General features: G+C 43.3%; 6 protein-coding genes across 12 annotated transcripts in view; 5 read left to right on the top strand and 1 right to left on the bottom strand.

The window, feature by feature from the left end:
• The window catches only part of gtf3c4 (general transcription factor IIIC, polypeptide 4), a 7,110-nt gene extending 2,322 nt beyond the window's left edge, over positions 1 to 4,788 (top strand). The window contains exons 3-6 of the mRNA XM_076284650.1: positions 1 to 421; positions 2,303 to 2,433; positions 3,843 to 3,931; positions 4,495 to 4,788. The exon at positions 1 to 421 is cut by the window's left edge and continues 179 nt beyond it. Of these exons, the coding sequence (XP_076140765.1) occupies positions 1 to 421; positions 2,303 to 2,433; positions 3,843 to 3,931; positions 4,495 to 4,559 (706 nt within the window). The 3' untranslated portion in view covers positions 4,560 to 4,788. The remainder of the gene's footprint in view (positions 422 to 2,302; positions 2,434 to 3,842; positions 3,932 to 4,494) is intronic.
• A 42,504-nt stretch (positions 4,789 to 47,292) lies between these two features.
• Positions 47,293 to 82,507, bottom strand: tsc1b (TSC complex subunit 1b). Of its 6 annotated transcripts, XM_076284645.1 has the most exons (23): positions 82,450 to 82,501; positions 81,342 to 81,469; positions 76,791 to 81,209; positions 75,469 to 75,572; positions 72,092 to 72,244; positions 71,120 to 71,264; positions 69,973 to 70,127; positions 68,138 to 68,211; positions 67,611 to 67,789; positions 67,014 to 67,126; positions 65,275 to 65,440; positions 64,812 to 64,927; positions 63,146 to 63,242; positions 62,573 to 62,668; positions 61,429 to 62,272; positions 59,895 to 59,953; positions 58,640 to 58,806; positions 57,742 to 57,924; positions 57,370 to 57,480; positions 55,804 to 55,926; positions 54,655 to 54,842; positions 54,064 to 54,234; positions 47,293 to 50,768 (listed from the first exon to the last, which is right to left on the bottom strand). In XM_076284645.1, exons 3-23 carry the CDS (start codon positions 76,897 to 76,899, stop codon positions 49,823 to 49,825), a joined length of 4,299 nt encoding a protein of 1,432 aa, XP_076140760.1. In that variant the 5' UTR covers positions 76,900 to 81,209; positions 81,342 to 81,469; positions 82,450 to 82,501; the 3' UTR covers positions 47,293 to 49,822. The 6 variants fall into 6 exon arrangements, with proteins under 6 accessions (XP_076140760.1, XP_076140762.1, XP_076140761.1 ...); XM_076284647.1 differs by lacking the exon at positions 81,342 to 81,469 and having other exon boundaries at positions 76,791 to 77,109; positions 82,450 to 82,507; XM_076284646.1 differs by lacking the exon at positions 81,342 to 81,469 and having other exon boundaries at positions 76,791 to 77,225; positions 82,450 to 82,504.
• A 2,710-nt stretch (positions 82,508 to 85,217) lies between these two features.
• Positions 85,218 to 91,184, top strand: gfi1b (growth factor independent 1B transcription repressor). Its single transcript, XM_076284642.1, has 7 exons — positions 85,218 to 85,358; positions 85,809 to 85,930; positions 86,982 to 87,167; positions 87,718 to 87,950; positions 88,387 to 88,524; positions 89,179 to 89,344; positions 89,920 to 91,184. The coding sequence occupies exons 2-7, from the start codon at positions 85,816 to 85,818 to the stop codon at positions 90,096 to 90,098; spliced, it is 1,017 nt and encodes a 338-aa protein (XP_076140757.1). The 5' UTR covers positions 85,218 to 85,358; positions 85,809 to 85,815; the 3' UTR covers positions 90,099 to 91,184.
• A 9,859-nt stretch (positions 91,185 to 101,043) lies between these two features.
• gtf3c5 (general transcription factor IIIC, polypeptide 5) lies at positions 101,044 to 107,577 on the top strand. Of its 2 annotated transcripts, none has more exons than XM_076284640.1 (11): positions 101,044 to 101,345; positions 101,543 to 101,741; positions 101,973 to 102,171; positions 102,610 to 102,805; positions 102,937 to 103,041; positions 103,426 to 103,540; positions 103,686 to 103,766; positions 104,190 to 104,278; positions 104,798 to 104,880; positions 105,388 to 105,530; positions 107,353 to 107,577. In XM_076284640.1, exons 1-11 carry the CDS (start codon positions 101,133 to 101,135, stop codon positions 107,511 to 107,513), a joined length of 1,584 nt encoding a protein of 527 aa, XP_076140755.1. In that variant the 5' UTR covers positions 101,044 to 101,132; the 3' UTR covers positions 107,514 to 107,577. The 2 variants fall into 2 exon arrangements, with proteins under 2 accessions (XP_076140755.1, XP_076140756.1); XM_076284641.1 differs by having other exon boundaries at positions 101,304 to 101,390.
• Positions 107,578 to 110,006: 2,429 nt separating this feature from the next.
• LOC143122544 (bile salt-activated lipase-like) lies at positions 110,007 to 114,796 on the top strand. Its single transcript, XM_076283333.1, has 3 exons — positions 110,007 to 110,071; positions 114,004 to 114,123; positions 114,527 to 114,796. The coding sequence occupies exons 2-3, from the start codon at positions 114,069 to 114,071 to the stop codon at positions 114,721 to 114,723; spliced, it is 252 nt and encodes an 83-aa protein (XP_076139448.1). The 5' UTR covers positions 110,007 to 110,071; positions 114,004 to 114,068; the 3' UTR covers positions 114,724 to 114,796.
• An 11,832-nt stretch (positions 114,797 to 126,628) lies between these two features.
• LOC143122543 (bile salt-activated lipase-like) lies at positions 126,629 to 133,748 on the top strand. The gene is made up of 11 exons (XM_076283331.1): positions 126,629 to 126,694; positions 126,954 to 127,104; positions 127,545 to 127,664; positions 128,122 to 128,322; positions 128,549 to 128,679; positions 128,828 to 128,935; positions 129,085 to 129,199; positions 129,389 to 129,575; positions 129,699 to 129,902; positions 133,211 to 133,408; positions 133,568 to 133,748. Exons 1-11 carry the CDS (start codon positions 126,632 to 126,634, stop codon positions 133,746 to 133,748), a joined length of 1,659 nt encoding a protein of 552 aa, XP_076139446.1. The 5' UTR covers positions 126,629 to 126,631.
• The last annotated feature ends 10,431 nt before the right edge of the window (positions 133,749 to 144,179 follow it).

The following is a 144,179-nucleotide window of genomic DNA, read 5'->3' as shown; positions in this document are numbered from 1 at the left end:
CACCCCCTACCTGTGGAGACTCAAGCTCTTCCTGTGCCGGGTTTTCTACCAGTCGCTGCAGAAGTCGCCCACTGAGTCGCGCTGGAGGCCCAGCCACGAGGACCCCAAAGCCCCAATGCTGGTGGAGGACGAGGGGGAGGGGGATGAGGAGAGCCAGGCCCAGGGGGATGGGGATGGGGAGGGAGAGGGAGACGGGGAAGGGCAGAACGCAGAGCACAAGTCCAAAGCCGAGGAGGACAGGATGACCGAGGTACTGGCCTGGATGGAGGTGGTGGAGGTGCACCTGACACGCGAGCACATGAAGCGCGTGCTGGGAGAGGTTTACCTGCACACCTGGATCACGGAGAACACCAGCATCCCCACGCGGGGGGTGTGCGACTTCCTCGCCAGCGACAACAGCTGCGAGGACAGGGCGGCTAAGGTGAGGACACGATGGCTCAAGTCTAATGACCTGAAGAGGTTCACAGAAATAGAGAGGCAAACTTCTTGGATACTTCTTTTAGTCATGTAAGGGGTTGTAATAAAACATTTTTAAAAATATTTTTAAGGACTTTATTTAGAATGTTAGTTCTAACGTTCGTTAGCTCATTTCTGTTTTTTGTAGTTCAGGAATGCAAGACACAGAGGCAAACAAAGACACTGTAGCTGTACCTTGCTGCTAACCTAACTAGACCCAAAGAAGAGGAAAATGTTGTTGAGAAGCATCAAGCGGAGAATCTGAGCAAATGTCCTTACACATTGAGCTCACATTGAAGCATCAGGTTTTTTTTGCATTAATAATATGCAAGAAATGAGTGATACCGGTGAAAGCGGTTATACCAGATTGTCGTGTGTTTCCAGAGTTAAGTGTTCCTTAAAGATAACCTGACTCCGCCAGATGGATGCTTCGCATTTGCTCTGCATGTCCATCTGGGAACTTTCTGTTGGAAAACTTTTGGGAAGGGGCGGAAATACTGGTTAGCTGATAAACCATCTGTCTATCACCACCTATGTTGGTTATCGACGGGCCAAATCAACCAATTAGATGAACAAAGTGTTCTTCTAATGCCTTCGTTTAACATACAATTAAGTTAGGTAACGTAACTAACATTTTTTAACTTACCATTTGTATGTGACATGAACCTAATCAACGACAATTCCCATCAAGTTTTCACGGTAGGCCCTACACTTCTGAAGAAAGTATATTCCTCCATTATGAACTGGAATCGGCCGTGGAGGATGTATGTGTCGTTCATTCCTCCCAGCTGCATGGCTGAGACTCATAGCTTCACAGCTAATTTCTAATTTGAATAAAACTTGAGCGATAGCTATGCTCATCTCCTCTGTGGATGCCGTCATGTTGTTCGTTGCGTCACACCTAAACTCGCCTCAAAACCAATGCAGATTGGCCGCTCGTTTGGTGAACTGCTCCAAATTTTCTCTATCGGAAAGTTGCCAGACTGATCTGCGAGTGAAAACCTGAAGCTCGCGAGATCAGGATGGTCTCACAAGGCTACCTTAAAGATGCATTGATATGATCGCATTAAGATATAAGGATATGTTAAGTACTTAATATAGCCATTACACTTTCAGGGTAGTGATGGCCTAGCTCTCTTATTTCTCAACCTTGAAGATGCAAAGGTCTGCTTGAAATGAGAAAGTCAGCTTGTGGAAAATGTCAGCTTGAGGTCAGTGTGTTTTAATATGTAGAGCACAGACACACTGTTGTCTGGTAGCGTTCTATTTCTGTTGCAAAATAGTGGATAACAGACACAAAATGCAAACAAGAATGCAGTGTTTCCCATACATTGACTTATTTGTGACGGCCCACCACAATATCAACATTGAACACCACACAATGATTTTCCGGGTTGTACTAAATTGCTAATCTGGTTAGCATCATAACCTAAAAACTGTTGCATTCAAGTTAATTCTGCAAACCTTCCACCACAAATAGAATTCAATTCTGTGGGAAACACTGAAAATGTAAACCAATAAATGCCAAACTCTCTAGTTTTAAAAGTCTTACGTGTAGGATTTTCAGTTGAAACATTTTTTTTAAAAGACCTGGAAATAGCAATGAGTGTGGATAAAATATTGACATATTGTCAAAAACACCTATGGTCTGTGCCATCTTCTAAGCCAACTTCTATTCATCTATTCTTCAGACCGTAGTCTGTCATAATACCACATTGTACCTCATTGTTGAATCAAACATTTGCCAGTCAATGGAAGAGTGCTGTTGCAGGCTTAATGGCGAATTCAAGACAACTGATGACCACTTTTAACTCTTGACCCGTCTCTTGTCTGTGACCCCTCACAGGTCCTTATTGGACACGTGTGTAAGAAGATGAACAAGCAGACGTTTCCGGAGTACTGCAGCCTGTGCAAAGACGTGCTACCCTTTAATGACCGCCGGCAGGCCGTGTGTCCCAATGGCCACCTGTGGCTTAGGTAAGGGCTGACCAGACTTTTTCTCCAAGTTTCTTGTTTCAGTGCATAACTGAGTAAAAACACCTGAATACTTTTGTATTGTTTCAAAGTGTATGTTCTTACTCATCTACATGCATCATGTCACATCCACCACCACCCAGTCTAACCGTGCTTCCATATAGCCACATGCAGTAGTTGTGTATTCCTAGTTTTATGGGGCCATGCATTACTTTGGCACCTTGTGATGACGACAGACTTTTTAAAATAGAATTGGGGTGCTATGCTATAGAAGAATGTATTTTTAGCAATCATTTTAGTGATCCAGAGGTGGAAATTATATCATCAAAGTAACACAGCACAAGTGGTGGTAACACAACAAAAGCAACTTTAGTAAAAAGCAGATTAATGGACACCACGGTGTTCGGGTATCAGAAGTTAATGCACGTTGAGTCATCCAATTATGCCTTACTTAAGCTACCTCTGTGCTTGCTGGACATAAAATGCCTCATGTTTGACTGTTTTGTTGTTATGTGAATTTTATATTAAAGGTGCCATGTGTAATGTCCGCCAAAAAATAAATTCATACTCCACATTCCATAAAAGATGGGGGCAGTATACCTCCAGAAAGTGAGTTGGTCTACCCTAGAGTAACAACCGAGACACGTACTGCAGTTTGGCTGGCTGTTATGTTGCCCGCATACCGCCTCCCATGGCCGAAACTGGTATTATGACACCTGTCGGGCTGTGGCTAGTAATTTAGCATACTAATTCAGGTTGATATCTCTGCAGCACTATACCTTGTCATTTTTTTAATGACATCATCACCCTTATTTCTTCTCATTCTTTTGATGCGTGTAGCTCATTTTTTGGGATATTTTTACCTCAATTCTTACACATGGCACCTTTAAGGAAGTAAAGTATGTGCCTTTAATATGGCACATGTTATGCAGGAGATATGAGTTGAGTAGGCAGCTTCAAATGTTGCCCAGGACGCATGTCTGTTCACACCATCAACTCATGTGTTCCAGACCACCTACAAATGTGGTCTGAGGTATTGGATCTCGAATGCAGATTCAGTGCAGGTACACACCTAGCATTAGAGGTGCCTAATGCCTAAGATCGGCCAAGACGACACAGTAGACCAGTAAAAGTACAAAACCCAAATATTCAATGTTCTCAAAGTCTGGACCATAATCCCAAAGTGTACCAATATTTCTGTTCACAATTGTGATCTCTAGTGCCCATCTTTACCCTATGATGGGTGGTGTGTGCTGCCTCTTATGGTTGATCCCAGAAGTGCAGTGCATCAGTGGCTAGGGCCAAACATGTCCCTCCACCACCACTCTGTGTGTGTGTGTGTGTGTGTGTGTGTGTGTGTGTGTGTGTGTGTGTGTGTGTGTGTGTTTCACCCTCTCTGTCTCTTCCTCCAGATGTATGCTTTCTTACCAGGCATGCCAGTCGGTGAGCTACAGGCGCTGTTTACTGCAGGACAGCATTGCCCGGATGCCAGGGCCAGAGGGTAAGCCGCCCCTCTCGCCTTCCCCTCAGTGTTGGCATGAAGCTCTGACATGCAACATCTCCATCAACAAATGCTGTGAAGAAAGGAGAATTGTTAGAGCATGAGAGTAGTGCAAATGTCATCAGCTAAACCAACTATTTGGATAAAAATCAATAGTGGATATTTTTTTAAATTATTTTAGGTATCATAGTTTCTATTTTTATTAGAGGGGATTCAGCAGCTATGTTTTCTTTCTTACAGCAGTAAATATGATTCAATATGATAAACTCAGTGTTAGTATCTCACTAATCTCAAGCTAAAATTGGAATGTACTGTATACATTGTGAACAAGGTGAGGAAACACAAGGCACTTTTTTAGTGTTTTTCCTCTCCTTGAGCTGAACCCATGACCAGTGCCTGTCCTATGACCTGCGTTGCATTGGCAGTAGGATTTACCCCAATGGGACAGTGCCTCTTGGCTCTCACCACACGGCACATGTGGGATCACAGACACTGTACAGTATTATATGCACTGTTCATCACCTAATGGTTTCCCCTCTCTTCTTTGACCCTGTGCTCCGCAGACCCGGAGTGGATCAAGAGGATTCTTCAGGGACCATGTGTGTTCTGTGACTCCCCCCTACTGTAGGATCCCACGTTCCCCTGAAGGGGGCAAAGGTCACTATGCCTGAGGCATCCAATCAGGATGGACCGTGCTGCTAAGAGATGCCATACGAACTCTTTTTCCCTTTCGGTTGTTATATCAGCATACGAGAGTGAATATTATTTGGTATTTTGCAAAGTTTTTATATATATGTTGGTGTGTGTAAATGTATACAATATGTATAAATAAACAATTCTTTCTGTTGGAAAAACTACACTTAGGCCTTTCATGAGTGGAAGTAAAAAGGTTTTTACTCTCCCTTTCCATAAAGTGTTCATTTTATTCAGTATTATGTGCATAATTATTATTATTTTTAGATATTCTGTTTTGCTCGGCAGAAAGTATTGGCATATTTCTAGGAGCATCAGACTTGTTATTGTTTTGGTTCTTGCCCTGACAAACTGTAGGGGAACAGAATGCATTTCCCCCTTAACCATCAGAGCCACACACACACACCTCGCTCCTCATTGTTTTAGTAAACGTGTCTGCTTTAATTGGCTCAGGAAATATTGCAGTGCAGCACTAGTCAATGCCTGCGCCTCTCTGCGAGTTCAGAGGAGGACTTTATATAGATGAGGAGAATGAGTGCAGGAGAGAGTGGAAGTGTGTTTTTAACTGATTGGGTCCCTCCCCAAGGGGGCTTGTGGGTAATGAGACAGCCGAGTAATGAGGGCTGGATCGCGGTTGCAGATGTGACGGTAATTTTAATTAAGGGAGGCTTTTACAGAGCATATCGTTAAGTACGATTAACCCTTTTCTTTTTACTCCCACCTCCCTGTTCCTTTCGACAAAGGGGGAAAATGCTTGCTGGCAACGTCGCAACAATTCACCCCTCCACCCCTCCATCGCCTGTCCTGTCTCTCTGTATCGCCATTGCCTTGTCTCTCCTTTCAGCACCTACATGGGGGTCAGTGTCCAGTGATCAAAGCTTTAGTGGAGCCTCGCTGCTGGCCAGGGACCGTGAGCGCGTTCAGTTCCCCGTCACGTCCGTTCTTATCCCCACTGCTTCTTGCACCCCCATAACCCCAGTGCTGTCACACCCCCACAACCTGCCCCCCCCCCCCCACCCACCCCACTCCATCCCCTCACCGTCCACCCCCAAGCGCTGATGAGAGCTCGCCCCCAGGCTATGCGCTCGGAGACGTGAGGGTGTCGGAGGATCAGGACAGGCCCCTGCCGGATGAGGCCGTCCAGATAATTACCCACAATCCCCTGTTCCCTCCTCTCCCTGACAGCCGTCGTCCTGTTCCCTCTAACTGCCTGCCTCTGACCACTTCCGTCTTTTAAAAGGGGCTAAAGAGCGGAGACGAGTCACTCGTACTCTTTTTTCCCTTCTTTTAACCTCTGTGTTCACAGGCTGCTCGGCTTTCATTACCGGTTTTGACGTTCGAGTAATACTAAACCCTCACGACCGAGCGAGAGGCGTTTGATGTGAGATGGAGCCAATCAACGGCAGGCTTGCCTCGCCGTTTGGTCTATTGAATGCATTAAGCAGAGTGGCCCTTGATCAAGAGATCCATTGCCAATTCGGAATAGTGGGGGGGCTGCCTAGGTGTCTCCAAAGTAATCCTAATATTCAGGTCCTCGTCTGAGGCCTGGGGTTGGTTATCAAGGCGTTTGTCTCTCTTGTGGCTCCCCACCAACCTCCCGCAGTTCTGCCTTACTGCTGATGATTACTTCGATGTCACAAAAGAGAACACAAGGATGTCGTCAAATGTAATTAACCTCCCATTGGAGTGACACCCACTAGGCTCCTGCACGGCAGAGAGACTCATTCCATATTCTGTTTCTGACACAGAAAAACAAAATGGAGTCCCTGTCTAGAGTGCCCCCCCCCCCCCCCCCCCAATCCTGCGTGTAATTCCCAATAAACTGTTTGTTTGTCAGGCTTATTTCAGCGGTTGTGTTAGGTTGCTTTTTGCAATAGGTGGAGACCGACGATGGTGGAGCGGTGATTGGGATTTTTCTCTCTCTACCTCGCTCTCTCTCTCTGATGGATCCTCCTCCTTCCTTTCGTGTAATAATCTGTCAGGAACCATTTCTACCATAATTACAAATCACCACCACCCCCCTCTTCTTCCTGCTCTTTGTCTGTGCTCTCTCTAGACTTCAAACAGAGATCTCTCTTCTCTCACTGCATTCAATATTTATGGCCTTTGTGTCAGAGAAGGGGGCTGCGCGGCTCCCAGCCATCCCTCATACTGTAGCTTTTGTATTTCATTTCATTCAGTGGCGTTTCCCTCGTTTGATAACATATTCCAAAAAGATGCAGTGTAGTGTAGTGTACGCGAGGCAAGTTTGCGGTGTCTCTGCGAGAGGGCTCTCACGTCAGGCCGCACCATGTCAACAGACACTTCGGTACGCTCACATCAATTATACTGTGAGACACTTTTGTTTAGTCAGTGTTCACTCTTGTTAGTTGTTGTTTATGCAACATGGGCCAGTTTGCTCAGTTACAGTCTGAGTCTGTCGTATGGAAATTGTCTATCACTCAATGAAGAAGGCACCTATCTTCATGGATATTTTACCATTCTGCCTGCTGACATTTCTGTGGCAGGTGGCAGCATCCCACCTGAGACCAAATGTCATAACTTCCTTAGCGCTTGACCAGCGATCTGCATCTAGCAACATTCTTTTAGCACAAACAGTTTGCAGTTGCTTCACCAACTCTTGGTTCGATAGCATAGGTGGAATTTTCTCTGATAAGCTAAGGGTGTTATTATGTTATGCTGAAGGGGACGTCTGTGTGTAAAAGCACTCTGCAATACCTCCACTGTCTGAAAGCCACTGCAAAAATAAAAATATGTCTGTTTCACTGTTCATGAAATTCTGAAATTTTTAAACACATTTTCTGTCATATACTGTATATTATGCTGTTTTTCTGAACATTTCTTTCATACTCTCCTCTAGCAGACTAATTTGATTCACAGTTTTATTCAGAAAACAAAATATGAATAAATTGTGGGGGGGGGGGGGTGGGGGTGAGAGTGAAATTGTAGGCAGGCTCATTAGCCTCTATGTATTTTATACATACATTGAACGCATGCCAATATCTTATCTCAACAAAAGTGATTTATTACTTTCTGTTTGTGAATCATCTCCATCCAAGAGAAATGAGACAAATTAAGAAAAGATGTCGGCTGACATCAATAATAAACAGCATGTATATGATGGGTGTCAAGAGGGGACACACTTGCGCTCATACACACACAGACACTCGCTCGCTCGTCAGCTACCCCCCCGAGAACGCACGTTTCCTCTGCGGTGTTAAAGTATTCAGCAAAGGAGCGTCGCCTCAAACTTGTCATCAGTAATTAAGCCAGTCTGGGACTTGTCTTGCAGCCTCCTGCTTTAACAGGGATTTTTAAATCAGACTGTTAACATGGCCCTTTACCCAGAACAACGGCCCAAGGGGACTCGACTGCTGACCCATGACTCCCGTGTGTGTGTGTGTGTGTGTGTGTGTGTGTGTGTGTGTGTGTGTGTGTGTGCGTGTGCGTGTGCGTGTGTATGTGTGTGTGGAGAGAAGGAGAGTGGGTGAGATGTCAATAGAGCGTCTCACTGCTTGTTTCTGGCAGTATGGACGCAGTGGAGTGGAACTAATGCTAGGCCACACAAAGGCCAGAGCCACGGCTGTTGTTTAGAACCATGTTAATTAACCCCTTGAACACTCCCCCGCCTCCAACTCACCACCCTTATTCCGCACACACACACACGCTGGTCGGTGTGTGTTTAGGGGTGGGGGTGTGTTCATGATCTAGTGTGAGTTTGCATGACCCGTAGGAAATGAGTTTACCAAATGCAGCCCCCGCCATCTTGTCATCGTGACCTTCAGTGTGCAATTGTCTGCGCTTGGTCAGCATGGCAAGAAAATCTGATCAGCCACAAAGAAACCTGCAGCACAATCTAAAACAAAACAAAAAATGAAATGCCCAACACCCTGCAGCAAAACTAATGCCTCCAGATGAGAACAAACCAGAAAAATCCAAAAATACACAATGGCACATTACTGTGCTAGAGATAATTGAGATGATAAATATCTTCAAGATAATGACAGTCTACAAGCTCTTCAGATGCAGCATGTCACAAAACAAAACAGACCCAAAAACAACAGGAGCTGTGCCAGTTTAATATAGCTTGGCTGAATTATTTATTGTGCCCAAGATCAAAATATTGATAATAATAAAAAATGACGATATTAAAAACAAACACCAAAACGGTGCAACACGGAGACGCTTGCTCTCCATCTGCGATCCCCCAGTGGCAGCCGTCCAAAGGAATTCAGATGATATGGGCCCGTGTGCCGAGATTGCTGTAAGGTGTCGGGATCTCGTACGTTTCCCCTCAGACTTTCTCTTTTCTTTACTTTTCGCTCGTTTGAAGAGAGAGCCGCTCTTTGTAGTTCCTCTTTTAACACTTCGGTTTCCCCACCGTCTGAGAAATGTGATAATGTAGCTCATTTGAAAGTTGATGCTTTAATATCGGGGGCCCTTTCAAAGATCAGAGGAGTTGTCACACAGTCCTACTCACAGGACACACACATACACACACACACACACACACACACACACACACACACACACACACACACACACACACACAGTACCTTATGGTGAGCGCATACAATGTAAAGTGAATCACAAAACTCCAATCTCATGTCACTATAGTGACTTGACAAAGGGAGTGCTTAAGTTGTCTATCATCATTTCAATATCAGAGACAGCTGTGGGCCGGGACAGAGGTAACTCGTGTGCCACGATTGCAGAAGATTATGCATGAGATCTTTTCCCTGCTTTTCACCTGCTGATAATTATTAAATGTTTGTGCTTTGACAATAGAATAAATGATTAAGAGCACAATAATTGCTCTGGTGTTTATTTAGACCCTGCATCAAGTATTTGTCTCAGTTGTCAAAGTGATTTGCTCTCAATGCAAACAAAAAGTTAATATAGATCCAACAGTAAAATAATGGCAATGGCCGTTTGTACACAATATATCACATCAAATAGGTGCAGCTTGTTATGCAAACTGACATATTCTATTTCACAATGTCTTTAACATTTTACAGAGGGTATGATGGCCAAGGATCAGCCTACAAAAGACTGGTTGGGATGAGTGATGAGTGGGCATTTGATGAATACACATAATGCATGTGATCATTGTTGCTTTCATCGTTATAATTCCTCATTGGCATTTTTAAGGTGGATGATCCCTGAACCCTGCCCCGAGCAGGACATCAGTAATGACCTTCCTGATCTAAGCTAATAGCACTATTCTAGATGATGTCCTAGAGCAGTGGTTCTTTTTGTCTGGCGACCGCCCAAAAAACATGGGCCAAGTCTCGCGATCCCCTTCTCTCTAATCGGCGGAATTTGGTTTTGAAATGCTGCGAGATGGGCATTGTAAGAAATGCAGAAAATGTCTTCTCTGTGTAAACACCAAAGGCATTATGTTATGGCAGCTTTTGACTAAAAACCTTTAGAAAAATGTCTTTAATCCAGAGTGCAAATCATTTCGCGACCCCTCCAAAATTTTTGGCGACCCCCAGTTTGAGAATCACTGTCTCAGAGGGCAGTTGATTCCACCAGACATCAGATCAGTCTGGCTGCATCCGAGCCCCAATCTGGGCCACGACTATTACAGGGTAGGATGTCTTTTTGGGGTTTTGTTTTGTTGTTAATGATGATTTGTTTTCATGAAATGTTGCAGTGACTTCCTGAAGTTGAACTATAGAAGTCCCATGGAAGCCACAGAGATACTCTTTTCTTTCCATCCCCAGCACTGATAAGGTTAAACACCACAGAGATGGGCTGTTTCCTAAGTAAGCTCTGAATCGCCTCTCAGTGTAAGCTTACATGCCAAGCCCACGGTCCCAGTTAAGGTCAGTGAGTTACACTTCGCCTCTGAATAAACATTTAACGGTGTTTGCAAACAGGGTAACAAAAATAAATCGCCTAATTGTGTTTATGCTGGAAGTGTGTGTGTGTGTGTGTGTGTGTGTGTGTGTGTCTGTGTGTGTGTGTGTGTGTGTGTGTGTGTGTGTGTGTGTGTGTGTGTGTGATTATTTCAGCAGGGTCGGATATGCGGAATATGTAATGAGTATTTTTGTTTTTTTAGAGAAAGAAATACCGGTAATAACTACTATGCAAAACTATTAGAATGAATATTTATGGGACCTCGTTATGAAATATTCATAAAGTTGGTATTAGAAAAAAAGGAACAGAAGAAGTGAAATTGGAAAGATGTGAGTGAGTTAGGGGTGAGGCTCTCTCTCCGTGTGTGTTTGTGTGTGTGTGTGTGTGTGTGTGTGTGTGTGTGTGTGTTTATATGCGTTTGGAGGTGGAGGGCAGGGGTGGACGATGTGTGAAGGAAAGAGAGCTGCCTTGCTAAAGCTCCTGACAAAACCCCAGGATCTGGTTTCTGACATCTATTAACAAAAGCGCAGGCAGCATCCTCCTCTTTGCGTCTTTTTTTCCAGCTATCCCTCCTTCTCTTCTGCCTGAGGTGATCTGATCTCTCTCGCTCTTTCTCTCTCCTTTTCCCTCCATCTCTCTCGCTCTCTTCCCCCACCTTTCTCTCCTTCTCTCCTCTCCCTCGTTCCATCTACCCAAATTAAGAAATTAATGAAGGATAGATTCTTTACCGACTGCCCCCGCGATGTTTACCACTGATGAAATTATAATGCAGGGCCCTGCTGTATAATTTATAAGCCAATTAGAGGAAGTGTTACTTGATTTGATGGGGAGTCGACACACAAAGTACATTTAACTAATGGAGAGCAAGAGAGGAGACGGGGAAAGAGATACAGGGAGAGGGAGGGGAGGGAGAAAGGGAGGAAGGGAGAGAGAAAGAGAGTGAGAGAGAGAGACTGACGACGCTGTGCTCCGCTCTAGGATTACGTGGCTAATTGCTCTGCTTATGCATAGCCATGCATATTTCAGCGCTTCCAAAGACTTTGATTGTCTGCACTCGTGTTGGGGCTGTAACAAGGAGAACAGTGGCCAAAGTGCAGTGTACTTAAAGAGTGGCAACAGAGGCGGAGGAGAGGACGCCGCGGGGAGGGACCGAGCCCACACGGAGAAGGGAGGGGAGCAGGGCCAACAAGAGAACTCACTCACTGTAACACTGTAACAACGTGGCGTGTACACACCAGGGGTACATGCCACTGGAGGAGACACTGGGCTGGCGAGAGGTGAAGCGCTGGAAAATATGACTTACTTTTAATTAATTTCATCTGTCATCTGGGGTGCTATTACAGCTGTAATTACAGTGCCCATCAATGGGTAATATTATCTGCCTGAAACCGCCCAGGCTCGCTGCACGACACAAAGCACCCCTAATTAAATCCCATATTTACATGTGTTTTGACAAACGATCTGTCAAGCCATGACACTTCATGTGCAAGTGTGCTTGAAAAATACATGCCCTGCAATCATAAATTACCAGGAAAATAAATAACAGGACAAGTAAACCAGACACATTAGCATACATGTGATAAATCTGCTGATGTACAGAATTTCAGAGTGCGGTAAAATTTAAAATGCACCTTGCCTGAAAAATTTAATGAGGTAATATCATATGGCAACACGACCAGAAACTGACCCATCCGAACCCGTTTATAAGATGACTGCATCTCAAATTCTAATCTTTGACAGTCAAAAGATAAGCTTTGATGGATGGATGACAAGGACTGAGGACTCAAAGAAAAGATAAGAGAGGGAATGGTGGACAGCACAGAGTAGGAAAAAAAATAGACAGACAGGACTTCAACGGACAGAGAAAAAGAACACTCGATAGACAGACAGAAAGAAAGAAAGATAGGAAAGAGGTAGAAAAAGAGGAGCTTCTCTCCACGATCAGCAGTTGAAAGCGGATAAGGTAGTGGTGTGCGGCGGGGAGGGAAACTAGAGCAAAGGCATCTTTAATCATCTGATGAGGCCGCTTTATCTCCACGGTTTCCTTTTTCTTCTCGCTGCCCCCCTTTTTCTTTCCGTGCTCATCAGGGATCAAATGGACCCGTTTTACATAACAAAAGAGCCTTCTCCTCGCACTGACCTGGTTTGTCTCCGGCCGCCGTGACGAAGCCCAATGGACTATCGCCAGGCTGGCCGCAGCCGTAGCCGTGCATGTCATGCCGAGCTGGCCTTTGAGCCAGGTAAGAGGCGAGCTTACACTGAAAATCAGCTCATTTGTCTCTAAATTGTGAATTGCGGGCTGCGGGCAAAACAATTAGAAGCGCTCATTGAATTAAACATGAAATGCGGAGAGTGGGAGAAACCTGTGCACTATTAAGGGGGAAAAAAGAGGAAAAAAGAAAGAAATGCAAAGCAAGGGAAAAGGGGAGGGAAGGGTCTCACATTCGTTACTCTTTTTTTGCAATCTCACAATAGAAGCTTTTAAGCATTTTACAGAGAACAATTCACTGTAGCCATTAATTATTCGACCATACCACAAAAACAAAGATGACCATAATCTGTTTAATAAACATCTGGACTGAATCCACTGTGCCAAAAACTTCAGTAAACTGAAGCGAAAGCCAAATAATTTGCATATGTGAGATGCAGAATAAGCTTTTTTTTAAAAAAAAGGTTTTTGCATCTGGACACCTGAGAGCTGGCTAAAACAACTCCTTGCGTAGCTCCTCACTAAGTTGTCCCTGATGTCATGATGATGTAAGTGTGGGTGACTTCTTCACATGGAAATGTTCCGACGCACCCTGATACCAGCTCCGCAGGGAGGGAGCGGCAGGACACCCACACAGGTTTCCAGTCAGGGTGTCTCCTCACTCAGCTAACTGATTAAAAGTCTTAATGAGGAGCTGATTGAAAAGCATTCATTAGCGCGGCCCACTGAAAGATTATCCTGAAGGTTCTCTGGAATTCTGCGGGGTCAAGTTTCCTGTCCCTGATTTCGGCACTAAAACACTCGATCAGACTCCCCCTGATGGGATGACAGCTCCTTCTGTGATTTAGCAGAGTAAACCGTTTTACTTATTCATCCACTTCTTTACATAGTTTTTCTTGGTGAGGGAAGGCGGGTAAAAAGATACATCCGTCTCATCGGCCGCCCCAGGTCCTCCGCTTGGCCTATACGCATCACATCAATGGCTGTTTCACTTATTCATGTGGGATGTGTATGTGTGCGAGCCTGCTTGATTATGTGCATCACATTAATTGCCTGGGTGATCTGTGTGTTTGTAAGTGTTTGTGTGTGCAAGGGTGTGTTCATTTGTCACTAAAGATGCATGACTATGTGTATATCTATAGGAGTGTTTGTGTACGGTGCTATGTACTGTATGCTTTTGTGTATGTACATATGCATATGTGTGTGTGTGAGAGAGTATGTGTGAATATGCTGGCCTACTTGCACATCAGCTGTTGGTCTGACTTATTCATTTGCCTTTAAGGCCACGTAATGAGAGAGCCGTTAATTAATATAGTTGTCAGGTAAACAGCGACCGACTGAGCATCCCACCTCCATCAGTAAGGTGATCTCTGCCACACCACAGCCTTGCATTCACAATGACCACACACACACACACACATGCGCACACACACGCACACAGTTCAATTACAGTAAAGTTATGCAAACTAGGCCTCTGGCCATCAGCTAACACATAATTGCATAATTGGGCCATTTCTGAGGGGCCAATTAAAAAGGCAACAATGTTGGCTCTCTCGTAGCCCTCCTCTACAAACCTGGTGTCTATTAAACCTAGGCTATGTTTTCACACACTTTGATTAGCACATTTTCATCCTCTATCTATCTATCTATCTATCTATCTATCTATCTATCTATTTATATCTATCTATCTATCTATCTATCTATTTATCTATCTATCTATCTATCTATCTGTCTCTTCTCTGTAGCACCCTATGTAAGCGGAAGGAGGATCTTAAGGGGTTGAACCTAATTTTCTCCATACTGTCTACTTCTGTTCATATCGGTATCCACAGGCTTGTCTTCTCTACCCCACTCTTTAGCAATACATGACACATATAGAATATGATTGATCAATGATGGAATAAGATGTCTTGCCTGAGGTCAATGCATGCATGTCCATCTACTGATTCTTCTGTTCTGACTACAGAAAAAGGACAGTACATCATTACCGTAACATAAATCAACCAGGTTTCCACTGCCCCTAACCTTTGTTTGATTTGCTTTTTTATTTTTCTTTGTGTCTTTCTACCATGCTCACAAACGTCTGACTGTACCTAACGTCTGAGACTGTAATCATAATATATTTTATTTTACCCTCAGTTTAATTATTATTGCAGTGCAGATTGTTACAAATCATCCTAGTATGAGGCGGAGGGCCTGCAAAGCCCCTCTCCCTCACTGCTGGAAACACAGATTGGAGTGGTTGGGAGAGGCTCCAAGGGAATTTTAAGAGTCAAGCCCCTCTAAAGCTTCCTGCCTCTTCACCCGGAACATCAATAAAATAAACACCATGTGCTCGCTCTCCTGCACTGCCCACCCAAAACATTCTGAGCCACCAAAGCGGAGAATCCTCTCTCTCTCTCTCTCTGTCTCTCTCTCTCTCTCTCTCGCTCCCTCTCACTATGTCTTGCACCTCAGGCAATTCTTAATATAATCCGTGTTTTGGTTTTTCACGGGACTTTAAATGTCTGTGATCTCAGGTGGTGTGTTGGTTTTTAAAAAGCCGAGGAGGTTAGAAAAAAAAACGTTAACACATGCCACGGCGGCAAGTGTCAACGGCTGAGAGGCGCTATCGACCGACGCCGTGTGTGATTAGTGTAGTGGAGCCGCGCCAATCCCAGACACGGATCGAAAACTTTTCCGCTTTCAATATGGATGCGGCTCCCTCTCGACTGAGGCCACGTCCAGCTGCCTCCATTGATTTTCTTCTTTCCTCCCACCCACCCTTTTCCCCCTTCAATTATATAATGGCAGCCCCGTCCTGGACTAAGAGTCTCGTACGTTTGCTGAGGTGATGTCCCAGGAATCAAGCATTCGTTCTCTTATCTAATTGTATTTTCATCAGCAGTATGACACTCTCCTCCCCCGAGACTTGCTTTTTTGTACGAGTGCATGTGTGTGTGCTTGTAAGTGTCTTCATATTTTTGCTATGTTGCTCTATATTGATGTGCCTTGCAGAGGAGTCTTATTTTCTCACTTTAAACCAACAACCGCTGTCAGATGATGCAGATAGATGGATAAGATGCAGACACGCTCTTAGCCCTGAGCCAAAAAAACTAAATCCGTGGATTACTTCTCCCACGCGGCATCCTGGATTCCAACTGAGGGCCGTGGTTATAAAATGTGCTGTTTGTCTCTTTCATCTTCCACCAACCGCATAGCAACTCAATACCCATTAACTTATAGGGTTTGGTTCAAATGATGGCACTCACGGTGCGCTGGTGTGAGTGTGACGAAGGTCTCGTCAGAAACTTGAGAAAAAGCAGTGTGAGTGAACAGCACACAACACAGCACAACAGAATATGAGCCTGTTGGCGTATATACACCTACAGTATAGACACCACGCCAATATACTGTAGGTATCAGTGGCCCCACACTTGTAAGTTGAGTCCCATTCCGTTCTGCGTAAGTGTGTTTACAGTGTAGTGTAGTGTGTGTTTCAGAGAGGGAGATATTATCACATGGGCTACAGGTGTAGTGCCACTGGGGCTAATCCAACCCAAATGCTGTGAAGATAGACCCTTTAGAATTGATTAAAATCTCTTAATCTTCAAAAGGTTACATTGCCATTGATGAGTACATCAACATTGCCTCGATGAGTAACCCTGGTTTCACCAAATGACTTTTCTAGCAAATCAAAGAACATTATAGGGGTGTAAGAAAATATTGATAAAGTCGAATATTGCAATTTTCAAAAATCATAATATGAATATTTTTTTTATTAAAAGTTTACATGCAAGCATTTTATTTTGTTATTGACACAGACAGAAGTGTACTGTGCAGTGTACTGAATTGTTTGTCTTTTTTTACTTACATTTTATGTGTATGATGGTGTCTTCTTTATAATATAACTTTTTCCAAAATTAGACTTATAAAAATCTCAATATATCGGCTTTAGCACAGTACTGAAATATATTGCATACTGAAATCATAACCCATGATATGCATCGTATCGCCAGATTCTTGCCCATTCACAGCCCTAGAACATTATAGCTTAAGTCAAATCCTACTGTTGGGTCAGGAGGATCATAATTGTTCTCATCTACATTGCCTCTGCAGAGGCCTTCATCGACAGCATCTTTTGTCACTGTGCACATGTGGTACAGCCATGGGAAGAGAGCAGTAGGATCAAGGCATAATGATCAAACTTCTGATCCAAATAAACCTACCAGGACAGGCAACTCTAACAAGGAGCGGCATCCAGCTTCCCTCAATGACTAAGTCAACAGGATTTGCAGCGGCACTCAACCTCTATTTAATTGGCCTCCTTACTGCACCAGATCGACCCATTATCTTTGCATGCCATCAGATCCGAGAGAGGCCATCTGGGCCCTGGCCTGGGAGTAACCTGAGCAGAAGATGCTAATCTGTGGATTTGGGGATAATTGTAGCCCCTACTAAGCTCAGGTGATGATGATGCTGCCACCGATCTGCAGGAGTTAAGCCCCAAGATTTCAGTTCTCAATGTTCATGTTCTTTCTGTCTGTTGTCCTTATCTTTCTCACTCTCTCCATCCCTCTCTCTCTCATTCCTAATCCCTTTACTTACAACTCTCTCTCCCTCTGCATACACCTATGCATTTCCACCTTTACCTGCCTCATTTCACTATCCTTCCTCTCTCTCTCTCTCTCTCACTCTCACTCTCTGTATGAATATGCCGTGGCACGCCTGACAGGCCACAGGCAGAGGGTGGTAGTGCAGGGGTCAGCGGCGTAGCTTTAGCAGGAGTAATGAGGCCTAATCCCTCGGCAGCCTCTGTGATGTTTAAACAGCTCCAGTCAGAGACACCCAGTAATGGAGTAATTAACCCTAGAGACCCGGCCTGCCCACGGGCCTCTCTGGCAGACGCTGGTCCCCTCTCCTCCCTTATTTCCACGCACTCGCACTCACACTCACACTAAGCCCACCGACTGCTGCAGGAGCCCCAGAGCTGAACTCCATCTGATGCTGAGGACTGTGCGCAAGTGTGTTCTACTGTCTGTAGGCAGAGGGTGATGCAGAGAAGATACAGAAAGAGAGAGAGGGAGAAATCAAAGGTACAGATGAGGGGGTTGGAAAGAGAGAAATGCTTGTGTGTGTGTGCGTGTGTGTGTGTGTATGTGTGTGTGTGTGTGTATGTGTGTGTGTGTGTGTGTGTATCAGATATCTGCAAGACATGTTCTGAATGATCTGAGGGTTCGTTGATCCACCAATATCTATCTAACCCTTGACCGTAGCCACAAGAGCGACTTAACCTTTCATGGTAACCGTGGATACGTACGCTTTCATGCACACGGTGACCGCAGAACAGAAATCTCCCGCTGCGAGGTGTACACCTCAGTTTCATCCTCCCCAGGATATCCTAAGGAGCGCTATCCTAAGGAGTGCTACCACACTCTCTTGTGTTGCAACCTAACCTTTCACTACCAACAACATAATCACCCTTTCTCCTGGAGTAGCCTGCGTGAGAGAAGTTTACTTTAGGGTGAAATTTTTTGGTTCATTTTTATCTGAATAATTCTATTGAGAGCATATTTATAGTATCTACACATAGTATCTACACATCTGGTGTGTTGAAAAGGTAGATTTCATATTTGTTTGCTTGTTTTATTCAGGTTTGGTGATTCATTCATATTTTATAACTGTTGGCTTCACCGAAATCCTGCAACAGGGGCTAGATAAGAATGCACAGCCCCAGAAGGCATATTTCCACTGACTTCCTCTCTGGCTTAAAAAGTAACCCAGCAGTGGCTGGGGAGTATGTGAAAAGCCTACATATTGTTTAAAGACATATTACATAGGCAGGTTATTGGCAAAGTTGTCAATGACAATGGACATTTCTGGCCTCAGTGCATATGTTATGGGTTGCCTAATGTGACAATAGTACTCTGTTGAATAAACCTTTATCTGACCTCTGTATCTTGTCCCATGCATTTGTCAACAATGTTATTGACAGGACTTGGATTATAAATTAGGTTGTGGAGATTCTCTCCATTTTGATGTACTTTAAATATTGTGTTTCACCAAACATAAAATGATGTGTATTACAAAGGACTGAGTGACTGAAAGAAAAAAAAAAGGAAAACATTTTCTGGGCTGGGGGTCGTAGGTAGTAGAAGGCTATCATTGGGATAAGAGGACCTATAGAGTAAATAAACATGCAGGAAAGAATAATAGTTGTTGTACATACCTGTTTCAATGGTATTTCACCTTTTGGTTGGAGTCTGTGTTGATGATTATGCTCTCTGTTAAAAAATTGAAGCCTTCCAGAGCCACCTGTGAAAACGCATTTGAAACTGATGAGAGCACAGGAGAATCATATAAGACAACTGTGTGTGATGTGTTGTTTTTTTCACTCATGTTCTCTGCAGCCATTCAAGAATGATCAAACAGCACAGACAATATGCAACCACATATCAAACAGCACACACATGCACACACATGCACACAGCCATAAACACACACACACACACACACACACACAGACACACACACACACACTCACCCATAAACACACACACACTCACCCACACCGTCACAGTCACAAACACACCCACACACCCACACACACACCTGTTTTTAGACTCCCAGGCACAGGATGATACAGGGAGACCTGGAAAAGAGGAAAAGGGTTCCAGCGTTTGAAGAACCCTGCATATGCATATTATGTGAGATGAAATGATATCACACACGGCCGGTGAATGGTTTGTGTCATTAAGAAATGGAAGGGAATAAATGGAAAAATACACACACAAGCACACATACACACACCACACATACAGTACACATGGCAACGGCTGCCTCGGGAAGGGAAAGAGGAGCGAGGGGGGAAAAAAACGAGTGGCGGGCGTTCGCCGTCTGAATGCGGGAAGAGCGCTGAAGATTAAGGGATGTTCAGAGACGCGCGTCTGTCACCGACTTCAAACGGTGCCACCGACACGCCTTGTTCTAGCGCCGCTACACACCAAATCGCACAAACTCCTGTTGCCTCTGTGCCTGTCAGCGGCCACCTGACATCCCCTTCATCAGGTACACGGCGCATGAAAGCCAGGAAGAGATAAATAAATCAACAAGGGGACCGGCATGCTCACCGTCGCCACCTGGTGGTGGACTGCTCTGCCCAGACTTAAATCAGTGGGAGCTAGAATTGGCTGAAAGTGATGGCCATTGGGTTGGCAGACTATGCACAATGCAAACAGAAGAACTAGCAAAGCACTGAAATAACAAAAACACATTAAGGCAAATTATTGATGAACAGAAGATGATCAGGGAATGCAATCAACATAGGAAAGGTGTAGAGACAGAAAAAAGGAATGGCAAAGAGACAAAAAAACTCCAACTTCGAACATCAGAGATGCATCTCTGAACCCCCCCCCCCCCTCCCTTTGGCAAATCGTAGCTCATCTTGATTGCCTGTGTGTCTTGTGCCATGAGACGAAATGGAATTGAATTTCAAAGTGAATCTTGCTTGTACAAACAGTGAGATGTGTTGCTTTTCCCCCTTTTTTCTCCTCTCTTTCTCTCTCTCTCTCTCTCTCTCTCTCTCTCTCCGTCTTCTCCAGGAGCTCCATTTTGACACTGGGTACAACATCTGGAGCAGGCAGACAGCAGGAAATAGAAAGAACAGAGGAGGATAAATTACAGCTGACGCGCCTACATGCAGACAGACAGATGAACACCCCAACACACACACACACACACACACACACACACATACACACACACACACACACACACACACACACACACACACACAGGGAGAGATAAGCACATCAGAGGCCTTTACTCAGCTCAGTGGACCCTTCGTTTCTGATTGGAGAGGAGACTCTTCTATCCTCCCAAAAAAAAACGTAACAACAGAGGAGTGGAGAGTGAGAGACAGGCAGGGCAAAAGATAGAGCAAAGGAAGGAGAGAGAGAGAGGGGGATATAGAGAAAGAGCGAGAGAGAGAGGGGGGCATCTAAACCAACAGCAGGGTATTACATTAAAGAGAGGTGAGAGACTGAGGAAAATAATTTCATATGAACATGTTTACAGTGGGATACAGAGGAGAAAGAAAGGGAGAGCAGCTGAAGAGGCGGAAGAGGATGTTCAAACATCCCTCAAACAACCCAGCATGAGAGGAATTTGGCATGTCTGTCCTGTGTGGAAATAATGGAAAATATACACAGTAACTAGGATGGAAATAGAGAAGATGGAGAGAGAAAGAGAGAGGGGAGAACTTGTGCTACTCAGTGTTGCTTTCGCTGGTTCATTTTGTTTCATTTTAAATGCAGTGGTTGTGGCAGAAAAGAGACATGGAGATATTTACATCAGAACCTGAGATCTAACATGATGGATTTGAGAGTGGCTCTGCCTCTATGTGTGCCTCTGTATGTGTGTGTGTGTGTGTGTGTGTGTGTGTGCATATGAGTCAAAGTGTGTGTGCAAGTGAGCGAGAGATAGAGTGATGCATCCCTTTCAGAATACAGAAATGCAGAGATCAGACCAGAGATGCTACATACTGTAAGTAGGGAGGACAGAGAGGAAAGCAATAGAAAGGGTCTAAGGAGGAGGAGGTAGAGGAACAGTAGGATGGAGGAGGGGGGGTGGTAAAAGAATAAGAGCAAGAGTGGGGAAAAATGAATTTATTTCCTATAAGAAAAAAGTGTGTGGGACCCAGGGGGTCCCTGTTACTGGTGAAAAATTAAAAGAGACGGTTTCAAACTGTCCAATTTCCACATCAAACAAACGCCCAGGCTCTCTGCTCCTCCAGAACTGGCTTCACTAACACACACACACACACACACACACACACACACAGACACACACACGCACACACGCACAAGCAAAAGCACAAGCACATACACACACGACATAGCCCTGAAATGGTGCCCCCTCCCTCAGCACACAGTCACACACACACACACACACACACACACACACACACACACACAAAACCCCCCACCCAAGCCCCGGCCCTGGCAGCACCTTGTTTTTGTAGCCCCAGCACTCCTCTCCATTTCCTTAATAATCCGGCTCTGTAATTCCCCTAAGCTCTGTACTGGTTACACTAGCCACTGTCTCTCCCCCATCTAATTATACCCTTGTGAGTCTATTAATCAACTTGTGAATTATTTAAGAAGGGGAGCCCTTCTCTCTGTAACTGGCTTTGACACTGTGTGAAAGAGAGAGAAAGGGAGAGAGTGAGGAGGGGTGAATATGGGAGGAAGGGGGGGCTTAGAAGAAAGGGGGCAAGAGAGGAGTGAGAGCAGAGGGAGAGAGAGAGTGCATGTGAGAGAGAGAGAGGGAGAGAAAGAGAGAGAGATAGTGAGAGAGAAAAGAGGAAGGAAAATCAGGGTCTACCATTCTGATTCCCTATGGACTATAGCTCAACGAGGCAGACCTTGGTCTCTCTCACTCACTCTCTCTGTCACACACACACACAGTTTGTGTTTTTCATCCTCTATTTTCATGCATAAGTTTTCATCACAAACAGGAATTCATGAATATATGTAGCAATACAGCGAGGAATAAAGTGCTTGAGAAAGAGGGAGGAGTAAGAGACAGAGAGGGAGAAGGGAAAGAATTGAGAGATAAATAGAGTGAAGGCATAAAAAAGACAAAATACAGAGTAACAGCAGCATACAGGAGCAACAGAAGGAATATAATAAGAAAGAGAGAGAAGGACAAAAAGAGAGACAGATACACACATAGGTAAATAGATAGATAGAGAGAGAAAGGAAAAGAGAGAATGAGAGAGAAATTATTAGCAAGTGCCTTAAAGTTTTCTAGTGTTTGTCACTGAAATAAGCCTGTCTCAATAGTACCCCCACAGACACACACACACACACACATACACACACCCAAATGAACTCTGGGCTAAAGTACGGTTTTTCAGCCAAGAGAGGCACAGACTGTCCTTACCACATTCACACACACACACACACACACACAATGGTCAAGAGCCTTCTAATAACCCCCACTGTACCATTGCCATGGCCAGCAAAGCAGACATTGCCACAGTTTGGACTCTCACATACTGTGAAGAAGAGAAATCATTATTATTGTCTGAGTGCTGCCCTGCTTCTCAGTTAGCCCCTGACACCGCCATAGCAATGAATTCAACTTTGGATGAATAAAGTTTATTTCTTGTTTCAGACATTAGGAGAGTATCCCTCTAAGATTGCATATCTGCATGTGTTATGAACAAGAGGGATTTTTCTTCCTCCTGGGATAAGGGGGCCAGTTCACTTCACAAAATGTACACTTGGGCAGTGCACACATAAACACACATAGGTGCGCGCGCACGCACGCACGCACGCACGCACGCACGCACGCACGCACGCACGCACGCACGCACGCACACACACACACACACACACACACACACACACACACACACACACACACACACACACACACACACACACACACACACACACACACACACACACACACACACACACACACACACACACACACACACACACACACACACACACACACACATTTCTGGATGTCTCCAAGGGATGTTTATTAAATTAATAAAAAGTAGCTGAAGGCAAAGGAAACGGGGGAAAGCCCAGAGCGTCCCTGTGATTGGCACCCTAGCTGCATTTCACACTCTGTGGTCACACACACACACACACACTCCTGAGGAACACACGTTTGCTTTAACTAACTGACCATGACTGAGGGGCATCACTTGACAAGCACCAACCCCCCTTCCTCATCTCTCTCTCTCTCTCTCTCTCACTCTCTGCCTTGTCCTCCTGAGAGAGTATGGCTTTAAAGCTCAGTGGGAACCTGAGTTGTTATGGACACAGAGCAAGGGAAAGAAAGAAAAAAGAGTGAGTGTGTGGATGAGCGAAAGAGAGAGAAAGCACACAAACATACTTGAGAAAAATAAGCCCCCAACTTTCAAAAGCCTTTGGTAATCTTCATAATGTGGATAGTTAAAAGACTGTGCAAGGGAGCACCTCCCTCTAAAATTAGCGTCAGACTCTCACTCGGGACTCTCGGCAACAGGGCCTCCACCACTATTTCTGCCCCTTTCAAAAACAAACGCCGGAAATAAACAGCCTTAATCATCTCCCTTAAATCCTTTTCATAAACAAACAAAATAAACAAAAACAAAACATGACAAAAAAGCCGCTGCCACCCCCGCCATTCTCTCTCTCTCTTTCTCTCTCTCTCTATTCCTCCTTGGGCTGAAGGCTCTCTGAGGAGTGATGCAGCGCGAGAGAAAGAAAGACAGAGAGAAGAAGAAATGGAGGGAGGGCGAGATATTAGCATATAAACTGCAAGGCAGGAATTGTCATGGGCGGCACATTTAGACGCGTGGAGACTCGGGCGGAGGCCATTTTCATGTGCAAATCTCTGCCGTGCCGTCGACGCACCCCCATTATTATTTCATCAGCGGCGCTGAGAAGCGCTCCCTGCTTTTCTCCGCCAAAACCCCTCACGGATGCTTCCGGATCCCAACACCACCAGCGCCAGCAGTGCCGCCACTACCACCCCCCTCCTACCAAATCCAAACCTAGCCTCTAACACCCCCTCTCATACAAACCTTTCCAGAAGAAAACACCCCCCACCCCACCCTATCCAGCACAGCACTGTTTACAGTGCCACTAAAAGCGATGAGCCACAGGGAAATGGGGCAGAGAATCGCACAAAGCCCCCCACCCCACCCCACCCGTCTCCTCCACTCCACCCCCCAACACCAGTCGTGATTGGTGCCGTAACTGCTGTTCTGGGCATTGGGCCTCTTGTAAAATGGCGAAGGGAGCGAGCCGAGGGCTAGCGGGCTGTTAAAGGGAAGATTGGGCGGGAGGGATTACAGCCAATTAGCCGGCCTCTGCATGAGCCCTAAGCCTGAAGGGAAGGAAAGGCTCTTCAGAATGGAGGACAGAGCAGAGGATGGAAGAGGGAAGGAAAGAAGGAAGGGAGGGGTGTAGCAAGGCCTCTGGGTTCTGATTAAGAACGCTGCTACACGGCATGTCAACAGTTTTTTATGGTGCACGTGTGAAAAGGTGAAGAAAATGAGCTGTGAAAAATGCTCTTGCCTCAATGTGGCATCCTTCTGCCTAGGTGTCTTGTGTAGGCTACTGATGTAATGCTAAAGAGCATAAAGATGCACATGTGAATTGTCTGACACACCCACTCTCTCTCTCTCTCTACTCAGATGCACACCAACTTGAGAGTGAAGGCACACACAGTCTGTACACAAATCAGTTTTTGGAAGCAGCAGAGAGCTGCTGTATTTTCTCTCATCCATCTGTCAGTTTCCGAGCTCCCGTGCCCAGAAGGGTGCTTTCCCCTGTAAACTGCCATCTGCAATTGTGCACTTTCTGTGTTTGACGGGCTGCTATGCACCAACAAACAAACACACACACACACACACACACACACACACACACACACACACACATACACACACACACACACACACACACACACACACACACACACACACACACACATAGCGAGAGAGCATGAAAAGCCCTTGTGAGGGGAAACATCACTGTACCTTTGAGCCTGACTACATCTCATTTCCTCGAGAAGGGAGAAAGGTAAAAAAAAAAAAAAAACGCCAGTGTTCCACTCCACTGTGACGGACTTAGTGATCTAGCAGAAGTGCAGAGATTCGTTCCAAAGCACAGAAGTACGATAGCATCGGAATATAGAGTAGTCACTGCATCTCAATCATCTTTATCCTTTACCCCTCTGCAGAATGGAGGATGTGTTATTAACCGTCAAAGAGATCTCTTTATACACAGTACATTGGCAGAAGACACAAAGAGGGCTAGAATATTTATAAGGCTGATCCTGATCTATCTTCACATTTTCTGTAGTAAGAACCAACAGGGACATGTGAAAGCTGTAGGATTGTGTGCAATAAGGGTTTTAAATTTAAATGAACCATCCCTGTTTAGAGTATGTATAGGAAATACTATTTAAATCATGCTCCTCGTAGTTTTGAGTGCACAAGTTGACACGTGCATAATCTCATGGACTGAATACCACAAAGAAACATAGCTTTACAACAAAAGCAAACAACATAAAGTTCGCCTAATGTCGCTGAGGAACTTAGCAAGTTCTGACCATCTTTGTTTGCCAAAGAATAGCCTTCAGGAGTGCACTCTCCCTTGTGACCCACATAACTCTCTCCAGAAACTCAGGAACAGCACCTTGGAACGAAACCTTCTTTAACATTACACCTGCAAGCCCTCGCCAGCAATGAATCACTGCAGAGAATAACATATAAATCCGAGCAATTTTGAATAAACTTCTGTGAATCTCCATGATCTTCAGCAAAAAATGCAAGAAAAGTGGCTTTAGGATGCTGCTGTGGATATATAGAACGAGCCTGCAGAGAAATTAGGACACGGTAACAGAGCAGGTCTTCTTATCCAGAGCAAAAGACTAGCAGGTGATTCGCTCCCACCTGGGCTTGTGGAAGGATGTTGACACTATGCTAGCACAACGTTAAAGGACTCAGAAAGTGACCAGGTGTTGGAGACACCGCTCTGGCCGGCCATCAGGCCTGGGACCATGACTCTACATGTCTCCAAGCACCATTTACCAAAGTGGAAGATGGTGAAAACTGACTGTTGATCAGCTGTCTAGACTTAAGAGTGTGGGCCTACGGTGCAGCTGTTCTGAGATGAACAGGGAGAGGCTACGCTCTGCGAATACCAACGCGATCCACTTAATCACCAGCATCTCCCACTCTCTCGCTCTCCCCTCGCTCGCCTGGCTCCTGGGGAGTATTTGTTTGTAGTGTGACCCTCTCAGGAAAGTCAACAGCTGTTTCCCGTCAGCTTGTGAGGCTACGCAGCCATTCTTCACTGTGAGGTGTGCCGCGCCTTCTAATGGATTGCCATTAACCACGTCCTAATTAGAACTAATGACTGCCTCGTTAAGCTCTCGGTTGCTAATTGCCATAGCACACCGCGAGCAGTGAGACAACGCAAGCCAGCGAAAACCGATTGCACGCACGTTGAAGCTAAACGGTAGGATAAGTCAAAACGAGGATTGGGTGACTTATCAAACTGCATTTTTAATTAGCCGTAATCAATATTCAAGGAGACGGCTTTATCGTGGACATTTATATTTCTATCAAGGATCATGAATTATTAACGTATTTTAATGAGAAAAATACACCCATATCCTCTTGAAGCAATATATTTAATCAAGGGTTTTTTTTTCCAGCAATCAGGAAAAATCACTCACAATTAAAAATATATTGAACTACTAATGCATTAATGCCTCGGCTCTACCACACACTGGGCAGGCTATGCACGATCATCTTTACACACACACACACACACACACACACACACACACACACACACACACACACACACACACAGACCACCATTCTGCGGGCATTTCAGCAGGGAAGGAGCGAGGCCTGTTTGGCATGCTGGGTCCATCTCGCACTCTGTGTTTCATTTAGATCAAAAAGACTCCACGAGATGGAGAATCAGAGAATTTCCACAATATCAAACCGTTTCCTCCTCACCTTTCCTTTGTGCTCCTCACACAGGCCGCGGAGTTTCTCATTAAAGCTGAAAGTCGAGAGACAGACACAAAGAAAAGCAGAGGAGGGAGCGAATACAACAAAAGCAAAGGGGTTTGAGGTAGTTTTTCCCCCTCCTCTCAGGGATGGAGAGAAAGGTTATGGATAAAGAAAGAGGGAGAGCCTGAGAAGGAAAAGCAAAGCAAAGAGAGACAAAGTGAACGAGAGACATGTATGTATGTGTGTATGAGGGTTCTTGTGTATACAAGAGAGTATGGGTCTGTGTGAAAGGGAGTACATGTGTGTGTGTGTGTGTGTGTGTGTGTGTGTGTGTGTGAGAGAGAGAGAAAGAGAGAGAGAAAGAGAGAAAACTTCTGCATGAGGGAGAAGGAGAAGGACACAGTCGCGTAAGAAACCGTATACATGCCACACGCAAACTCACCAGAAGGACAGACGGTACGCCTCACACGGCAAGTGTGGCAGTCAGACTGCATCAGCGCAACGGCCAGAAAACAGCACGCACGTGATTCCGCTCCCAAAAATACTCTCTTCACAACCCACGACCTCCCGCCTCAGGACAACCCTTCCCAAAAATAAAAATACACCTCACCGGGACCTTCCAACCCCCCAACCCCCCCTTCATGCCCTAAAAACCTCTAACGAGGAAACAGGGGAGACAATAGAGTCATTTGTTCGAGGGGGTTGGGGACTGAGTGGGAGGCGAGAGCACTCCTCTAATGGGCTCGGAAGGGGCCCATGGGTCTCCAGCTGCTCCAGGTGCCCTGCAGGAGGAGCTGGTCGCCCTGGGCTGTGCCTTAGGCAAGCCTGGGCAGAAGGGCTGAGGAAGAAGGCCTGGGTGGCAGCAAGCTTGGAGATCAAGCTCTAGTGGAGGAAAGTGTCCTCCGTGAGGAAGGATGCGCAGGACCAGAAGGTCTGGTGTTGGATGGAGACGGCATTAGGAGAGGAAGCTGGACGCTGTTGGGAGACAGGTCAGGCTCATGGGAGTTTTGTCCGTGGTGCCAAGCTGAAAGGTCGGCTGGAGCTGGGGTATCAGTGGAAGGGTCGAGACATGCAGCTGGGTCTTGCTGAAGAGAGACAGCAATTTGTGTGCAGAATTTAGATTGTTAAGGTTTTAAGTCAGAACAGCTACGCTGGGTTTGGGCCTGCCCTGCAGGATGTTGGTGATGGGCTTGACAGAACAGGGTTGGGAGAGATGGGTCAAGTGGAAAGGCCGATTTATTTATACCTCCCCAATGTTAGATGAATTAACAAATGAAATACTATTCGAATCTTGTTTTATTGATGTTGAGGGAAACACCTTGATCAAGAACTAACTAAGGAATTTCGCTGTCTAGAAGATGCTGTCTAGAAGATCACTATAGTACACTTGGTGTTTTGCCATACCTGGGGAAAAAAAATCCTAACGTGGGGAAGAATATGCATGTGTATATGAATGTCAGGAGAAGCCGTTGTGGAGGTCAGCACCCCCCACAGCCACCGTGCTCTCCTTGCCCAGTGGCTCTCCCTTGAGCAGGCCAGCTTAGATCAACACTGGCTTTGGTTTCTGCTCATTCAGGTTTCCTTTATAGCTAGTGGTGGTAGAACAACTCACCAAATGTAACAATATTCCACTAAATAAGCCAATCCACAAACAATACTGGCACCAGTAACATTTTAGCACCAGCCATATTGTTGATAAAAAATGGGTGACTGGAGAAGGCATCATGCATGCACACAGTAAAGGCCTTTAACATGTAAACAAAATGGGCAAGGTACGCTACTTAATACGTAACATGTAGCATCATCTGGTTTCCTCCAGAATGTCATTGAAGTTTCATTAAGCATGAGAAATATACGAAGCCAACAGTGTTAAGAAAAAAGAAATGTGAAAAGTAATGCAGAGTAATACCCGTATATCACCTTTTCAAGGGAGATTCCAGGGAGCTCTGCACCCAAGGAGGAGATTCACAGCACCACTGTAGCAGGATCAAGGCCTGGGAACAATCTTTATTTAATACTGCACTCACAGACAGGGAGACAAAAAACGTGAGGTGGGAGAGACAGTTAGCGAGACTAAGAAACCTTTTGAGATATAAATGAGATGAGGCACTTAATAGTAAAAAGTCTACCATACTGTAATTGAAAGCATATCTCCAAGCTAGACCTCTCCCCCAGAGCACTGAGCAGTCTTCTTGTCATAGACAATTAATTACGATAATGTGTCACACCCCCAAACACCAAGGTGGCCCTGAGGGAGAACTAGAGGCAGTATTATTCAGATGTGTAAACATTTAGGGGGGAAACAAGCGTGGTTTGTGACCCTGTTGAGAGCTCTCCTTTAGCACCATAGGAAAGAAAATGGATCTAAGCCTAAATCTCACTTTTAGTTTAATTACATCTAAGCATCTTTATCTTAGTACAATGCTTTGAGCCTTACTTGCTTTGAGTATTTTTATTTCAATAGTAGTCTGCTAGCCTTTCTTTTGAAAATTTAAACAACTGAACTGATGCAATCTAGAGACAATTATTAAGCCTTAGTTCAAGGATGAGGGAAACTATTGCTTAAATTGTGCAAAATATCCAAGATTATCTAAGAAGTGCAAAATACTTTCTGCTCCACAGAAGAAGGGATCTGTATGGAACATCCATCCATTTCAACCCAGATGTCTGATCCCCTCAGAGCTGCCACACTGGGCCCAGTGCACTGTTGAGACAGCACTCTATCAGATTTCTCATTAGAAGTTGAGCCCACATAGAGCGTGTGCTTTTAGGTCTAGCATAAGGATATACACAAGGACATTTCTCTTGTTAGTGAGAAAGAGACTTGGAGACACTGTGTGATGCTGTGTTTCTGACTTACAGTCTGGCTTACAAGGTTTCACATACACACATATTCACTCTCTCCAATGACTTCATTGCAGCAGAAAAAGAACATTGGTCATCCTGTCAAGTACACTGACCTTACACATACACATACACACACACACACACACACACACACACACACAGAAAACGGTATTGCTGAAATTACACTGGCTTACTCTTCTATCAACTTACAAGTAGATGCTCACAAATTCCACATTTTATTGTACACACACACACACACACACACACACACACATTCCACCTGCTCCATCTCACAAGGCAGAAAGTGTCAGCCTATGCCTCCGCGACTTCAATCTCAAGACACACACACACACACACACACACACACACACACACACACACACACACACACACACACAGACACACACACACACTCACACACACACTCTACCTCACAACACCCTCTGCGTCCTATTCCCATCCTGACTGCTCCCTCTCCTTTTCACAATAAAGCCCCCTGTTTACAAGTAGGAAAGTCACACAAGCCACATCAAAGCCCGAGCCCTCGGGTCCACATGGACATACACAAACAAAAACACACAGAGACATACACACACACACACACACGCATACACACACACACGCAACACACACACAAACACTGGTGGTGGGGAGGGTGGGGGGGTCTTGGAGGAGGGCTGGCGGGTGGATTCTGCGGGGAGGTCATTATCGGGGCATGTTCACAGGGGCTCCTCTTGATGTTGCGCTCCCTTCTTTTTTATTAGAGTTTGAGAGGAGTCAAGGCGCCAACCCCGCTCGGAGACTTGCCGCGCAGCGCCTCGCCGCGCCGCTGCCGCCGCCGGTGTTTCCGGGGAGTTTGCCGAGGCTAGAGCCGAGATGAAACAGATAAAGGATGGTGCTCCTCTCCTGCCGCCGCTGCGACGCCGGTGCTCAGTGCCACGAGCACGCTCGCTCTTTCCCCCCGCGTGCGAGCGAGCGAGCGAGCGAAAGTGCAACTAACCAACCAACAAACTCTTCTCATCAAGAGCCGAGACGCTACGCGTCATTATTAGGATATCTGCATCTGGGAGCATCACCCGAATAACCACAGGAGGGGAAATCGAGAGAGAGAAAAAATCTAATGAAGAAAAAGAAAGTAAAACTCTTTGCAATCCACAAACACCCCCCCCCCATACACACAAACACACACACTGAAAGAGTGAGAGAGGGAGGGAGTGAAGGGGGTTAAATAACAAAGAAAAGATCCTTGAAATGGGGTCTAATTTCTCCAGTTCCTGCCTCTGCCTGCTCGCGCATACTTACCCTTGCAAAGTACACAAGAAGAAGAGGAGAAAATAGCACGCATATCATTCATTAGCCACAAATAAAAGAAATTCGCTCTAATAGTTCCCCAAGTCCCCGAGCATTCCGACGCCGCTGAGCGGGAGAAAATAAAGAAATGGAGTTCGCTGGTGGAGGCTGGGAGGGGGATGCAAGAGGAAGCCGTCTCCCTCAAGTGCTTGTTAGGCCCAAATTATTATGGCGATGAATAATTTTTAAAAATAAATAAGTGGGTAAATAAATAAATAAGAGGGGAGGGGGGGTGGAAGAAAAGAAACATTTATAGATCTAAGTATCACCAGTGGAGCGGTGGAGTTTGTTGCCGGGCTCTCAGGGCCCCCGTTTGAAATGGGGCTTTGTTTTTGCCTTTGATCTCTAAGAGCTAACCTCTCCATCTTCATCTCCATCTACTCTTCCTCTCTCTCTCCCTCACTCCGTCTACACCTCCTCCGACTCCTCGTCCTGACGCCCACCGTAGAGGCGATGTCACACCCATGTGCACTTGCATATCTATTCTCTGCAGCAGCAGCAATAATTATGGCTCAAATGATCAGTAAAGGCTTGTAATACCCAAATGGTTTTTGTTATTACCGAGGTAATGAACAGCAGAAAGGCAGAATGGATGAAGCAGTGTGACACAAAGAAGATGAAGCAATATGACACACAAAAAGAGAAAGTTGGCTGGAGAAGTATGTGTGTGTATTTGTGTGTGTGTGTGTGTGTGTGTGTGTGTGTGTGTGTGTGTGTGTGTGTGTGTGCGTCTTCGGGGACCCCGACCTGTAATAAGGGCCATCCCAGTCCTCAGCGTTCCCATCTGATTGATATTATAATGAGCCCGTTTCACTATCCCTTCAACAACCCCCAACCCTGTCTTAGACACACATACACACACACACACACACACCTCCCCACTCTCCCTGTGGCCCAGAGCGGCTCGCTCCATTCTGTTTCATCAGACATCAAACACGGCTGGCGTTCGGCTTCACACACCGGACCCAGGGACCACAACATCTGCACGGGGAGGGACACGCACACACACACACACACACAGACAGGCACACACACACATACACACACACACACACAAGAGTCTGGAGCAGATGTCATAGGGAGCAAAACAGCAGGCATCGCAATAGCCATGAGGGAGTCACCTCTCAACAGGTTGGGCACTGGAAGCATCCAATACACATAGTCACATAGTCACACACACACACACACACACACACACACACACACACACACACACACACACGCACGCACGCACGCACGCACGCACACACACTGCCAATGACATCATACATATCCACAAAAACAAAGCCACACATTTATTCATATACACATCCAATCACCTGCTGTGAGAGACAGCCATAGCCACACGTACACACACACACACACACACACAGAGCCTACAACATCCCCTGTGAAGTGAGACCTCTCCTACCCTGACTGTGAGACCCCCCTCTGATCCTCCCGCCTCCTCTCTTCTCCCCTTTGACAATACAATTAGCTAATTAGTCACCCTGGCGCTAATAAGCTAATCATTATGTGTCTGTTTTTTCTATTATTTAAGCCATGTCATCCACAGGGCTCCCTCAGGACACCCACCATTGGCACACACACACACACAAACACACACACATATGCACACAACAAGGATTTGAACTTCAGTCTTATCATGACCTGGCAATCAAGCCCTCAGTGATCCCCCATGGACACACACACGGACACACACACACACACACACACACATATATAATGGCTGTAATGGGGGCTTTCAAGAAGAATCAGTTATGGAAGGAAGGAACATTATTTAACTTTAGGGTATTGTAATATGCTCTGAATCATTGGTTCTCAAAGTGGGGTCCGGGACCCCCAGGGGTCCGCAGCACATTGTCAGGGGGTCCCAGACAAAGTTTGCTACAAAATATGAAATTGTCTTATACGGCGAAAAATGCTACAGTATCAGTATTTGCCCAATTGATCTGCTGACATCAATACGTCAAAACACTTACTATTAATTAACCGCCAACAAAATGAAAGTTATGTGAAGCAAACACTATGTGTTCACAATAGGCCTACATTTGACAAAGAAACAACAATCCGTTAAAAAAATCCTACATACTGTCAAAGTTTGCTAACATGACTATTGTGGTATTAGCACTCTATGTTTTTAAAATACATACAACATAAACATCTAACAGAAAAAAAGGCTATACAGCTACATGATTAACTTAAGTTTTATGTGTTGCGATTATGAGGGGTCCTTGGAGAATTTTCCACTCCATGAGGGGTCCCCAACCCACAAAAGTTTGAGAACCCCTGCTCTAAATTGATTCCACCAACACAACCTTGGGGCATTTAAACGTGTGACTGCTGTGAGCATTGCATATTGTGAATGCAGTGCAAAGCCAGTGTTTCATTGTAAATATGTATATTGTATATATAAGGTATACACTTAACAGCTTAAAACAACTCATAATCAAAATATAATGGATGCATCCCATCCAGATGATTCAGTGACCAGGTGGAGATATGTATGCACTTTCGCTACCTACTGCATTATTTTCAACTACTGCTGCAGTAAGCTTTTACAGGTAGGGCAATTCTGTATTCCTTTGCCAGGTAGGTCTACTCTGCTATAGTGAGACCAGACAAGGATAATAGGGACCTCTTCTCTCTGACCTCGTTTAGCTATATCTTTGGCAGAAAACTGTGCGTGACGCTCACCCGCCTCAACCGCTCTCGTTCTCCCTCTTCGTCTTTCTCGAACATCCATTCCCACTACTCTGCCGTGGCAGCCTAAATGTAATTACTGCGCAAATTAAACTTTGCCACGCTACTCTCCGAAGCCGTTTGCGTTTCGTTTTGTTTTTCTTTATTTGTTTTGCAGAGTGAGGCGTCCTGCCGAGCTGCGAAGACAGCAACCGCATCTCATCCTCATTACCCATGCATACCGCTTTTGTCACCCGGTCGACGGGTGCCTCTGAACAGCTGTTTTCCATGGCTGTATACAAGCATTTGTTCTAACATGAAAAGGGAAGAAGGGAGAGGAGGAGAGGCGAGAATAACGGCGGCGCACGGTCTAGACAGAGAAATGGAAAGATCCGAGCAATGTGCATTCTGTTACTGTCACTTTATATAGGCCTATCTAGTAACCTCTACCGCCTTATGACAGGGAACATTACATTCTCAAGAAGGCTACTGAGATGCTGTTTAGATGGGAACGTGTTGGTCTATTTGCCTCTGAGAGGCTATCTTTAGAAATGGATAGAACACCTGACATAAACGAAGCTTAGGCGTCTGAAACACATGCATTACTTCCAACTGCGCCCAATGTGGAATATTTAAATTGTGTATCTGCCTCAAATAGCCTATGTAAAAAAGCCAGTTAAAGAGAGCGACAGCAGTCCTCCAACCCAACCAACCAGTCCTCTGTGGCTGGTTGAGGGAAAGCTAGCAGCTGTCAGAGCTTTCTACTCGTGCGCTAGGCCTATGACATGAGTATGGTATGCTAACGCATGTGCCATGTAGCAGATTCGATTAGATCAAAGCCAACACATGCCAGTGGCCAAGGCGAACAGGCAGCCCAGCACTCTATCACAGCGCGGTAATGAGAGATAACCTCACCAAGGCATAGTTCTCCTCCGGTGCCACCCGCATGCATTTTTTATCAGGCGCAATTACTCAGCCATGCTGATACTCATCCGTTCTTTTCATTTGGCGAAAAAAATTTGCATCGCCTAACTGGAGGCCAGCTGTGGGAAGGCGGGAAGCGCGCGAGAAGAGCAGCCCATGAATGAATTAATGACCGAACTGTGCATCTGTCGGCCGAGACTAAATGTGTTTTCAAATAGGCTAATTCCATCTATACATTGGTATCCCCACTTTGACCATAGATATGGCCTGAAGCAAATAAGAAATAGGTGAATAGACAGCATTTACAAACATTTTTGCAGGTATTGTCTGAAGTCTTGTATGAGATAACATGAGTCTTGGCAAGTGGCATGGCCAAGCTGTTACGACTTTCTTCATGCTTGAACAAGAGGCAAAATAAGCAATCAACTCTGACTTGTCCAATGATTGTCCATCAAGCCAAAAATAGGGCTGTTTACCCTGTTTACTTAGGTGAAAAAAAGATGTGCCTGCCTCTCTTGTAAAACAATGTGTTCCCAGAAGTATCCCTTGTAAATCTTGGTTGTGTTTTATCACATCCACAGAATTAGCTGGGAGTAGGCTCATTAATGAACATTCCCTGTCACTGACATATATCTCTTGTCACTTTTCTAATCTGTGCCTCGAAATCTGGAGCTATCCTCCAGGCAATCTTTAGAGTCGAACTGCTAAGTGCTCTGGCCCTTTCACCAAATTAGGGAGAGGAGCGAAACACATTTGGAGTACAAAGCAATACACCTGAGGGATGCTTTCCAAGAGGATGTGTCTAGTTCATAATCCATTAAAGGTTTCTACACTGTATTGCATCTTTACTTGTGTCATACACAAGGATGATGTCAACACACTTTAACCATAAGTGCTGCCAAAATATTCTGAAAAAAGGAGGTATACATTTTAACAAATTATATATACAGCTTTTTAACATTTCTGAGAAGGCTCCAATATCCACACCTTGAAATGGAAATTAACTGCTAAACTGTACATATTCCAAGTAAGGATCTAATCAGCAAATAGGTGCGAAATTCCAAAAGAGCCCAATGTTATTGGCAGTCAGTTAAAGTAACCATCAGTAATGACAGCCTGAAGATGAAAACCCAAAATGGACTCCAGTGGATCGAAGTAGAGAGCAGTGGGGAGCCCAGTCAGTCACTCTCACCACCCCCTCTTCCATCACGCCATAATGAAGCCGTGGTACCACCACTCAGCCATCTTTATGTGATGTGTCAATCATCCTGTCAGATGATCTGTCATGTTCCATTAGCTGCCAGTCATGCCACCATGCAAACCTGGGCGCTGGCATCCCACTGGTAGACCTATGCCCGGCACAGGGGGAGACAGACTGGATGTGACTGGCACAATGAATGATTTCCTACTGAGTCAAGTGAAGAAGGAGAGAGAGGCAAATTCCTGGCGGACGTCCATGGCATTTATGCAGATAAATTGAAATAATATATAAATAACCCGATAAGCACAGCGAGCTGCTAGCCTGAGGGGATGAGCATCTATTACTAGATTAAACAACAGCAATCACCAGCAGTCACTCATCTTAAAACGTGCAAAATGTTAAAAGATGCCAAGCTGAGGGGGTGAAAAAAACAAGCAAAATCATTTCAATTGCTTAAATTGGAGGGAAATAGAAACTGTTTTCTCAAATTAATTATGAAAAAGAAACTAAACAAAACATTAAAAAGATGCTTGCATAATTAAATGACAGTAATTTTGTTCCTCCCACAAAGGCAACAGTAGTGGTATTTCACAGAGATGCAAACTACTGTTGACTCCTGTTGCTACTAACACAGGCTTTTAAAACACATCTTTACACAGTGGGTATTACTTAATTATGTTCTTAAATATTTCAGTGGAAAACATGTCTGGAGGATCAACTAAGATTTCAAACAACTTTGGGCAATGGACCTGCTTCTTATAGCTTCTGCAGAATTTATTTGCTTGGCTGAGACCAACAATATCGTTTATAATTGGCACAAAACACAAACAGCAACTAGCGATCTGTCATTTCATTGGCTCTAAAGACCAAAACAAGTCATAACTAACTGGGAGGGCTCCAGTCAGACTTCAGTAAAGTGTGTCAACTCCCCATGGGACAACGGAACCCTGGGTGATATCACTCCTGGGACATGCAGGTGTGAGTGTATGGGTGTGTGTGTGATGTTAGAATGCCAGAGGTTGTGCGTGCATAAAGACATACTAAATTAATCAGGCTCTCACAGTGTGTGTCCGTGCCCGAGTGTGTGTGTGAGTGCGCGCACACACGCGGTGAATGCATTTCCCTCAGCTTTGAAATCCACATCAGTCGATATCAAAGCGGCTCACCGTCCCCGCAACACAATGAGAATGTGAACTGACTGAGCCGGATTGATCAACAACAGCACACACCGCCGAGCTCTCCCCAGCCCAGATAGAGTGCCGGGTCCCTGGTGCCTGTCTGAAAGTGCTGGTTATTGCCAGTATCCCCCGAGAGCACTCGTCTTCTCAGAACTACAGTCAGTACTGTGGACATCCTGAGGAGGCTTTCAGGAAGCACTGATTAGTGTAATAATTGAAGCAATGAAGGATTGGACTGTTATTTTCAGAGTTTTGTTTGGCTGAATGAGGCTAGTTTTAGACTGTTTGTATGTTCCATTAGAGAAGGTAAAATCATTTAAACTGCTCAGTTATTGAAATAATGAAAACTACACTGACATACCTAATTTGACAGGATCCTGGCAACATGCCATCCAACAAACTAAATTAATTCAACTCTCAAAACCTGGTCTAACTCTTAACCTGCCCAAACACTCTTCAGGGGTCTAGCTCCTCAACCACCAAGTGGTACCGAGTTTTGTAGCGTTTACCTCTCTTTCGCTCTCTCACTCTCACTCCCTGATAAACACACACTCACTCGTTTATTCTGCTGTTGTTTTTGCCCTCAGGCCGACAGTGGGCCACTGCTTGTTCCAGTCTTTGATCATCGTTCAGCCAGTGAATTAACATACACGCTTATTTCAACAAGCGCACACACACACAGACACACACACACACACACACACACACAGACACACACTCCTTCTCATTCAGCTGCCATATTAACATATGCACTCTTCTTCCTCCCCTCACCCCTAATAAATCTCTGCCCCCCTGCATCCACTCCAACACACGATGAGGAACCAATCAATCAACCCCAGGTTGCTTCAGCAACCCCACTGCCTTATCGGCCTGCCTCATGCAGACATCACACAAATAGAAAAGGCATCGCAATAAACTCAGACACACACACATACAAATACAAGCCCGTCAACAGACACATAAATCTGCATGAACACATACACATACACACACACACACACACACACACACACACACACACACACACACACACACACAACCACCAGTTTAAATAAACAAAAGATGGATGGATCTATTATTGTGGGAGCATTTGCCTATTGAAAGCCCTCCCTCCCTCCACCCTTCACTTCCTCTTTCATCACACCCTCACTCACTCACACGTGCAAACATGGAGGAAAAGGCAAATATGGCCAGGGAGTTATTCTGATCTTTGGTACACAGCAGGGGTTGATTCCCGTGGCAGAGAGGGAGGCGCAGACTGAGACGGGGACTCTTGACCGAGGGGAAAACTTTGATCTGCAGTGATTTTTGCGAGCCAGACAAAGAGAAGAAGGGGACAGCGGGAATCAAGTTAAATCCTCTGCATGTGCCCCAGAAGGCTGTTTGTGTGTGTGTGTGTGTGTGTGTGTGTGTGTGTGTGTGTGTGTGTGTGTGTGTGTGTGTGTGTGTGTGTGTGTGTGTGTGTGTGTGTGTGTGTGTGTGTGTGTGTGTGTGTGTGTGTGTGTGTGTGTGTGTGTGTGTGTGTGCATGAGTCTGGGAGAGAGTCCCAAAATGACTGTGTGTATGGGTGTGTACTTGTGTGTAATAACAGAAACAGACACACTACATGTGTGTGTGTTAGGAGTAGAAGGACTGCACAGAGACACAGACAGAAAATGTGAGGCTTTTTTATGTGCATATCTGTGTGTGTGTGTGTTTGTGTGTGTGTGTGTGTGTGTGTGTGTGTGTGTGTGTGTGTTTATTTGCAGGACATTGCACACTTGCAGCCCTGCGCTGGGACCTGGCTGGCTGGTTTGAGTCTCCAGCTCCTGGCTGTGCTGTAAGTGCAGGCATTAGTGCCGTTTGGGGCGCTAACCTCCTCAGTTTGTCTGCATCAGCCCCGGTGCTCGGCATCCTCCTGCTTTAACCGCCGAGGCCTCTGGGATTGCGCCGCGCCACTTCCTGATTGGCTGGCATCGGAAGCGGAGCACTGGCATCTGCGCAGCCTGCTGGCCCTACACACGAGCTCTGCGAGGACGACACACCAGCACACCGTCTCCTTCACGTCTCACACACTCTCCTTCAGAGAGGCCTGAGCGATAGACCAGCTGGATAGGGCTGGAACGTGGTGGCCGAGATACTGTGGTCACCTGTTCCAAGTGCTTATAGGTCAGTGTCTGGAGGGGAAAGGACAGGAAGAGAGGGAGGAAGTTATTTAAAGATTCAATGCTGAATTCTGTGCAGCGACCTGTTAAAATAGGACATCTGGGGTGAACTCAGAACTGCAAACAAATGGAAATTCAAGTGTTGATTTATGTTTTTCTGCATGCCTCAAGCCCTACAACTGCACCAACCACAATCTTATGAAAACCAAGTTTGCAAAATTATAGGCTTAGTATAACTTTCACTGCAGCACAATTTTGTAGTTAATTACACTGAAGGTGGAACAGGAATTCTGTATACATGAAAAATAGTCCCACACAGTCCCACAAACAGTATGGTGCATGTGCATTTATTAAATAAAATGTTCACCGTCTTCATGGTTTTATTGTCAAACCACCCCAAATGACCCCCACCCCACTTTGTTCACTCGCTAATGGGAATGCATATTTTCTCTCCACAGAAAACATGGGGTCATTTGGGTTATTGGCATGGCCAAAGCATAAGTGCACTCCATTTTCACACAAATCTCCCCTCACATTTTCTAGAGTTTGGTATATTGGCCATACGATACATCATAGCTAATGTCTCTGAGGGGGCATTAGCGTTGAAGTGCTTATCTTGACCATTAACCTAGATACAGTGCCTTATCAGGAGCAAATAAAAACTAATGATACAGTGATCATAATGAAGCTGTGTGACCAAGCACAAACATTTGACACGTATGAGAGACTAAGTGCCAAAAAGTAAAATTGTGGGTAAAAAAGTGAAAAATAAATAAAGCAAGCACTCAACAGTTTCGTTTACTTTTTAATTGCCTCACAAACGTTTCAGGCTGACACCCTTCTTCAGTGTGAAAAATGGCAAAAAAAAGTCGGCCTCAGGGTAAAAAAAGTGATATTTGGATGAGAGGTCTGCAAACTGGAGTTAGGTGTTGGGATTAAGTATAAAGTGCATGTTATGGCTTCCGTATGCCATAGTTCAAACTGATACATGCCATACAATTTCATTCAAAACACGTCTGGTTTATTCTGCTCTTTTCACCCTTGAGGCTTGGTATTTCGATCCTTTGTATGTCTCTGCTGGCATTGGTCTTTCCAGCTAGTTATTCTGTTGAAGCGTAAACTAGGTGCACCTTGAAAACATATATCAATTCAAAATCCTCCTGTTCAGATGGCCCCCTTGCCCTGCATGCATTTAGCGCTTGAAAGTGGCACCTTTGTCAGTGCTGGGCTTCACCATAAACTGAGACAAGAGACAGCTCACAACCCATTTCATTCCTGGGGACTGGGGTCAACTTGGGCCCAAAGCGTCTGCTGTTTATGCCATTCAATGTCCAACGAATGCTGAAGGCAGTGGCACAAACACACCATGGTGCCAACACACCCTGCAGACTTGCTCACAGTTACAATGTTGGTCATCTAACTGAGCACAATGCATCTATGCTGATGGATCCTCCATATAGCCACATGTATATGCCTAACTCCCACAGAAGTGTGTTCAGCACACCACTAGAGTAAGCTATTTTTTATTATGTAGGACATGCCTATGAGAGAATTGCTTTGAGAGCTGCAACTGCTAAGGCAAAACACTCTTGCAATCTGATAATGTTAAAAAGAAAAAAAAAAAATATTGCATCCGCCCAATCCAGATCTGCACCAAAATGTTTTTTTTTCCCTTGGCCCAATCCACACCTTACCACCAAGTTTCATGGAAATTGTCTTTGCGTAACCCTGCTGACAGACAGACAAACAATGCAACAAAACAAAACACAGTAAAACATGCCTTCCTTAGCTGAGGAGTGAAGTGAACACATTAGCATACTTAGTCTTGTGAGAGCAGATAGGTGTACCCAGGTGCTCTGACTGTGATCGATTAAAAACAAATATAAAGCCTGCACACAGCAATATAAAAATATAGTACACTTTTAAATAGATAGTGATACCTCCAAATTACCCTAGGCAAACATGTATCTCAGCCAGCCAAAACACAAACATGAATGCATCTCTGGCTGGGCCCATTAGAGGCCTGGACCAGTAGGAGTGCATACTCCAGAAACATGCTGGTGCGGCGGGGAATGAAAACAAGACTCGACATGCCTCCAAATCAAACCAAATATAGGGAGAGGAGATTGTAAACAAGCTGAGGGGTGAGCAGTGAATAGGCAGACCTTTAAGTCTGGAGCTGAGGCCCCATTAAAGCCCAGGCCTGCTTGACTCACGGGTGCTGTGTTTGTGTGTGTGAGAGTGTGTGTGTGGCGCATCCTGTAACCACAGTAAAGCAGTCCCTGAGGCAACAGTCAGACAATCAGTCGGTGTGTGTTTTCGGGGATGGGGGGGGGCGAGGACTGGCTGTTGGCTGCCCAGCGGAGGTGAGCTCCTCGTTTCACACTGATGAGCAGCAGGACTTACTTCAAACGCTGGCGACTCCCAGTGACCCCTGCATGTGCACAACACACACACACACACACACCTCACAAAACAGCCTACCACTGTCACTCCACCAAACATACACAGACTAAAACACTCAAATTCTACAGTATTAAAAACACTCCAATTCCAAACATAGATATTACAAACAGATATGTCCATATACAATTCACTCACACATACTGACAATATAAAAACATTACCATGCCACAAACACAGTCAAACAAACAGAACACACAAAAAACACTACACCCCTCATGGACACATACATATTGCTTCATTCATGAACGAGGATGACCCATTGGCACAAATCGATCACACCTCACAGTGGCAAAGCCCTCCCACAAGACTCCTGAGGTGATTAGAGGCAGGCCCAGCTGATGCAGCGGGCAGAGGGTGGGTGTCTGGGAACACTCCCTAATCAGCGATGTGCGCGCGCGCACACACACACACACACACACACACACACACACACACACACACACACACACACACACACACACACACACACACACACACACACAGAGGTATCGATCCCTGGGTGTGCAGAGCTGTGGGGTCTTCTCACCTTTCACTCGACTCCCAGACTCACCTTCAACACAGGTGAAAGGCCGTCTAAAAACAAACCAACCACGCAACGGATTACACAAAAAAGACAAAAAACTCACCAAGTGGCCCCAAAGCTAACACTTACACCAGCTCAGAATTCATTGGCTTTATTCTACACCCACTCGGTCTCTCTCAGTCTCTCCTAATCCATCTCTCTTTTTCTGTCACTCTCTCTCTCTCTCTCTCTCTGTCTGTCTGTCTGCCTTTCATCAGCCTCTACTCTCCCTCTCCATCACTCGCCACCGCCGTCTCCGCGTAAAAACAGACACACACACAAGACAGTCAGCCGTCAGCCGCCCCCAGTCATCTTGGCGAAACTGGCACCGGCTGGCACCATTCTTTCAGTCACCTGCCACTGTGCCACCGTAGCCCCAGCCCCTGGCCCGCGATAAGAGTGCGTGGCACACCCGTCGGAGAGAGAGAGGCGATATTAATTAGGGGGGGGTGCAAGGCAGGTTTTTGACAGGGGCGTCCCGCAGGGGCCACGCCATGCGGGCCTTGGCTCTGACCTGGCCCAGTGGGGGTTAGCGGGCGCTGGTTTGGGATGGGGGAAACACGGGGGTGGGGAGAGGGGGAAGGGGGGTTGGAGAGGTGGGAGAGGGAGGGGGGGGCGGGTGGTGGGTTGGCACCATGCTGTCTGCCAGGCTGAGAGCGTCTGCCTGCCTGCTTTGAAGTGTCACCTTGAGGGAGGAGGCACTGGCCAGCCTGCATGGGAGAAGGAGAGAGACAGGGAAAGGGCTGGGGGGGTGGAGGAGGAGAGGAGCGTCACGCCTCTGGTTGCCAGACACGGCGCTTTAATATTACATGGGCTGCTGTCCATCTTTCTCTCACACATGCACACAATGACACACACACACACACACACACGATCTTAAACGCACACAGGATATTGCCTCTGCTTGATTTACTCTGAAAGTGGATCTCTCTCTCTCTCTCTCTCCTCTTCTCATGCTGTGAATCACCTTTCTCTTTTTTATGTAAAACTCCATCGATGCTTTCACCTGAACTGCTTTCGCCAATTACTAAAAGTTTGAGTGGGGCATATAGGCTGCTTTTAGGTGAACGTGTGTGCGTGTGTCTGTGCTTGCTAGGACAAGGACAGGTTTCAAACAGGGCCTGTTTATCCAGCGTGTATGGAGCAGTCACTCCCCATTAGGCAATGCTTGCTGTTAAAGAGGCTTCGGGGACTTGACGTCAAGTTGGCCGTTGCAGGTGGCAGGCGCTGATGTGAGGCAATGGCAATTCATTAGTAAGGCGGTTAGGCTGCAATTTGACAACCATATCGCTGGTAATGGCAGCCTTATGTGTGGGAGGCTACACTAACCCTGTGATTGTTACATCCACTTATTCCCTACATAGTGAACAACTATATAGTGGTTATTCATTATATAGTGAATGAGCTGGTGATCTGAACACAGGGTCTACCACTAAGTAGGTAAAGGTCAATTTATGACCTGAAGGCCTCAATGTGAATTATCTTATCATTTTGACTAGCAACGACTGAAAAGGGGGATTTGCAGCACTCTCATCCAAATGAACATTCGGTAATGCCATAGTGGTGTACAGCACAAGCTGAGGAACACAACTGATGTATCCAGACATAATATCCACAAAAGATAGATAAAAGCAAGGAGTCGGTTGAAGAAGCATTGAAGTTGCGCAGAATGTGAATAAAGAAGAGAGACCAAAAAGAGTCGGAGAGTGCTTGCACACATATAGGCCTTCACAGTGAGCAAGCGCGCTCCAGAGAGAGGAGAGGAGAGGAGAGAGCACAGTTTCTGCCCCCTTGTACAGCCGTCCCAGTTCACAAATAGCAGTGTTAACTCCCCTGATTAGCTTTGACATCTGCATGCTTTTATCTCTACTCCATCTTGCTTCTCTTTTTTTTTTAATCAGATTAACCCAAATGGGCATCCTTTAATGGGGCTTTTTTAGGGGAGCTGAGAGGGATGATAATTAAAATAATTAAACCACAGGGACAGCTTCCCCTCTCTCCCTCTTTTTTTTCCACATTTTTTTTTCAAAGTTTGGAGCCTACAGTGCTTGCGAAATCAAAAAAGAGAAGAAAACGAGAACAGCACACAGCATCCACATTTAATTACATTAACTCTTCTCTCAGTGGTCCAACTACACAAGGCTCTCTTTTCCTTTCCCTTCCTCCCCACGTCTTCAGGAGACAGTATCGAGTGATTTCTGAAGTGGTTATCAGCTGTTTGACTGATGCAACAGGGAGGGTTGGTGAATAAATAGGCTCTTTTTAGCACGTAGCAATTTTGTCTGTTTTGGTACATTGCGTATTTAGCCAAACGCAGAAAAAGCCAGCGTAAAAAAAGTATTCACTTTAATGATTATTTATTCATGGACTTTTAAGCTTTTAATGAGGACAAATGAATTCGTTTTTCAGAGTGTCAGTGTGAAGTACACTTACCAAAAATGATGTTGTTTTGCATTTTCCCGCTCCAGCACGCACCCATGAGGGATGAGTATAAACATTTAATACAACCAGACTTCCGGCAAGGGACTGGTCCTGACCGTGATTGAGTTGGTTTAAAACCCGCCCTGTTCTTTGTTTGAACCTCTTATGAAAACATTTAAACCTCAAAAAACTATAAAATGCATCTTCAATTTTCATGATTTTCACCGCAGTGTAATCGACTGTCACTGGGTTTTGTTTCCCAAGTTCTGGCTTCCATAACACCCTTAAATAAGACTGACATTATTATTCATGTCTCATAATTCATGATGGCGATTTGGCCATATATAATATGATGTCTTAATCTGTGGTGGTCAAATTAGGCTGTCGTCCAGATTGTTAAATTGGTAATTTTCGGACCACTGGTGATTATAACAAGTATCATATTATTGCTATTGTTATTAGGGCACTATTACCACTAGTAATAACAGTAGCCTAATAACAATAGGCATACTGGCCTAATAACATATAATCATTGAGGTCGAAAAGTGAGCTCTTATTCAATTATAGTTAGAGTATATTTCATAGAACTCGGATAAATTATTTACAATGTCATTGCCTAAATATTATTTAAAAAAAGAACTTCTGGAGAGAGAGAAAGATGGCATTGTCAAGCTCAATCTCAACTTTACATTTGTCTGTTTTCAGTACTGACTGTTTCACAGGGTTGCATAAAAAGTTTTGGTGAAAATCCTGATCCCTTTGCTAAGAAATATTTAGATTTATATTTAAATTTTCATAGAATCTTTGAGAACATTGAGGAGCAATTTCACATTTGCACTGACATCTAATTCCTCAAGTCGAGTCTGAAATCACAAATTGCTACGGATTCCCTCAGTGCCCAATTATCCGGCATCAATTTCCCTGACCCCTCGGAGTACTACTAAATTAATCATAAGATTTTTTCCCCTAAATCATGAAATACATATGCACACGTTTGATAAACTAATCATACTTGCTCGGTTATGTTCACAATGATTCCTTTTTCCTGAAGCTGTAAGTGTCAGCGGCACTTACTCGAGGAAGCTGGAAACATCTGCCAAAGAACTACAGAGAATAATTGGACAACGGCAGGCTATATGCTCACCGCATACACTGTGTTCCATCTCTCAAATACAGCAGCCTTAATTTACGGTATTAAAATATTAAGTAAAGAGGCGACAGAGATGGAGAGGGAAGTGCGGGGGAACAGGAGATGGTGTTTGGCATATAAAATTAGTGTTACCAGAGATGGGGCTGCGTGAGCACAGAAGCAGTATTTTTCCTTTTCCTACAATTATTTTAGGCCCATGCCTTGCTTTGAAAGCTGGTGACTGTCTGTCTCGAAGAATAAACGAGTTAATTAAATTCGACTTTTAACCCCATCAAGAATGACTGTCGCGAGACTACTCGAACTAATAAGCCAAAATTATTTTATGCGTTGGGTTCCGCGAGCCCATCACTGTCTGGTTGACTGTAGTCGCATCAGGACCAGACACTACCTGTTGATCATGGAAGACTTCACGAGTACTCGGAACAACAGCGCTCTCTGGTGGTATATACAAGATAATCTACTACGCCATCCTCTCGTATTGACGTACAATTCTGTTTCATGTACCAGAGCATCGCTTTACGCATACTGATTTAGCTCATCAGCAACTTTATTTTAAACATGACACGTGTTACAGGCATGTGGGTTTCTTCAGAGGTGGATGAAGTTCACAGCCTACTGTTCCTGGCTAGCATGACCGAGCCCAGACTCCAATTCCTAAGTGTTTGGCTCACAAAAATGATATCTAAATGTGACATTTTATTCTTTCATGTCACCTCTGAAGGATGCCTGAAGGTCATGCTTGTTTATTCTTGAAGGTCTCTATATCCCCAAAGTTCCTTCAGCTATTGACTGTAACAAACTGTTCCAGGAATCAAGCTTTTGCACACCTGAAAAATATTGACAACTTGTGCCACCTGACCTGAAGGTCCTAAATGGTAGTTTACCATAGGCTACTGCAAAATTATTTGAAGAACCCTTTTGGTTTCAGGCATTCAGGGCCAAAAAGTATTTTTCAAGAACAGGTCTACCTTGTCAAACAGTTACATTTGTTCTATAACCACAAGGGTTTGATGTTAGGACATTGCGATTTATCAAAGCATTTATTGTACCAGTCCTCACTTTGTTGAATGTCAAATAGAGAACAAGTTGATGAATTTTGATCCAGACACATACACAATCATAAGAAAAAAGTCAGAGAGCTGAACTGTAGTGCAAAACATTGAAGACAATTTTTTTTATTTAATTTTTCTTTTCTTTTTTTAATCGTTCACAGTTAACACAAGCAACTGCTTTTTTTTCTTAAGAACTTTGTCCCCCTCCAAACCTCTTTTTCCTCTTTATTCGTAACGTCCATCTCCAGTAAAGGAGCTCCCATTCAATTTCTCCAGTCAATTTTTCACTGATTGTACCTTGTTATCTTGGTATGTTTTATTTCCTATGGTTGGCGTTTAAAGTGGATTGTTGTACATGCTTTAGATAGCAAGGCAGAAGGACTGAAAGAGTCTTCAGGTGGACAATAGGATTTTGGACATTAAAACAACTGGGCAGACAGACAAAAAGACTTTTCACATTCTGTTCACAGCAAAAGGAAAACAGCAGAGAAGCAAGTAAAAGGAGGTAACACCAGACACCCTTTTAGTATGTGTTGACTGAAATAATGTATTAGATATGTTTGGTGTGTGTGTGTGTGTGTGTGTGTGTGTGTGTGTGTGTGTGTGTGTGTGTGTGTGTTCCACCTCAGCACATCTGATCTGAGCTATGCTCCATATGCTCAGCAGCATAGTGATGGGAAAGACAAGAGTGCATGTGAGTGAAATGTGACAAAGTGAGCGTCACAATAATCAGTGTGAGCGCATCCCATTGCGAGTCTTTATGAGTAGGAGAGAGAAAGAAAGAGAGAAAGAAAGAATGAAAGAAAGAAAGGAGAAAGAAAGGAGTTAATTAGCTCATGGCCTTCTGTGCAATCAGAGAGCGATGCAACTCAAAAGTGATATGTGCATAAAAAAGGTTCTACATGATTCTTTTCTAACAAGAAAAGAAAACTGAAATGATAGCTCATACTTTGAAGGTATGTGTTCCTTCGCCTTAAGTACCTCTTCAGCAGCATGTCATGGTTTGGCACTTCTCACGCAGAATTGTGAAATACTTAACACACCATGATGCCATCGTTTAAAAACAAAACAAAACAAAAAAATAATCTGTGTGAGCCAGTATGCGTTCTAAAGGCAGAACATCAGGGAAGGCAACGGAATAGCTTTGCTCTGAAGGCAAAAGCCAAAGCAGTATTTAACCAAGGGTTAAATTAGGGAAAGACTGGACAATACAAAATTACGGTAGGTAACATGGCATACTGTGGGTAAATGATGGGGTCAGTCTCACAAAAGGGATCATTCCATCACTAGCAATGTTCCATGAGCCTGGAAGCGACTGGCTCAGCAGCAGTTTAGCTTCACAAATCACTAGACAACTGCGGTTGCATCACTCATTGTGTTCTGGTGTGATATCTGCTGCTTGGTGTCAACATTGCTTAGTGTGTTGGTGGGAGAAAGAGATCAACATTAACAGCTGTGCTTAAGATATGTGAAACGGGGAAAAAAGGGTTCTCCATGTCCTGACATTGGCCATCTCCTCAATTATACTTCTAGCACATTCAGCACCTTATTAGTGAGCCAAAGTTCATTTAGTGCACCTTGAAGACCTACCTCTCTCTCCGAGCAGAATTCAGCATGCACAATGGATATACGAAGGCAGCAGGAAAGCATGTGACAAGAGAATAAATAATTTAAAACTAGCTTAATAAAAAAATCGCCTCTGCACTTCTACACTCCTGAAAAGTCCGCTTTCTAAACTCTTACACAATGGAAGGACACACACATACACACACACACAACGACCTTCATATGTTCACTGATATTGGCAAAGACACACACAGATGCATGATATGAGTGTCTTTGATTTAGTTGTACTTGACATTCTAACGTTACTTGGATTTTAATGGGGGTGCCTGAAAAAAAGTGTGAAACACGATGACCAAACACACACTTGACATTCACCTTCAATAGCAAATCATCAGTGCCCAACAAGAAATTTGATTCCTTCAAAGTGAGATATTGCTCGAAAGAACCTGGCACTTTTGCCCACTGTTGTTAGTGGCTCAAGTCAGGGCACATACCGTGTCTGTTGTCTTGATGTGGACAGGTTGTAGTAAAAAGCTTATTATTCTCTAAAATGGCTAACGGATGGCAACACTAAAAGCTAAGTGTTCAGCTGAGTGCAGAGGTCTGTGAGAACAGACTTTATGGGGGGGGGGGTCAAATGATGGGAACACTGAGAGCCCTCTGCTGGTGAACACTTGCGACTGCACGAGGTGAATCCTCCATCATTTGTTTTCCAGTTTTCTTAAGGTAGATCATGACAAAAAAAACAGAGAAGAAGCCAAAAGAAAGACAGTCCAAAATCCTGTTGTCTACTCGAGGGAATGGAACAAATAACACTGAAAATCAAAAAAAGTCTTGCCTTAAACGTTCTTTTACTGTTAGAAGCCAGCAGTTCTCTCCATCACTCACTTCAGCTTCGTTTCGCCTTCCAGTCACTCAGTAACTCAGTACCTCCTCCCCTCATCTCTCTACCTCGCTCTCGCTCTCTCTCTCGCTCTCTCTCTCGCTCTCTCTCTCGCTCTCTCTCTCTCTTATTCCTCTCCTTCACTCCATCTCTCTGTCTCTCAGTCTGTCTTTCTTAACTGCTCTCCTGGTGGGTCTCGTTGTAGTCCATGATCTTCAGCTGCTTTTGCCTGGGCCGTCCAGCGCTGGCCGGCGAGCCCACCCCGGGCCCGACCCCCGACCGCTCCCGACTGTTGGCCCTCTGCAGGGCCTGCTTGGCGGGCGAGGACCGGGGCCCGGGGCTCGGAGTGCTCGCAACGGGGGCCGAGGCAGGAGGGGGGGTGGTGGGGTTGGCACTGCCCTGACCTGGGCACTGCTGCTTCTGCTGTGGGTGCGACTGCTGCTGCTGTGGTTCTAGTTGTTTCGGTTTCTGTTTCTGCTGCTGCTGCTGCTGCTGCTGCTGCTTGTGGGGGCTGGCGGGTGGTGGTGGCGAGTCGGGCCCAGGCGACGGAGGCTCCATGCACAGCTCGTTCTTCAGCGCTTGGGAGAGGCTGGTGAGGCGGCGCGGGGAGGCACGCACCCGGCCCCCACCTCCTCCTCCACCTCGGCCCAGCCCGTCCTCTCCTTCTCCACCGCCGCCACCTTCGCCATCCTCTCCCTCGTTCTCCTCCTCCAGGTCCTCCATCTCCTCCGACTCTCCGCAGCGACTCTCGCTCTTGTTGCGGAAGAGCTCGCGCGCGCGCATGCCCAGGAAGCTCTTGGCGCTGGGGTAGGAACCCACGGTGAGGGGCTCGTCGTGGGCGCTGGGGCCCCGGGGGGGAAGCCCCAACAACGGGGGCTCCAGGAGCTGAGGGGGAGGCTGGGGGCCGTCGCGGCTGCCGTTGACGGAGTTGGTGGCCGAGGAAGTGGCGGAGGAGGCGGACGAGGAAGAGGAGGGGGACGAAGAGGACGACGGGGAGGGCTTGGCCTTGGGTTGCCCGGGCGATAAAGTGCTGGCGTTGCCGTTGCGCGGAGGAGGGGAGGGCTGGACGCCCGGGCCCTCTTTGGTGGTGGCCTTGGCCAGGCCGTCAGGGATGGAGACACTGGAGCGACACACACACACACACACACACACACACACACACACACACACATACACACACACACACACACACACACACACACACACACACACACACACACACACACACACACACACACACACACACACACACACACACACACACACACAAATACATAAACTTTCCTGTAAACATTTACTGAAAGCTTTAGGATCCTACTTTGATGCTTAACCCTTAGAACCCTAAGCTGTTTTTGGGGCATTTTCACTAACTTTATTCATAAGGATTTATTCTGGTCATTGTAAGTGCCACACACACATATTATTATTTTTTTTCAGCAGGGTCTAGGCTATCCAGATCTGCCATCATTTCATGTATTAGTACTAGCATTGATTTTATTTAGATTTTTAAAGAATTAAAATACAAAAAGCGTATTATAAAAATTCTTATATTTTGACATGTATCTCACCACAGCAAGCTCATAGCTCTACATGCATTTCATTTGTGTGTAGGGCAGACTGTCCTGAATCTGGCAATATAATTGCCATGTTGGAGGGATACTCTGGGGCTGAGCAATTTACAGAAATATGTGGTGTGTGATTTACGGAAATAAATGCCATTTTTTATTTATTGATAAAAAATGACCTTTCTGCGCTCCATATTTGTGACACGAACTGATGTGACCTGACTTGACCCGAGTTTGCGTGTTAGCCTGCGTGTGTATGCACTCATAATGATTCTCAACTTTTTACTCCATTGCCATAAACAAAGTAAAGGCAAAAAAGGTGTTTCTTTGTTGAACAAATTGGGATGCAATGTGAGCCTTGAATTGGATGCCATGCAGGAATTTGCTAGGATCTCAAAACCTGATTATGAACATGTTTTGCCATAGAGAAACACACGATAGCGTTGGATTATAAACATGCTTTGCCACAAAAACAGACAAAAACGTGGGGTAAGTCCCCCAGCTATATGAAGTTATTATTTTGCTGTCACTTCGTCTGTTTTATAACCCAGAAGGATGTACTTGTTATCAAATGATAGCTCTGTGTCTCCTCTTTCATCTGACATGTGTGGTATATCTATCCGATCACGGGTCCGCGAGTAATTCAAACGAGAGTAATGGGTGTGCAGCGTTGGTTTGTGTACATGACGTTATTATTTTGCAGTCACTTCGTCTGTTTTTATAAGCCAGAAGGATCGATATACATGATACCAATGAATAGCCCTGTGTCTACTCTTTCATCTGATATGCTTGCCATATCTATGCGATCACGGGTTCGCGAGTAATTCAAACGAGAGTGATGGGTGCGCAGGTGAACTCAGAGAAGTATAGGCTGTAAATATGATGCAATTTGATTTAATTTCATGATTTTTTTTAATTTTCATACTTATCCGTACAAACAAGTGTGTGGTCTCGTGGAAAGCCCCACTTCTGCCCTGTCACGCTATAAAGGTTTCATCTCGCTGTGATGAACAGTTCCGGAGCAATGTAACGGAGAAGAAAGGGTGTGTTTTTTGACGCACTTTGCGTCAATCGGGTTCTAAGGGTTAAAACAGCTGGGTGAAATGGCAGCATGTGTACAAAACGAAGGGCTGCAGAGAGTGAGGCAAAGGTGTGGTCAGGGCACCTAATGGGCAGAGCCGAAGATACGTTTGGTCAAAGCCAACCAATAGCATTGTCAAGCAATCCCTTTGCGAATGTATCAGAGGAGATTGCAATATTGCTGTAGATTCTGGACGAAGATGAAAAAAAGTGAAGTAAAAAAAAAAGTGTTTTGTTCACTTAAATTTCATGAGGCTTATTGTGATGAAAAAGTCAATAAAAAAGACCTATGAATGATTTCATGAAGCTATTTGTGTCGAGATCAATACAGCATAAATCCATTCTGGAGAATTTATTTACGTAAATTGAAATACATTTTATCTACTTTAATACTCTATTGGATTTTGATCTCTAAGGAGTTTTAAAGGAGTTTAAAGTAGTCTGCTATTAAAATCTCTGAATTTCCAGGGTAGTTTGAGTCCAGCATGAGGTAATTTCCTCTGAACCCACCCCTCTCTTTCCCTCACTCATGTCCCATCATCTCCACGCTAAAACTGAGGCAGGCATTATACGATGACAGAGGGGGGCAGTTGGTACCATCTTGTACATAACCAATGCCTGCACTGATGGGGTTACTATTAAATGACATGTTATGTATTTTCTTTGAAACTTCTTTCTTTTTCTTTCTTTAACTACACTTAAAAACTTTGTTTACAATGTTACTTGTTATACTTCCAATTGGATTCAGTAAGAGCTAAAAGAAGAAATCTGGCGATGTTTCTCGAGGTTACCGAGTACCGTCGAAAAACGAAAACAATCGGTTTTACCAAGCTCAAGTTGCTGCAGCCAGCAGCTAAAGCAGTCAGACAGCTACAGCGCTACACATCCCCATGTTCATGCCCCCAGAGTGTAGTGCTGCTTTAGCTGCTGGCTGCTAGGTAAAACCGATTTTTTTTTTTCCGTACCGACAGTAGTCTGTGACCTCGAGAAACCGGATTTCTCCTTTAATGTACAACTTAAGTTTAATTTCACCGGTGGTTACCTTTAGAATTCAAAGTGAACTAAGAGTGCCGAGACCTATTCTCAGTTGGGGATTGGTTTGGTGTCAGCCAGGCTAGGGGTCAGACCCAATCAGAGGTAGAGTATGGTTAGGTGTGCTCTACTTCCACCCTTCTTCTCTTCTTGGTATGATTGTTGTGGTGCATCCTGTTACACTATCATGTTTTAGGGTAGGTTGTTGGATATGAATATTTGCATGTGATAGTGAGATGTTTGGCCACAGAGGGAAGTCCTCATCCAACAATGCAAGCAACATCTTTTCCTTGTTCCTGTATTTTTTTTTTTTAATTACTTGGGCATACTGCTGACATTTATTTTCAAGTCAAACAAATTAGACTACCTCTTCCTAGACGCTCCAGTCTTTCAAGAGGTTTTAACCTTTTAAAACAAATATGTAATTCTTTTTTTAAACCCTGCCATAATATGTATTAACTTTGAGGATACCAAGATAAATTAATTGCATTAACCCTCAACATTTGCTCCTACATTAGACATGGGCATTGATGGCTTGTGATTGCTGGATACATGTTCCCGATCAGAGAATAGGTCTCCTCTCCCATACCCAAAATCCATGCCTCCGCAGCAAGTTTAATTTATCGCCAACCCGCCAAACGTTTAAGCCAAACCGCCCCGGGCAGAAAATAGGGTCCTTAAGGTTCGCAACGTTAGAATGTGTGTCTGTGTCTGTATGTCTGTTTGTGTCTGTGTTACCTGGCCTCTGTGGGGCCGTAGATCTCGGTGCTGCCCCCTGCTGGAGAGTTGGTGGTGTTGGCAGGAGCCTCCATCTCCAGCCGGCTGTAGAGCTGCAGCAGCTCGGCCTGGAGGGCCTGGGTCACATGCCGCTGCGCCTGGTACCGGCTCTCTGAGGCCTGCAGTTCCCCTCTGTACACACACACACGCACGCACGCACACACACACACACACACACACACACACACACACACACACACACACACACACACACACACACACACACACACACACACACACACACACACACACACACACACGCACACACGCACACACGCACACACGCACACACGCACACGCACACACACACACACTCACTTAACTCATCAGGACTTCAACACAAACTTGGATCTAACTTGGTTACACAACCCCAACTTTAAGGACTCCCATGTGTGAGACAAAGTAAGTGTCCAACTCAGTATGAGGGTAGATGTGTGTTTGGTTGGTGTGTGTGTATGTGTGTGTGTGTGTGTGTGTGTGTGTGTGTGTGTGTGTGTGTGTGTGCATTAACTAATTCCACTCCTAGGTGTGTTTGCCTGCCCATGGGCGTACTTGGCCTGCAGCTTGACGTCCTCCAGGAACTTCTTCTGCTCGGCGATAAGGTGCTCCTTCTTGGAAAGCTGCGTCTCCAGTTCCACAGCGCGCTGCTGGGCCGCCTCCAGCTTCTGGGCCTGGGAGAGCAGGTTCTGGCGCAGACGCTCCGCCTCCTTACTGCTGGACAACTGCAGCATCTGCTTCTCCTGGGGGGGGGGGGGGGGACGAACGAGAGGGAGAGGGAAGGAATGAGGAGAGGGAAAAAGAGGTCAGTCAAAACATTTTGGAATCAAAAAAGTGCAAATGTGGACAGTTTCTTTTGTTTTGATTTTTTGTATCCGTATGTTATGTAATCCTTATGTTAGTGTTTCTCAAACCAAAAAAAAAAAACTTCTTTGAAGTTTTCAAAGAATCTTGCACCTTTGAAAAAATAATGCCATGCTATGTCAGTCTTTTTGAGTTATCAGCAATATTGCTAACAAACAGGTAAGGGGTTCTTCCGAAAACCTTTAACTTCTATCTGACTTTTTATGAGCCTTCTACACATGTGAACAGAGGCTTCATTATGCACATAGCAAAGTATGAAAGCAATTCAAAATTGCCTGCATTCCTTTCCTATGAGTAGAGTCCATGATGCAATTAACACCAGTCTTTGGCACCTGAGCTTCAGACCTAGTCAGTGTCCTCCCTGTAGCCAGTCTGTGGGCATACATCACTGGCCACTGGTGTCTGTGGGCTTAGCTTACTGGTGTATGTGGTCTTACTTACATGGTGAGTGTCTGTGAGCTTATCTCACTGTTGTCCTGTGAGTGTCTGCGGTCTTACCTCACTAGTGTCTGTAGGTGTCTGTGAGCTTACCTTAGTGGTGTCTGTGGTCTTACCTCACTAGTGTATGTGATTCTATCTTAGTGGTGTGTACAAGTGTCTGTAGATCTTATGTTAGTGATGTCTGCGAGTGTCTCTGGGCTTACTTTAGTGATGTCTAAGTGTCTGTGGGCTTACTTTAGTGATGTCTGTAAGTGTCTGTGGGCTTACTTTAGTGATGTCTGTAAGTGTCTGTGGGCTTACTTTAGTGATGTCTGTAAGTGTCTGTGGGCTTACTTTAGTGATGTCTGTAAGTGTCTGTGGGCTTACTTTAGTGATGTCTGTAAGTGTCTGTGGGCTTACTTTAGTGGTGTCGGGGCCCAAGTGCTGGAGCTCCTGCACACACAGCTTGTGGGCCTCTCCCAGCAGCAAGAGCTGCTTGCTGAGGAAACTCATCTGCTGCTGGGTGCTCTCGCTCGTCAACAGCTGAGAGGGAGACAGGAACAGGAAGTAAGACATTAAGCAGGGTTTACACAGGAGTGCAGAGGAAAGATGAATGACCCAGGTAGGCCCAGAGGAGGGTTTTTTTTTCCAAGTCAGATAGAAAATCTGGAGAAAATGAAATCATATGATTCAATTTAGATTAAGTGTTACTACATGGTTAAATCAGTGAGCAGTGAGAGAGGGTTTACTGAACATTTCTGGATGTGGCATCTAGAAAAATGATCATCTGACCCCGATTCAGAGGCAGAGTCTGCAAATGATTTTAGTGGTCAGGTGCTTCTCACAGTGAAATGAAGACATCTATCCCAGAGCTGGACACTAAGGCAGAGATCACACTGGCCAGTGGCAAGCGGCAGGTTTCCTACTGTTCTCTATGGTTCGGCAGCGGAACGGTGGCAGCACAAGTGTAGCGCTAGCATTGAACAAGCTGGGCGTTGAAGCGCAACGTGACATTATTCAATTGTAAGTTTAGGCAAACATTTGTGTTGCTTAGGAACGAGATAGAACTTATGGTCTGAGCGTTGCATTGCGTTATGCTTACCGCTGCCGCTTCATTATTTCCAGTGTGATCCCCGCCTAAGGCTGCAGTCCTCAGACCCCCTCAGAATCCGTCACCAAGGGCCCAAAACTGGCCCCTACCCCACATCTCTGGTGGCATTTAAAATCACACACACACACACACACACTATACTGGGAACTACAAATTTTGACCACCTGCTGACAGGCTCCTGGTCATGTGGTCTAAGAATGTGTCAAATATAGAGTGGGCTTTACAGCAGACCAAAGATTTCTAGGTCAATCTCTGGGCCATCTTGGCTCCAAGCTCAAAATACAAGAAAAGCAGATATCTGTGAGGGGTGGACAAGGGAGATGACCAAAAGAGAGAAGCTGGCCCACGTCAACGCAACAGGACACCGCCTTCAACAAAACTGTTCATTTTGATTCCTTCAGTCAAAGCATTTTCATGCCCAGGATTGTTTTCATGCCCAAGCTAATTGTGTAACTGCACTTACAAACGGCAATCTCTTGCTTCATAGCCCTTCTTACAAAATCCTGCCTTCTAAGATACCTTTGTTCTGTTGAATTTCGTACATGTGCCATTCATGCTGCCTTTAACTTCCTGAATTCTATCCAATTATGCAACAATTAACAAACATAAGATGGCGGGCGGTATCGCTACCATTCCAGGCCATCTTAGCAAGTTCATTGCTGGTGCCTTGATACCTCTGGGCCTGGCTAAAGGCAGCAAGGCAGCCAACAGAGTCAGCTTATTTAATCATTAGGTGTTTTCATTGAGACAGAAGCTGGCAGTAAATGATAATCTTCCCAAGCCACATAAAGCCAGTGGATGATCATGGGATGGCGGTACCTTCATATGCTAACCAAATCAGGCTGTGTTTGCCCAAGGTTTGTCCCGCTCCATACCTTGGCAGTCAGCTGGTTGAGCAGGTGCCCAGTGTGGCACACCTTGTTGTTGGCTCTCTGAAGCTCCGCCTCCATCTCGCCCATCTGCTTCTGGCACTCCTGCAGTTTACTCTGGGGAAGGAAAAGAAAGGAATGGTGAACACACAGACACACACACACACAGACACACACAACCAAAATATCATCAATAAAAGACGATGCATTAATGATAAAGTGTTTAATAGCATTACACTTACATTCTAAATACATGATAATACAAATACAACAACTTTATTTTGTACAGTTGGCAAACATGCATGTAAGCTCCTGATTCTGGTTGAGGTAGAGGCTGTGTGTGTGTGTGTGTGTGTGTGTGTTTTGGCTGCTGCGTACCTGCAGCTCCTGGTTCTTGGTGTAGTGATCGTCCCGGCTCTGCTGCAGCTGGCGGACCTGGCTGTGGAGTCTGGTGACGAGGGTCTCCCTGTCGTCCCACAGCTGCCTGTAGCGCTGCTGCTCCACGGTCAGGCTCTCCCGCAGCGACAGCATCTCCACACCCTGCAGGTTCATCTGCTCCTTCTGCAACACACACGCACACAAACCAGACACACACAGACCACACACACAGACAGACCACACAGCATTACATAAATGCACAATTGCACTGTATTTAACACTGGTACAGTGCACAAACAATACTTTAATCAGTAAAGCTCCAGGCTACAACTGTATTCTTGCCATGGCATTTTATCGGTTAAAGGAGAAATACGGCGAATTTTCACATAGATCTCCGTTTCTCAAGGTCACGAGTACTGTTGGTACTAAAAACAAAACGAAAACAATCGGTTTTACCTAGCTCGAGTTGCTACAACCAGCAGCTAACGCAGTCGGGCAGCTACAGCACCACACTCTGGGGGCATGTCCGTCAGCCCCTATGTACATGCCCACAGACTGAGTGTAGGACTACTCATTGCAACTCGAGCTAGGTAAAACCAATTGTATTCGTTTTTCTTTCAGTACTCGGTGACCTTGAGAAACTCTATGTGAAACTCTATGTGATCTATGTGAAAACTTGCTGGATTTCTCCTTCAAGGTGTGTGTGTTTGCTCAGCCACAACCAAGGTTATTCCTACGTCACTGATGAACTCACACACACACATACACTTTTTTTTTTTTAATTAGTCTTGAAACTCAGTGAAAAGGCTTACTGATAGCAACTCATCAGCACATGACCCCATCAGTGCATGAGAGGCCTTTCCCAACACACACATAAAAAAACAAACAGTCCCGTTACCATGGCGTTGTTCTGCTCCTCGAGTGCGGTGGCGTTGATGATGCGTCGCAGCAGCCGGCGGTTGCGGACGGCGTGCTGCTCGCGCTTGTAGCGCTCGTACAGCAGCTGGTTGTGCAGCAGGAGCAGCTGGCTGCGCAGCGTGTGCAGTTCGTCCAGAGGCGCCGAGCCTGAACATGCCCAATCCCGCCACAGCACCACACCGCAGCGAACACGCCCCAATCGGCCAGAACGCAGCAGCGGCACAACAGGAGAGAGAGAGAGAGGTCATCGTCCACGGAAGAGAAAAGCAACGAAAGAGGAAACGAAAGGAAGAGGGAAAGAAAACAAACAAACAAAAGGAGAGAGAAAGAAAGACAAAAAAAAACAATAGAGAGGGCGGTCAGTACAAAGGATTACATTTTAAACCATGAGAACCAGGCGCCATGAGGAGGACCTGGCCAGTAGGGGCTTACATAAGCCAGCGTCCAGACCAGACCAGTCTCCCTGGGCAGCCTGTTTCTCACAATCAGAGATACATGACTTCTATAAGTTATGCAACACTGTGGAAGTTGATTTAAGTTGAAAACAGCACTGGTGGGTGTCAGAATATGAGTAAAGGATGACTATAATGGGGGACTGGATGAAGAGGATGGTGGTGATAAAGATGACAATAACAGGCGATTGTGCATGGACAAATTGGAGTATAGTGTTAGAGAGACATGAATGACTTTAATCTGAGCAAGCCTGTATGTATATGATTGAGAACAGAACAGACCTTTCACAGCACAGCTTCTATGTGTGTGTGTGTGTGTGTGTGTGTGTATAAGTGTGTGTGTGTGTGTGTGTGTGTGTGTGTGTGTGTGTGTGTGTGTGTGTGTGTGTGTGTGTGTGTGTGTGTGTGTGTGTACGCCTACATGTGCGTAAGCTGTGTAAATGGTGGCACTTATACATTCATCCTCATTTGACTGGGTTGAAATACAGGGAACATAGAGGCCTAGAGCTATAGGAAATTCCATAGGGGATTCCATAAACATAACAGGCAGGGGCACTGCCATTGGCAGGAGGCTTCTTCATAGGACTTAAATTATAATGGAATGCACAGGACTTTTTTGGTTGCAGTTCATGACCTAGTAAATCACAATAATCTCTATTCCAGACAGTGCAGTAAACAGGAGCTATTTTATCCTAAACTAGTTTGGTCTGGCTATCTGATCTGAGATCAGTTTGGTATTGTATTTGAGAGATGGAAATATGGCAAACAAAGGACAACACTCACAATGATGCTGTTTACCTCCAAAGTGTGTCCAGTCAGCTGATTTGCTTGGCAAAGGTAATCTGAAAGAGATTTGCGAAAATGGTCAGCGAGCAGGACCAGGAGGAGGTGGAGAAGGAAGGGGTGAAAAAGGGAAGAAAGAAAAAATGCGAAAGAAAGAAAAAAAAAGAAGCAAACAGAAGCAAAAGAAGGAAGAGATTCAGCGGTGCACCAGACATTTGAAGTAAACAGGATGCCAACGATGGGTCAGCACCAGGGCTTCTTAAACAAAGCACAGTGGTTGCAAACACGCACTCAATACGAACATACACACGCAAACACACGACACAAGGTTCGGTATGCCTTGTGTCCAACTCAATTAGAGCCCATCCTTCAAACGAAATGCTCTGCAAAACCAAAGCTCTTTGGCAGGAGGTGGTCAAAAAACACTGAGACTGGGAGGAAAGAGAGAGAAAGAGAGAGAAAGACAGAGACAAAAGAAAGAAAGAGAAAGAGAGAGTGTAAGAGAAAGACAGAGACAAAAGAAAGAGAGAGAGAGAGAAAGAAAGAAAAAATGAGTGAGGGAGAGAGAGACAAGAGAGAGAGAGAAAGAGAGAGAGAGAGAAGGGTCTGACTGTTGCGTGTTGTTGCCGTTGGTTGTGTGCGCATCTTGTGCTGTGTGGGTCAGCTGCAGTGCACTGTGGACGCGAGGAGAGACAATGGCTGCCGTTGTGTCAGACAGAGGCCATCCAACAGGTCAGCATGTCTGGAGAGCAGCCCAAGTCTGCTTGGCATCCGCACACACACCAACACACGTCTATCCACTATGCTCACACTCTTGCCTTCAAAACCAACCTAGTGTATTCTCTCTGTCTCTTTCTATCTCTCACACACACACACACACACACACACACACACACACACACACACACACACACACACACACACACACACACACACACACACACACACACACACACACACACACACACACACACACACACACACACACACACACACACACACACACACTGCCCTTTCAAATATCACAGGGAGAAGTAGGGCATGCATCTGGTAAACTTTGTTTTGGTGAGCTGATGCTGAAGAGATTGTGTAAGTGTTTGTGAAAGCATGCAGATTTAAAATGCATGTGGTAGTGCGTCTGTGTGTTTCTGGGGCCAGTGTGAGCTTCATGTGACATTTTAATCTCACTAGAGCTTGCGGTATGCTCCTTCACAGATCCAGTGTCACCGCCCTGTTTTAGGAAAGGCCCATCAATCTTCGGGTCAGTGTGTTAATGCATTTGTGATATCTTACACTAGCTCTAATGGCAGCCATTTCACACTGTAATATCAAAGATGTGGGAGGGTGTACAATGATATCCTCCTGAACTCCACCATAGCTGGACACCACTCTGAGCCTCAACCAAGAAACACAGGGGGACAAGCCAGCTAACAGGAACGGAAAGGAGCAAAGAAGCAGAGAAGTACTAGAGACAAGAGAATTCAGATCACTGTCATATATACTCTGGCACTCCCGTCTCTTCCGTGCAGCTCACCTCTTTAGCACCTTGTCGTGGACGTCGTTCCCCTGCTGCACGAGGCGATCCAGCACCTCCAGGGGGGAGGCCGTGGCTGTGGTCAGCTCCCCCTCGCCCTCCCCCTCGCCCAGCCCCAACTCTCCGTCCGCCTCCCCGTCTGTCAGCACCAGCTTTCCCAACTCGGACTCCTCTTCCTCCCCCAACCCAAACCCAAACCCAAACCCTAGAATGCTGCCTCCTCCTCCTCCTCCTCCTCCTCCTCCTTTCTGCCCTCTCCTCTCCACGGAGGCCCTCTGAGTGGCCTCCAGCGTCTTCCTCGCGACGAAGAGCGAGGCAGCACGCGGGAGCGCCAGGTCGAAGAGAGCCTCGTAGGGCAGCGTGGCCGCGGGGCGGCAGGGGCTGGGGGAGAGCAAGCCGAGCTTGAGGGCGTCCTCCTCGGTGGTGGTGGAGGTGCACGGGCTGCGCTGGACCACGTGGTGGTCGCCTCCTCCAACTCCTCCGCCGCCGCCGCCAGCCTCGATGGGGGTGAAGACGGGCTGGAAGGCCCAAGGAAGGGACCCGTCCTGGGAGGGGGGGCCGCGGCTGCCTCCCGCCCGGCTGGATCTGCCACTGCCGCCGCCGCCAGACTTCTCCTGGGAGGGCGTGGGCGTGGAGGTGGCATTGTGAAGGTGCAGCGGGTGGAGAGGGTGGAGGGGGCCGTCGCGGGAAGAGGAGGAGGAGGAGGTCGGGCCGGAGCCGGGTTTCTCGTCCACGGCGTTGGTCAGTGTCTCTGTGGTGCGGACGAAGGGCGAGTCAAAGCCACGGAGGGCCGAGGACTCCTGCTTGTCCTCCGTCAGCTTCAGCAGCTCCTCATTGATGGCAGCTAGAGAAAGAGAGAGGAAGAGGAACAGCAGTCAGAAAGATGGGAAGATGAAAAGACATAACAAAGCAGCAAGGGATGGATAGAAGTAAAGAGGAATAAAAAAAGGAGTTAAACCAGGGGGAAAACAAAGGAAATGAAGAGAAAAGAGGACAGTTAAATAAGTTAACAGGCGGAAGTGGCGAGAGCAAAAGAGTCACAGTGTGACCGGACAAAAGGGATCCGATTTTAGGTGAAAGAGAGACATTTCATATTAGTATTTTAAGATGAGAGATGGGCAGAGTGTGTCTGTTTGGGCCTCACCTTCCTCTCGCTCCTTCTCCGTGCGTAGCTGCTCCTGTTCTTTCATGTAGACAGACAGCTCCGTCAGGGTCATGGACGAGCCCTTACCTGCTTCATCTACCACAGGGGCAGGTGAGAGGAAACCTTTAGTTCCAATTAGGTTCATTTTCCATTAAAACTGACAAAATTACATTTGTTATATTACACTGATATTACAGCCCTTCAAAAGGGAGTCTACATTCAATTTTTAGTTCCCCCCCCCCCCCAGCAATACAACTAAGTGCCTTATGTCAGCATACTTCACTTGAAAGAATTAGTATTTTGGGGTTCAATCTAAACAAATGAACTGGCTTCCGTACTGGTAAGGAGGTGTTCCATTAGGGGTGATGGTCTGACGTACTAGGTAACTGTGATACATGCAGTACACTTTAGATCCACTTGAGTAATTCCTCCCTTGCATCTTGGTCTGGTGGACATACAGTATATTCCATCCAGACTAGTATGCAAGTTTAAATGGAAGTGAGAAATGTAGTGACTCTATGGCAGACAAAAACATTTGTAATGAATCGATAATATGATAGACGCCTTGCTCACCTCTGTGGTTGTTCACTTCTGCGCTTCCTTTGTCCAGCTCTCTGATGGGATCCTGTCTGACCAAGTGGTGTTTGTGTGACTCTCCAGGTTTGCCATCCTTTCACGGGGAAAAAAAAAAAATTTAGGGCATGTAGTGTAAATCACAGCTCAGCCATCATCAGTCTTCTTCATAGCAAGGGCTATTCACCAGCTAATAAGCTGTTAAACAACAGCTCTACTACTATAGGTTGACAATGAAAAGAAATTCAGCAAAGCCTCAAGACAATTGTGTTCAAATTAGGGCTGTCAATCAATTAAAAAAAATAATCTAATTAATTACATACTCTGTGATTAATTAATCTTAATTAATCGCATAAATAATTTTTGCTGTGAAAGTATTCAAATGAATAATTGAATAATCAGCATTAGTGACATTAAAGTTCAAAAACTATTTTATTATTATTTTCACTGTTCAAATAATGGCCATAATTATCTATGATATGACCTAATATGCTGAGGAAATAAATTCAAAAGTGCTTCACATACAAGACATTTCAGGCCACAGATATAGCCTAGGGGACACAATGAAAATAAATGAACACTACCCTCAATGTCAACACTTGCAGACATTGCAAAGGACTTTATTTTCAACAAGCCGTTTTTTAAAAGTAAATGTTCCAATCAATGATCTAGGCAGCACGTTTTCTTCTCTCTCCTTCATTTTACAGTCTAATTTTTACTGACTAGAACGGCTCAGAGGTCAAAGGTCATACGGAATCGATTAATCTGCACTAATTTTTTTAATCAGTTATTTTTTCTCAAATTAATTAATCGAAATTAATCAGTTATTTTGACAGCCCTAGTTCAAATTAGTGCCAGAATTAAAAGTTGGAAATAATAGCATAGAAAGACATGTTTTAATGGCAGCACCATCAGCACAGAGAGAATGCTGATAAAGAAACTGCTAATTACCGCACTGTTTGAAGTATTGGAGTTCCTCTACAGGGCAGCATTACAGATACCATTACGAGAATTCTCAGCTTGTCAAGCAACACTTGATTGTTTTGTCAAATGCTTCGAGCCCCAGTGTAAGAAACCCCACAAAAATGACCTCCTACAAATTTTCCCGGGGCATAAATTAAAAACCACAAACTGCTTTTAGAAAGCCCTGTGCACTGCTAATATGGTAAAACATATTTGCTAAGTGCTGAACCATTACCTCCATTTCACAGTAGGCATGTAATCTTTTAATTTGCCAGGGATTATTCTACTGCCCTGAACAAAGCTGAATGGTCAGGAGAGCTATGAGAATGTAAATCATTGCGAATATATCGGCACTTAAAGCAAAATTATGCAGCACTTTGCCTTTACTTTTAATACGCAACTAGATTTGATAGACGCTGTGTGGTCAAGGCAACGGAGGTGCTGTTTTTGTTTAGAACGTTTTTGCATTACCTTGCTAATTTGTGACCCAAACAGGTGCATTTGTGCTAATATAAGGGTACAAAGCTACTCAGAAATCTGAGGACAAGATTTATTCAACAAAAATTAAGGCTACTAAAAAGTAAAATTATGTAGGTTTTGCTTTATCTTTCGCTCCTGGGCCAGTGGGTTAGCCTTGTTTAGAGCGCATCTAGGCCACACCAAAAGAGCCTTCAGAGCAGATGAAGTGTCTCTCTGGCCATACCTTGCATGGGGGGCTGGCCGTCTGGGCCAGGGTGAGGGGTGGGAAGTCGTCGGAGAAGGACGGGGGAGGGGAGGAAGCTGCTGGAGTGCTGGAGGACGGGGTGCCCTTCCCTCCAGCTAACAGGAAATACAAACAAAACACAGGATGAGAGGTTATAGAAAAAAATAACTCAAGTATCATCTATGCTATGTATGACATAAATACTACATAAATGACGCCGATCATCAAGAAACAATTTTAACTTTAGTAGAGGTTTTTAGGGGATTAATAACAGCATGATGTGTGTCAGTAAGACAAACAAACAGATTCCCAGCTCTGGTGAAACGGTACTTCTTTTGTAAACAAACACGGTAATAATAGCCATCACTGACCCCTGGTACCTCTGTTGACAGAAATATCTAGGGCTAAAAATAGCACCCACCACCCCCTCACCAAAAACAGTCCACCCTAGTGGCACACGTACCCGAGGTGTTCTGGACGCGGCTTGGCAGGTGAGAGGCACTGTGGGATAGCTCTGGGTTGGGCGACATGCCGCGCGAGGAAGGGGGTGTGGCCATGCCACACAGGGAGGAGGGGCTCCAGAGTGGGTCCTTCATGCCATACGTGGAGTTATATTCACAGCTAGAGTTCTGTACATGCATGCACACACGCACACACACACACACACACACACACACACGCACACACACACACACAGGAATAGGGTTATCAAGATTACATATTTACATATCTTCAATTTACAGAGGCCTTCATACAAATGTTCTTGTCATAAACATCTCATCAGTATGTATGCAAGTGAGAACTCTTGTTGTGACCAGGGTGCTGTAGAAACACTGGTCTTCCAGTTGAGCTAGAGATCATACAGTGAGATAATATTACCGATGCATGTACATACATGTAACGCTACACTATGGAGTGGAATGTGTCAATACGGTTTGATCCTGTGCGACAGGTTTGAATGAACACAATGACATTCAACTGAAAGGAAACAGCCAGAGAGCCCCTAGAAAAAGCACATCTGGGGAGAAGTGAACTCGGGGAACTTTAATATCAGATCTATGCGATCTGCCTGCCTGCCGGCCTTGAGTACAGAGACGGCTGCACCAAAAAGGAACATCGTGCACACAAAGAACGGCATAAAAATAAGAGAGTGTTGCACAACAACCGACATTACCTGATCCGGTACAGGCACCGCAGCCCATAAACACTAACCTTTCTACATGAATGTTCAATCAGGGCCTGTTGCCAAAGCAACCAGCGCTGCGTCAGCTCCGGGGATGGCATGTTTTTCTGTTTTTTAAAAAGAGCTGCACACCCACCCCAATGACTCAACGTTCTCTCCCTGACACACACACACACAGGCACACACACAAACTGAAAACAAGGACACGATTCATAAGCCTGGGGGTGGGGGAGGGAGATCTGTGTGTGTGTGTGTGTGTGTGTGTGTTGGGGGGGGGGGTATTGGGTGCATTGGATTGGTCAGGGACGGGTGATTTATAAACAGCAGCTGACACAGCTGATTTATCAGGAGTAAACACCCTCGCGAAACAAACACATACAAACACATAAACACACACACTTCACGCAAGACGTACACGGAGGAAACAAAGGAGAAGAGTGTCATCCTCACTAGCTCACTCTCTGTCCTTCTGCTAAACTCAGGCTTACTGCCACAAGAAATGTCAAAGAGAGAGAGAAAAGCAACAGAGCAGAATGGGGGGGAGGAAGGAAAAGCGAGAGAGAGAGAGAGGGGGGGGTGGATGGGAGGAAAAGGGGCAAGTTATCTGCAGATACTGTGTAGGGTATGTTTCAACAGCTTTGCAGAATCAATGAGATCTCTGTTTTCTGCCTGGATTTGGAAAAACTTGGTGTCAAACAGTCTGTGGTCCAGAATCCCAGAGTCTTAATCACCAAGTTCACCACAGGGCTTCTGATGGGAATTAACCCATTACTGTTGTAGAAGCCAACACAAATACATTACAGCCACTATATGGCTGGCCTGAGACATTTAAGGGACTTTTATTAACTCTTGCCAATCATGCCAGGTATGATGTTCTTCAGACAGACTGAGAGGTTGGCCATTGTGGGCAAGTCTAGCCACCATTCTAAACCTACGGCCTGTTGGGGCTTATTGCTGAGATCTAGATCAGTGGTTGGTGTGGGCGTAGGACGAGGTGGAGTTGGAGGTCGGGCCCTTACCTGGCGTTGCATGCTGGGTGGGCTCCTGCAGACGGTCCCTGAGAGCGGGGGCAGGGATTGGGGCGGGAGGCCCGACTGGCGAGGGGTGGAGAACTGGGTGGAGGAGGAACTGCCTGTGAACAGGCAACAACAACACAGGGAACAGACATGAGCACACACAACAAAATGATCAAACAAGACTACGCACAATACCAGACTTAAAGTCGATAGAGCCTATTTAATAGATACACACAATAGACAAATCAACCATATTTTTTAATAAATGTGCAGAAATTCTGAAATTCTATCTTTATGGGGCAATGACTATATGTACTACCCTGTGCATTGTTCATTGATTTTGGGGGGAAAATAATTTAAATGAGTTAAACATAAAAAAGGTGAGGGATCTGAACATACAGCACTGTATACACTACAGAACAGATCATCACTATACTAATGCAAAATCTGTTTAACAACAATGTAAATCCTTATGAGTAAATCCTTTTGAGCTGATGTATGCGTCATGTGCGGGAGAACATTACAGTGTGTGATGCAAGACTGCAGCATATTCCTGCATAGGCACTGTTAGCACTGAGCTAATAGCACTTGGCCTCTGACCGTAGCTGCTCTGGAAGTCAGTGTAGGGGCTGGCAGTGCAGTCTGTCGGGCGCAGCTGCAGGTGGGCACTGAAGTGCTCGGGCATGGTGGCATAGCCCTCCTCACATGACGCCTCCTTGGGGTCCAGGGACACTTTGGCACACTCGATAACGATGTCATGGACCTCAAATCGCTTCCATCTGTGGCCAGGGATGTATAAAGTATGGCTTAATTTCACAAAGTTTCTTTTCACATTTTACCATATCTAGGTATATAATGACACCAAATTAAGACTATGGGCTCTGGTTTCATTGACGGGCTACTTGTAATGAGCAAAGCAATGATCAACACATGAAGTAAAGCTAACTTAAGTTAATAACTAATAGCTAGCTTTAGTGAATGTGCTTTGCCTATTGCCTGTCAATGAAGTCAGGGCCTTAGGTCTCCTTCTGGCTCAAAGAGCTGGTCAGCAGTTAGTGCTGACATGTGCTAAACCCTCAGCCTTTTCCCCCTCTGGAAGTTTATTCACAGTTGACTAGTTGTCTCACCTTGTTGGGTCCAGCTCATGGTCCTTGGTTCCAGTCACTAATTCTGGGTGTATGCGAACATGTTCCAGCATTGGCTATGGAACAGAGAAAAGACATGAAGTGATGGCCAAAAAAAAATGGCTAAAGATCAGCCTACAAAAGCATTCTACTTTTAAAAAAATGTTTGTGTTAATAAGTAGTACTGATCCTTGTGCCAGGCTCTGGTTCCCACTTCTCTGCTGGGGAAAGCTGCTCTTAGCAGTGTGTCTGTATGAACAGTTCTCAAAATCCCAACTACAAAAAATTTACCTACTCTGTAGATAGTGTAGAGTGAAGCTGCTAATCCCAAATGAGTGTTTGAGCACTAATTCAAATATTCGGCCAATATTTACAATAGATATTTAAATATATGCTGCTGATTTTTTGCACTTGTGGTTAGACGGTTAGACCTCTATGCTACAGCTGGTTGAAGGCTCACTATAAATAGCCTATCCAAAGTAGCGACGGCTGTATTCGTTCATTTATCTATGAACAGAAACATTGCATTGCTAACCAATTAAATATTTTGGGTAGTGACAAGGTCTTTGAAAGATAAGAATTTAAGCCATTTTCTCTCAGGAACAACGTTGTTGTACTCTTCCAAAAGTTCTGGCTGGAGTCTAATGGTAATTTAATTAATACATGTGTGCATCTCACGTGTTCTACAGCAACGACAACAACAACACTGGGCTGCCCGCGGATGCGCCTGACTGTTAAATGGCCTAATATGCTCAGACATTGGCCAATGCTGATTAATTAAAAAATGCCAAAAAAACCCTGATCAATCGGTTGACCTCAAATTTACAAGCTGTTGAAGTAATGGGACAGGACACAGATGCAATGCTAATAGTAGCTTCTGCCTTACTGACATAATCCCAAATGTGTTACTTGAGTATCATGTTATTTGAGTCCAAAGTTTGAATTGGTGGGGAGCCTCAGTGTTACTAGGTGAAAAAACTAGGTTGGTGGCATGTTGTGCTGAGCAGAGAACCATGTTTGTAAAGGCATGTGCTTTGGTTGCTCATATGCCATGCATCCAAGTCGTAACAGATATCACTGGTTTACAACAGCAGCAGATACAGTGCAATTCTTCACATTTTGTGAAACAGTGTGGTGAACAGCACCACACACACACGTAAAACACTGCAACCTTGCCTCTAAAAGCTGTCATAAGCAAGTGGAAATGCTGCAAAACATTGATTAGCTGTTTGCTGAGGGTGGGGTGAGAACATTGAGTAATCAGACCAACTTCAACAAGCCTGTGGTTGACAAGAGTGCCTGTGAAATTGCCTGCAATAGGGTCTGAACGAACATGCCTCCTGATGTGTTAGACAGCAATCATGGCTAGGGGCTATCCAGCGGAAATGAGTGACTGACAGACACATTTGAATTAGCATGGAGATGCTCTAGTTCTAAAGGTCTGTCATGTACTCTAGGATTCACAAAATCTTTAAACAATGTGCGAGGACAGAGTGAGGACAAGGAAGACTTCAACTGGCCAAGAGCACTCTGGTTTCCTGAGGATGCCTGCTGTCAAATGAACATTCCTAATGTGAATAGGGGTGTACGATCCATGATAATCTAAATTGTAGTTTTAATACTATGCAAGCTGACATTGAGTATTCTTATGTCTATATCTATGGCAGGTGTGTTTTAGCAAAGACAGAAGCATTACATAGTAGAGGTGTAGTGATCATAAGACACAGGGGAACAAGGAGGTTTATATAAATATAGATACTTTTTGCCAATACAGCACACCCCTTCATACGAACCAAATGCATGATTTTTTTGTTTTTGATCAGGTCAGAGGTCCTCACCTTCACCACCTCCTCAAAGGTCTCCACGTTCTCCTTCATGCTGTAGTGGGAGCGCAGGTACGAGACAAAGTTGCAGGGGTACATGCCATACAACCGATGGAATAAAGAGTACACGCTTGCATGCAGATGGATAAGGTACACCTCTGACACATGGCCTAGAGCAGAGAGAAGAGAAGAAGATAAAAGGAGAAGGGGAGAAGAGAAGAGAAGAGAAGAGAAGAGAGGAGTAGAAAAGTGAAGAGTAGAAAAAAGATGAAAAGAGAATAAAAGAGAAGACAGGGGAAAGAAGAGTGGAGAGGGTCATAATAGCAAATCATTTTTACGGCTCTTCAAACAGCCAATCACAGATTGAAACCTTGATAAACACCCTTCAACATGATGTTTCTGCAGACAGCCACTTTCTACATGACAATAGCATCAAGAGGACAGGATGTCTGTTCAACAGTGCCTCACAAAATAATCACCCCTGTTTACTTGCAAAGAAAATCCTCTTACGCAAGGCAAAGCACTTATAATCCAATTCGAAAATATTAAAAGCACTGACACGCAGCCAACCTGCTGATTAAAAAATGTTGATTCTTCCATCAATAACAAAAGGGAGCCTCTGGCTCCGTTTGCTTTGTGATCTGGGCCAGGCCACCGAAGCATGCATGGCACATCATTAAGTAATTTTTGATCACGTTGAAGTGTTTGGCTCTAACTCAATCCAATTTCGGACATGTGGACACGCTTTGGGTGAGACGGTAAACATCTTGGAGAGACCAAGACCCACCAATTGCAGCACAGAGCTCAGTCAGAAGGCCCAACAATTAATCATCTCGTCAATCTGACCAACCTGGATTAACAACAATTAGCGCAGGATCGAAATTAAATGCCATGCATCTTGCCATTTCCAGGCACTTTGCCAAGGAAGATATTTTCTGCTTAACTCATGCAAAAACACATTACTTTCTCACCATGTCAATTAAATCTATTCAGAAGTACAGTAGTAGTCACAGACGTATGAATCAAGCCCAATCAGTTTCTAGTGTAGCTCCCATGGTCAGCTTCAGATAACTGAAGTTGCCCTTTGCTCCATTTTGTGTCTTGTAGTATAACTGGGAATCTCCACCACCAAAGGGGAGCTTGGCCTGGACATCGAGCTTACCGGGATTCTTGAGATTCCAAGATGCCAATCGTCCAAATATGTCAAAGAACTCATACAGGTGTTGTTTTCCTGCCTGGGGGATCATGGGGAGCAGAGTGATGAGCACCAAGACTCCAGTTATGAGCACCACCACATCGGTATCCGTCTGGAAGGAGAGCCCACACATACGCACAGAAACGGTCAAGACAGAACACTAATTAGTGTATTATTAAATCATTTTAACTACACCCAAAAGGATCTTACTTCATTTTATTTTACCTAAGTTAACACTGATAGGACTTCATGCATATACAGTATAACTATGCAAACACAAAAATGCAAATACTATCCCTCCTTCTGAACTTTTGACATTTGCGTGGTAGAGTGACATCTACATACTAACGTACTTTCTTTCAGACAACCCTGTTATTTTGCTAGATGAGTCATGGCAAATATGTAAGACTCTTTTGTCAGTCATTATGTGTCCCTGTGCAGGATTTATTACAAAAGAGCACTTGAAAAGCCAGACGCTAGAAAGTACCAACGCACTGCTATTTTATATGCCTCTAATTTGCTGTCAGTGAATTGGGCTACTGGTGAGTCACACGGACTCTGCTGGCAGTGTCTGCACATTCAAACTGCCTTCACAATATTCGGATTAGATTTCTGACAGTTGACTTGAGCACTAATGAGCCAGTCAGCCTTCAAAAGTCAAGTGCAATTTTTGAGTCCAATTTCTTTCCCTTAGTCAAAGTAATCCTCCTGCCATAACACAAAATACACTTCCCCAGAACTGCACAACGTGATGCTGTTGACAAAAATGCATTCACAGAACTGTGATCGACTCTTCTGTTGTTGAATTACATAGACTGCATACTGATATTGATTGAGCAAAAGCTTAGGGACTCATTCAGTTGGGGGCACTGGGGCAGCCAAATAGCAGTTTACGACCACACTGGCAGGTGCTGGTCGGTCCCACCGTTCCCAGCATACCTTGAGGCATTTGAGGAGCGAGAGCAGCAGGGGGTAGCGGGCGATCTTGTGGATCCAGGACGGCTGCTTCCTGACTACGTGCCCCAGCAGGCTGAGTGTGGGCAACCTGCACGAGTGCTTGGCCATGCACTCGTTCATCTTATCCAGAAGGTGCTGCAATGGAGACACGCAACAGACATGCTCATCAGTTCTTTTCAAAAAATTATTTATTTTTACATAAAGTACCTAACTAACTAAACTAACTTACCCTCAGCTAAATTACACTTCAATTCCAGTTCAACTGGAGAACTAAATAAACATAATTTATTTCAAAATGTTCCATCACTATTCTATTTATTCTTTATTTTTGCAAGCTGTTGTCTGAACAGGATGTGCCAATATCATGAAATTAGATGTACCCTTAACCTAGGTTATAAACTTTTAGTTGAAGTATAATAATTAGTGAATAGCAGCTTATTAAACAATAGTGTGGCAATGTGGTGAAAAAAAAAATCTGGTTATCCTGACATCATCTTTATCACAACACTTCTATAAACAAATAAAAAAAACTCTCAAAAGAGACCATTATCCAAAGTAACATACCAATGAGACAATCACAATCAAACACAGATTTAGCATAGCAGAATACCTCGGAGTAAGAACTAAGTACTCTATGCATTTAATAAGACAAGGTGCAAAGCGTTCAGGAATGTGTGACATTGCCCAAAAGTGCATCTTAGGTGCAAATTAGACATGCTAGGGTGTTAAAGGTGTTCGGAGAGGACAGGCTCTCTGAAGAAATCAGTCTTCAAGAAATGTTTGAGAAGAGAGGGACGCCCCTGCTCTGACAGCATTTGGTAGCTTGTTCCACCATTGGGGAATCAGTCTGGACTAATGTCGCTTTGTGTGTAGGGATGGCAATGCCAGACCATGTTCCTTGGAGGGACACAGTGGTCAAGAGGGAGCATAAGCCTGTCTAATTGAGTTAAAGTAGATGGGTGCAGAACCAGAAATCCCTCTATTGGCAAGCATTAGTGACATGAATTTGATTCGGGTGGCAATGGGTAGCCAGTGATTTGAATCAAGGAGGTCATTCCGTGAGAGGAAACTGCCCTGATGAAACCCTTTCAATAGCATGATTGACACAAGGGTTCTCTTTTCTCGTGGTCACGCAACCTCTCAACTTCATTCTGAACTCAGAGATCACAGAGTGCAAAGGCAAAGTGCTGTATGCGGTGTTGTTCAATGTTAGTGAAAGTAAATGTGTGAAGCCGCTCAGCAGGTCAGATCCATTGCTGAAATTAATGGGGTTGTCTGATGTGATGTGACACATTCCCACCAAGTTTCCCACCAGAAATCACACCTTGAGTTTTTGCATAATACTGGACACAGATAAGCAGACAAATAAACCACAATGAAAACATCCTTGCCAATATCCTTTATTCCTTAGACATCCTTGGCAGAGGTAATAATCCCAGAGCAAACTGTCATAACATTCCATGACACCAACCCAGCCACCTGATTAAATAAAGACGGTTAGGCTAAACAAGCACCTGTAACTGTGGCCACCAGCAGATGTCTGTACTGCAGTAGAACCATATTAGATCACAATGGAAAATTTAAGTTAACTCATAATCCTGTGACTCAGCTGTGAACATGGCAATCAGAAACTGCTTAAGACTGTAAACTGAATCCTGATGACATTGTGAGGCCTTCAGGGATACAGTGATGACACATTACAACCCTGTAAAGAAGGTCTGCCATTGCTGGCTCCCACCGTCAGGCAGACATGCCTCAAAGGGACAGGCTGACTGGAGACGCCAGCCAATGCAATACTGGATGATTAGAGCTCAGCTGCAGGTGATGCTGTCTGCAGAGTTAGCTGCTGTGCCACGATCACATCATAAAAAGTGATGTAGTGGAAATTTACCTTGGAAGAAACATGTGGGTGTTTTTTTTTTTTTTCTGCCACGGGTCGCTGTCCCAGACACAATCTTCGTGTCTCCCTGTGTCTTTTTAGATCCTGTGCTGGCCTTAATGAGTATGAGATCATTTCTCATTTAAAGGGTCATTGGGTGGCCATTGGCGAGTGGGCTGCAAAGCAGAAGCGATACTAAAGTGTAAAGGTGCAGCGCTAAGCGCTAACCCGCGGTTTCATCGCCTCTCCAGCGGAGATGAGGATGTATTCATGCTGATTGGGTGGGCTCCGAAACGCACTCAACCTGATTGGTACGGATGGGAGCACACGCCCACTCGCTCCCCCTTGCACTCTCAAAGCAACAGGAGACAGGCGAGCCGAAGGCCCTCTGACGTAGGCTTGCTGTGCAACAGAGCGGAGTACAAGGACCACATAACAGCGTGCGTCAGATAATGGGGCAGTGAGGGGAAGAAACATAAGTGATTGTTCAAGGATCCAAATCTGGATTTCAAATAAACATCAGGGTCTGAGATCAGTGTTCATCGTTCCACTTCTATGGCATTTAAAAAGGTGAATAGCCTATTTGTGGGGGGAAAGGTGTCAACCGGATGGCTAAACCAGCCATGTGTGAGCCCACTGCATGGTTGGTTGTCTGAAGAGGATTTTTATTGAAGATTAATAACAGTGCCATGGCCGCACTGTGCAAACAACTCACTGCCTCAACAACTCTCCTCACAATAAACCAACTGTAACTACAATCACAACAGTGTACATGAAGGGCACTTGCTTTGTGCTCATGTAGGTGAAAGTTCTTGGCTGTCTGCTTGGATCAATGCACAGATTCATCACGACAACATGTGTTAGTTTGTACTATGTTGATAATGTTAATCTCCACAGAGGAAGCGGTATTCATCATAAAACAGTTTCCACTCAAATGCGTAACTGTTGCATCTGCAAATACTGAGAAATGGTTCCTTGAAAGGTGAAACCTCTACTTGACTCATTATTTCGACACAAACAACAAACAGTTTGCTCAAGCTCTAAAGGGCTCTTCACACCTCAAAACCACTGGCTGACAGCCATGAAATCCACTTCAAATGTTTCTGCACAGATCCTTTTAACAGGGGAGTCTAGGTAGAACCAGAATCTTCTATGTAGTCCAAAAAGGCTGCCAGGTTTACAACATGTCAGAATTACACAACCTTAATCCTTGCAGAGCAGAGCACACTGGTTTACTGCTATATTAATTCACTGACTTTTCACACTGAAGAGCAGCACCTTGGTTCTCCAAGCACAACAATGCAATAATGCAAATGTTATTCTTCCTACCAATAAATACATCTAGTCAAGCCTTTGGCATCATAAAAGCAGTTTGTGAATCATGATGCATTGGCTAAAAAGCTCTTTGTATATTTTCACCTGACCAGGATTGGCAGCATAACATAAGCAAGATCATTAGAATTATACATTGTCTTCAAACCTTATCGTGTGGCTCTCGCACTGAGGACAGGATGTGCATGGCCTGGGAAGAGTTGGTCTCCAGGAAGTAGTCCACAAGACTGTTAAGTAGCACCGACCCTCGCTCTGGAAGAGAAATGAAATAAATCAGTGGTCCTAATGAAAAAGTTTGAAAACTGTGAGGTGTTATTATTATTATAAATTAACAAGGATAACCCCTGTCCAAACTGGCCCTTGGCAAAACTGACAGGGCAAACAGCCAGGAATTGGATGGTTTTAACAAGTCTGTTATATTGACACAGATGGCGCATCATGAGTCTTTGGCCACATGCACTCAATCAAAACTTTTGGAAGCAGAAGGGGCACACAAACCTATCAGTTCCCAGTCCAGAGTCGTTTGTTTGAGCATTTGACAGACACTGGCATCATTCAGAAACAAGATGGATGAGTATGTACCCAACTTCCCCCCCTTCAACCCTTTAGTACATTACCCATAACCCAAGGTAAGCTACACGTTTAGCCTACTATAAGCATAGACACTGCAGTGGCAGGTAACACATTCAACAATTCAAGACCCCTTTTCGCAAATGGATCTTTACAAGTATTTAAAGGTTCACCATCTCAAAGTAATGGGCAAATAATGAAGGCACTTCAAAACACAAAAAGACTGGCCTATACACTTTAATGCCAAAGTGTTCAATGAAAGACAAATGCAATATCATTTGTTGAGCAAGTGTTAATGCACTTCCTTTAAGTTACTTTGGACTAAAACATTCTACCTAAATAAAAGCATATGGAACATGTCACCAGTCACTGTCAAATTCAATGGCTTATAAATAGATCCTATCAAGTTGTCATGTGCTTGTATGGGCTATATGCATCCATATTGAATAATACAAGTTGGTATATACGGGCTAAAAACCACCATTGTGCTGAACCTGCTGATGAATACTCTTCACCACAATTATCTCTCCAAGAAACAGAAAACAACCCTTTCTAGAGGGACCCAAGGTCTCTGCCATAATAACTGGGTGGCAAATTTGAGCACTGTTTCTAGGAGGCATGACATTTCTCACCAACTGCAAGTGCAGTTCCACCTTAAAAGCCAACAGCTGCATCTCAATCTCCCTGCAGAGGAGTGGGTGTTCAAAGTCACAGAGCTCCTACACAGTATTTCCCTAGTGTGACATTCAACTGAAATCATCGCCGCGTTTCAGGGAGCGGCTCAATACCCAACACCCACACTGTCAGAAAGAAGGTTTATAGGCATCGGAGTACATCCTTTAAACCCCTAGCCTGAGCAAAAAAAAAACAAAGAGAGCCCTAGACCCGTTTCTTTCTTACCTGAGCTGAGGTGTTCGTTGATGAGCCCCTTGATCTCCTCCAGCTGACTTATGTCGGAGGACTCCAGGAGAGGGAGCAGGTCCCCCACGTTGGGCTGCTCCCGGGCCATGGTGGAGGCGGATGTGGAGTGTGGGGTGTCAGGGCAACGGACGCCACTCCCAGACACAACAGCCGAGGGGCAGGGGTGTGAGGCGCGGGACGAGGGGAGGGGAGGGGAAAGGGGGGAGGGGGAGGATCGGCTCAGTCGCGGTCACAACACCCTCCGGTCCTGCGGCGCCGGGGTCCCGAGGCCGCCTGCCGAAACAGTCTCCTGGCACCACTGGGAGAGGAGGAGGGGAAGATGGGTGAGGTTAAGTCCACGTCCCCATTTCCAATTCATTCCCTTCCTGACCCCTCATTTGGACTCACCATATGCTTTTGAGTCCAGAAAATATCCTGCAGGCAGGGCGTAGATAAATACCAAAAGATAAACACCATTACAGTACAGCCCCAGAATAAACAATATAAAATCCAGTTCCACTTAGACTGTAGACACTTATGTCATGTGTAAATATGAATAAACATAAAACTTAAACACAGCAGCTGAAGTTTGTGATCACACAGAGGGAATAAAACAAATAATTGGGTGCAGCTATGAAAATTAGTTATGATAGCACGATAGTGATCCTTTAAGTTGCTGAAACTGAGATATTACAGCATTTTTCTGACAAAGAACTGCAACACAGAAAATAATCCTGCATCTGGATCATGAGGATGTGGTAAATCTGGAAAAACCAAGGTTATTCGAACCGGTACTTTTGAAGTCATGTTATCGAGCATGCATGCGCGCGCGCGCACACACACACACACACACACACCATATTACAATACACTCCACCTATGAGGGAGAGGATGGAAACATATTCTAGTTATTTTCTTAGATTCTTACTGATCTATCCAAGTTTTTAATTAAATTACCTGATGAAACCGCTGATGTAACTTGAAGGCAAGTTAAAAAAAACCAAGCAGACTTTGGATCAGAGCCTGTTTAGAAAATCAAAGCACCCTTAGACTTCAACTTAGCCCATTTTATAAGGCATATCAGGTAGGAAGACACCCCCTCAAATGAACTCAAGGGACAATCCATCAAAAATAGTATATCAAGCCTGTATTTCAACAGAGCACAAAAGACATGACAAACAAGCATTAATGTAACCATAACATATCACTAGAGCGCAAAAATTGAAGAAGACAACAGTGAATGTCATCCTAAAACACAAGTCTGTCTACACCTCTTCAGTGAGATGACCGTCATGTATTAAGGCCGTTGTATGCTTCTGCATCGAATCAACAACGTAGCCCCACAGAGCCCTCCACGTCGGCGTGTACCCCAGCCAAGCCCTCCGCCGTCGCCTGACGCACACCTCCAAAAATATTTTAACCTAGCGTTGAGGCGATGCAGACTACAAGGACTGTGATTGGTCCACTGGCCCTGTATGTTGAGCCAGCTGCTTCAAGTAGCCTACTGTGGGGAGTAGCAACATGTTAGTTCACTGACATTAGCTTTGTAAATAAACTCAGACATATTTTGGTTACAATGACGGGGTTATCCAATTGCAAAGTGTTGATTTGTCAGTAATGTTTTGAAATCAACACTTTGCCAGCAAGCAGTACTTTGTGGGCAGTTGTGGAAAGTTTGCCTGCTAACATAACATAAACAGGCTGGCAGACACCTTGCAAATAACCTCGGACTTATTTTCTTGTTATAGTAACTACTATTCATTGGTGTCTATTTCTTGATAACTTTTACAAAATCTAAGCAAGAAAAGGCCAAAAAATAAGATTAATATTTCAGCACGACAATCTATGGTGTTTGCCATTCTGACTATTGTTTCGGTGGTGAGCGACACTGACACAGGAGACGCAGCACTTCGAAAGATTCACACTGCGTAGTCACTGCGTGGAGTCGAGGCAGAAGCATAAAACAGCCTTTAGGCTGCAGCCCATATGTGCAATCAATGGGTGTGAATTTGGTTGATTGGACAATCCAACCGAAACAAAGTCCAGTTACAAAGAAAAAAATGCTGCCATGAGATCTGTGGTTTTATTTCCTTTATCGATAAGCTTTGCTATGCTAATTCCTCTCCTCTTGGTTAAACAGTACCCTCCAGCTGAATACATTTTCTTAGATTTGTGGCTTAATGGGGATAAATGCACTCACAGCATGGAAGGAAAGAATCACCGCACTAATGGGTCTGGTGAGACACAATGGGAGCAAATCCACTTGCACGGTCCAAATGATTTTGTTTGGCCCTTAAACTAATGAACAAGAGCTGGCTATTCTCAATAGCCAAGCATGCATCGGGGGTCAGTGGGTTCCTTAATCTCGACTGAATATTCATTTTGTCCAGCATGGATTAGTCCAGTGTGTGTTTGTGACCAAACATGAGGATTGAAACCAGAGGACAGTAACCCTTTCAAAAGAGTGACCCTTTCAAACGCAGCCTTGGTTTTTTCCCCTAGTCTCTGCTTCAACACAGCTAGAGCCGATCACCTTTACCGAATGGAGTGGGAACAATGCGGGCTTTTGAGGATGCTTCATGGGTCGTGAGTGGGTAGGGTGGGGTTAGGGTTGGGAGCAGCGTCCCAACGTCCCAACTCACCCTCGGAGCCCATTAGGGCCCAGTCACACATTCAAATGCAGACTGACAGCGCCGTGGCATTCACAATAACAAAATAATCTGCCCTCTCATGCCAGGCCGGCTTCCTAGTGGGCATTTAGCGAATGCCGTTAGCAGGAACAGGTATTCCAAAGGCATGACGTGACTCCCTGCCTGCTGATTCAGCTAGCTGGAGGGGGGGGGCTGGGGGATTGGAAGCCCTCCTCACTGGATTGACATCCAGCACGCTTCAACGATCAACAGCTATCACAACTCCCACTGATCTTTGGCACAGTTAACACTTTCTCATCCTTTCCAACATTTGTGAAATTTGTGAAATCTACCAGGGGTGATTCTAATTCTAATTCTAATTCTAGATTCTAATTTCAATACCAGTGGAGGTTACTTCACTGATGGCAGTTGTAAATTAAAGCCATGGCATCTAATCAGGATTTTTTTTTCATATGATGTACAAAATCCAAGTATCCTAACCTATGTGCAGGGAAACTTTTTTAAACATCAACAGCAACAAAGCAGCTGAACACAAACCAAGTATGCTATATAATCTCCTGTGTGACCACCTCTCAGCTGTGAGCACCCATAAGAAAGGTGTGTGAACTTTGTGTAAAACCTCAAAAACTAGCTAGAGAAAAAAACATCCAGATGGCAGCGGGTGGTGGGAAGGCGGTAAGGAGGAGGTGGTGGGGGGGGAGCTAGGCAGCCACACAGGAGTCATGGGAGCACACAGCAAGAAAATAATCCCAATCTGTTCTCCTGATCCGGGCCGGCCGTTTCCCCATGCAGCTCCACTGCAGCCAGGACAGTGAGACGAGGAGGGGGGCACTGAAGCGTGAAGAAGCCCACACTCTTGGGCCGGGATGGGACGTGATGGAGCGGAGGGGAGGGTGGGGGTGTGGTGGGGAGAGGGGGGCTGAGCTGTGGGTGAAAGTGATCTTTACTTGTGGTGACACCCCCGCGATCGCTGCCTCAAAGTGCCCACTCTACTAAATCTTTTCCTCCTGACAAGACAGCATAAATAACTTCTGACTGACAGGCCATTATCCCAACGATCCGCATGTGTGCAACAGCACACACCAAAACAAGTTGGCCATCATCTGCAAAATCAGCCTGGTGCACATTTGTCAAAGAATGACGATTCAGTTCATGAATGTATTGCTGGTAACCTTTTCCCATACTTTCATGAATGCACTGATGGTAACTTTGTATATTTCTTGCAATCCACCAATTATTGTTAGGCTTCATTAACTGAAAAGCATTACTATACATACAAAATAAAAAAAGAAATCATTATAGTTCAAACAGAAATGGGCTGCCTGATTTCCAGAAGATGCTGCGCTTGATTTCGGTTTGCTGCTTTCTATGTCTCCCAATATCATGCAGTACTGTGCAAAAGAATGTGCTTGTCAGATCCCACCCACATGGTTACTTCCACTGAAGCAGTGCATAGCGGAAAAAGGCTATCCCAGCACAGAGTCAAGATTCAAGAACCTGATAGCATTAAGCAGGCAACACACAAATTCTTAAAAAAAAAAACACCTCCTTAATTAATTTAACCACATGAGCAGCTGACATCTCTAGTAAATATTTCACTGGCATGAGGCATGGGTCACTTTAACACCACTGGACCTCCATCTCTGGGAGGATTAGTTGAAGAATGAGTGTTCTGTGGTGCTGACAGATTCTGACAGGCAAGCACAGCTGGAGGACAACACTCAGTGAAGACAAGCCTTCTTCGGTCACAATCAATCAAAACTCCTCCCTGCCAAAGCAGAAGAGAGCCCCAATGTGAAGCATAAGACAAGAGACACATGAAGTTGGTTGGTTTGATACATTCATATGCCGACTCCTAAATGAGGGAGTGAACAGTGACACAAACAGAAACAAATGTTACCGTGACCTTCGGGCATAGCAGCCACACATCACCCGGTATAGGACATACAAAGAGGCCTTATGTTGCCTGTGCACCTCCATGCAAACGCTGGAAATTGCATTTGGCTCTGTGTGAGTTGGTAAATGACACTGCAAGGAGTTTTGTTAATTAGTGGTTGAATAGTATGGCTGTAAACACCAACATTAGTAGATAAAGCGCTAATATAACACAACGTGGAAATCTGTGGATGTAAAGAAAGATAGCAGGCTACCGTGCTATGTGAGTCCTCTAAGAAAAATAGTCCGTATTCAATGAATGGTAGGTTACACTTTGATGCTGTAGATTCAGATGTAGATTAGGATTACTACGTCACTTTCAAATCTTACTGGATTGGGCTAAATTATAATGTAATGTGTTGTCAGCGTAGCTAAGGGAAAAAGCTGCCACTTCCTAAAACTGTCCGTAAAACGGTCTATGTACAATTAACGTGGAGAGTTCGGTTTGAACTGTGCAGCGAGCTAATGCTGCTGTGCAGCTATGACGCTGCGTTAAAAAGCTCGCGGTTTCGAAAAGTGATGACTGCAAAAATGGGGCGATTATCATATATTGCTCTAGATGAAAAATAAGTTTAAGGCGTGGTAATAAGACTGCGTATGCCTGTCACTGTGTAATACAAATGCTCTATATACACAGAGCGACTTGATTAACTGCTGTGGCTAGATTGCTAGCGTTCTCGCTAGCAATCTGGAATGACCACTGCTTGGCGTAAACAACTCCGGAGAACAATGGGGATCGTTGGCCAAACTAACCCCTTCGGCTTATTACGCGTATGCTTTGCTAAATCTTTCCGATACACACATGCATCTGCAGGACATCACACGACTTACATATTTCCACAACGCCAGAAGTCAAAAACTAAGATAGCTGAAGCTACCAAACTGTAATTCGCCGCCAGTCCCTACACCAGGCATTATAATCGTGCGCTTTGTACAAAAAAAATGATATCCTTTGTCAGTCACTGTCGAGGTCAGAAAATCCACTTTCCTATTCAGATTTATCATTATGAGTGACACAGCATTGGAAAATTTGCAATGCATCTTTAAATACATGAATAAATAAACCTGTTTACCTGTTAGAGTAACTGCACTCCACAGGGCGCCGCCATCTTGAACACCTCACACCCCTCCCTCTGCAATTACCCTCCGCCGTCGTTGAGGCAAAGTAATCCCTGATTACACTGTAGTGTGTTTGTTCATTCTAAGAACGCGGTCTTTTTTTAAACTTATTTTACATCTTTCATCTAAAAAATAAAACCGTTCGCCACTTTAGGCTATTTAGAAATATGTAGCTGACGAACTTCAGATGAAATTCTAAAAACATGATTGTTTTTCTGCAAAGTGAAGGGATCTGCCTAGTGTAATGCGGTTTTCGCGTGACTCAGGAGCTGGGCGCATGCGCCACGTGAGATTCTCAGAAGGCTGCAAAACACATGAAACTGCATGCCTTTTAGGATAAATGTGATGTGACAAGTCTGTTAGGCAACTGTGTGCATTACACTTTAAAAATGCCAAAATACCAATGCTTTAAATTCCGTTTAACATGATTTTCAGATATTTCTGGCACCAGCTGACCAGTAGCCATATGATACTATATTTGTGTGTGCTTTCCTCACTTAATAGGCTACATTTTATTCCTACAGATCCAACATTAATCACATGTTTGGTAAACAAATTGCTCAACAGTGTAGTTGGATTTCAGGATCAGGTGTAATCAGAAATCTACAGACAGATAGACTGAAGATGTGAATTCCAGTAGGCCTAAGATAGCTATGGCAGGTGGCACTCTTCTTCCTTTGGCCCCTCGTATATTGCAAGAAGCCAGGAGGCTCTGTCGCACTCCCCCCACCCTACCCTAACTCTTGCGGATACAGACAAATATTTGAGAGTAAATTTGTCTGTTGTTGCAGACAGAAGCACTGCACACATGGACACATATGCACACATCTGCATAGATACAGACACACACACTGCATGCAAAAATCTAGACATACAGCTAATAATATATGATATATAAATAAATATTAAGAAATCAGTGGCAGTCATGTTTGTAGTCTAGGTCTGCATTATTCTAAGTCAGACAGGACAGGAGTAAAACAGAGGCCTTTGAGACTTATCTTCTCTTACGAGACCTAATGTACCTCTGTCCATGATGAAGTGGTCATCTCGACTATAAAGAAATAAATATACATCAGGTCTATGTGTGTTTTAAGTTCAAAGACAATGACCACTAATCACACCATTTACAAACCTCAGTTGCCTAAAAACAAGCTATAAAGCACAAAGTAGGATACGTTCACAACTCCGGTTTGATTTTCAGTCATCATAAAAAATTACTGTCTAAAAATAGCGCTAATTAGATTTTCTGATAAATTTTACAACGCCAAAGCACATCTCCTCAATTTTGTTTGAGATGGTCTTCCTCCCTTCAGCCTCACGGAGGCTTCAATCTGTGCTCACTGATTGATTCGAAGTTTACAGAGATCAAACACCCCCATCTAGTGGAGAATATAATTCATGGCATTTCAATGCTGAACATTGTTGGTGCTTTGATGTGTTCAAGGAAGACATTATGCAGGGTAGATAATAAGCTATGACCGAAATCTTACTAAGACCTAGGCTAAAACTATTCATTATCTTGACCTAGGCCTAAATGTCGAGCAACTTACTATGTGGATATGTTTTATCTTGACTTTGTTGACTAAAACGCTACTCTCAAAAGACCACAATCTAAATATGGCTATGACATAAAAAATGTTGCCTGATTACCATAACAAACATCCATAACACTACTGCACAAAAACTGCAGCACCTCCACTCTTTTGGACTCAAAGCACCTCCACTTCTTTGGAAGTTTGTGAGTTATCTGACTCCGGAGTTCTCTAACTGTACAACTGACATTTTATGCCAACGCATTACATTTACTTTACATTTATTAATTTAGCAGGCGCTTTTATCCAAAGCGACTTACAGCAAGATAATAACATTCAAGCTACAGTGCAGAGCAGACCTTACCTGGGAATTACTGCATCTGTGATATTATTGCCTACATTATAGATAAGTATAGTTAAAGTGTGGTAGGAGGAGAAAGTGGTAGACGAATAGAGGTAGATGAGGGAAGTGGAGAGGAAGGTAGAGGAGGGAAGAGAGAGCATGGTGCGCATCAGGTGTGCAGGTTGTCAAAAGCGCTAGGGGAGCCGGTAAGCGCTATAGGTAACGCATACCGTTGCATCATGCTGTTAATTCAGTTGCAGACAACGGTATTATTAATCATGTGATTTTTAATTATTGCTAATTGTAAAAATAAAAAATCATTCTCATTTTTAATCTGAAATCTCTTTCGCAAATATAAACCTTTGCAGAACTACATTCTCGTCTACACAAATTACACTTCTGAGCAAACATCACTGTGCAAACAAGACTTAACACCGAAAGACTGGTTTGGTGTGTATTCTAAAATGTTTAATTTACTTTTTCCTACTGTAAGTATGAAATGGTAAAAGAAGCGTTTGCAGTCTAACTTTTCGGCCAGGCTAGTCTAAATTGAGAGACAACGGCTGTCTTTCTGGAGCATAAGAAACAAAGTTAAACTAAATGTTCAAAACTTTTTACGATTTATTTTTGTGCAATTACCGTTGTGATAACCATAAAACATGTCAAGAAAAAAAAATAATAAATCGTAAATGAAAGCCTATTTAGCAGGAATCAAATGTCAGCAGTTACCAAGACATTATTTTGCGCCCTGTGTTTGTACGCAAATATTCACCCAGCACGCTGCTCTCTCATTGGCTGTCAAACCACTGTCAGATTCCGACAAATTTATCTGATTGAAAATCAGGGAGGGGAGCAACAGGGACTTGGCAAGTGTCAAGCAATGCGCTACATATACCTTTCGAGCCGTTAAGCTTTGCTTCTCACACATTTAGGGAATATAGCTTATTTCAAGGGCCAACAGGAAATAATCAGCCTTCCTTAACTGCAGGTATGTTTTGTGTAGCCTAAACTACGCAACTTTTAAACTGTGTTCTGAGCCGTGATAAAAACTTTTAGGCTGCAACGCACAATTATACGTTTACAAATCCAAATCTATTTAATTACTAACTCATGTTTTAAAACGTCAGACATAACATACAAAAACGTTCGCTTTCTTCATTTGTTATTGGCTAATGGTAGGGGTTTTTTTTGTTGTTTTTGTTTTTTTCACATTTTAGATTTTAGATTCATATATTCATTAATTTATCTATCTGGTTTGACATCTATAATGTATGCCTATGATATGGCCTTTCAAAATGGTCATTTTTATTACATTACATTTGACTCATCCATGACAGCTGGGCCTTTATGTTCTTTAACAGTGTATTTTTTCATGTTTTCCAAATGGTTGTTTTAAGTCATAGCCTGACATCCAAAAACAAAATTATGTTTTTAACAGATTCACCATGCCTCGCTCATTTCTGGTAAAGAGCAAAAGATGTGCATCGTACAACGTGCACCGTGTTTGTGAGGATGTCCCGGCTGAACCAAGACACCCGTCATACACGGTCCCGGTCTCAAGTAAGTGGTAGATAAATTCTTAGGTCTGTTTGTTCAACTTTTGCAATAAAAAAATAATAGCGTCGCTTCAATTAATCACCTATTTGATTTCACTCTTTTATGAAAAAGTCACATTTTAAAGCGTAAGATGGTCTCCAAACGAACATGTTACTTTTACGCATGTCTCCTGAGAGGATATGAATTCCCCTAATTAGCCTATACTGTTTGTAACAGACATATTTTGTTGTTCAGGTAACATAACTGGCATAAAAGCTTAAGATACGGACTAAGAGCGATAGACTTTAACGCAAATTCACAGCACTGTAATGGTCTATAATAAAACGCAAGGCATAATCATCAACGCCATTTCTGCCATCGCCGTTAAAGCGATGGTTAATCTCAAAGTGGCTTCTCTATTATGTCATATCTTGGTCACTAATCAACTTGTTTTCTTATTTAAAAAAAAACCTAATTTAACAGAAAACAAAGTTATAGATGGTCTGTTGGAGCGGTTTGCAAACATTTGCAAGTAGGGCTAAAACTTTAGATGGCTTACACAGCCCCAGGGTGGTGGTGTGGGCTTGCTTTGGCGACAGTTACAAGTTAGTCATGGATCCTTGACGCTCAAGTTACTCTGTTGAAGTCTCCTCAGCTTTCATCCTGCCACAGCCAGGCGGTTAGGGTGGATTATACGGATATGCAAATTGAAAGACGCTATAAGAAAAAGGCCTTCATTGTTTTTATCTTTGAGGGAATTTATCTAACTTTTATTGCCTTTGACGGAGAACATGGTAAACACATTCGATGTGCACCATGTTAGCACTTAATCCTAGTAGCCAAACAATCAATTCATTTTAAACCACAGTGGAGTGAAAATAAAAGAAATGTTGAATGAATTCCATGTTGCCTAAAGAAAAAAAAACTCTAATTAGCAGCTGAACGTTTTTCAATCACACTTCACGAAAAAGTAATTTATCTAACCCATTCATTTTGAATCAGTCTGAACCTAGTCTGAAACCTCATCAGTATATTTGACAGTGCCTAATATCTGATTCATCATATACTCTTATAGCCCTTGAACCCCTGGAACTTTCCAGGACTTTGTCCCAGGAAGAAGAATCACGGTCAGGCGGTATCCCCTCACACTTGGACTCCTTCAACAACATCAAGTTTGAGCAGGAGCCAGAGTGCCCAGTGCCATCACTCCCAGAGCCCACCCTGCCCTCACTGACCCCAGGGAGGCCATTTTATATGTCAGGTAAGGACATGCTCTGTGACAATATCTGAGTAAGGCTACTTCCCTTCTTATCTTTTAGAAATCAGGATGACAAATTCATATTTTCAACAATGCCAAGGATGAAAGTCGTCATAACTTGACAGGTGTTTCCTTCATCTTTTTGATATAACAGATCAGATTACTTTATCTATATATTCTATTCCTTGGTACCCGCATCAAGGGTTTGCATTTCGTTTGGTTATGTTGCTGATCGGATCAGATACGGCCACAGCAATGAAGAGAAATGACTGAAAATGTTGTTGACATTTGTGGGTGTTCGCCTCAGGGTTTTTCTGGTCTAGTTGCTGATCGGATCATAAATGGGCAATAAATAAACTCGCCAAAACACTGACGAAGGAAGGTTAATAACACAAGTGAAATGTTCTCCTTAAATGATAGCAGAAGAATTAAGACTTTTGTATAATTTCTTCCAAATGCATTTTCATATAAAGTGTAAAAATGGTTGGTTGTAATCTAAAATCATGACTTGGACAATTATAATGACCACATCTGTCTGTCCCTCCATGTGCAGAACCTCAGCTGGCTGAGTTCCCTCCATACTACAAGCACTCCTATGGCTGGGAGCCTCTGCCCACACCCTTTGACTTCCCCCCGATGGGCTTTCCCTCCTCCCTGCTCCAGCACACTGCCAGCCTGTACGGGGCCCATCTGAAGCAGAGTCCCCCAGACACGCCACAGCCCCTGGACTGCAGCACCCACTATTCGCCTACCTCTGACACCTACCACTGCATTACCTGTGAGAAGGTCAGGCTTTATTTTGTCAACCCCGACCCCAGACAGACACACATACACACACACACACACACACACACACACACACACACACACACACACACACACACACACATTCTCCCACCATCATCATCTGCCTAACATATCGACAGAGAGATAGGGATTTGAAATATTGTCTCATATGGTCAGACCTGAATGATTTCAGAAACAATGCTGTGATTTAGTTTTTTTATTGTTCTGATATCCTAAGCACCATTTAATTCCGGTCCTTCAACAGACATTGCTTTCATTACAGTACAGTTCAGATATAAATTGTCTCCATCAGTGTGTGGCCTCCTCGCCCAGGCATCAAACCCATGACCTGATGTTGTTAGAACGTTTTATTTACTTGTTTATCTATTTAATCCATGCACTGAGAACGGAGTACTCATGTGATGTGTTCTCTCAGGTGTTCTCCACTCCTCACGGACTCGAGGTGCATGTGCGGCGCTCGCACAGCGGTACCCGGCCATTCGGCTGCAGCATCTGCAGGAAGACCTTCGGCCACGCCGTCAGCCTGGAGCAACACATGAATGTCCACTCCCAGGTATGTATTTCTTGGAGCTCATATACAGTGTAGTGTGCAGACTATCTCCCTCCCAGGTACAGTCAATGACGAGCCAGGCTAGCTATCCGTATTGCCCCCCAGCATATCCAGTTTTCCTATGAAAAACAGGGAGGGGATCCAATATGAAAATGAGATGAATGACTCATGTGTTTCACCTGTGTTTGGTTAGGTCATGATTGTTGAAGGGATTTGGGTGGATAATGCACTATGCCACTGAAAAATAGTGATACTACTGTAAACATTTCCTCTTTATATAAATCCTGCCTGAGACAAGATATTGAAAGGCCAGCAACAGGGAAAAAGCTAAGCTAGCATACAGTAGCCTGAAAAAGTTGTGGGATCAATACGCAGCTTCCACTGAGCAAGGCACTTAACCCTGAATTGCTCCAGGGACAATGACCCTTATAATATAATTGACATAGCCTATGTAAGTCGTTTTGGATAAAAGCGTCTGCTAAATGAATAAATGTTTTCATTTTTGCAACCAGCGTGCACACACACACACACACACACACACACACACACACACACACACACACACACACACACACACACACACTGTCCAGTTAAAGCAGTAGTTGATGTAGTATTTGCACTGAACTGTTGATGCCATGTGTTTTTTTCTATTCTAAGGAGAGGACGTTTGAGTGTAAGATGTGCGGGAAGACGTTCAAGCGCTCCTCCACCCTCTCCACCCATCTGCTCATCCACTCAGACACGCGGCCCTATCCCTGTCAGTACTGCGGCAAGCGCTTCCACCAGAAATCTGACATGAAGAAGCACACCTACATCCACACAGGTCTGTCTGCGTGTGCGTGCGTGTGTGTGTGTGTGTGTGTGTGTATGTGTGTGTGTGTGTGCTGGTGAACCTGGGAAGAGATGGAGGAAGGGACAGACATGTATCTGATGTGTGGATGTATATTTATTTTTTTCATCTAGGTTCAACAGCCAAACAAAAAAAAAAAAAGAGTAAATGAAAATGTGACCTAAGTGCTTACATAAGACATTATTGAGGGTGAATAGTTACAGATTATAAAATGAATGTATTCTACCATGTGCCGGGAAAGTTTTGGTTCATCTTATTTACATTTGGCTTTAATGGCACCAGCATCTTTTGGTGGCCAAGTGCTTCAAAGAGTAAAATAAAAAAAAGAAAATTAAACAAATACATGACTGATTTGCATATTTTCCTGGTTGGAGGAGAGCATAGCTTGGTGAGTCAGAGATCACTGGAAATATGCAGACAGCTTTTGTGCAAATCTGTTCGACACCAGCTCTTTGCCTGGAGACATTGTTGGTGTTTTGTGCTCAGAAGAGTAACTGATCGACAGAATCACTGCCCCTAACATGCAACATGTGTATGCGCTCCCACAGGAGAAAAACCTCACAAGTGCCAGGTGTGTGGCAAAGCCTTCAGCCAGAGCTCCAACCTGATCACGCACAGCCGCAAACACACCGGCTTCAAACCGTTCGGCTGCGACATCTGCGCCAAGGGCTTCCAAAGAAAGGTGGACCTTCGCAGGCACCATGAGAGCCAGCATAGCCTGAAGTAGGCTGCAGCCAAGTGGGAGGGACGCAGAACAGACAAACGGAGTCCGGGTGGGACAGCGGGACACACCTGATCCTGGATCAGCCATCACCCTCTCTCCACTCAGGCCAGCGGGAGAGGCACTTTGACTCAGGGGTGGTGCATACAGTGTGGGTGCAATGTAATGATGCCAGTGGTTTACGCCTTCAAACTTTCAGGGACTGGAATCTACTGGGCTGGGCCCATGAGTCAATTTGGAGAAAAAAATTGAGCTAAATTTGTGAATGTAAATATATACACAAATTACTACTTTGTAATTGCTCCCTCCCTTCTTCCCACACAAAGAAGACTAAAGTACAGATATTTATACATTCTTTGGTTTTGGAAACATTTATAGGGACAACAAGAGGAAGCATGCAACAATGACATCAGCACCCTTTCAAAATCATTTAGGTAATGAAAGTGTACAATCAGTGCTCTATTGTAATGCATATGAGTTTCCAATGAACTTCTGTAGTCTTCAGGAAATTTAGGGAAGATACAGAGAGGCTTCCGGCCACATCCACCTAGTTTCCCAGACCTTATCTTCACCTGAATGGAAGGTCATCACACTACAGCTTTCCAGGAAGAGGATTCCTTTCAACTCATCTAAAATGTCAGCCTCAATTGTATCAAGCCAAGCCAATTGTACAGAAAAAGCCTTGGCATCTGAAATAGAAAAGCTAAGCATATAGGTTACAAAGAATATCCTGGCATGAACCAATATGTCATTGTAGAGCTTTTATAGAATCTATCTGAAGCAAGTATCACAAAGGGCCAAAATCATGGTGTTTTTTTATCAGTAATTATGGCTTCAAGTGAAAATTTGAAGTGAGAATGATATTTGTTTGAAGTTGTGGTGTTTGGGCTTATGTTTGCTTTTTTGCCTTTGCTGAGGTGACTTCACAGATGATATTTTTTTTTTTTGTATTTTGTAAATTGTGCCATATTACAGCAAAACTATTTAAAGTAAGTATTGTATGAATGGATGTCCACCTGCCAGTGGTGTTTATGTGACCACATGAAGAGATTAAGCATTATATTGTTTGTGTGTACACTGAATAAATGTAATTTTTCAAAGTATTTTACTTGTATCTAAGAGTATCCATCCTATTATTTCTTTTCTCTATCTTTCTCTGACCTTTTTTTCGCATACAAATATATTCAAATGGCACAGTATAACTTTGCCCTGATAAAGTACTTGGAATACATTCTGCTTAACAAATAATCTAGGCTGCATTTAAATAATATAGTCAATACAATCAGAGTTATGCAATGTTCAGAATAACAATACAGGCAATAGCTCTATAGAAACAGGGAATCTATCTTAATCCTACCTGACACTGTCTTTAAAAGCCATGACACACAGAAAAAAACTCAATTTGAACAGGCCTCCGGTCTCAATTATTTTCTGTGTCACGGAACTATATTTGCCTTTCTCTCTCTCTCTCTCTCTCTCTCTCTGTCTGTGTATTCGTGTGAGTGTCCAAAAGGATCCGGATGCTAAAATTCCTGTCACCTACTGTGAAATGGCTCTCCTGTGAGCTGAGCCAAAGGCCCTGTGAAATCTCTGGTGGAATTGCAGATAGCAGCTCATTCAAATTTTTGCCTGGAGCTCCATGCAAATATCCTGTCAACCAAGTTTATGTACTTCAAGGGTCTTTCAGAAGAGTGTATCATACAATACACCATATTATAATTACATTTTGGAAAACTATATGTTATCATAAATTAAATATGCCATCTTCTGGTTTTTAGTAGAAGACATTTTGTAACACATCACAAAATATTTTTTTGACAGACTCCCTAATGAGTAGGCTTGTGTAGTTGTTATGATGTACAACATTTGACTCAGGACTCCTCCACAGTGATATTCCTGGACAATGGGGTGTTGTGGACATATCTGTCCATGTAAATATGCTGCTCTATAGACCAGATTTGCCTACACCTATGATAGAAAAAAAGATAAATATGTCTGTGCACACACGAGATCCAGGGAAACCAAAGTTATTCTGTCCTGTGCATCCTGGTCAAAAGAAAGCAACTCCCATTGTTCTGAGTAGAGTTATTACCTTGAACATTAGCCACTACACCAGTAACTTAGTTTACTGGGAACAGGACAATTAATGGAGTTTCATTCTCTCTTGAGTTCTTGAACTAAATTTGTTTTGGGTAGGGTGGGTTGTTATGGCTCTCCTCCTTAGCATGGCTTTGTGATGTGGTTTAAAAAACACCCTCTACATTTTACCTGCAAAAGACAATAACCACAGAGTGTGTAGTGAACACTGATGCATCCAGGAGCTAAACAGATGCATTCATGCCCGCAGCACTAAGAGATTCCTATTTAACTGTCTCTCGACGTGGTGACTAACTGTAACTTTACGCAGGTCATGCACCGCTTCATGCCATCCCTTTGAATAAGCACACAGGGAAATAGGAGAAGTGCACAGTGACAAAGCCGGTTACTGGGAGTTCCAGAGAAGCCCTTAATGCAAACACGGAGAAGGAACTCAGGTACAGATTCCTGGTGGACAGACAAGAGGGCGTTTCACACCGAGTGGAGGGATGAGGTTAAAGTGATTCCTGGCAAACAAGTGGATTATTTTGCCCTCTAATGTCAACGACCAGTGTCACACCCGCAAAAACTGCAAACAAGAGAGGAAGAGGAGGGGGGAGGAGAAAGGTGGGAGAAAAACATTACTGCCACGTCGCACTTTATGACCGGTGACAGCTGGTGGTGCTCCATGGACCTATCAAGAAATCAATAAAAGCTCTTTAAAAGTTAATATTGTTAAAGTTTATTGTTGTCTCACTTCCCTCGACTCCCAAGATGAGATTTTTCTCAATGGTATCACAAGAGAAATAAAAAATAGTCTTGATTTCTTTGCATGTAGAATCTCCCACATCACACATAAGCTGATATTTTTAATTGGTAAGCACCATGGTAGTGGTCAGAAGTTATAAGGACCACACACACACACACACACACACACACACCACTTTTAGTCTGCGTGAGAAAGGCTGTACTGTTGCCAGCTGTGACTACTGACAACACATTATTGTTTAAACTTCCGTGTGCCATATGCATGAACATTTTGCACCTGTGGAAAATTGTTTTTACACTTAAAACCTAAAAGTGCGTAACACAACTGAACTAAACAAAGTCAAACTTGTTTAAACTAGGGTCAGCGGGTGGTGGGATTTAAGAGGAAATCAGTGTCCAAACAGAAGGCAAGGCTCCCAGCGCTGTCCTTGCACAGGTACAGTTGGTAAACAAATCTGTGGCGGCAATGCAAATAGCCATGTATATTACGACAGCAATGGGGTCTGCCACGGAACAGTTAGGGCTGCATCCTGTTGTGGGGAAACCGAGCAAATCAGAATCCTGCACAGCCCAGCCAATCAGAGCGAGCAGAGCGGGAAGGGCGATGGCCCAGAACAGGTTTCTGCTCCCGTGGGTTGGCTCTGGGTTAAAGGAAATGGGAATGCTTGTTTATACACACACACACACACACACACACACACACAGACACACACACACACACACACACACACACACACACATATATACACACACACACATATACACACACACACACACACACACACATTCACAGAGACCTCCTCATGCCACACTTCCCCATTTCTGTACCCAACTATCTCCCTCCCCAATTTGTCTAAGATGTCTATTAGCACAATTAAGACTGACCTGACATTACAAACCAGCCTAAAATAGCTTTGTGAAACTGGCCCCTGGAAGACAGTGACTGTCTCACTGGGGCCAGTTCCTGTGAACATGCAAAGGGTTGGGAGGTAGAGTTACTATGGCAACATAACTGTAAAAACAACTGAAAGACTGTACAACTGTGATCTCCGATTGACTTTGGCGGAGTCCTTTAACTTACAGTTATTGTGCACACAAACAGCGTAATATCAGCCCTCATACACCCATATGCTGATCTTCTTTAGGAAATACACAAACTTTTTATATTAATGTGTAGTGCAACTGAATTTATTATACAACTGCTTACAAACACACACACACACGCACACACACACACACACACACACACACACACACACACACACACACACACAGTTTAGGTGAGGAAGGAGTGAGAGAAGGGAGAAGGGAGATTTGGCTTGCAAATTTTATGTATGCAAAGTAACCTGGCTCAGGTCTGGTGGATGTCTATGCCGGGTGCCAGAGGCTAAATCCTCAGGAAGACCAGCGTTAGAGGGGGAGCTGTCTTATCTGTGCAGGGACTCTCCCAGTCTTCTCTCTTCTGTTTATTTTCTTTTCATTTGTTTCATTTTTATACCAGGTATTTTCACACTGTGTTGGTTTAGGTGGTATTCAAACTGTTGTGAACCAATTGAACTTTCCTTTAACTGTGTTAAGGACCTAATGTATCAAGAAATCATAAGATGAGCTGAGCAGAAGCATAGGCCCTTAACTCAGCCATTTCCTCTTTTTGGCAATGCAAACATCAGAAGAAACATCAGGAGAATGGAAATTCAGGAATGTCAAGTTAATTATTGCAACAAATCCATGCTACTGCATGTTCATATATCTTCTCCACCTCAAATGTAAACATAATAGCAAAACAAACAGCCAGCTTAGCCAAGAATTTGCCTGGGCAAGTGTTACTGTGCATAGGAGCCTGACAGACCCGAGGAGTTAGAAATCTGACCCAGGATTACGTCTGCCCAAAACAACAGTCATAAGCTTTGTCTGTTACAATAACTTCACAGTTCATTAGTGTTTTTGTTTGTGTAAAAAAATGACAAATAATTCCTATAGGAGTGCATCTGAAAAAAAAAAAAAAAATGCTGAAAACAAACTAAAAGGAGAAAAAATATAAATATTATAAGAGTAAACATGAAATTATATATTAAATCTGTACTGTATATTTGCATGCATAATTATGTTTTTTCATAATAATGATGGCTTTTAATGCCTGTTTTTAAGTGGACAGTCTAATACATCTCAATAATACTAGTTTACTGACTCTTACAGATAAGCTCTTATAGTAGACTACGCATGATGGCCTATGCTCATGTACCAGGAGGAAAAGATTAGTGTAACTTACAATGGCTAAGTTAGTTCTGCAGGCTTTATTGAGTTCGACACTCTAAACGGCCTGAGATAAGAACAGACGAAGAAGATACAGCAATGAATGTGACTCAGCACCATCCCAAAGCACACAGATTACTGGAGACAGACAGATAAGAGCCAATCATTATTTAAATCCAAAGGAGGCGAGTATTTACTTGTGCAAAGTTCCCCATAATTAGGAATAGAGAGCCAACCAGAGGTGAGTTGGGCCAAATGATGAGAGGGGAATGAGAGGGGGAAAAGAGGAAACCGAAGTGTATCACCTCTGATTTCCCTATCGGGATGTGACATCTGCTGTTGAGCCATTGCTGCTTTCCAAGGTGCGGCACGGTGACACATTTCCCACTCAATCAAAGCGGTGTGTTGTGAACTTAAATTATGATCACAGCTGTCCATTCTACTGGTCTCTTTTACTGGGGTCAGCTAAGCTTAATAATGTGAAGGCCCTGTTTACTATTCAGGCTACAGGCACTAAGTTGCACTAAACTGAAACAGACACAGCCGTATGAAATATGACATGTCAAATGAATTCTGAATTAACACCCAAGTGAAGGAGAGCACAGAAAATGTCATATTGGCTATAAGTTAGTGGTAAACAGTGCATGCTAAAACCATATGGAGGCCTTAAACGGCAGCAATAACAACTGGAGAAGTCAGAGAGGGATGATTTGGCTTTTTGCCTGGATACAGGAAACATGTCCCTGGTCACGTGACCTGAGTGGCTGGCAGGAGATACGGAGTGATTGACAGTTACTGGACAGCAGAGTAGGAAGAGCCTTCCCAGCATATGAGGCATGAAGAGCATTATTCTCAGAGAAGCTTTCTATACAACAACCAAATATGGCATTGTGTGTTATCAGGAAGAGAGACCGGGGAAAAGTGTGTGCGAGACTGAGAGACATATGTCGTTAAGAGAGGGAAGAGGGAGGTGAAGAGAAATAGGATTAGAGCAATAGGGGGAAAAAAGGAAGAAGCGTGTCAAAAAAAAAGATAGTGTCTTGAACGAAAAGGAAACAAATGTTGAAGACCTCACATAGAACGGGAGTGAAATCTGAGGTCAGCAGAGGCCCGAGCAGCAGGCCGGGTTGTGATGCATGGGTGATAGGCGTTATCACATACGGCGCAGGACGCAACGGTCAAAACACACAAGTGGTGCTGAAGGGAGGATCCAACAGCCGCAGTGCGCAGATAGAGATATACGCACCAGTAATCAGAAACACACAGAAACTACAGCAGCACTATAGTCAGCTAGCAAGACAGACCCCGTTCCACAAGACAAACACATTATGGACCAATGAGCAAATTAATTCATGCACACAAACACAAATTAATTCATGCACACAAACACACACAACATATACAACATAATGATCAACCTGCATGTTGTTTACAGTCCAAGTATACAAATTGCAATAAATGTATAGGATACTGTTTGACGTGTCTCTCCTGTTCTAAATAAAAATCAACAGATATGAAATTGATTGATTGCTTTATTTAGAGCCAAAAGCATCGAGATACTAGCCTGGCTAACGTCAGACCTCATCTCATTGAGATGGGGTCAGGGAACAAGACATTCATTTTCTCGTATAGACCTCTCCAGAATAAATCCCGCATCCAAACTTCCGTATCCATCCAACCTTCGGTCGTCAAATGTCTATGGGAAATAACATGGCGTTTTGAAAGATCGTACCTGTCAAACTCTGTAGGTGACAAAGTAGAAAAAGCTGCTGGGCAGATTGGCCTACACACTTCTGCCATCTAGTTTTCACTGGATTTTTTGATTTTCGGTGCCATTTAAGTAGTATAGTCTATAGTATACTACTTAAACGGCACCGACAATCAAAAAATCCAGTGGAAACTAGATGAAGTGTGTAGGCCAATCTGCCCAACAGCTTTTTCTACTTCGCTACCTACAGATGTTTTACCGGTATGATATTTCGAAACGCCATGTTATTTCCCATAGACAATCGACGGCAGGAAGTTGGATGGATACGGAAGTTATGGAGGCGGGACTTATTCTGGAGAGGTCTATTTGAAACGTGGTTTACGAATGCCCAGAGCCATTTATTGGGCGCTATGAATGTCTATCAAATGCGTCTGTACGTAGCTCGTAACGGCTTCGGTGTGTCGTCATCGTCTTGCTGCCCTCCCTCCGTTCTGTGATTGGTTCCTTCGTTGAGGTGAATACGAAGTCCATAGAATCCAGGCTGCCTAGCAGCGTGAATAAAATCGCGCGCGTAAGGCACCATGGGAAAACCCAGGCTATCGAGATACAGGACTCCCCGGGGTGAAGACACTTTCATTTCAATAGACACAGAATCAATAAGATCAATGTTAACCTTACATCAGTGCACTGTTCACAAGTAAACTGAAACACACACACACACACACACACACACAAGTCTGTGTGTCTGTGTGTGTGTGTGTGTGTAAGCAACATCACTGCCAAACACACACACCCTGACAGATTGTGACTGTCTTGTCTTATCCTTCTCTTCTACAAAGCAGCAATATCACTAAACACACAAACACACACACACACCCTGCCAGCCTCCTTTTGCCCTCCTCTTCTACAAAGCTCAGAGTTTCATAAGACAGTATAGGAAGCCTTATCAGAGCGCTGGGAGTGGGTGACTCGGCAGTCAGGCTACAACAGCTGACACACGCCAAAAATAAATCCTTTAGTTGCTTTAGTTTGGTTTCTCTGTATCACACCACCAGACACAAACATCTGAAAAAGTTGGTAATTCGATGTGCCATCACTACAGTAGCAAATGTGGGGAAGAAATGAGTTCATTGCTATTGATGGTTTTGGTCTGGACAGGCCATTTCATGCCACATTGAGTGGATTAGAGGTCCAGTTTAATGGCCTTATAAGAATCCAAATTAGATAGGTAGAGAAGAAATATAACGAGATATAAAGTAAACATTGACAACCTATGCTCAAACACAGTGATACTAAGGTATATGCACATATTTGTTTCAGTGAGCTGTGTGTTTAAACACGGTCACTGACATGGTTTGGTTTAAACATCTGTTATTTGGCAGTAATTCATCATGTCACACAGAACAGAGTACTCTAGGCACATGGTTTCATGTTTGGGACAATGGGCACTTGGGCACCAACTTACAAAGCTACCAACTTCCTGGACCTTGTTGTCATTAATATCTTCTCCCCATATGAGGCCATTTCACTATGAATGCTCCAAGTTAGCATTCAAACATAATTATAAGCTAATCATGGACTCTTTTCTGTAGCAAATGAGCTCATGCTATTAGATGCAGCCAGAACAGGAAAATAAGTACTTTAAAAATCAACAGCATGTTCAGAGGGATCATAATTTAGACAAAGACCCATAAAATAAGCTCCTATGCAAATAATTCTGTGGACAAACGTTTTGTAATCATTAAAAATCAAGGTTAGAACTATCACCATTTTCATGACGCATTCTACAAAACATAATACTACCATTTACACAACATATACAGTAAGGAAACATATGAGTGGCAAAAGCCAAATGGTTTGAACCGAGTGTAGCCATCTAGCATTATTAATGCAATATATCTGTGAGTAAGAAGGCAAATGTATGTGAGCAGTGGTTGATATGACTGCTTTAGAAGGCTGCTCTAACTGAAATGTCAGGGTAAAGATTTAAAGAAAGAACCCTGTGGGGAGAAAAGACCCCTTTGTTTTTTAGGCTTGGAACCTAGGTTATGCCAAATAAAGAGGATACTTCTCCTTTTTTTAAATATGCATTAATCTCAACAAAGCACAAATCAAAATAGTCCTATTATACATTTCCCCTTCCCATCCCTAACATTCTTGAGGTCAGCTCTGAATGACAAGCTCTCCAACAAACAGACTAGCTTGCATGGCCATCCGGACATAAAACATTTTCTGACCTGTGTGTCCCCGCAAATAGAAAGACATAAATATTTGGGTCAAGCATGGATTACCTCTGAAATCCTTGTCCAAACTAGGAGTGGCGAGGTAGGGATTTTGCCTTCAGATTCAACACCTATAGGCCACTTTTCAAGCAAGAAAAGAAGAAAGAAAGAAAGAAAGAAAGAAAGAAAGAAAGAAAGAAAGAAAGAACAAGTGATTGGTTGCTTACAGGATTGAGGGAGCAAAAACAAGCTTCAATCAGGACAGAACAGGTGTGGCTACCCAGGGACATAAAGCCTAGATAACTTAAGAAGAGCAAACATATACAGTACCCTCCAGAATTATTGGCACCTTTAGTAAAGTTGACTTTTGGTGATTTATTCTAATCTCACAATGACAAGAATTAGGAAAAATACAACCTTGAGGGGAAGCCAATTTATTCTGAGAAAACTCGTAATATTCTCCAATGAGTTGGAGAAGTTGGAGAATACAAACTAAGGGATTTAAGACCATTCGTCTTTACAAAATATCCCCAGATCGTCCAGATTCACACTTGTGCATTCTACTCTTTGACTCACCTGTTTTTCTATGGATCAGGGGACTGAGATGGCAATGGCAGAAGCTTGATTTTGTGTTCAATAAACCATTTTTGTTTTGATCTGGACATTTATTTTGGTTCATTGACCTGATGAATGATCCAATCATGATCCATGTTTAGTGTCTTGGCAGACACATTTTCATTGAAAATGTTCAGATTTTTGGGGGGTTCATGATACCACCTTAATAAGGTTCCCAAGGACTTTGGAAATAAAAACTGTCCTACAATATCACAGCCCCTCCACCATAGTTCTCATTAGGCATGTTTTTTTTTTCAGTATAGTCATTCTTATATGTATGCCAAATTCACCTAAAGTGTTTTTTGCCAAAGAGCACAATTTTCATTTCATCTGACAATACCACAATTCCAGACAAAGTCACGGTACTATTCAATAACTCCTGCCGTTTACATTTGTAATTAAATGACTGAAAAGGCTTTTACCTGGCATGCCCTCTAAATAATCTATAAGCAGAGAGGTCACTTTTGAAGATTTTTTGGGGAACTTGGTGATCCAAGATTATACCTTTTTCTGTCACGTTCCAACAGTGATTCTTGTGGAATTTGCCTGTGAGTGGGGGCAAGATAACCATGGGTCTTTATACAAGCATGTTTGTCACATTTCCAGTTGATTTGAACCTTTTAATTATTGTTCTAAACATGGGCATTTTCAACAAAGTAATTTGTTTGTTATAGCCATTCCCTGACTTACAAATGCTAACACACTTTCTTTTTATTTAAATTTAGTGTAGGCTTTCCCATGTTGAAAAATGACAAGGCTATTTAGACTGTCACTTTATTTTCATACCTTAGTGAAAAAGAAAGTCATGAACTACTTCTGAAAGTTAACAGACACTCAGATTAACTTAAAGAAGTTGAATTTGAATAGGATAGTGCTTCTGTTACATTTTGGATCTAAGATTTTCTAGGGGTGCCAATAATTGTGGGCAACGTGTTTTTGTTAAAACTTTTTATTTCTTTAAGATTTTCCTTTTTCTCAGAATAATTTTACTTCCCTTCAAGGTTGGATATTTCCTCATTGTGTGATTACAATAAATCACCAAAATATTATTTTTATACCTGTTTTTAGTCAACTTTACCAAAGGTGCCAATAATTCTGAGGAGGGGGGGGCATTATCAACTAAATGTTAGTAATTATTTGGAAAATCCGATGTGAAAACATATAGCCTAGCACACAACAATAAAAAGCAAGACTTAGGCCTAATCTATTTCAATTTTCATAAATGAGTGAGAACTAGATTTTAAGTGGAACAAAATAGCAGTAGCCTACTGTTTCCATCCGGTTCTTCTGGACAGACGGACCTCCTGTGTTTAGGGAAGTGGCATGAAGAGAGCTGCAATGTTTCTCTTTTGTTAATCAGTTCCACCAATATCTCACCTAACAACATTTTTTTGAAGTATGGCTTTTGCCAAGTCTTTACCCACAACGTTAACTCAAGACGACGAACTAAAAGGTGCTAACGTTACGTACACAAATGTTCCTGTTGTACCTGGCAACTCCGCCACTGTCAGTCTCCCACATACCAAATTGGTGTGCGTGGAATATCCAGGAGTTGTTATCAATGTCGACAAAATGTTGGATACAATTGGGGGTGAAAAGGGAGTTTCAAAGGTAAATGTCACGGACACTTGTACCGCACATTTGTTTCCCATGTAGGTACGTTAACGTTAAGCGCCAGACCTTGCTATGACGCACCATTAGGTCATTGTGATAATGTAGCCTAATAAAGGTGCTAAAAGTTATTTGATATTTTAGCGTTGTTCTACTATACATCTATACTTATAGAAATATGCCCATTTTTTTAACAGACATATTCAGACTCAACTAAACGTCTAGAACTTCGGTATCGCCCTAAAGACCCATACTGCCATCCAGTGTATGGAAACCGCTATCCCTCCACCAACCTCCTGCTTCGGATTCGTCGAAGAGTTCGGAAAGGAAACAGTCAAGACGTGCAAATCAGCATGGAAATTCTGGGTGTGATTGAGACGACGTACAAGTTTCAAGGTAGCAATTAAAATCCCAAAGTTGTAATTTGCTGTCTCTAGGTCTCAGATGCGTCATTTATCCCTGATAATTGTAGGCTACTGACATTCTGTTGTGGTCAAAGTGGTAACAATTCCGTGAATGTTAGAAAAAGAATAACATATTTTAGGTGATACTCCGACTAAAATTAGCTAAATTTAATGTTGGTTATTATACAACTTCTGTATTGTGTTGGTGGTTTTGTTTTTACAGCAATGGCAGACATTCAGTATCTGGCTGCACACTCAGAATCAGACAAGTCATGGACCTCATTGTACAACAAAGTGATTCTGCGCCAACCGGAGAAAAAGGAGTTTTTTGACCAGGATGTGCCTCTCTTTCTCCCCCCACCAATCTTCTCTCGCCTGGACAGCACCGTGGACTACTATTACCGCCCAGACACACAGCACAAGTCAGTGTCAGGCCAGGGCTGTACTATTTTTTTTGTTTGTTAGCTTCAGTCTGGAGTACACTGCTTTCACTGTCTTATCATGTTCTGAATGACACTCCCTTAGTTACAATGAACAGTGCAGAATGCAAAAGGGTTTTTGTGTTATGTTGGTCTAATGCAATTGCATTTTACTTTAGTCATACTTTGCTTTACTGAGCTGCATGAGCATTTTGCAGAGTTAGGCTGGTTTTGTCACGTGATTGTTACAGTTAAGCCATTCCATAACACCTAACAGGATGTGAAGGCTTGCCTCAGTGCTCAGAGCTAGTGTGTTTAGAAGGGTTACGTCAAGATCAGGGTAGACTGTTGTTTCTTTCTTTCTTGAGTCTTTTTTGAGTTTCTTCAAATGCTTCAACATGATCTCATAAGCTGCACTGTTTCTTGTGTTTGATTCTGCAGAGAGGGTTATGGTCCTCCTCTGGCCTCCAGCGACAACCTAATTGGCCTGAGTCGGGCGCGGCGGCCACACAATGCCATCTTTGTCAATTTTGATGACAAGGAAGTGCCCTCCGAACCACTGGAGGCAGCCAAGGTCAACTGGAAGAAAGTCAGCATCCATCCCAGTGAGAAAAGGGCAGAAGAAGAGATTCTAAAGGTGTGTGTGTGTGTGTGTGTGTGTGTGTGTGACAGAGAGAGTGAGAGAGAGTGAGAGCGAGCGAGCAAGCGAGAGTAGCATACTTATCTTCTACCCCACCTGTTTTCTCTCTCTCCCTCCCCCTACCACAGTTGTTTGAGAGAAGGCCCATTTGGTCCCGCAATGCGGTCAAGGCCAACATGGACGTGCATCCAGAAAAGCTCAAGTTGCTTCTGCCCTACGTGGCATATTACATGGTGAGTGTGTGAATGGGCCAGGCTATCATCATGCCCAGTTATCATCATCAGTTGGCCTCTGCCTGGGTTTAGGACAAGAGAGAGGTCAACCTCCACCCCTGTCCCTCCCTCACCCAATACATGGTTACGGTAGAATCTGTCTGTTTGCATTTCTGACACAAAAAGTGGGGGGAAAGGTTGTTAAGTGGTGGAAATAAGTCATGGTTGAGTTAGAGTTTTCACTGAACTTGCTCTGGTGAAAGTTGTTTATGGTTTTGTCTTGGAACGTAAATGGTGTACACACAGTAAATAAATAGTCTTGTGCATCCGAGTTCTGATGGTTTGTATTATCACATCAGAACTTTGTGTGTGTGTGTGTGTTCATGTGTGTGCTGTCTCATTCAGTTGACCGGTCCATGGAGAAGCATGTGGGTGAGGTTTGGCTATGACCCGCGGAAGACTCCAGAAGCAAAGATTTATCAAGTACTGGACTTCCGAATCCGCTGTGGGATGAGGCATGGTGAGGGCTCCAAAGTCCAGTGCTAATCAGAACTAATGCAATTTACAAACACAATATTAAGGGTCACCATCTGGTGAGCATGTGGTATACATATGCTGCCTGCAAACATTAGCCCAAGCGTTTGTTCCTCCTGTCCCCCATAAAGGATATGGTGTTGGTGATATGCCAGTGAAGGCCAAGAGAAGTGCATACCATCACAGTCTGTACACCACACTCAACAAATCAGGTCAGTAAGACAACAATGGCATGTATCCATGAATAACACATTTAATCACATGACTTTACAAGTTTTGCTTCCTTCTCTTGCATGTAGAGAAAATACATGGCTCTTTTGGTAAATGAAACAATGTTCAAGACATCTAATGTGCAATAATGCTGTATTGTCACTTTTATTTTAAATCCTCATTTTACATGCATGTGTGTAGTGTTATGGCATTTTCTCCATCTTGATTATTTCATTTCATTTCATTACTTAATGATACTTTGCCCTATTCATTCTTTACTAGTGTTCTAGTTGCTATGCCAACCTGCTGTTTTTCCTCATCCAACACATTTCATTGTAATGTTGACTTTGTGTTGATGTGCTGGCCATTTATTACCGGTAATAAACTGAAAGTGAACTGAACTGTTTTGTTCTGTTCTGTTCTAGGTCCCCAGCCGGCCAGCCTGAAAGACATCACGGAGGAGAGCAGCCCCAGTGCTTCCCGCCTGCCTGCGGAGCCCCGCTACATGCTCAAGGTACAGCCACCGCATCTCACACAGGGCAGGTCTATATTCATAATATTCAATATGCATTATATTCATCAAGATTCATTCACACACAGAAGTGTCATGGCACTATCTCAATAGTCCAGCTGTTCCACTTGGCCTCGCAAAAGTGTGGTTAAACTATAAACAGAAATTATTGGATTAAAGGACATGGTAGTTGAACCTCTGCGAAATGCTCTCAATTCCATAATAGTACTGAAATGTCCATTAAAGTCAGTCAGCTCTGAGGACATGAGCACTAAAAAAGGGGTTATAATTAGATTATTATAGGGTAATTGTTTCTCTTTTGCCTGAGGCTTGGCATGATTGACAGGCCATTAGGAGTCTGTCTTTTTAAAGATGACCCAGTGGGCCTTTCCATCGTTTTGTAATGATGGCCCAGATATCAACAGTAGTACAGTGGCAGTTCTGATGGGTTTTTGTATGGTAGTCCATCAGTTTATATAATGCTCCATCATTTATTATGATACTGTGTACTTCCATTTTCAGGAGTCTGCATACAGGTTTCATGACGGGATGCTACCACCATATAGGCAGATGTTCTACCAACTCTGTGACCTGGAAGTGGAGCAGTAAGCACCCCACTTTCAAACCGTTACAATTGCATTATGTTTTTGTTTCCATGATTATTTATATTGATAGTTTCTGTATGTTCTGCCTTCCCAGATGAAGCTGTACAATAAGAGATGCACACAATGCATTTAGTTTAATCTTTTTGTTTTCTCTAAGGTGGTCATGAATTTATGGTTCAATGTTTGCAAATAGTTTGGATATTAAAGGAAGCAATATTTATTGATTTATAGCATTATTAGTTGTTATACTAGTTATAAATATAGTATGAACACTTGGATGTTTGACATGTGTTTCTTTTCATCAATTTGACATGCTGATAATAATTTTCTATCAGCATTAAGTCTTAGCAGAATCTCTCTATCTCTGGCATTCATATGTAAAGGTCTGTTTTAACATGCACTCCATTACTAGACTATTGGTAAGTTCTGCTTCTCCTCCTCTCTGCACCTCATCCAGATCATTGTGACATCATCAACATGAGCCCCTGCTTCTCTCCTTCCTCATAGGTTACAGAAAATCATCCATCAGAACGATGGACAGGAGGAGGTCTGTGATGAGCGGGACGGCTGGTGTGTGACCCGCACGCCCGACGAGCTCCGAGACATCATGTCCACCATGATCAAGAATACCATCCGAGAGTCCAAATCTGGTAAGGCCACCAACCGGCAGACAGGTCATTGCCAGCTTCTTGCTCAGTTTATCAAACTGCCACCTGTGCCTGTTAATTTTTATTTCCACTGTGATGAATTCCACTGTTGACAGGGTTCCTACGGGTCATGGAATTTCTGGAATATCATGGAATTTCAGAAAGTCTATTCCAGACATAGAAAGTCAGGGAATTTTATCATTTTTGGGGGAAAGTCATGGAATATCAGGGATTTTTGTTGTTTGCAGTTAAACATTTACTTGCCAAAAAACATTAATACAAATATTTCCACAGAGAACTGGTGTATATGTGGTTATTAGCTTTACTGCTTGCTTGAGTAGCCTAGCTTTGGTTATTTAATGCCCCTTTATTCATCTCCCGCTCTACAAAAGTAAAAGATTCCTGAACGCTACACGGCTGCTCTGAAATCATTGGTCGGTATATTGTATTATTCATTATATAGTAAGTCATGGAAATTCAGTTTTTTGTCAGGGGAAAGTCATGGAATTTTACATTTGACTAGAGTGGGAACCCTGTGTTGATTATCTGTTAGTTTGGCCCCTGTCTCATGTTTTCCACACGCAACACAGTCTCTCTGTTTGAGCTGGTGATGTCTTCAGTAGGGATCACAACTCTCACAGGAAGGCCCCACCGGGCATGTAACTGAATCGCTCCATTCGCGTTGTGTCTGCTGCAACAGTTAGCTAGCAGTCCTCTAAAACAGTCCTCTTTTTGTGCGTTGCGAACGGAGCGCTTCAGTTAGGCGCCTGGTGTAGCCTCCCTGTCATTCACAGTGCACCACCAGAATGGAATGGAGATGGAAGGTTTGATTGCAAACATGCTTTTGTGTTTATACGATCCATGGTTAATTTGCATTATTGAGTATTTTTTAGTGCAGTGGTTCTAAAATACCAGGCCCCCCTTTGACCATTATAAAAATGTATTTAATGCTGTGTGAATTTCACCAGTAGTTGGTTGTTGCGGTTTCTCGTCTCGTTTTTTCTCACTCAACCAATGTCACCCACAAAAAGTTAGTGGAAAAACACTGGCCAGCTAATGTAGTGGATGCCCCTATTCCAAGAGGTAGCCAAGGCTGATCAGATGAGAAGACTACCCTCCCCGTGAACCAATGCCACCTGTGAGATTTTCAAGGACTACAGTCACACATTAACTAACAGCACAGTGACTGCTGTTCTTTCAATCATGACTGGGCATAAATTTGACTTAAACTTGGTTAAAGCATGAGATGCATGTGATATCGTCCGCAGGATATGGTAAGCATTTACATGAGGAAAGTAGGAGTGTACACACAACATTCCTTTTCATTGGTTATAACAATATTCACTTTGAGCCTCAGCAGATCTCTCATGTTAGTTTCACAACACAGAGTTTCCATGGGGTCGTAAAAAGTCTCAAATTTAATCGTATGAATTTTGGGCCTTAAAAAGACTAAAATACATTACATGAAACACCAGGTCTTCATCTGCATCTAGGTCTTAATTACGTTAACAGTCATTTAGCGGAAGTTCTACAGTGGTCATTTGAGTATTTTGGTGGCATAGATTGTAGTTGTTAGGTATTGTAGTTATTTTTCTCAATAGTACAGATATATCACATGTAATAAAACTGTATTTGTAAATTTAACAGATTAATGTGCAATTGGGAACTGACACAAGTATTGCAGCCTATTACTTACTTTGTGACTTGATAGTAATTCTGTAACTCCAATTTAACATCTTAACATTGAACTTGCATTGAAAAATTAAAACCCTGCCACATGGTTATGGCTATTCTCCATATGACTAGGTTTTTTTTTTATCTCTAGCTGGACTACACCAAAAAAAGCAAAAAGGAGGATCCGATCCAAGTGGTACCAACAAAGGAGATGTAGATGAGGATGAAGAGGATGAAGAGGAGACTGAAGAGTTTCCGCCATCTGATGGCAGTGAGAATGAAATGGAGACAGAGATCCTTGACTACATGTAGACCTAGATCATTGAAAAATACTTTGTTGTTTATGTTTTTTGGTAAGAAATAAATTATGTTTTCTAAAAATGTAAGTGTTTCACTGTGTGTTTGTAAGCACTTGTCAGCACTACTTCTTCTCACAATTGCACAGTAAGATGTGGGCATGACTTTTGATTGTTTGAAAAGGGAGGTTTGAGGTTAAAAGCTTACATCAGAACAGGAATAGGGCTCAGGTTAGGAGATGATGCTTCAATGGGGCTGCCTCTGCGGTTCCTCGAGTCAGTCGTAGTCTTTAGATTTGAATTAAGAGGTCAAGCTTTAAAGATTAAGTTAGATTTGAGTTAAGACATCAGTCAATATGTTGTCTGTAAGGCAAGTTTTACTGGCAAAATGTATATAATTATGAATATGAATTGAAATGTAAACTAGATGTACCGCAGAGCGTTACAAAATATGACCGCCGCCCAGTCCAGCACATTTTTTCCACAAAAATAAATCACGCTGAAAGGCCTATATGATTCTAACTGTCTCACTAAATTGCATTATCCACACTCGATTCTCACTGGTATCTGCTAGACAACAAGTACCAAAACATGATTAGTGCATAGATTTCACATGTAAAATTCATTTTATACAACCCCACCTCCATCTTGCCTGTTCATAATTCTGAGAAATTCTTGAATTGTGTGCATGTACATGTTTATGTTATGTGTGTGGGTGTGTGTGTGTGTGTGTGTGTGCGTGCTTGTGTGTGTGCCTGCGTCTGTGCCTGTGCATGCAAGCGTACATATGTCTACTGTGTGAGTATGTGTCATACGTATGATTACTGTGAATGTATGTGTGTGTGTGTGTATCTGTTTGTGCACATGTGTGCACATGAAATGGGTTAACATGACCCCTGGAGGCAAACATACGGACAAAAACGGTCATCCTAGGCCCTACAGTTCTCAAGATATTCACAGAGAACTGTGTCTGCCCTACCCTCCTTTCGGGGGGGTCCAGTCCAGCGGGGGGGCTACAGATCAAAACGAAAAACGACGGTTCCATGCTATCCATGTGGGGTTACATGCCCACCAAGTTTTGTGTACCCCGGTCTTTCAGTGTCCCGGGAATCCCTGTTGGTGTACGTCACTAAATGTACACATAAATTATTTTATTGTAAGGCCCCCCATGAACGAAAGTACACAAAACTTGGCATGCATTCGGACGGTGTCATAGTGATCCTACACTTTTATTTTCGTGCAGTTTTGACCTTGTCAGCCAGAGATATTGTGATGAAAACACCTGATTTTTTGCTTTTTAATTTTTAACTAGTTGGCGCTATACATGAAATAAGTGGTAATGGGATGGGTTGACATGCCCCCTTAAGACCAACATACATAAAAAAGGTGGACCTCCTAGGCCCTACGGTTCTCGAGATATTCACAGAAAACTGTCTCCGGCCACCTACAGGCCAGTTGGTGTATAGTAACAAATGAATTTATTGTGTGACCCCCCATGAACGGAATTCCACAAAACTTGGCGTGCATACAGAGGGTGTCATAATGATCCTACACTTACAATTTCGTGCAGTTTTGAGTATGTTAGGTCACAGATACCTGCGATTACAACACCTCATTTTTACTTTTTTGTGTTTAACTAGGTGGCGCTATACATGAAATGAGTGGTTATGTAATGGGTTGACATGGCCCCTTGAGATCAACATACAAAAAAAATGGTCCTCCTAAACCCTACGGTTCTCAAGATATTCACAGAAAACTGTGTCTGCCCTACCCTCCTTTCGGGGGTCCAGTCCAGCGGGGGGGGGGCTACAGATCAAAACGAAAAACGATGGTTCCATGCTATCCATGTGGGGTTACATGCCCACCAAGTTTCGTGTACCCAGGTCTTTAAGTGTCCCGGGAATCATTGACGGAAATTTGGGCATGCGAAAAAGAAAAAAAAATTCTGACTAAACCTGACCGCCGCTTCGCTGCGCGGCGGTCATAATTACAACCTGGTGTATGTATGAATGACATTGTTTCAGTGCCCTAAGGTCTTTTAAGGTCACCTCCTTACTTAAAGATGAAAAGGAACTAATGCTCTACGAACTAAGCACTCTGGCAATTAATGTGTTCTGATTGTAAGAAATGTGAGTTTGTTGCAATGACATTGTTCAACTGTCACAGATGACTATTTGAATGTGAATCTCAGAGGGGCTCATTGAGTGAATGGAGAAGGAGCAGTTAACTTGTTACTTTCCCACCAGGGAAGGTTTCACATACATAGCCTAGCCCTGGACTCAAAGAACTGCAATGGACATTTTCATAGAGAAAAAGCTTTTAGTCTAGGAGTAAACTACTGGAAACTGACCAGTAGTATTTGTTTATCTCTCTAAGAGATAGAGGGAAATATAGTGTGATTATGCAACACTGACCAAAACAGACTGTGATAGGGAGATGGGGAGGTCAGGAGGGGATATATATATTTGTGGCCGGAGAAACAGCCCTTCAGTTCTGCTGGTGTTGTTTACCATGCCTATTCTGGGATTTCTGCTGGCCGCAGCCCTTTGTCTGGGCTGCGTCTCTGGTGCCTCTGTGAGCTTTATTGACTTTGGTTACCTTTACTGAGTAATTTGAAGTAGTAGATGACCATGTACAGCAGTGGTCCCCAAACTACGGCCCGCCACCTCATTTTGGGTGGCCCCCCAAAACATGTCCGCGGTATATAGCATCTGGCCCGCAATTTCCCCCATTCATTCATGTAATACTCTTTTTGTCCACTGGTGGTTGTTTTGGCGCTGTTTTCGTTTGCCATCGAAAACGGAATGAAACGTAGGCCTACCTGCCCTCGGAAGAAAAAGTGTGGGGACCACTGATGTACAGTATACACAGGATCCATGCTATTATGGTGTACTAGAAATGACAAACCCATCCGAAGCTTAACAGTTATTGTAACAGGTGTAACACTATTGTTTTCACCTGTTCAGATGAGTTTCACATACGTTCACGATCTGATATACAGTATATATATGTTTTGTTTTGTTTTCAGTTGGGAACTGTGTTGACTGAAGGTGGCATGGTCTCTGGAAACAACTATGCTGTTTCTGGACTCTTCCACTACATCAGTGGTCCCCAAACTTTTTCTTCCGAGGGCCATGTTTTGGGGGGCCACCCAAAATGAGGTGGCGGGCCGAAGTTTGGGGACCACTGCACTACATGGACGTCTTCAAGGGAATCCCCTTCGCCGCTCCTCCTGGTCGCTTTGAGAAGCCCAAACCCCACCCTGGCTGGGATGGTGGGTCTCACTAAGATTCATGCAAGAAGCATTATTTAGTGTATATGCATGGTCAGTGTGGTAGCCTCTTTCCTGAGGAGTTTTTCAAGTAATCACAGTGAATGTGAAATGACAGTTACTATTGGTACCATGGCACATTGATGATACTGGACATCAAGAAGTATACAGCACTTGTCTTGACAGGTTTGTTAGGGGTCTAAGCAGAGAGCCTAACCCTAGCTCCCAAATCTATCACACTCATTCCCACCCATTTCTGCCTGCCGCATTTCCCCCACCATTACTTTTAAAAATGTAATGTAAGAAAAAACAGTTGGGGGGTCATTCTCATTAGATGTAGTATACATGGTACAGACCATGCTAATGTAGCAGGTAGACCTTCTCTGCCTGCTATTTCCCCATAGCACCTGCCAGTGCTAATGAAGGGGGCGGGGCATAGGCATTTAATCAATTTGGCACCAGTGGAGTGCTACTTAAGAGGGGCAGTAGCCAGTAGCAATGTAGACTCCACTGGTGTAGCCCCTGTCTGCTACCGTCAGGCAGCACAGTCATGCTGGTGGGGTAGCATGGGTCGTGCTGCTGTCTTGTCTTGTCTTGGTTTTGCTTTGGTTATTTGTTATGTTTGGTTTTTGTTTTGCTTGTCTTGTACTTTTGTTTGTGTAACTTTTATGTTTATTTAGTAGGGAGGTGACTCTGAGGGAGGTCTAGTCTAAGCACACGTGTGGTGTTTCTGGTGTGCTGCTTATAGCTTTGCTGTGTGCCTTTGCTGTGTAACAGGTGAACCTTTGATGTTTGCATGATATTTGTGTGGACTTCCATAGCTGCCACCCTCAGATCTCCACTTCCCAAACTCTGTGTATTAATAAATCTTTTGCTTTGCTGGAATTCATGTCTCCACTGTGTAATTTTCTAACCTGTGAGCGCTGTCTCGGTTTAGAGGTACGATCTCTTAAAGATTCCCTGATGCATTAGGCCTCAGGGTGGCGTAGTCAGGCTACTGTGATTGGCCCTTTGGCCTTTCCTATGTATCACCCTGTTACACTAACAAAAAAGTATTTTCAGATTCAAGGTCCAAGTCAATCTAATTTGAAGGTGTGTCCTGTAATCACTCTATGGTCAAAATCTTTTGTTTTAAAGATGGGTCATTTGACATAAGATGGACATTTTATACACACCATCACTACAAACACAGCCCAAATGTATGCTGAAGAACCAATGACTTAAACTTAGTTTTTATACTTTTTTCTATACATTTTAACAGATCTCATAAAGTTTATTTGGCCATATTGGCTCACTCAACAAAATTACAGCAGTCAATAGAAGCCTGTGTGTGTGTGTGGGGCATGGGCGTAGATTTAGGGTGGGACGCTAAGGACTAGTCCTAATCAATATTTTAAGATGACAAAATTGTCCCCACCAATATTTTAGCGAACTCATTTGTGCTGCTGATTCCGACAGCCAGTACAACATTAGGCTACAAGAAACGTCATATGATTTGCTGAAAAACAGAGGGGGAGGGGGGAGGGGCTATCTGACATGCACACTACACGCACGGAGAGTGTCAAAGCACAGGCTACTGGCAGTCAAGCGAGCGGGTGTGTCAACGACAATGGTAAGTTAGGGCTGTCTGCCAATACATAGCCTATCCCATAAAAGGCCAGAGTAAAACATTGTGATATTCCCTTTGCCCTTCAGCATACATGTTTGCCCCTTTTTGTGGTTTGTAGATCAGCTATGCCACCCAAAAATACAAAGCTTTTTCATTATTCAGTCTAGGCAAAATAACTAGCCATACAAACTGGCAACTGGTGACCAGGCTTTCAAATGCGGATTTTACTGTGTAAAATAGCCTTAGCTGTTAGGATATTACCCAGGATATTGTCACAGCTAGTTTCTGTAATCTTCCAACCAAAGTTAGGAGTCATGTTGAATAGGCTAAGGGTGTGCCGCATGGACAGTCGCATATAGGCACAGAATAGAAGTCACCATCACTGACTGTTAGGCTAATTGGGCTACCAATCTTGCAGTCGCAATAAACAATGGATCCGAGACATTTTCCTGTTCCTATATTCTGTTTATGTACGCTAATGTATTTGTGAATGTAGCCTGCACAATGCAAAGAAATAAAAGATAAACTGTTGCATTTCCATACTCATAGAAATGAACATTGCGAGACACTTATCTCTTCTATGATCTCATTCCAGAAAAAAATTCTTTGACTTGTTAGTTTTTTGAACATTTATTTTATCTAATGACATTGCAAACATGATTAATTGAATCCACATATCCTTGCACTTGCAAAACTATTTTTCACTAGCCTAAAACCATGAGACTGAAAGCTAATTGCGTTCACGTTCCTCTTAAAGTGACAAGCACTCAATTAGATTTACACACCACAAGTGATGATATTAAAGACAAGTGTAGCCTAATCATTTAAATATCAATATGATGTATTCAAATTACTAAATATGTTTAGCTATTAGTAATCATGCAGATCATAAAATACTATAAATAATTAACAATATAAGTTTATAGTTTATATGAATTCCAAAATAGCCTATGACAACCATCACTTTCTATGTGTGTGTGTGTGGAGGGTCAATGAAATTCTATGATTGCCACTGATGTGAATGATCTCACAAATCACACAAACCAAATAAAATAAAAAATAAAAAATCGCAATAGTATCGAAATCGAGATTTTTCACTTGCTATTGGTATTGAAACAATAATGTTGATATTGTGACAACAGGAGTTGTGAATGTGTCCCCACCAAAGCTAAGACCAAACCTACGCCCTTGGTGTGGGGGGGGGGGGAAATATAATGCCATGTAGAAGCTGTTTACCCAATTTATAGTTATGGTAAGGTATGACACAAACATAAATAGCCATCAAACAAGCAAGACAACTGTTGCAGGGCTCAGAAGTTAATTTCATTTTAAAAGTGCAATATGCAAGCATGATATATATAATGCATATTTTATGTGCATACTGAAGCAAGAGCATTTAGTTTACGTCTATGCATGTGCTTATATGGACAAAATGCTATCATATTTTTATCAGCTATCAGAGCTTTTAAGCATTGCAGACTGGTACTCTGATGTAAGAGTGACCCATATAATTATTTACACGACTGTATTAATGTCAACTTTGGTCGAAACCTTTAATTACACAATAACATACTCACAGACATGGACGTGTATTTGCATCACCGGTACTGCCATTACTGTCTGCAGGTGTTCTGAAAGCCAAAGACTACAGGAGAAGGTGTCTGCAGCTCAACCTCCTTCAGACAGGCACAATGGGTGATGAGGACTGTCTCTACCTCAACATCTGGGTACCCCAGGGACTCGGAGGTACTCCAACCCCCAAACCTCATGCAAAGGCTCATTTTCTCTTGAATACGCACAAAAGAACCCATCACTGAACCCGTCACTCCTGCTCCATAGGCTACCACTTCACTTAGAGACTTAACTGTTGGTAAAACCATAATCATGGCCTCAGTATCCTGTGTGTTCACATTCTGATAGGGTACATGTTGCTATTGAACAACCACCACACACAATGTTTAGTTTCTTTACTTCTAACTCCATGGTTCATGCTTATTAGGCTACATGGTTTTAAAGCAGCACCCTGGTAACTTTTTAAAGATTGTATAATGTTGTATATCAGATTTTTCCCCCAGCCAATTTTAAACATTAAATGTTTCTTGTCAATGTTAAACATTTCTTCTCCTAACCAACATCTTCACTCCTGCAGCGGTTTCTACCAACCTCCCTGTCATGGTGTGGATCTATGGAGGTGCCTTCCTGGTCGGGGGTGCCATGGGAGCCAACTTCCTTGACAACTATCTGTACGATGGAGAGGAGATCGCCAACAGAGGAAATGTCATTGTGGTGACAGTGAACTACCGTGTGGGAACTCTGGGCTTCCTCAGCTTACCTGAATTAAACTAAGAAGACACATTATATATAGATTAAATAGAATTCAGACTGACCTGACCTAAAAGTAGTGACCCGTACCACTGATGGGTAACTACGGCTTGTGGGATCAGCATCCTGGGATTGCCTGGGTGCACAGGAACATCAAGGCTTTTGGTGGAGATCCCGACAACATCACCGTCTTTGGAGAGTCTGCTGGAGGCGCCAGTGTCAACTTCCAGGTAAATGTCATCTCTCTCTCTCTCTCTCTCTCTCTCTCTCTCTCTCTCTCGTTCTCTCCTTCCCTCTCTCGTTCTCTCTTTCCCTCCCTCTCTCTCTCTCCCTCGTTCTCTCTATCTCCCTCTCTATTCAATTCAATTAAATTCAATTGAGCTTTTTGGCAGGACAAAAAATACAATTTGTAATGCCAAAACATTTCTTATTGTACAGGTAATTAGTATGTAAAGAAAGAAAACAAAACATCATGCATCATATGGTACTGCAATGGTGTGCAAAAGTGTGTGTGTGTGTGTGTGTGTGTGTGTGTCTTAGTCTGTTACTGGTCAAGGTTTTTCTCTGCCTGGTATCAGTGACTGTGGATAGGTAGTTTGCCACAGTGTACTATAATGTCAATATTCAGATTGCACATGAGTCAATAAATATAACCTAGTTGTCACACAAGTTTTTTTTTTTATTGTTGTAGGCTAATATTGAACGATTTCACAAATAAAGCCGTGAAATTGTACGCACAGTGCGTACAGGATTATGCCTGCCGGCGCCACTGTTATACTATATACTAGGCTATACTATACTCCCTGTGACTGGAATTCATTACCGGTAAACAGTTTTGAAGCCAAATGAAATGATCCTGATAATGAACAAAACTCAGGGAGTCCCAGGTATGTTTTCAATTGTAATTGAAGAGGAAGCATCACTCGAGTCATTTCTAAATTGCTAAATGGCTGAATGCCCAGTCTACATTTTAGTTCGTGAGTCTGGTGACAAAAACATGACTACTGATAAAATGCAGAAGGGTTTTTAATCCATTGATCAATTTCAATGTCTTCAGCAGGATATGAACAATGACCTGATGTGCTTTTGTGTTGAGGAGACTGTGTGTGATTTTAGGCCAGTCTACTCGGCGGTGGGCAAGCTGGCGAAAGTGTTGGTCCAGTAGTTGACAAAGCGAAGCCTCAACTTCTACTTGACAGAGTCTCTGCCCATATTGTGGTTGATGTCCACATACTGGTGGTTATCCATGGTAAATGCAGACCATGTGACAGGAACCTTCTCACCTACGTTAGGGTCTCTGTTGATGGGTAAGAATTAAAAGACAGAGAGGCCGAAAAACAGAGCAATTAATGTAACATGCACATGATTCAATTTATATTGACTTTTATCATTCAGTCTAAATAAACCAATTTGTCCCATTATAACATCATAGTTGGAGGCATATTGATCTAATTCTCTGTCATACCCAGTCTTGGCAAAGTTGGTCCAGTAGTTGATCATGTATCTAGAGACATCACGGTACTTGGGCCAGTATCCCAGAGGTGTGGCGAAGGGCTTGCCGAAGGGCTTGGGCTTGCCGAAGACATATCTCTATCAGAGAGGCTTACGTGGCAACGCTGGCATGTTGGTAGAGAGCAGCCTGAGTAGGCACCAGGAAGATGTAGTCAGTCTCTGCCTCCACAACAGCCCTCTTCACCTCCTCCCTGGTAGGCTTGTCCCCCCAAGTGTAGGTGTACTCGCTGTAGGCCATGTCAGCAGCCCGCTGTCCCTTCTCTCTGGTCAAGGCAGTCAGGAGGGTCTTCAAATGGGAGAGGCACATATAGATGAACACAAGTCATGAACACAAGTCATTTTAAAACAGAATAAATGTTGCTATTCCATTAAATTCCAGCTTTACACTTGCAGATTGTGTTTTTAATTCAATATAATCATGACATGATATTCATTATTGTTAGCTGTGGATTTATAGCTTAGTTATTAGTCCTTTCAAATATTTGACAGATTTTTGAAAATAAAAAATAAAAACCTTTACCACCATTTTGAATAATACCTTAGAGCCCGAAGCTGCCGTCTAAGTAACCTTGTTTAGATAGGTGTGCTCTATCTATAGGAGGTGGCGCAATAAGCCCTCCCTCACACTTCTCACCTGAGGGTGGGCGTGGTGACCATTGCTCCAAAGATGGTACCAGATTTATTTATTTATTCAGCACTTTTTAAATCCATGTTACAAATGTACTGTACAAAAACAGTCAATTGTAAGGTTTTCAATGAAAACAGTTTAGAGAGAGGCTAAAACATGAAAGATGTGATCAACATCTCTTGGCCTTGGTTAGAAGCCTGGCATATGACTTCTGTATAGCCTCTGTTCCTTTAAAAGTTACAGTAAGATAGGTCTTATTTATGAAATATCTCTAAGGTAAAAACAGGCTTGCACAAGCTTTGTGGTGTGCTGCTCAACACTTTGGCTCAGTATGATCCAACAGGGAACCAGCAGATGGCAGAATTAGTTTTCATTGGGACCCAATGACAATGATCTCTGTTTTGTCTTAGTTTTGCTGAGAAAAAATCTTTGAAAGGTAATAATTAAGTAAATTTAACATACTAGGATCTGAGTATATAACGGGTTGTTGAATCTGTACTGTTAACGTGTTTGTGCTGCATATTGTCTGTGTAAAAATGGAAAGTCTATGAATAGTGGGGAAACATTGGTCCCAAATAAAATTGGTCCCAAAACCGTCTCTTGTAGCACACCATACCTAACATAAACTGTACCAAAATATAATTCGGTAACACTAATAATAACTACACACAATTCATAATTTGTTAAGTGTTTGTATTAGTAAATGGTTTCTATTAGGAAATCTTTCATGTGTCAATGTTGAATAGAGACAGTGGAAAAATATTTGTACTGGAACCAAGGCTCATATCGCACATGTAATGACTAGACTCCCAATGTATCAGTACTATTTGTTTTTCAAGGACTCCAGTTACATATTAAACAGCGGCAGAGTCACTGACAAAACTGTTCCAGCTTGTCCACCAAAGATTGGGTTAGAACAGGTGTGTCAAACTAATTTTCATCCCGGGCCACATCAGCACTATTCTTGTCCTCAAAGGGCCGGTGGTAACTGAAAGACTATGTAAATGTATCATAAGATTTATAATATTGCACAATTTCCTCTCCACTCTATTATTATTGTTTACCAACAAATTAACTAGCTTTGAAAATAGAGTTACCATTACCATTATGGTGTAACGTGACTGAAACCTGGACATAGTCATTTCAGTTACGCCAGCTTATTTTTTGTATATGAGAAAGGAGACTCGGTTTCACTCTGAACTTTTAAATGAAAATGAATGTATTGAAATGTTCAAGTTCTCAACAGTATTTCAGACCGTGGCATATTAACAACTTCAGGCCTAGCTGTAGGTAAGCCGCGGTCAAGGCGCAGTTGAACAAAGGAATCGCCCCAAACAATTAAAAAAACTCCATTCAAACCAAACTCAAAATGTTTAATACGCAGTTGTTCGTTAACCCACTTTCTTACAATAGCATACATATAAATAGCAGTCAGCTTCAACAATCCTCTATTGAGCTAAGGAACATTAAAGAAATGTCAACACAAAGTGAATCGTTCTCCTAGAGCATACGATGTCTAATCAAAAGAAAGAAAATGTATGAAACGAAATCAAAAGTTAGAGTAGGTCAAAATATCAACTGAAGGAGTCAGGGGTGAATGAAGTGAGACGTTTTGTTGTTGTTTGTTGTAACGAAGAATTTAAATGGGATTGGGGCAGCGGTAGGTATGAAGGGCAGGTGAAAGGGTTTTTCAAGGCTACAAACAGGCTTAGGGAAACCGGTCACAGCAGAAAAAGTTTGGATCAAACCCAGCACCCAGCGCTGTTTGTCGTAGAAAGCTCCAATGTACTCCCTGCTGAATTCTCGGGAAAGGGTGTCGGGGTCCCAGGGTTTAGAATAATCCACCAGAGTATCCTAATAGAATCCACACTATCTTTTCCCGTTCTCAGTAAACTTCTCTCTTGCCGCAACTCATCCGCCATCGGCCCACACTCTCTTCGCCACAGACTTCATTCAAATAATGACAGGCCTACCCTCAGGTTCACGTCATCGCGTCACGTCCCAACACAAACAGAACCTCTCAACTGCTACCAGTCTACGCCAAAACCTAGTGATGGGGACGAGACCGCCTATGCCGAGTCCGAGACAAGACCGAGTCTTTGAAGGGTCGAGACTGAGTCGAGACCGAGTCCGTTGGTTTTCAAATACAGTCGAGTCCGAGTCAAGACCGAGTCTTTGAGGAAGCAAGTCCGAGTCGAGACCGAGTCCTTTAGGAGTCGAGACCGAGTCGAGACCAAGACCATAAAAACATGTCAGTTTTCATATTCATGATTTAATATCACCCCAATTAATAATCAACAGTTAGGCCCAGGCTTGGAATCACCATTTTAGGGGCAAGGCCACTTGGCCTTCAGTTGGGCATATTTTGTATATTCACAGCAGTAGACCTGCATCACTGTATGAAACATTACAAAAACATGAAACATGACATATTACATAGAACTGTAAATCATCTGATCATCTAATATTTAGATGTCTAGGCTATATTTAATATTTATATTTATTTTATATTTGGCCTGTTATGGAATCATGTATTGAACAATTTAAGCACAGCTCAGCTTTAAGAAACTCAAATAGCCTAGATCAGGGATGCCACGGTGAAATTGGACAGGGGGCCAGATTTTTTTCAAGTGAGACCTCAGGGGGCCGGATTACACTTTCGGACTAAAAATGCCAAACACTGAAAATGCCAAACACATTGATAGGTAGGCTATTTGAAATTATTCATGAAGGCCTACACATCAAAAAGAAATTCCATTGGCACCAAAATAGCCTGACAATGAGCCCTACAATTACATAATTGTGGTTGTTCATCAATATATGCATTTTCATGTGGGTACCCACTCGCATTTCTCTGTGTTATTGAAACACATACAGAATGCAGTATTAATTTATCAGATAAAGAAACCCTCATCACTACTTATCCATCAAAGACAACACATTTCAAGTGAATAATTGTAGGCTACTCTAAAAAGCAAACTCTAGCGTGGCTGCAGGCCTTGAGTGTGACTCATACAAATCTAACTTAAACTGGGATAGAGCTCATGAGCCAAAGGGAACCTAGTGTATTGTGTGTGTGTGTGTGTGTGTGTGTGTGTGTGTGTGTGTGTGTGTGTGTGTGTCTGTGTGTCTGTGTCTGTGTGTGTGTGAGTGAGTTATTTAAAAAATGTGTTACGACAACCAAATTTGTAGCTCTTGAAAGTGTTATGTCAGGTATAGGAATGTCAGTGAATGCACAACATTCCTGTTTGTGTAACCTGCGTTGTGTTGAACCTGCGCGATTCAGCCCTGCACACGCCCGGACTCGAACCCGCAAACAGCAGCACCTCGGATCGGGAAGCGAGCGCGCTAACAATTGAGCCAATAGCCCAGGCTACTGGCTCGCATGCCAGCAGCACTCTTGAGGCGTCGGGGAGTGAGGTTTACCAACGTTTCACAGGCAAGTTCTGACCTGAGTCATTGGATGTGTTTTCTGTGAAACACTTTGTGGTGGTTTTAATAGCAAAATTACTTCCCATAATTTCAATATTTTACAACAAATGCTTGACTGGTTGAATGGTCATACATGTCATCAGAATATCGCTACCTGTAGCCTAGATGCGACGAGTGTTTAGTGAGTAGGCCTAAGCTTGATGAACCATAAATGAAAAGTTTTCTTAACATTACATTAGGACATTATTGCCATTAAACACTTTTACAAAAGTATAGGCCTAGCCTACAGTTAACACTTAATGACCTATCAAATGTCGGCGACTTAAGTGTGTGATTAGATAAATAGGCACTGGCAGATGCAATAGGTAAATAGATATCTTTGCGTGTTAGCACAAGCAGTAGCCTGTAGGCCAATAAAGGCAATCGTGTTTGACACTTACATTTCTGACGTCTGATACTTCAAACTGCTGCAAGTGCATCATGAAAGGTCCTGCCTTAGACCATGTTAATGGCCAATCGTAGACTAAGATTTGGGGGTGGCACCTGGGGTGGCCAATCGAATCTCAAGGGTGGCCTGTGCCACCTGGAGCCACCCCTCTGGCTCCGCCCCTGCCAAACTGATCACCAAACTCAGTGAACTGGGCATCAATACCTCTGTAACTGGATTCTGGACTACTTGTATTGCATTCAGTGTGTCTACACTTGAGTTGGTTTTTCTTTTATCACATACACATATATTGGTAGATGTTTTTTCTTTACCTTGACATGTTTCGACGTAACTTAATCAAACTTATGGATTCTGGACTTCTTAACCAACAGACCTCAGTCTGTTAGGTTAGATAATCGCACCTCCTCAACCATCGAACACCAGTGTACCACAGGGATGTGTGCTGAGCCCTCTCCTCTACTCCCTCTTCACCTACGACTGCACACCTGTACATGGCTCTAACACCATTGTCAAGTTTGCAGATGACACTACGGTGATTGGGCTCATCAGCAATAACGATGAGACGGCCTACAAGGAGAAGGTCCAGCACCTAACATCGTGGTGCACTGATAACAACCTGGCTCTCAACACCAAGAAGACCAAAGAGCTCATTGTGGACTTCAGGAAGTCTAAAGCTAGCACACACACACCCATTCTCATCAACAGGACTGAGGTGGAGCATGTCACCAGCTTCAAGTTTCTGGGTGTCCACATCTCTGAGGACCTCTCTTGGACCCTCAACACCTCTACCCTGATCAAAAAGGCTCACCAGCATCTCTTCTTTCTGAGGTCCATCTGTCTCAGATCCTGGTGAACGTCTACCGCTGCAACATCGAGAGCATCCTCACCAACTGTGTCACAGTTTGGTATGGCAACTGCTCTGCCCACGACCGGAAAGCACTGCAGAGGGTGGTAAAAACTGCCCAACACATCACCAGTTCTTACTCCCCTCCATCGACGCCATCCAGGGCAAGCGATGCTTGCGTAAGGCGTGCATCATCAAAGACTTCTCACCCCAACCACAGACTGTTCACCCCACTCCCCCTCTGGGAGGCATTACAGGTCTCTCCGCATCCGAACCAGCAGGTTCAGAGGAAGCTTCTTTCCTGTGGCTGTCACCCTACTGAACTCTAGCTCTGCATCCCGGTGACATCCAACAAACTAAGCCCCCATCACCCCCTGCCCCGCCCCCGCCTGATGCCTCCTTGCCTGTGCCTGTTGAGGTGTCCACGACCATGGCAACCTTGACAGGGACAACAAGGAGGCGGACATCCCCTAGCCCCCCCCCACAACTGCACTACCCTATCCCACCCATCTAACCCATCCATCTATTTATTTACAAATGTACATACTGTATTTACACTTATACTGTACATAGCCATATTCTACTGCTTTTCATCCTGCACATACACTTATTATGACTGCCGCTTCATATAGGTTTAGTCAGATTTTTTTTTTCTGTCAATGATTCCCGGGACACTGAAAGACCGGGGTACACGAAACTTGGTGGGCATGTAACCCCACATGGATAGCATGGAACCATCGTTTTTCGTTTTGATCTGTAGCCCCCCCGCTGGACTGGACCCCCCGAAAGGAGGGTAGGGCAGACACAGTTTTCTGTGAATATCTCGAAAACCGTAGGGTTTAGGAGGACCATTTTTTTTTGTATGTTGATCTCAAGGGGCCATGTCAACCCATTCCATAACCACTCATTTCATGTATAGCGCCACCTAGTTAAACACAAAAAAGTAAAAATGAGGTGTTGTAATTGAAGGTATCTGTGACCTAACAAAGTCAAAACTGTACAAAATTGGAAGTGTAGGATCATTATGACACCCTCTGTATGCACGCCAAGTTTCGTGGAATTCCGTTCATGGGGGGCCACACAATAAATTAATTTATGTTACTATACACCAACTGGCCTGTAGGTGGCCGGAGACAGTTTTCTGTGAATATCTCGATAACCGTAGGGCCTAGGAGGTCCACCTTTTTTATGTATGTTGGTCTTAAGGGGGCATGTCAACCCATCCCATTACCACTTATTTCATGTATAGCGCCACCTAGTTAAAAATGAAAAAGCAAAAAATTAGGTGTTTTCATCACAATATCTCTGGCTGACAAGGTCAAAACTGCACGAAATTAAAAGTGTAGGATCATTATGACACCCTCCGAATGCATGCCAAGTTTTGTGTACTTTCGTTCATGGGGGGCCTTACAATAAAATAATTTATGTGTACATTTAGTGACGTACACCAACAAGGATTCCCGGGACACTGAAAGACCGGGGTACACAAAACTTGGTGGGCATGTACCCCCACATGGATAGCATGGAACCGTAATTTTTCGTTTTGATCTGTAGCCCCCCCGCTGGACTGGACCCCCCGAAAGGAGGGTAGGGCAGACACAGTTCTCTGTGAATATCTTGAGAACTGTAGGGCCTAGGATGACCATTTTTTTCCGTATGTTTGCCTCCAGGGGTCATGTTAACCCATTTCATGTGCACACATGTGCACAAACAGATACACACACACACACACACACATACATTCACAGTAATCATACGTATGACACATACTCACACAGTAGACATATGTACGCTTGCATGCACTGGCACATACGCAGGCACACACACAAGCACGCACACACACACACACACACACACACACACGCATAACATAAACATGTACATGCACACATGCACACAATTCAAGAATTTCTCAGAATTATGAACAGGCAAGATGGAGGTGGGGTTGTATGAAATTAATATTACATGTGAAATCTATGAACTAATCATGTTTTGGTACTTGTTGTCTAGCAGATATCAGTGAGAATTGAGTGTGGATAATGCAATTTAGTGAGACAGTTAGAATCATATAGGCCTTTCAGCGTGATTTATTTTTGTGGAAAAAATGTGCTGGACTGGGCGGCGGTCATATTTTGTACCGCTCTGCAGTACATCTAGTTATTAATACTATTGTAATGTTACTGTTTCTGCACTACAATGGTACTGTTACCACACTGCACATAGTTGTACATACTGTACATATCTATATGGTTCATACTAAATATCCATATTTATTCAGTTTTTCTGTAATATATTCTGTTAATACACTGCATATATCTATATTGTTCTTACTACTACTATAATGGTACCGCCACTACATTGCACATACCTGTACATGTTGTTCATACATTGTTCATATTACAGTACATAGCCATATTTATTCTGCTCTTATAAGGTAACTGCTAATATACTGCACATATTTATATTTAATTTATGCTACTAGTATAAGTATAGTAAGTATAAGTATATATACTCTTTTGATCCCGTGAGGGAAATTTGGTCTCTGCATTTATCCCAATCTGTGAATTAGTGAAACACACTCAGCACACAGTGAACACACAGTGAGGTGAAGCACACACTAATCCCGGCGCAGTGAGCTGCCTGCAACAACAGCGGCGCTCGGGGAGCAGTGAGGAATTAGGTGCCTTGCTCAAGGGCACTTCAGCCATGCCTACTGGTCGGGGTTCGAACCGGCAACCCCTTCGGTTACAAGTCCGAAGCGCTAACCAGTAGGCCACGGCTGCCCCAAACTCTACTCTAAACCACCTTCAGCAAAACAACTGTATACTACTGTCTACTGTGCACTATATTTCTTGTCCTGTCTATGCACCACCTGCCTATACTGTGTATATCACATTGCAGTTTTCTGCTTTTTTGCACTTCTGGTTACACGCAAACTGCATTTCGTTGTCTCTGTCTCTGCACAATGACAATAAAGTTAAATCTAATCTAATTTAATCTAAAAAATTATCTGCCTCTGCTTTGCCTCTTTACGGATCATGCTATGAATAGCAGCAGCAATGTCTGCATAAGTTGAGACATTGTTATTGACCTTCTGGACCAGAGACATTCCATCAATGATTGTTGCTGTATTATATTCATCTGGAAGATTATCTGACAGTGATGCAAGTTTCTGCAAATGCTTTGCAAGTGCTGCTTTAGAGGTTTTCCTTGGGGTCCCCTCAGGTGTCGCCAATGACCATGGTTAAGATCCAAGAGGGTGACAAAAGACTTCTCTCATGTCCAGTCTTTAACATGATGGTCTTGCCATGTGTCTGTGTTTTCTTTTTTGACTCATGCTCGTAAATGTCTTTCATTTTTGCTTTGTCAATGTATTATGGAATTTGTGCTTAGGTTTATCTGACTCCAACTTCTATGTCATGATCTTTACCTGTAGTATGAGCCTGAATCAGATCATCCCTAACCTCTGTTGCTTTGCCTGCTGTAGATATGCAAATGAACTCATGTTCCTCTGAAAATGGATTGATCCAATTTCAGTTTCTGTCTCATCTGATTTTTTTAAACTGTTGTAAATGTATGTACTTGTAGATCAAATCTTGGAAAATAGTTATTATTTCTTTTCAATGGAAATTATTTTAACATCAGATGAAAGACAATTTTAAGTATGATAATAACAATAATAATAATAATAATAATAATAATAATAATAATAATAATAATTGTACATAATGATAACAATGTGTAAAGTATGAATATTTTCACCAACCAGTTCATCTACATCTCATTCCCACATTCTTACTAGTCAAAAGTACAACTGAAATGTATAATGTAGATCATTTTAGCACCTGTGATGCAATTACCATAATTTCCCAACTATTAGCTGCAGCTTATACATTGATTTTGCTAAATTTCTTCAGCTATGAGGTTAATACACGGGGGCAGTTAATATGGTATATGGTTTTGTTTCTTTTAACTTGCATAAAACACTGTCCTGTGGCTTATACACAATACGGCTAATACACAGTATGTATTTCATGTGCCCTGGACATTATAAAATTATCATATTTATGTTAAGCTGGGTACATGTGGTGATGTGAACAATTTTCAGTATTCCTTGAATGTAAAGGTAATATGTGATTGGTAATCATGATGTTTTGATCTCTTGGAATATGTCTTATGGGTAGTTTCAATAAAATACTAATTTACTGAATTTTGGGGTGTTTCCGAATAGTACATTTACAAATAGTAAATAGCATAACAATGCAGACCTATGTAATCATTTGTATTTCAAGTCTCTGCTGGGAGGTAGGAAGGTATAAATACATTGATTAATGAGGTAGTGGGTATTTCAATTAGTGTTGCAACACGTTGTGTCTCTGAAAACGTAGATTTGCTCATTATTACACATAAATCTGGAATTTTATCAACCAAAATGAAGGGCAAAATCACATAATGATTCAAAATATGTATGCCAACATCAAACACTACATATGCATCAGTAATAATGAGGTTTGGATTATTTTCTGGGCTCTTGTGAGTGGTTTAACAAAAAAAGCCAATAGGCGGAATTTCCTTTTTTCAAATCAGAGGTCAACTTTGAAGGCCTATACAGCCACAAAGCTACAAGATCCAACTTGCTATCATACCATTTTATACTCCAGAGATATGTAGCTTTCAGAAAAATATAGTGAGAATTTGCCCCCCCAAGTGGTAGTGACACGCCCCTTTTTGGGCCTGTGGCTCATGGACTATAAAGCAGGGTCTCAAAAAGTCTAGCATTTCATTAAATGAAATCTAGGCATTAAAAACTCTTGAATATGTATTCAAATATTGCACTAGATATTTCCTTTACTGTGGATGTCAGTTGAGAAAGGACCCCTTCACTTGACAACAGTTGGCTTCACTTCATGAGAAAGATGTACAAATTCACAGGTTATCTTAAAGCTGAAGGGCAATTATGTAACAGTGGCAAAAATAGACGGCTTTAGGCAGAGGGAGATAGAGATGGGTATATATATGGCCTGAGAAAAGGCCCCTCAGTCCTGTCTCTGTTGCTGTTGTGTTCACCATGGCCAGGCTAGGACTTCTGCTGGTAGCAGCCCTTTGTCTGGGCTCTGCCTCATCTGCTTCTGTGAGCTCTACTGATTTTGATGACCTTCGTTTAATACATTTTAAACAATTGAATCGATTTTAATGTGTACACAGGATGACATTAAAATTCAGCATGTGAAGTATACTATAATTATGAGCCAGACATAGACTTAGAGGCTTTACAGTTATTGTTGTGGTGTAATTACTCACATGACTGTTTCACCTTTTCTACTTATTTTTTGCTGATTTACATATACATCTTCAGGACCTGATTTACTTTATTGAGTTTTTGTTTTCAGTTGGGAACTGTGTTGACTGAAGGTGGCATGGTCTCTGGAGACAACTATGGTGTTTCTGGACTCTTCCACTACATGGACGTCTTCAGGGGAATCCCCTTTGCTGCTCCCCCTGGTCGCTTCGAGAAGCCCAAACCCCACCCTGGCTGGGATGGTGGGTCTCTCTAAAATGTTCCTATGGGGAATTATTGTTCAGTGAAGCGGTGTGGTCAATGTGGCAGCACCTCTCTTGATGATACTTTCAAGTAGTCATCACAGTCAACATGCAATGACAGTTACTATTATTAGTACCCTAACACATAGATGAAACTGGACAATGAATCAAGAAATGTGATGACAGTCGCTTGCCTTGTCATTTGGGATATGGTTATGTCGATTATGGTTATGAGGTTTTATATCACTGGTGAACATTTTCAAGTGAGACACAACCAGCAAGAAAAGTGAGGCAAAGCTTTAAAAATGAATAATGATTTATTTTTTAAAATGCAGGCAGAAATGTGCAATAGGTAAAGCAAGAACAACTATTTTACAACCACTGACTTATTTATGTTAGGCTGCATTAATGACCACTCCCATTTCTTCTCCTGTCTGCAGGTGTTCTGAAAACCAAAGACTTCAGGAAGAGATGTATTCAGCTCAACCTCCTCCAGACAGACACTCGTGGTGATGAGGACTGTCTCTACCTCAACATCTGGGTACCCCAGGGACGCAAAGGTATTCCGTCTTTATCCTCATGCAAAGACTAATTTGACTGAACATACATCAAAGAACACCAACACTTGACGACAGTGGGGAAGGAGGTAGAGCAACCGGAAGCTTGCCGGTTCAAGCCTGGCTCCTTACCCTGTCGAAGTGTCCTTGAGCAAGCAACTGAACCCCAAACTGTTCCTGATGCACTGTGTGTGTGTGTGTGTGTGTGTGTGTGTGTGTGTGTGTGTGTGTGTGTGTGTGTGTGTGTGTGTGTGTGTGTGTGTGTGTGTGTGTGTGTGTGCGTGTGTGAATGGGTGAATGTGAGGCGGGAAATGATAAAGTTTTGAGTGCTTGGATCCATCATTTATCATCTCACACTAACTCTACCCTTCTGTGTCATAGGCTACCACCTCACATAGATGCTTTCCTGCTTGCATATCCATAGTAATGGCTTCAGTATCTTCTCTCTGACTCTCTGCAGAGGTCTCTACCAACCTCCCTGTCATGGTCTGGCTCTTTGGGGGTGGCTTCCTTGCTGGTGCTTCCAACGGAGCAAACTTCCTTGACAACTATCTGTACGATGGAGAGGAGATCGCCAACAGGGGAAAGGTCATTGTGGTGACACTGAGCTACCGTGTTGGAACTCTGGGCTTCCTCAGTACTGGAGATGACGGCATCCCTGGTGAATAGGCAGCGGCACAAACTCTTCAGGAGTCAAGAGAATCTGTAGTCATTTATTGTAGTTACTGAACTGAAAAGAATGACAGAATTGAACCAAGTACAATGAACGGGAGCTAAAAATAAACTGAATTTGTATTAAACTAAGAAAAGCCATTATGCTGTATAGAATAATTAATCTAAAGTGCAATTCAGACTGACCTGAACTAAAAGGAGTGATCCACTGATAGGTAACTACGGCTTGTGGGATCAGCATGCTGGGATTGCCTGGGTGCACAGGAACATCAAGGCTTTTGGTGGAGATCCCGACAACATCACCGTCTTCGGAGAGTCTGCTGGAGGCGCCAGTGTCAACTTCCAGGTAGAAATGCCAACTCACCCCTCTCTCTCTCTCTCTCTCTCTCTCACTCTGTAGCACTGTAGTTTTCTATCACTGGCCTTAGTTATCCAGTTTAAACACACATCTATAGTGTTAACCCTCTCAGCCATCTTCTCTATGTTCCCCACAGCTCATTACTCCCATGAATAAGGGGCTCATCCGCAGAGGCATCTCCCAGAGTGGTGTGGCTCTCTGCCCCTGGGGCATCAACAGGAACCCCAGACAGTTTGCTGAGCTGGTAAACCTGACACCTGTTGTCAGATTGCTATTACATTATCCTCATGTCTATGTCTTACATGTGTTAAATATCCATCCCTATTGGACGTATGGAGACGTTCAATCAATCTTCTTTTTGCCACTAGTTTAATAAAAATCAACCCTTCACAGGTTGCCACAAGGGTGGGCTGCCCAACTGATGATAAGATGGTGGCTTGTCTGAAGATGACTGATGCTGTTGCTCTGACTCTTGCTGGCACTTTGGAGATGCACGGGTCTCCAGAAGGTGGGTTCAGAATGTGTTCCATATTACAAAGTGTATAATGTGTGTGTGTGTGTGTGTGTGTGTGTGTGTGTGTGTGTGCATGTGTGTGTGTGTGGTTGGAAAGTTGTGGGTTGTGTAGATGGGGGTGTTTTTTTTCTTTTTCTTCTCTTCACTGATGCTAACTTCTGATTGGGGGTCTCTCTCCATCAGCTCCCATTGTCAACAACCTGGTCCTCTCTCCTGTCATCGATGGAGACTTCCTGCCTGATGAGCCTGCTAACCTGTTTGTCAATGCTGCAGAGAGGGACTATATTATTGGTGCCAATGACATGGACGGCCACATCTTCACTGGTCTTGACGTGCCGTCCATCAACCGGCCTCTTCCCACTACACCTGTGTGAGTGGCGAGCTACTGTCCTAACACTGTCCTAACCTCCTGATACATATCCATGAGGACCATTCACTAAACTCCATGCTGTCAGTTCAGACCTAACCACTTATGATTATTCTTTTATCTTAGTGAGGATTTGAAGACCCTCATAGCTGCCTTCACCAAAGTGAAGGGACAACAGGCTGCTGACCTGGCCTACAATGAGTACACCTCCACTTGGGGGAACAGGCCTAGCAAGGAAGAGGTGAAGAGGGCTATTGTGGAAGTGGAGACCGACTACATCTTCCTGATTCCCACTCAGGCCGCTCTCTACCTGCATAACAGCGTTGCCACGTAAGGCTCATTGGTAGAAACACTGTTTATCTATAGGTGACAAAGTCAAAGTCTAGGCAGCAAAGGGCTTCGTTCGCACGGCACCTGTGCTCATAAATGTATTCACTGTTATTTGTCATTTAGCTGAAATTCTTATCCAAAGTGACATACAGTGAACTAAGAATGTGGACAGTCCCTCTGGACCAACATGGGGTTAAATGGGGAAATCTGGCCCTGTTGCTCAAGGTCACTGAGTACTGTTGGTGGGAAATAAGATTTGCTACATAGCTCGTTATCCTGCTAGTGGATAGCGCAGCCAGGTGGCAACAAAGCTATGTTATGGGGACAGATTTTAGACTGTGTTTGTGCCTCTTAACAGACTCAAAATGTCATTACAAGTACTGTACAACATGAACAGGATCCTTACAAGACTGACTGTACGTAAACACTGGATTTATACTCTTTCTACAATGAATGCATTATGTTCCTATACCATATTGTCTACTGTCCAACAGTTCAAGGCTTGGACAAATATAATTTATGGCCTTGTAAAATCAGAACCTGGTAAAAGGGTCTGGCATTGTGACGCCCGTAGACTTTGCGTTAACTTTGAAATCATAGGTCCAGCCTAATCAATCACATTGATTGGGTATTCCTGACGTTACTTCCTGACCTACTTCTCCAACAAACTGACAATGAACAGCATTGACAGTTAGGAAACAATGTACAGTATGTAGGCCTTCTCTTGCTGTACATAAATACACATTCTATAGCGTGATCCCCTCTCATCACTGATTGGCCTGTCTTCTGTGATGTTTGATGTAAACGTGATGGAAAGGTGGGCGTGACCAAGCGAATCATCACTGACTCAATGCACAGACTATGCAATATATTTTTGAATTCTCTTTACATTTTGGAAGCAATTTCTGGGACCACACAGTCTTTACAATTTTCCAAACCTATAACCAAGAGACAAAGAGAGACATTTCTAACAATCATTTTGTTTACTAACCAAAGCAGTTTGCATATGGGGTGGGTTTTTCAAGGGAACACTGTACTATCTCAGATTTTGAGCTACTCTCAGTCTCAACACTTACTTACAGTGGAGTAAATATCACTGGTCTTTGAGTCATCATTCTCTCCATCGGCGGAGCGAGGGGGTGGCTCGGGGGCTCAATCTTTTTTCAAAAGCCCCGAATCTTTTTTTTTTGTATGTGTTTTCAATTTTTAACGATTCTAATTTCTAATTTCAGGACATGTTCCAGTACCGGGTCATTTACCCCCCTCCCCCCAACATTCTAAATCAATTGTATGCACCATATTGCTATGTAGCATAGTAATGTTATACACCATTTGAAAGCTTTCTCTTGGGAATCCAACTTTTTTCATGTACAATCTGTATAGTGCTTTACATTCTCAGATTAATCGTATTATGTCTCAATTAAATTTGATCCAAAATGCCCCCCACCCCCTCCTCCGCTTTTGGTGCTACCCTGACATCTGGCTGCAGTGTAGCTGCAGCACAATAACTACTAGATGCAACATATTGGGTACTGAAATATTCACAAGAATCCATAGAAATTGAATCTTCATGTTGTATTATCCAATATTAGTTGTACAGATGTATAGTCTATCTTATACACACTCATTGAACCAACAAATTAAATGCAAAAATAGAGACTTTTTTTGTAATTATTCCATATTTTATGTAGTCAGTCTATATCAGAACATACAATCTAAATAGTCCACAAGAAATCTCAAAGTGTTACCTTTCATTTGAGACCAGGATTATGCTTCTACACAAAGGGGTTCATGTGCAGTAAGCATTTGATTGTCAGTATGCATTTTGGATAACCAAAAGTCCTATGGGGAGTTTCCATAGGGCATTTTACAAAACGCATGAGCATACCTTGGCAAATAATGGTCTAAAGTAAGTAGTTTTCATTCTATATTGATCTACTTTTGCACACAGCTTCACAAGACCTGATGCTAGGGCTCAGTTGTGTTTCTAGGTCATCTCAAGTGACCTACTGTAGAGGGCTGAAATGTGGTCAGTTCAGAGATGCTTGTTATCCAGGCAGAATGAGAAAATAATATTCTAGCCTCTGTAACTCTGTGTCAGTACATCACACAGTTTTTTCTGATTGTTGTCCACGAAACTACAGTGTCTAAGCTTTCCAAAGAGGTCAAGCATTTGATTATAGGCCAAAGTAAGTAGGAGCAATGATCTCCTAAGTAGATGATGTACAATGTCGGGCAAAATACTCAAAATGGGGCGTATGCATAATTAACTTCCCCTCGGTTTCTCTATAAATGTTACAAAATGTACTATTACTGAGGAAATATCCCTTATTTTTAAAGCCCAATATTGACAGATAGCCTAATCTGATTTCCCACACGATGAGTTTAGGCATTGCCAGAGCCGTGTTGAGATGATAGATAGATAGATAGATAGATAGATACTTTATTGATCCCCATGGGGAAATTCAAGATGTAGCAATTTACGTCATAAACCTGGCAGGAAACAAGTTCAGAGCGGCGCAGTCAGTTCAAACACCAAGCCGGTAAGAAAAACTATTAGACATTAGGCAATTAGGCTACTGTACCCCGGAATACAAAAATAAACTTCAAAAGAAAGTCTCAATGACCGAATCATTAGATTTACCTGTTCTCAGTTGAGTTCGTTTATTGTAGGCTAGTAGCCTAGGCAAATATGAAACGGAGATGTAACGTGGCTACCGGCGGTTTTTGAACTTGCATGTTTCATGCATTTTAGGGCAAAAAATACCTTCCTCGACATCAAAAGATGTTACCCAACACCCCATTTCTCCACTCCAGCATGAGCCCAGCACAACCAACGTTAATTATTGGCACAGCAGTCAACCAATCAGCAAGATAACTATCTATGGTAACTAGGCCTACAGCAAAATAAAATATAGCCTATAGGCCTATGCCTACTGATTACAGGGCCTACATTTCAGCGCTGGATATGATTTATTCAAGTCCCGCAACTCTAGCCATCATAATGCGTGAAATTCCTGCACACATGTTACAGCGCTGTCTGGTAACGTTAATCTATTAATGGAGCTGCGTGAATGCGGGACCGGACGGACCAACTTCTGACTTGAATCGAACGTAACCCCATGCAAAGACACACACACACGTGCAGAGAACCACCTTGCAGGTGCGCTCTTTCTCTAGATCTCGCAGCAGGACTTGTCACCGCTAAATTATTGGCCATAATCTGCCGGGGGTGTATGCCCCCCCTAGCCTTCCCATGTTCTTCTCTTTCTCCCTCTCTCCTTCATTTTCTTTCTTTGTTCGTCCAGGACGGGACGTACCTACTCCTACCTGTTCACTCAGCCTTCTAGAATGCCCGTTTACCCCAGCTGGATGGGGGCTGACCACGCTGACGACTTGCAGTATGTCTTCGGCAAGCCCTTCGCCACTCCTCTGGGATACTGGCCCAAGCACCGTGATGTCTCTAGATACATGATCGCCTACTGGACCAACTTTGCCAGGACCGGGTATGAGAGAGAAATTCATTAAAATCAGATCAATCTGCCAGATCAACTGTAATCCTATAGTGAGACACATTGATCAAAATAGATGTTTATTTTAACTTCTATTTAATTATTTTAAATGCTCCATTAAATCTTCTCTCTCTCTGTCTCTCTTTCCAACAGAGACCCTAACAAAGGTGAGTCTGATGTTCCCGTCAACTGGCCTCCTTTCGACAGTCAGACTCACAAGTATGTGGACATCAACCACAGGATGGGTAGAAACTCTGTCAAGCAGAAGTTGAGGATGCGCTTTGTCAACTACTGGACCAACACTTTCGCCAGCTTGCCCACCATCTCTGAGTAGACTGGCCTAAATTTTTCTTGATTTCCTCAATCCTGTGAAATAGATGATTTTTTCAGACAATGAAACAAAACAATGCAATAAAAATGTTAATAGCTTTAATTATGGTAGTCGTGCTTTTATACCTGTACATACAACTCCAAATTATACTTGGAAGTATAATACTGACACAGGCTATTCAACCATTTAGCTTTAGATTTTCTAAACCTGTATACACTGATTTAAGAAATTCTGTCTTACCAAACCCATGATGAGTAATTCTGATACTAGTATATGCTGTTTACTGATAATTGTTGCTCATTTCAAATGAAAATATAACCGCAAGTGGCAGTGGCGATTCTAGACATTTTTAACAAGGGTGGCACTGGTGAGGCACTGATTAATTCAAGGGTGGCATGAGGCAAAACATCCAGATAAACAGAAACTGTGAAATTAGCACAAATACATTAGGGAAACCAGACACAAACACCATACTCATAAATTGAAAGGAAAAAAAACCACAAATACCTTACTCTTACATAAAATTTCTTTGTATTTGAATAAAATAATACAAACATATTAAAGTTAATTATCTAAGTTGTCTGTCCATGGGCTATGCTGTGCTAAAACAAATTCCATCATGGGGACATTAGAATATAATCCATTTAATTCTATTCTATTAAATGAAGATATACAAATATACTCATCCAAGATGTTTTCCCCCACAATAACTTACAGTATATCTATGCGCATCTATTTTTGTAGCTGTTAAAATAATTTGACCTGCTTTTTTGTCTATTTGTTTATTTTCTTTAAAGTTCTCAAAAAACTTGAGGGTGGTATGAAGGAGTGTATTGTGTATGTGAGCAATTTCATCTTCCTAAATCTCAATATTATGATCACAACAAGTGTGGGCAAATTATTAATTAAATTTTCACGTGGGGTAACTTGTTGCAGGGCAACCACATAACCGGTTCTATGTCTTCCGATTGGATGATTAATGATCAGTTTCTTGATAACTTTAAAGTAGTGTAGTAAAGTGAAGGAGTGTATTGTGTATGTGAGCAAACATTGTTCACGTTGCACATGGGGCATATTGTTGCAGGTCAACCACATAACCAGTTCCATGTGTTCGAATTGGAAGGTTCTCAAGAAACTTGAGGTTGGTTTGAGGGAGTGTATTGTGTGTGTGAGCAACCTACATGTTACTTATCTGCCTGAATCTCAATATTCTGATCACAACAACTCTGGGCAAATTACAAGTCAGCACCAGTGCTGCATGCATTGTTTTGCACTTTTATAATCACATCACCAAAAGTAGTTTATTGGTTTTACCAAAAGTATTTGCCAGTATTTTTAAACTACAAACCTATAAAGTATTTTGATACAAAATATGATGCCATTTTTTTCCAACTAAATAAAATACAAATGACAACAAAGTATTTTGTATTTTAAATACATGTATCAGACATGCCTATCCCTGGCTTTTGGCTGCAGCAACTCAAGCTAGGTAGTACTGATTGTTTTGTGTTTGTTTTGTGTTTATGTTAGTTTTGATCCAATTTGACAGCTTTGCTATGTTGCCCACCCAAAATGTCTACCAGCCCACCCAAATATAGTAGCCTAGCCTAGGTTAGAACCAGCCCTGCCCTGCATGGAGACATATTTTACGATAATAATGGAGAAAATGTTAGCAAAACTTTAGGTTTTTGTTAACGGAATCTCCCTCCCTCATTCATCTATTTGCGCAACAGCCCACATTCTGCGTTCAATCCAGGGAGACAAGTGAAATAAATGTTTTTTTTTAAGCGGACATCGCCATAGGCATGATATTTAGGCTACCTCTGTTAGGCCTACAAAAAGTTGCGAATTAAGGAGTATTTCCTGATCGGGGAAACCTTTCGGTCCGCGGTTCTATAATATCATTAAATTGTGCCGCAAATTAACAGACAGAAGTGGGGCGTAATTTTAATTCATGGCTCCGTAGACCAGCAATCTACTCGTCGAGGAGGCTCATAATTTGAGAAACGCTGCAGATTATAGACAGAGAAATCTCTGGGAACAGAACGCAGGCATATGATTTTGTTGTCACACGCTACTATGGAAAATGAACTTTATAAAGCCCGGCTCGGCCAAAAAAAAAAAAGAAAAAAGTATGTCAGATGGCCAGTCCAGCCCTGCGTTATTTAAGCAAAAGTGGAACGTGCGCAATGTTTCATTTATCCCTCCTGATTGGGACGAATAAAACAGGCATGGGGGACGAAAGAAACAGTTTAGCCTAAGCTATGTAAACTTCCCATAATTTCAATATTTTACAACAAATGCTTGTTTGGTTGAATGGTCATACTGTACATGTCTTTAGAATATCGCTACATCTAGCCTCGATGCGACAAGTGTTTAGTGAGTAGGCCTAAGCTTGATGAACCATAAATGAAAAGTTTTCTTAACATTACATTAGGACATTATTGCCATTAAACACTTTTACAAAAGTATAGGCCTAGCCTACAGTTAACACTTAATGACCTAGCAAATGTCGGCGACTTAAGTGTGTGATTAGATAAATAGGCACTGGCAGATGCAATAAATAGATATCTTTGCGTGTTAGCACAAGCAGTAGCCTGTAGGCCAATAAAGGCAAGCGTGTTTGCCACTTACATTTCTGACGTCTGATGCTGCAAGTGCATCAAGAAAGGTCCTGCCTTAGACCATGTTAATGGCCAATCGTAGACTAAGATTTGGGGGTGGCACCTGGGGTGGCCAATCGAATCTCAAGGGTGGCCTGTGCCACCTGGAGCCACCCCTCTGACTCCACCCCTGGCAAGTGGTAATTGTCACGGTCCAAGCAAAATGGCAATGGGTATTTTCTGTTTTGTGAGATCATGCATTGATTTGGGACCTATAGTAAAAATGTATTGTCTGTACCTATTACGGTTATGGCTGCAGACACTAATGTAGCACCCCCTATGGAGAGAATTTCATGAAATTTAGTGTGCCTCCAAAGAGTGCCTTATTGATTCTATGTATCACTGAGCACCACTGAGCACTGAACATGGGTAATAGAATCATTATCCTAAAAGTTGATTGATGCATAATTTTCAAACGGAGCGACGAATCAAAAATCAGATAAAGTCAATCTGTTAGGCTTGGTATGTAGATGAAGTGTACCGAATTCTGTGGGAATCGGATCAACGGTCTAGGAGATTAGTTTCACTTTTGAGATTTTTGAAAATGCCGAGACAATTTACCATGGTCAGTTGGCATTGCTGACTTCATTTGATGCAGGAGGAACAAGAGGAAATAAAAGTTTGCTTTTCTTCTTGGACCCCTAATAATAATAATAATAATAATAATAGAATAATCAGAACAGAATGTAGGATTCCCACAGCTTTTTCTGCTTGGACCCCTAACAACAGGAGTCCTGCAGCTTTGCTGCTTGGATCTCTAAAAATCTCTCTGGGCTTCACTGGGTCTTAACAGGGTCAAACTGTATTGATTAGTGATTAGTTAAATTCCCGGCTTCCACCATTGAGCAAGGCACTTAACCCCAAGTTGTTCCGGGGACAATGTCCCTTGTAATTGAATTGACATATGTAAGTCACTTTGGATGAAAAGTGTCTGCTAAATGAATAAATGCAAATATAAATGTGATCATGCAACAAGCACAGGGGAAGTTAAATGGAAAATGTCATGACCGTGTTTTTAGCCTGGAAGCCAGCCCGAATTTACCCTGCCCACAAAATTTGAAGTCGGGAAATTCAGTCTGGACTGGCTCTATTGAGAAGTCTCCATGCTTGCACCAGACCGGTTCACATCAATCAAATTGTCTGGACGGGCTTTATACAATGATGGACAGATTAGCAACAGTGCCCAGTCATTCATGTCACCTCAGCACACTTGAGTTGATATTGCATCGCTAAAGAAGCGAAATCTTTATATTCAGCTATCACATTTGTTGTACAAGATATGGACTGCACGATAAAAAAAACAGATAACTGTAATCAAGGCATTTGCCTGTATCAGTTGAAACACACCCCATAATCACATCCCAATGGTGCGGTACCAGACTCAAATTCTAAATACAAATTAGTCTGGCTACGTCAGGCTAGTGCATTATAGTTTGAAAGCATACAATTTTGCAGACAGTAGATGAAAGGGATTCTAATGAGATTTAGATATGTTGGTCGCAAGAGGCCACTGCAGCCCATTTCATCTAAAAAATGCCTTTGTCCACCAGATGAGATTTTGTCCCATATTATATGCTTTAATTAAATGATTAGGCTGTCTAAAAGTTTCGTTTTGTGTTTTTAAGTATTTGTTTAGCACTAGCAGAGACTAGGAGACAAATCACTAATGGGAAAATGAATGGGGGTTTATGAAGCCACTTTGTAACGCTGAGTTGAGAGTGGGTGCTGCCATGTAATGTAAATAGCCAATTGCATTGTTGGAATTGGCCTTCGTGAGGCCATGCTGATGCTTGATTATGGCCATGCTGTGAAAGTTGATGCATGGAGTGAGCAAGTTAACACAAAGAAACATCATTTTTAGCTTAAATTGAGCAACTGGAGGAGCTATTTACAATGTTTAATTCAGATTTAAACAAGGATTCACCTGATGTACTTTTAATGTAGATAAAACATTCCTATTTGGAGTTACAGATGTTTCCCTATTTGAGTAGAAGCCTGACCTGTTAGTCCAAAAAAAACTTCAGGGAGGGATCACTAAGATGGCCACTGAGGACTTTACAGTCCTCATGGATGCATCCTAATGCATTTGCTTATTGTAGTTGCATCATATCATGTGGTGATGAGTTGAGAGTTGAATAGAGTTGAGTAGTATGAGATCATCCTAAAAGGGAGGTTTGAAACTGCAAATTTACATCAGATTGGTTGAGACAGAGATACAGTAACACCATGGTTTGTGAAATTCCATATTATGATTACAAGAGTAGGGTCGGGTTAAAGGATCACACCACCTTTTTGGAAAATTAGCTCATTTTCCGCCTACCCCAGAGTTAGATAAGAGATTAGATTACATTCAACTTTACTGTCATTGTGCAGAGTAAGTACAAAGACAACAAAATACAGTTTGTGTCTAATCTGCAGTGCAAAATAGCAGAAAAGTGCAATGTGATATACAAAGTATAGGCAGGTGGTGCATAAACAGTATAAGATATATAGTGCAGTGTAGACAGTAGTATACAGTTAAGAAGTTGGTATGGTTTACAGTAATATAAATTAAAAATAAATATGTGCAATGTATTAGAAGCCTTGTAAGAGCAGAATAGATATGGCTATATAGTATGAACAACATGTACAGATATGTGCAGTGTAGTAGCAGTAACATTATAAGAATAGTATGAACAATATATGCAGTTTATTAACAGTAACATATTATAATAATTGTTGATTGGCAAAATGTTCGCTGTCAAGGTTGCCATGGTTGTGGACACCTCAACACACACAGGCAAGGAGGCATCGGGCGGGGGGGGGGAGTGGGGGGTTGGGGGCTTAGTTGGTTGGTTGTCACTAGGATGCAGAGCTCTGTAGAGTTCTGTAGGGTGACAGCTGCAGGGAAGAAACTTCCTCTGAACCTGCTGGTTTAGGTGCTGAGAGACCTGTAACGCCTCCCGGAGGGGAGTGGGGTGAACAGTCTGTGGTTGGGGTGAGAACAGTCTTTGATGATTCTGCGCGCCTTGCGCAAGCATCGCTTGCCCTGGATGGCCTCGATGGAGGGAAGAGCAGAGCAGTTGCCATACCATACTGTGACACAGTTGGTGAGGATGCTGTCGATGGTGCAGCAGTAGAAGTTCACCAGAATCTAAGGATACAGGTGGACCTTCCTTAGTCTCCTCAGGAAGAAGAAACGCTGGGGAGCCTTCTTGATCAGGGTAGAGGTGTTGAGGGCCCAAGATGTGGACACCCAGAAACTTGAAGCTGGTGACATGCTCCATCTCAGTCCCGTTGATGAGAATGGGGGTGTGTGTGCTAGCTTTAGACTTCCTGAAGTCCACAATGAGCTCTTTGGCCTTTTTGGTGTTGAGAGGATTGTTACAGTAGATAAGAGTATCAAGAGGATACTATCCTTCTCTTCTCTGTGTGTGCAATAATCCAGTCTGAGACCGTTAGTTTATCTAAGTATCCTGGAAATCCAGAGTTCTCACGAGAACACAATTTGAATTTGCTCAGCGAGTGAGTCTGGCAATTAGCCTGACGTAGCCATACTCAATTCTAGCCAGAATATGAGTCTGATACTGCTCCATTGGGACGCAATTATGGGGAGTGTTTCAACCGATACTGGGGGGAATGCCTCTGCACTCAATTGGATAGACCTAACCAATCAGAACCAACAACGAAATAACTTACCGTGAGATGTAGGAAGAACACACAATCCATCCTTCTTCTCCACAAATGCCTTAACATTGTTTTCTAGTCTTTTGTAAAAGTTATTGTGCCAAAAATATCTCCTACAACACTCGTGAGCAAAATCTAAGAGATACGTAGGTAGGCTATTAGGAAAAAACTGCCTAAAGCCTATATCCCCTCCGTTTTTAAAAATAATTCTGTTGAACAGTGATATGCTACAAACATGTTATAAACAGCTGGGAAAGGCTGTCGCAAATCCCTCGAACAGGTGGTCAATCAGAGATTTCAAACAAACAAGGGAACAACATGTCACAATGCAACACACTGTTTTCCCTTGATGAAAGTGAAACCATGAGCTAAAAAGTTGTCATGTTCTTCATGTTTATGTGATATCTGGGAATAGCCCCTCAGACTAGCCTAGAAATCTAGACGCACCCTAGTGGCAGCAAATTTTATTTGCTGCCCGGGCTAGTCTAGCAACTCTCCGTTGGCTTGCAAGCTGGAAAAATTAAACTTTGATAGGGCCAATCACATTGTGTATAGAGTCGTTAGGCGGGCTTAACATAATGATTGATGGCAGAGTTGAAACGGTTCAGCGTGAATTCACTGCTACTTGAAAACAAAGAAGATGGATGTTGCTGTTGGCGAACAGCGTGACACGAGTTAAGCTTTTTTTAAGTTGGCAAAAGTTTGAACTAGCCAACTAGCTCCGCTGGAGGGAAAATGCATGGGACTCATGAGTTGTAGCGCTATCCTATTGCGTGCAGAGGGAATTTGAAAGAACCGATTATCCCGCCCCTCGGACTGAGCACTGCGAACGGTGAGTGCCCAGACCCTACATTTTAATGTGGGTCTGGCTCGTCAGGCTACCCTCAGACAGTTCTGATGGCAAAACAAATGACATTAAATGAAACAGACTGAATTGAAAAGCAAAAAATGAAATAAAAATACATTATGTACATTTGGATATATTTATTTTTCATTGAAACACAAGAGAACAAAATGAACAACTTGTAGTTTTGTTTGTATTTGTGAGTTGTAATATATAAATGACAAAAAAAAAAAAAACTCAATGATTTTTTGGGATAAATAAATACTAATTACTTGGCTTTGTCTCTTTTTCAAGGTCAAGTTACCAGTTTTCAAGTTCAAGTTTTGTTGAAGAAACTGACCCTTACTTTTTCCAGGAATGAGTGACGCTATTAATTCTGTAATCCTAATTCAGTTGCTGAACCTGTGAATGTATTGCTGTGATCAGGGGTGCAGGAGATATTTTGAAAGTGAGGGGGACCAAATTGTAAACACAAACCTATAGTGAGATGAGATTTCCAGATATCGGATCGTCACCTCTGGCCCACTTTCAACTATAAACTTGCCAGAATATTAAGATAATACCATTGATTGATTTCAAACTATTTTTTGATAAAAATGGTCAAAACTGTGAGATGAGCACAACGCCAGATTTGCCCTCAGACCAGCTTCTTGCTATGTGCAATTCTATGTTTATTTATTTATTTTAGATTTATTTCACACTATTTGGCCCAATGGTAGAATACTCAATACTCAAGCAAAATGGGATGTTGATATTTTATGAAGCCATGAATGAATCATCATGCCTATAATCCAAACATAGACTACATGATCAAATAGCCTAGTTAGGCCTATACTTAAATTGTCTGGTATAAACCAAATCCACTCTCCACTATGTGTTTGCAGTTAATATTTATGCAACGTTAGAACATGTTGGCTTAACAAGTTACCAGTCCAAAACACACAGAAAATTGCAACAGAAAGTTGACTTTATAATCAACTACTATTTGTTCCAACAGCAACAACAACAAAGCATTTATAAAATTAAAAAAAAAAATACTGTTACTGTAGTAACTGTAACACATTATCCCAAGCTTTAAAGAGCTCCCTACGTCTGTGACAGGCAGACGTGACACCGCTAAATTCTCAGCTTGTTTATACCCCACACTGAACGCATAAGAATGCTATAGGCCCATCACTCTGGGGTGTGGTAGCCTGCTCTCTGGGATGTATGCACGAAGGTAACTGACATATCCAATTTGTGTCTTGAAATTATGTTTGAAATAAATGTCTTAGAACAACAACGTTGGGTATAGACTTGTATTTTATATTTAGGCTAGTAGTGAAAACGAGTTGATAAGTGGGCTAGTTGAGTTTGTTATCAATAAACATAACAGCTAATGTCATGTTGAGCATGAGACTAGGCTACCATAAATCCTCAAATTATGCCCGATTGATTCTATTTATAGCGGGACAAATAATGGCAGGTTCCTATAGCCTATACAAGACGGGGTAACAATTGCCTATACCAGTGTTTCTCAAAGTGTGGTCCGGGGACCACTGGTGGTCCGCAAGCTATCCCAAGTGGTCCGCGAGCAGACGTTGTAAAAAACTAGATGTACCGCAGAGCGGTACAAAATATGACCGCCGCCCAGTCCAGCACATTTTTTCCACAAAAAGAAATCACGCTGAAAGGCCTATATGATTCTAACTGTCTCACTAAATTGCATTATCCACACTCAATTCTCACTGGTATCTGCTAGACAACAAGTACCAAAACATGATTAGTTCATAGATTTCACATGTAAAATTCATTTTATACAACCCCACCTCCATCTTGCCTGTTCATAATTATGAGAAATTCTTGATTGTTTGTGTTATGTTTATGTTATGTGTGTCGGTGTGTGTGTGTGTGTGAGTGTGTGTGTGTGTGTGTGTGTGTGTGTGTGTGTGTGTGTGTGTGTGCGTGCCTGCGTATGTGCCTGTGCATGGAAGCGTACATATGTCTACTGTGTGAGTATGTGTCATGATTACTGTGAATGTGTGTGTGTGTGTGTATCTGTTTGTGCACATGTGTGCACATGAACTGGGCTAACATGACCCCTGGAGGCAAATATATACGGAAAAAATGGTGTAGAGTAACATAAATGAATTTATTGTGTGGCCCCCCATGAACGGAATTCCACGAAACTTGGCGTGCATTCAGAGGGTGTCATAATGATCCTACACTTCCAATTTCGTGCAGTTTTGACTATGTTAGGTCACAGATACCTGCGATTACAACACCTCATTTTTACTTTTTTGTGTTTAACTAGGTGGCGCTATACATGAAATGAGTGGTTATGGAATGGGTTGACATGGCCCCTTGAGATCAACATACAAAAAAAAAATGGTCCTCCTAAACCTTACGGTTCTCGAGATATTCACAGAAAACTGTGTCTGCCCTACCCTCCTTTCGGGGGGTGCAGTCCAGCAGGGGGGCTACAGATCAAAACGAAAAACGATGGTTCCATGCTATCCATATGGGGTTACATGCCCACCAAGTTTCGTCTACCCCGGTCTTTCAGTGTCCCGGGAATCATTGACAGAAATTTGGACATGCGAAAAAGAAAAAAAAAAAAAAAAAAAAAAAATCTGACTAAACCTATATGACCGCCGCTTCGCTGCGCGGCGGTCATAATAATATAGATGAGTTGTTTGCAATATTGAACCAACTTGTATGTAAATCCAAAGTTCTGCAATACTGCCTATGTCAGCTATGACAATTTAAATCATATGAATCCTCTGACACAATAAGCAAGGTGCAAAGACAATAAGCAAGGTGGTTCAGTGAGTAGGCCTATTGTGTCTATTAGCTAGGTGGTCCGTGAGGTTTTTTCTAATGGTTAAGTGGTCCTTGGTCTGTAAAAGTTTGAGAAACACTGGCCTATACCAACAATTGCCATCAGTCCACCAGCACTAGAAGACATTGTTTCGATTTAAGTCAATGAAATAACACCTCTTCTTAATATTTTATTATATTGTTGGTTGGATTAATAGCCTACGGTTGGCAAAGAATAGTCGTTTTCTTACCATGGGTCTCCAACACACGTTCTCAAGCTCACTCTGTTGCCCCCCTTTTCGAGGTAATTGCCATACTGAAACCTAGGCTACTACATTTAAACACAATTGTTGCGCGAATTTTACGAATTTAATAAAAAGTAATAAATCATGCATAATTAAACAATAACTCAATTTAGGCTACTTGGCTACGCAAAAAGGTTTCTATTAGGCTACAGCACAA

Source organism: Alosa pseudoharengus, unplaced genomic scaffold (genome assembly GCF_046254945.1).
Source record: "Alosa pseudoharengus isolate Yale_2024_CS ecotype anadromous, Long Island Sound unplaced genomic scaffold, YU_APseudo_1.1 YU_APseudo_1.1_scf_14, whole genome shotgun sequence".
Taxonomy (NCBI): domain Eukaryota; kingdom Metazoa; phylum Chordata; class Actinopteri; order Clupeiformes; family Clupeidae; genus Alosa; species Alosa pseudoharengus.
This window is presented reverse-complemented; position numbering and strand designations above follow the sequence as displayed.

Excerpts from the sequence above, each read along its gene's own strand:
- tsc1b (XM_076284647.1), bottom strand. The coding sequence starts at position 76,899 with ATGGCCCGGGAGCAGCCCAACGTGGGGGACCTGCTCCCTCTCCTGGAG. Across the intron at positions 59,954-61,428 it reads CACGACAAGGTGCTAAAGAG|ATTACCTTTGCCAAGCAAAT; the intron begins GTGAGCTGCACG and ends AATCTCTTTCAG. Across the intron at positions 54,843-55,803 it reads TGGGCCCCGACACCACTAAA|GAGAAGCAGATGCTGCAGTT; the intron begins GTAAGCCCACAG and ends CCCCCCCCCCAG.
- gfi1b (XM_076284642.1), top strand. The coding sequence starts at position 85,816 with ATGCCTCGCTCATTTCTGGTAAAGAGCAAAAGATGTGCATCGTACAAC. Across the intron at positions 87,951-88,386 it reads ACTGCATTACCTGTGAGAAG|GTGTTCTCCACTCCTCACGG; the intron begins GTCAGGCTTTAT and ends GTGTTCTCTCAG. Across the intron at positions 89,345-89,919 it reads GCACACCTACATCCACACAG|GAGAAAAACCTCACAAGTGC; the intron begins GTCTGTCTGCGT and ends GCGCTCCCACAG.
- gtf3c5 (XM_076284640.1), top strand. The coding sequence starts at position 101,133 with ATGGCTTTTGCCAAGTCTTTACCCACAACGTTAACTCAAGACGACGAA. Across the intron at positions 102,172-102,609 it reads CGCCCAGACACACAGCACAA|AGAGGGTTATGGTCCTCCTC; the intron begins GTCAGTGTCAGG and ends TTGATTCTGCAG. Across the intron at positions 103,042-103,425 it reads CCTACGTGGCATATTACATG|TTGACCGGTCCATGGAGAAG; the intron begins GTGAGTGTGTGA and ends TGTCTCATTCAG.
- LOC143122544 (XM_076283333.1), top strand. The coding sequence starts at position 114,069 with ATGGGTGATGAGGACTGTCTCTACCTCAACATCTGGGTACCCCAGGGA. Across the intron at positions 114,124-114,526 it reads GGTACCCCAGGGACTCGGAG|CGGTTTCTACCAACCTCCCT; the intron begins GTACTCCAACCC and ends TCACTCCTGCAG.
- LOC143122543 (XM_076283331.1), top strand. The coding sequence starts at position 126,632 with ATGGCCAGGCTAGGACTTCTGCTGGTAGCAGCCCTTTGTCTGGGCTCT. Across the intron at positions 128,323-128,548 it reads TGGAGATGACGGCATCCCTG|GTAACTACGGCTTGTGGGAT; the intron begins GTGAATAGGCAG and ends ATCCACTGATAG. Across the intron at positions 128,936-129,084 it reads CCAGACAGTTTGCTGAGCTG|GTTGCCACAAGGGTGGGCTG; the intron begins GTAAACCTGACA and ends AACCCTTCACAG.